The sequence below is a fragment of the Schistocerca piceifrons genome, unplaced genomic scaffold, assembly GCF_021461385.2.
Source record: "Schistocerca piceifrons isolate TAMUIC-IGC-003096 unplaced genomic scaffold, iqSchPice1.1 HiC_scaffold_854, whole genome shotgun sequence".
NCBI classification, from domain to species: domain Eukaryota; kingdom Metazoa; phylum Arthropoda; class Insecta; order Orthoptera; family Acrididae; genus Schistocerca; species Schistocerca piceifrons.
In genome coordinates, this window is record NW_025729118.1 from 1 (window position 1) to 126,275 (window position 126,275).

General features: G+C 44.6%; 1 protein-coding gene across 1 annotated transcript; it reads right to left on the minus strand.

Annotated features, from left to right (window-relative positions):
* Positions 1 to 6,342: 6,342 nt before the first annotated feature.
* LOC124771007 (solute carrier family 22 member 6-like) lies at positions 6,343 to 92,067 on the minus strand (the record flags this gene model as incomplete). The annotated part of the gene is made up of 5 exons (XM_047249265.1): positions 91,939 to 92,067; positions 56,489 to 56,730; positions 20,146 to 20,302; positions 17,620 to 17,723; positions 6,343 to 6,497 (listed from the first exon to the last, which is right to left on the minus strand). Coding segments are annotated over exons 1-5 (787 nt in total), but the record flags the coding sequence as incomplete, so codon positions are not given.
* Positions 92,068 to 126,275: the final 34,208 nt, after the last annotated feature.

Consider the following 126,275-nt stretch of genomic DNA (forward strand, 5'->3'; position numbering starts at 1 on the left):
GAGAGGGGAGAGAGAGGGAGAGAGAGGGAGAGAGAGGGGAGAGAGAGGGAGAGAGAGGGAGAGAGAGGGAGAGAGAGGGAGAGAGAGGGAGAGAGAGGGAGAGAGAGGGAGAGAGAGGGGAGAGAGAGGGAGAGAGAGGGGAGAGAGAGGGAGAGAGAGGGAGACGAGAGGGAGAGAGAGGGAGAGAGAGGGAGAGAGAGGGAGAGAGAGGGAGAGAGAGGGAGAGAGAGGGAGAGAGAGACGGGAGAGAGAGGGAGAGAGAGGGAGAGAGAGGGAGAGAGAGGGAGAGAGAGGGAGAGAGAGGGAGAGAGAGGGGAGAGAGAGGGAGAGAGAGGGAGAGAGAGGGAAGAGAGAGGGAGAGAGAGGGAGAGAGAGGGAGACGGACAAAAACTAGCACCTAACTAAACTGTAGAATGAAAAAGCTTTCAACATTTTTGTTTTTAAAATTGATGAAAGACCAATGATATTTAGCTTTTTTAGGTGTTTTATTAAACCATGAAATAAGAAGTCAGTGCTACCTGGAAGTTCTCCTCAGAAAATAAAGCCAATTATTGAGATTGGGAACAGATAGTCATCACAAAACATGGTTGGTCTCTCTCTCTCTCTCTCTCTCTCTCTCTCTCTCTCTCTCACCACCACTCTTGTCCATGATGACACTTGCATGATCCACACCCTGATCTCCATTTAAAATTAAAAAAGTTAAAATGTGGTCTACTGGACTTCATTTTAGATCACTTGATTCTTTACTTCTGAACTGGCAGAAACTGGAGGACTTTAGGCTGCCACTGCTTTGAGCATGACCACTGCCATAAATAACAACAACAACAACAACAACAACAACAACAACAACAATAATAATAATACCTACTCATTTGGAGTAGTGAAATGGACTAACACAGACGTAGTAGCACTCAATACACTTACACAATCACAATGCCACAAATGTAGAACACATCACATACGTTCAGCAACTGAAAGATTGACATTAAGCAGAAAGGAAGGAGGAAGGGGATTTATCGACATAAAAAACCTACATTATGGACAGGTAGACAATTTAAGAAAATTCTTTATAAAACGAGCAGAAACTACCAAAATACACAAAGCAATCACTCATATAAATACAGCGGCTACACCACTGCAATTTCATAACCACTTCTACAACCCTTTAGATCACATATCAACAGATACGAAGAAAGTAAATTGGAAAAAGAAAACACTACATGGCAAGCACCCGTATCACCTAAACAGCCACACATCGATCAAGACGCATCCAACACATGCCTAAGAAAAGGCAATATATACAGTCAGACGGAAGGATTCATGATTGCAATACAGGATCAAACAATAACTACCAGATATTATTAAAGATCCCAATACCACAACAGATAAATGCAGACTTTGCAAACAACAAATAGAAACAGTAGATCACATCACAAGCGGATGTACAATACTAGCAAATATAGAATACCCCAGAAGAACATGACAATTGTAGCAAAAATAATACATCAACAGCTTGCCTTACAACATAAACTTATAAAATAACATGTTCCCACATACAAGTATACACCACAAAATGTACTGGAGAACGATGAATACAGATTATACTGGAACAGAACCATTATAACAGATAAAAACAACACCACATAACAAACCTGACATCATACTCACCAATAAAAAGAAGAAATTAACACAACTAATCGAAATATCCATACCTAATACAACAAATATACAAAAGAAAACAGGAGAAAAAATTGAAAAATACATCCAACTGGCTGAGGAAGTCAAGGACATGTGGCATCAGGATAAAGTTGACATTATACCAATTATACTATCAACTACAGGAGTCATACCACACAATATCCACCAGTACATCAATGCAATACAGCTACATCCAAACATATATAAAACTACAGAAATCTGTAATTGACACATGTTCAATTACCCGAAAGTTCCTAAATGCAATGTAACATATACCGTACAGTTAAAAGGAAGTCACGCTTGATCAAGGTCCGCGTTACCTTCCATTTTTAACCAGACATAACGTCTGAGACAAGAAAGAAATAATAATAATATAATAATAATACTGAAGCTCTACAATAATGTAGCAGCCATTATATGGTTACGTTGTGTCGCTGCTGTCCATTATTTTCGTTTATTTATTACAAAGTGAGTAACGAAGAAATTTGTCTACTGTGGGAACTATCAACAATTCAGCCAAAGCATTTAATGACGTATATGTCTGAATTTTACTGTCATAAATGCATGCTATAGAGTACATACAGAGCGAGCGTGCGGCGGATGGAATTTGAGGAAGCAGACGGTCATACATTCGGTTCACAAGTTTTAACCTGTAACATTTGAAACTTTCCCGGCGAATCAACTGTTCAAAAAGATTTCGTGCTTGCAGCCGGTCGTCGTAAACTTCATTGCCCGATAATTTGGCTGGACAACTGCCAGCCATATTCAGGTGAGCCGAATGAGGACTGACGAATACACTCTACACTCCAGCTTATATAGTGTGCTGATAGCACTGCCGCGCATGCGTTGCAGTCGTGGAGACAGAAGGGCCACACCGCCCCAGTGGGGCAGTGCCCTCGGTGGTGGAACAGGAATACTCAGCTGCCGTCGGTATTCTCGCTGGGCCGCAGCTATCGAAGTCTTCTGGCGTCTTTGTCTCGAGTGAATTCAAGATAGCGAGGACTCTTAATAATATTTATGTGAAAGTGGTTTTTCGTCTGCCTTCCAAGATTTCGGATTTGCTGGGATCGGTGAAGGACGACTTGTTACTGCGGAAGGCAGGAATTTACAAAATACCACGTCAATGTGGTATGGCATATATATGACAGACAACGCGTACAGTGGAAGAGCCTTGTACGGAACATCAGTGTTGCACTTGCCTACTGCAACCCAGTAAGTCCGCAGATGCGGAACATTGTATTTCTAACGGACATGCAATGGAGTGCGACAAACTCCGATTGTGGTCACAGCAACAACTTTTTGGGACTACATTATCAAAGAATCGATTGAAATACGCATTGCGGGAAATCTAAAGCACTGTGACAGTGGTTACCAATCGAATAACGTGTGGAATCCCGTCATCTCCGAAATTCACTCGAGATGAAGATGCCAGAAGACTTCGATAGCTGCGGCGAGCGACAATACCGACGGCAGCTGAGTACTGCAGTTCCACCAGCGAGGGCGCTGTCGCCGGGTGGTTAGGCCCTTCTGTCTCCGTGACTGCAACGCATGCACAGCAGTACTTTCAGTGCAGTATATAAGCTGGAGCGGAGAGCGTCTTCGGGAAATGCGTCCGTGATTATTCCCATGCCGACCGGAATGCCTATCGGGATACCCTCTCTACCTGGGTCGACAGCCACCCCCTCACCTACCACCACCCTGATGATATTACCCGTGCCGCCTCCTTTCTCCAGCAGACCTTGTCTGAGGCCGTGGAGGCCCAGGTCCCTCCCGTCGCCATCCACCCCCACCGTCCTACTTTACCCCCACAGGCCGTCGTCATTCTCCGTGAATCCCGCCGTCTCTACCGTGCCTTCCTTCACACGCGTGACCTGGACACACTACGACACCACCGGCAACTACAACAACACATCAGAAACTTGCTCGCGGCTAAGAAACGCCGGGACTGGCGACAGACATGCACCCGTTTTAATGCTACACTTCCTATCAACTCGTCCAAGTACTTGTCAGCCTTCCGCCGCCTTACCGGATCTAAAACCCCTCCCTATTACCCTCTCCTTCACGATAATCAACCATTCCCGGAGAACCTTAGTAAGGCCAATCACTTTGCCTCCTACCTCTCTGATGTCATTACCATCCCTGACGATCCCCAGTTCGATTACTCCCTCTTCCCAGATATGCGCGATCGAACTGACACTTCTGTCCCTCCCCTCGCTCCTGGTTTCCAGTACTCGGACAACATTGCACACGCTGAACTCAATGCCCCCATCACTACTCAGGTTCTCATCGCTACACTCCACAAGAAATGCAACACCGCTCCCAGTCACGATCGTGTCACCTGCCGTCACCTTCGTGAAGCTCCTGCCTCTTTCCTCTCCACCCTGTCCAGTCTCTACAATGTAGTCCTGTCCACTGGCTTCTACCCTGACCTGTGGAAAACCTCCTGTATCCTGATGTTCCTTAAACCTGGCAAACCGCCGTCCGCCGTCTCCTCCTACCGTCCCATCAGCCTTACCTCAGTCTTCAGCAAGGTCCTGGAATCCATCCTTACCCGCCGCATCCACCAGCATCTCCGCCAGCACCGTCTCCTTCCCGTTACGCAGTGTGGCTTTCGGCCGTCCTTCTCTTCCGACGACCTTCTCCTTCACCTCACTCATCTCCTCTCCCAACAGCTTAATTCCCGTCGCTCTGCAATCTTCCTCTCCCTCAACCTCGAACGTGCCTATGACTGTGTTGCATTCCAGTCTCCTCTTCAAGCTCCAAACCTTCGCCCTTCCTATTAACTACGTCCGTCAGATAGGCTTCTTTCTCTCCCACCGTCCTTCCTACGTCACCACGCATAACACGGACTCCTACACCTTCTACACCTCCGCTGGTGTGCCCCAAAGTTCCGTCCTCTGCCCTCTTCTGTACCTTTTGTATACGGCGGACATGCCGCCGCCATCACCCCCCATCCACTTTCTCCAGTACACAGATGACACCGCCTTCCTTGCCCTCGCCCCCACCCTGCAGTGCTTCCAACACCTTCTCCAATCCCATCTCGACCAGTTCACCACTTGGTGCAACCAGTGGTTGCTTAAGGTCAGGCGATCATTCCAGGCAAAACCACCCCTTCCTTCCGCCTCCTCAACTTCTATCTCACCATCTATGGCCGTCCTGTCGCCCTCACTCCCACCCTTAAGTGCCTCGGTGTCACCCTAGACCGTCGCCTCTCCTGGACCCCCCACCTCTGGTCAATCTGAGCCGAGGCACACTCCCGACTCCGTCTCCACGAGCTCCTTTCTGGCTGTACGTGGGGTCTGGACCCCTCCACCATCCTCCACACCTATAAATCCCTCATCTGCGCTATCTTCTGTTATGCCCACCCTGCCTGGATCTCCACTCCCCCTACCTTTCACAAATCCCTTCAGATCCTTTAACGCCATGCACATCTCCTCGCCCATCGCATCCGTCTCCCCTCCCCCACGCAGATCCTGTACAACCTAATTCCGTTCCCCCACCTCCTCCTTTTCCTCGAACGGTATACGGACCCTCTACACCTCCAGTAAACTCGATCCTCCTTACCTGCTTGTCTCTCCCATCCTGTCCCGCCCCCGTCCGCTGCCGCACCTGTATTTCCGTGTCCCACCTGCTCTCCATAGGTGGCTTCTGCCAGCTCCCCCTCCCTGATGATGCCCTCCTTCCCTCCATCTACCCCTCCTACCAACTTTGATCCTCCCCTCCCACTTCCTGTGTTTGTTCCTACGGGCACCCTCTCTCCCTTCTCTCCTTCTCTCCCTCCTCCCTTTCTCCCCCCTCCTTCCCCGGGCTTCCCCTACCACCATACCTTCATTCCTCGCACCATCTCCTGTGCTATTGGCATCTCTGCTCTCCCCTCTCCCCCACCACCTTATTCACCTCTCGGCAGGTCCCCGGACTCGCACACGTCGAGTGGACATTCGCGCGCAGGAGATCATCGCGATCAGTTTCTCGTGTGTGTGCCATTGTGTTTGTGGTTTAGTGTTTTTCGCTGCCACGCTCCTTCGTTCACTTGGATCGTCCCAGTCATCAGTGTTTGTGTGCAGTGCCGACAGTTTTGTGTGTTTTTCCGTCGAGTGTGAACGGCTTCGTGGTTTTAATTTTTGTGTTTTTAACCAGCAATTTGTTACTTTTCTGCCTTCATTGGCTCTTTTATTGTAATGCTTGTGGCTGAAGAGCGGAGTAGATTTATCCGCTGCCAGCCCACCTTTGTATGAGGTGAAAAAAAAAAAGTCTTTGTCAGTCCTCGTTCGGCTCACCTGAAGATGGCTGCAAGCCCTAAATCTTTTTGAAGAAGTTTTAACCTCATCACATTGTGTCACATGTTAATGCTAGCATTAAAAAATTATTACTAAGTTGGGTAATCAGTAATAGAGTCTTATGAAATAGAGATAACACTAATCATGTTTTAAGAATAATTTAGCTTTGTGACCAAAGCACAATTGAACCCTTTTGCTTTTACCCCCCAGAAAATTTCATTTTACCCGTTTGGGCGGGGGGGGGGGGGGGTGTTAATTTACCCTCATGTCGTGGACTACTGTTGTAGAACAACATTCCCTTGTTGATGCAAGTCAGCCAAGGTAGGCAGAGCGTGCAGTTTGCGGCACTCGGGCTGGCGCTACTCACGCAGGGTGAAGCCGCAGTTGAAGCAGCCGGCGCCCGCCATGCCGATGAGCAGGCGCGCCGCCACGAAGACCCAGTAGTAGGCGAGCAGCCCGGACAGCGGGCCCACCACGATGTAGATCAGGAAGGACAGCGTCAGGCTCGTCTTGCGGCCCGCCCTGCAAATGGCCGCCGGTCACCGCCCCGTCACCTTCTACACGTCGACCCTGTACCGGTCAGGTCGAATCTGCCACTGCGGTATTTGGCCACAGCCGTACATTAAAAAGTTAGTGAGGAAATAAACCACTACAGTCTCCACTGACAATCGTGATTTTATTTCAATGCACGATGCGTTTGAGGCCTGGTCATTCATCTCCTGGTGCTCGGACAGTCTACATCGATTATTTTTCCTGATTTAGGTTAATTCTGGTCCGGTAACATTACAATGGTATATTACAAAGTGGGCACATTATGAATATAAGTTTACAAAACTAATGCGAATCGGAAAATCTCTCTAGTAGTGAACACATGGTTTTTGAAGCACTGTATGAGTAAGCATGTTTATGTACATACATATACTAATGTTCTACAGTACATTTTGTAAAAACAAGTCGAAACAACGCAATAGACTAGCTACAGAAATAACATAATAAGCTGGCCGCCGACCAAGAACTGATCAATAAAAGTCTGCACCATTCCGAACAATGGAGAGAAGAGGAATAGAAGAGGATGCGCAAGAGCGGCGAGAGCGAGGCGTTTGGTAACAGAGACGCGGGGTGCGGGGACTGCTACAGGATGGAACTGGCGCGTGTCCCTAGAAGGTGTCGTACATCGAGTCCGGCTGCCTATTAAAGTTCAGACAGCCGAAATATGGCAGTTAGCTTCAATAAAAGGAGGAGCAACTTATAACATTTAGCTTCAAGCTCCATCTCGTTTTCCTGTACCCAGAAGGATGTGGACACACACTCGTTTTAAGTACCGGGTGATCAAAAAGTCAGTATAAATTTGAAAACTGAATAAATCAAGGAATAAATCACGGAATAATGTAGATAGAGAGGTACAAATTGACACACATGCTTGGAATGACATGCGGTTTTATTAGAACCAAAGAAATACAAAAGTTCAAAAACTGTCCGACAGATGGCGCTTCATCTGATCAGAATAACAATAATTAGCATATCGAAGTAAGACAAAGCAAAGATGATGTTCTTTACAGGAAATGCTCAATATGTCCACCATAATTCCTCAACAATAGCTATAGTCGAGGAATAATGTTGTGAACAGCATTGTAAAGCATTTCCGGAGTTATGGTGAGGCATTGGCGTCGGATGTTGTCTTTCAGCATCCCTAGAGATGTCGGTCGATCACGACACACTTGCGACTTCAGGTAACCCCAAAACCAATAATCGCACGGACTGAGGTCTGGGGACCTGGGAGGCCAAGCATGAGCATACGATCATCACCAAACGACGCGCGCAAGAGATCTTTCACGCATCTAGCAGTACTTTGTTTTTCTTTGTTCTAATAAAACGCCAAGTCATTCCAAACATGTGTGTCAATTTTTACCTCTCTATCTAGATTATTCCGTGGTTTATTGAGTTTTCAAATTTATACTGACTTTTTGATCACCCGGTATGTCTCAAAAGTCATGTGCCGCGCTCACTTCCACATAGCGTAGTCTTCAACGGACACTACCTCGGAATGAACAACTAGCAACAGCGCAGACCCAACACACTTTTAATACACTGTTAAGCCAACACAGTATGCCAGTCTGCTTAGCAACATGTTGGTTCACCTTTGCAATGCAATACAGTAGCCGTTCTGCACGTTGTGAATTTGACAAGCCCTTAGTAGCTTTCCGGAGGTATGTAGCGCCAGATGTCTCCACAGACATCTTGCAATTCTCGTAAACTACGAGCCGGTGGTCTGTGGGCAGAGTGTGGGTGGCCGATGGTGTCCCAGATGTGTTCAATCGGACCAGGTCAGGCAAATTTGGTAGCCAAGACATCAACTTAAGTTCCCCATCATGATTCTGGCCTTGTGACTTGGACAGGTATCCTCGTGGACGATACCATCGCTGTCAGGGGGGACATCAAGCAAGAAGGGAGGCATGTGGTCCGTAACAACTCTCTCTCTCTCTCTCTCTCTCTCTCACACACACACACACACACACACACACATCCCACGGAAGCCCAGGTGAATGTACCTCGTACCATGATACCACCAATACCGGCCTGTGTCCGTGGTGCGTGCATCTACCGAGCAGCCGTTGTTCCTGCACACGACCACAGAGCTGGTGGAACAAGAAACGTGATTCATCCGACAAGGTCACATCTCTATGATCCCGCATCCACTGCAAGTGTAACTGATAATATCGTTGGGAACGTAAATGGCCGTCCGCTATGGAGCCCCGTACTCAACAAAGCGCGTTGAAAAGTATGCCCGAAGCGCTTGACTCTGCATGAGCATTGCACTCTCTCGTCACACTTCCACAGATCGCCTCATACTGCTTCATACAATGGGCAAGGCTCCAACCTCCACGTTCTCTGTTGAGGTGTGGACGGGCACACCTTGTTATCTACTCGTGGTCTCACTATCCTTCAACCGGTTTCCATACGCTCACGACAGTCGCAAACGAACAGTATCGCTATTTCCGAGATTCTCGTCCCCAGGCGCCGTCTCCAAACGATCTGCCCCTTGTCAAAGTCGCTTTCGTCAGCGGACTTCCCCATTTACGGGCACTATTGTCGCCAGAGTGATTCCCCGTCCGTCCCTGCTCTACGTTTGTACTTCCCTTACCGCGGCACGAGCCGGCGACAGGTGTCAATGTTTAGGCTCTTCGCAGTACACAGTTACTAGGAGAATGTCTCCATCCCAATTCGTGGGCCTGAAAACGAGTTAAAGCTCGAAAGTGGCCAGTTGTGCTACACAAGGCATAGGGTGACGAAGAGTGTTAACATTTGAAAAAGCACTAATCCGCGGAATAATGTAGGTAGAGAGGTAAAACTTGACATACATGCCCGAAACGACATGGAGTTACGGAGTTTTATTGAAAACAAAAGCAGGTGGAAAAGCCGACCAATAGATGGCGCTGAACAGCAACACGTCTGTGACGCCGCATGGGAACACCCACAAATGCAGAATTTGTGCTACCTAAGATCCTAGAATTGTGGTGGAAACCAAACTGCACGATGAGAGAGTCACGGTACGGTGTGGTTTACAGTTTCAACCACGATCGGACCCTTTTCCTCCGAGGAAATGCGGAGTGCTGCTTCTCAGACTGACAAAGTCACGGGTGCGACGTACGCCAGTACATTGAGGGATCACATCAACCCTATCCTGGCTGATAAACACCTGCTGGAAGGTAGGACTTTCATGCAGGATGGCGTTCCATCGCATATTGCCGTACGTGTGAAAGATCTCTTTTGCACATCGTTTGGTGAGGATCACGTGCTGAGCCGCCACTTTCTTCGTGATTGGCCTCTCAGGTTCCCAGACCTCAATCCGTGTGATTTTACGAGGTTATGGAGTTATCTGAACTCTGTAGCCTACAGCGATCGTCCGACCTCGTTAGGGATGCTAAAAGACGGCAATCGACGGCAGTCTGTCACCATACCATACCTTTTTCACAAAATTGTCCCTCGATTTCATGTGGGGGTGTTGAATGATGGTCGACGTGTTGGGCATTTGCTGTAAAGAACGTCGTCTTTGCTAGAAATCAATTGTTATGCTAGTTATTGCTTTTGCATCGTATGAGGCGCCATGTGCACTTTTTTGGTTTCAATGAAACCCCATGTCATTCCAAGCATGTGCGTGTGTTTTTACCTCTCTACCTACATTATTGCGTAAGTATTTGAATTTTCAAATGTCAACGTACTTTTGGGTCATCCTGTACCCATTTCAGTGAAACAGTCGGCTGGAAATTATGTCTTCCTTTGAATTTATCAAGGCTATTTACTTTTGGTTTCAACCAGTTGCCTGTTCCAAGTAGTATGTCAGCATTATTACTGTAAATGAAGGCGACTAATTCTGGAACCTTATCATTCACGAACGAGCTTTTCACTCTGCAGCGGAATGTGCGCTGATATGAAACTTCCTGGCAGATTAAAACTGTGTGCCGAACCGAGACTCGAACTCGGGACCTTTGCCTTTCGCGGGCAAGTGCTCTACCAACTGAGCTACCCAAGCACGACTCACGCCCCATCCTCACAGCTTTACTTCCGCCAATACCTCGCCTCCTACCTTCCAAACTTTACAGAAGCACACAGTTTTATGATCTGCCAGGAAGTTTCATATTAGCGGACACTCCGCTGCAGAGTGAAAATCTCATTCTGGAAACATCCCCCAGGCTGTCGCTAAGCCATGTCTCCGCAATATCCTTTCGTTCAGGAGTGCTAGTTCTGCAGGTTTGCCGGCCGAAGTGGCCGTGCGGTTACAGGCGCTGCAGTCTGGAACCGCAAGACCGCTCCGGTCGCAGGTTCGAATCCTGCCTCGGGCATGGATGTTTGTGATGTCCTTAGGTTAGTTAGGTTTAACTAGTTCTAAGTTCTAGGGGACTAATAACCTCAGCAGTTGAGTCCCATAGTGCTCAGAGCCATTTGAAGCCATCTGCAAGTTTCGCAGGAGAGCTTCTGTTAAGTTTGGAAGGTAGGAGACGAGGTACTGGCAGAAGTAAAGCTGTGAGAACGGGGCGTGAGTCGTGCTTGGGTAGCTCAGTTGGTAGAGCACTTGCCCGCGAAAGGCAAAGGTTCCGAGTTCGAGTCTCGGTCCGGCACACAGTTTTAATCTGCCAGGAAGTTTCTTATCATTCATGATTCCGCAATTACGTAAAGCGAAATAAAAATTTCCCTGTGTAAATAACTAGGGCGACGTATGCCTTGCCCCGAATACGTACAGGAAGTGATCAAAAATACGGAAACACCGCAAGAAATGCATCGTTGAACAGTAATGCAGGTTGTATGGTGTTTGACCAGCAACGGCACCTCTGCAATGCCCTCAGTGAGTTGCAAGTGTTAGCCGTGGCCAGGAAAGTGGTCTGTGTAGTTGTGAGTGTATTACGTCCGGGCTAAGTCGTTCGAACCTGGGAGAATCGCTAGTGCTCATATGGCGCGTGCTTCCCCGACCCAGGTGGGCGAAGCGTTCGCTATTTCAAGAGCTAGCGCATCTAAGATTTGCTACGCATACAGGCAATTCATAAGGCGGACGAAAATGTAGTCTGAGTGATCGCAACGAATGGTTACGGAAGAAGATTGTGACGAAAAGTAAGAACTACAGCTGCAAAGATCACTGCAGAATCGAATGTCGCACTTGGAAACCTTGTCAGTACGGAAACTGAAAGGGAGTACATAACTAGGGACTTGCAGAGCGTATTGGAATTCCAAAACCAGTCATCAATAATGCAAGTGTGCTCAACAGGAAAACGTGATGCCGAAGCCATAAAACCTGCACTAGAATGCAATGAAGAGTGTCCTTTGGTCGGATGAGTGTTGTTTCACACTGTTTCCAACTTGTGGTCGAGTGTGCGCCCAAGAGTGAAACGTGATGACCTGGGCGGCCGCGTCGTGGTATTCCGTGGGCGCCCACGGTTATTCTGCGAGGTTGCACTGCTGCCAAGGATTGTGTGACCATTTTCTTTGTTCATGTCCATCCCACGTTACAATGTTTGTTCTCCAGTGGTGATTCTATATTACAAGGCGACAGGACCGCTGTTCACAGAGCTCGCATCATCAAGGGCTGGTTTTGTGAGTACGAGGGTGAATTGCCACATCCTCCCTGACCACCACTATCACCGTACCTCAATATTATTGAGCCTTTGTGGTGTGTTTTGAAGGGAAGTGTGCGTACTCACTATCCACCTCCAACATTTTTAGATGAGCTTGGCACATTTTGCGGGAAGAATGCTGTAAGATTCCCCTGAATACCTTAGTAGCTATATTTATTCATTCAGAGACGATTGGAAGCAATTTTGAAAGCCAACAGCTTTCCTGCACCATATTAAGCACGGTAGTTTGAGCGCGCGTGTGCGCTCGTTTCCATGTTTTTGTTCATCCCCCCCCCCCCCAGCCCCCCCCCCCCCAATTGATCATTAGGTCTATGGATGGAACTGTTTGTAAACGATGAAACTGCTTTGAGCAGGCAATACAACTTCTGTTAAGTTTGCAATGTAGGAGAGAGGCACTGGCTGAAGTGAAGTTCGTCTTGTGAGCCGTACCTGAATAGCAGAGACAATAGAGAACTTTCCTGCGAAAAGCAAAGGTCCCAGGTTCGATTTCCGATCAGCACAGTTTTATCCGCCAGCAGTTTCTCTCTTCTCCATGTACAAACAAGACCTGTGGCGGCTTGGGGAGACGAAACAGTTTTACAGAATAGAGTGATTTTAGTAGACCCTGCAAAAGCCTCTATTTTATACAGCTTGTGTGGCCATTTGTGCTTCGTGTGAGTATTCAGAAACAACAGATGGAAACAGAAAAAACGATTCGCCGTGCTAGAAAAGACGAAGGAACTGAGAAATCTGGAGGTCGGAAAAGATATCCGCTCGACGAGTTGGCATCTATGGACTGCATCACTGCGGAATGCACAGCATACAGCAATTCTGCAACCCAGTTGGCACAGATGTATAGCCAAGTGACACATTTGGCGGACGAGGACAGTCTTCTACATCTACAAAGATACTCCGCAAGCCACCGTACGGTGGAGGGTATCGTGAACCACTACTAGTAATTTCCTTTCCTGTTCCACTCGCAAACAGAGCGAGGAGGAGGAGGAGAAAGAATAATAATAATAATAATAATAATAATAATAGTAATAGTAATAGTAATAGTAATAGTAATAGTAATAGTAATAGTAATAGTAATAATAATAATAAGAAGAAGAAGAAGAAGAAGAAACAAACTACTGTCTTTATGCCTCCGTATGAGGCCTAATTTCTCGTATCTTATGTTCGTGGTCCTTACGCGCAACGAATGTTTGCGACAGCAGAACCGTTTGTTAGTCGGCTTGAAGTGTCCGTTCTCTACATTTTCTCAACTGTGTTTCCCGAAAGCAACGTCGCCTTCCCTCCAGGGATTCCGATTTGAGATCCCGAAACATCTCCGTAACACTTACTCGTTGATCGAACGTACCGGTAACAAATCTAGCAGCCCGCCTCCGAATTGTTTCGATGTCTTCCGTCAATCTGACCTGGTACGGATTCCAAACACTCGAGCAGTGCTGAAGAACAGGCCGCACTGCTGACGTCCTACGTGCGGCCTCCTGTACAGATGAACCACACTTACCTGCAATTCTCCCAATAAACCGATGTCGACCGTTCACCTTTCCTGCCACAGTTCTCACGTGCTCCTTCCATCTCACACCGCTTTGCAACGTTACGCCCAGATATTTAAATGACGTGACTGTGTCAAGCAGTGCACTACTAATGCTGTAACCGAACATTACAGGTTTATTCTTCCTACCCATCAGCGTTAACTTACATTTTTCCACATTTAGAGCTGTCTGCAATTCATCACACCCATTAGAAAATTTATGTAAGTCGCCTTGTATCTTCCTACAGTTACTCAACTTTGACACCTTACCGTACAGACACGCCACCATCGGCGAACAACCGCAGACTGCTGTCCACCCTGTCGGCCAGATCATTTGTGTGCACAGAGAACAACAGCGGCCCTGTCACACTGCCCTGGGGCACACCTCACGATAGCCTTGTCTCTGGTGAACATTCGCCGTCGAGGACAAAATACTGGGTTCTATTATTTTAGAAGTCTTCGAGCCACTCACACATCTGTGAACTTATTCCATAAGCTCGTGCCTTCGGTAACAGCCTGCAATGGGGAACCATGTCACATGCTTTCATGGAATCTGGCTGTTGCCTTTCATCCATAGTTCTCAGTATATCATGTAAGGAAAGAGCAAGCTGAATTTCACACGAGAGATACTTTCTAAAAGCATGCTGATTCGTGGACATAAACTTCTCAGTCTCAAGAAAGTTTATTGTATTCGAAGTGAGAATATTTCCAAGGAATCTGCAGCAAACAGAAGTTAGGGATATTGGTTTGTAATTTTGCGGGTCCGTTTTTTTTTTACCATTTTTATCTACTGGAGTCACCGGTGCTTTTTTCCCAGTCGCTTGGGACTTTGTGTTGGGCGAGAGATCCACGATAGATGCAAGCTAGGTAAGTGTCCAGTGCCGCAGAATTGGGATTCCACTCGGACGTGATGATTTATTTGCTTTAGTATCTTTCAGTTGTTTCTCTACGACAGGGATGCTTGTTAGTATGTCGTCCATACGGCAGTCTGCCCCATGGTCAAATGATGGTCTGTTTGTACGATTCTTCTGCGTGAACGGTTTCTTGAGCGTGAAATTTGAAACTTCGGCTTTCGTTTTGCTATCTTCAACTGCCACAACAGACGGTTCAACGAGGGACTGAATGGAAGTCAGACCTGCTTAGCAAATTTACACGTGACCAGAATTTTTATGTTCTCTGCCAGATCTTTTGCTTAGGTGTGAGGGTGGTAGTAGTTGTATGCTTCGTGCATAGATCTTTTCACAGACGCGCGAATGTCTAGTAACCTTTCCTTATCGTCATTTGTGCGTTCTCTTTTGAGCCGAGAGTGTAACAACGCTTTCCGAATTTCGTTATTAAACTATGGTGGGTCTCTTCCATCCTTTAGCCACTTACTATGCACATAACTCTCTAGACAACGATTTACAGTCTCAATAAATTTCGTCCATAATTACTCTAGGACCACGTTACTGGAACTAAGCGACTTCAATGCACTGTCTAAGTGAGATGATAACTGTTTATCTGCTCTGTCTATCAGACACACTGTCCTGGCCTTCTCGACTCATTTATTAACTTTCGTAACCACAGTTGCTGTGACATGATACCGCTTCCATACTGAGACTGTCGATTAGGTCCGGCCTATTTGTAGCTACAACAACTAAGACATTTCCATTGCGTGTGGGCTGCCGAGCTAACTGCTTATGACAGTTTTCAGAAAACGTTTTCAAAACTATTTCGCATGACTGCGTGTGTGTGTATCCATCGCAATGAATCCATAGACATCCCAGTCTATACCCGGTAGGTTAAAGTCGCCTCCAGCTTGTACTGCACGATTTGGGTATTTCCGCGCTACTGACCGTAGCCTGTTTTTGAATGATTCTGGAACTGTAACAGCGGCATCGGGTGGCCGGTAAAAACATTTATTACTAGGCTGTTACCTAAATTTCTTGGTAAATGTGGGGGTGGCTTTGGGAACATTCTTACATTCACGTAGTTGAATGATGGCACCATGTTACACTTTACGCAAACAATAAAAATGTAGCTTTCATAACAGATCTGGTTCAACTTCAATTATGCTAGTCAAAATAACAAAAATAATGGGCATGCAAGTAATCCAATAAATCCATTAGAATAACGCAGTGTAAAGTTTTGTATGCACTTTTGTAGATGGCATCAAGGCCGTATACTCTATTTTTTAAACCTCATTTCTTGGTTCTCCATCTCGAAGAGTATTAATCATGGACATTTCTTGCTAGATATTACTGCTGATATCCAGTAAAATATTCTCCACCGTTCTGACTCCATTCTTGTTTCCAGTTTTTAATTTTCCATGTTAGACTAACATTATTGGTGGCTGATAAATAGATTCTGTGAATATTTTCTAATTTTAGTTTATGACTCTTTGGATACGTTTTATTTAATCATTTAGGAATGTAATTGCAGTTTACAGAAAAAAAAATATCGCAACACCGAACAGCAATTAATGCAGAGTAATGAAATTTCGGGAATATATTTGTCTGGGTAACATTGCAAGATCACAAGTTAATGTAAATGCGAGATAAGCCATTGCAGATGTGAAATGGTGGTACTTCAATAACCGATGTAACTAAAGGAATGTTGAATGCAAACGTGTGTGCATTGTGGTGTACAGATGCCACATACCATTCTGTGAATGGTATTTCCTGCCTGTTACACGTGGTCGGTCAATACAGGAACGGTTAATGCTGTTTGTAGATGACGCTGGAGTTCTCTTCCGACAATGTCCCGCATGTGCTCGATTGCAGACAGATTTGGTGGCAACATGTCGACACTCTGTAGAGCGTGTTGGGTTACAGCGGCGCAATGTGGACGAGCGTTATCGTGTTGGAAAATACCCACCTGGACTGCTACTCCTGAATGGCAGTACAACAGGTCGAATCATCAGATTGGCGTACAAACTTGCAGTCAAGGTGCGAGGGATAGCCATTAGAGTGCTCCTATTGTCATACAAAGTGGCACCCCAGACCATAACTCTATGTGTAGGTCCCGTGTGTGTATCACACAGACAGGTTCTCAGTTCACCTCCTGCTAACCAACACACGGCCATCACTGGCACCGAGGCGGTACAGGCTTTCATCACAAAACACAACAGACCTCCACCCTGCCCTCCAATGAAGTTTCAAATGGTGAAGGTTTGGGGTAAGTGGAATACACGCTACAGGGCGTCTGTCTCGAAGCTGTTCTTGGAATAACCGATTTGAAACAATTAGTTTCGTCACTGCGTCACCAAGTGTTGTTCAAAACGCTGCTGACGCTCCAGAGACACACACTGAACAACACGGTGTTCCCTCTCGGCAGAGACACGTGGTCGTCTGCAGCCAGGTCTTGTAGCGACCGTACATTCCTGTGAATACCGCTGCCAGCAATCATGTACAGTGGCTACAACAGTCCTGCCGAGCCTTTCTGCACTATAGCGGAAGGAACATCGAGATTCTCGTAGCCCTATCACACCACCTAATTCAAAGTCAGTGAGGTGTTGACAATGGCGTCTTTACGCCTTAAAGGCATTCTTGACCGACATGAACACTCGATCTGAAAGGTAACTAACGCTCACTACCTTTACATTGTGTATGTGAAGCAAATTTGATTTATATCCACATTTCGGCACTACTACGCCACTCTTATGCAACTGGCACGAATCTGAATAGACATCTTTCAGATGTAAAAGCACACCTGCCAACTATCGTTCATGTCGCAAAGTTCCTCCATGGTGTTGAGACTTTTATTCTTCAATGAATAAAAATACGTATGCACATTCCATATACTAATGAAATACGCTAACCCTTCAGGTACCAAAGTAATTATATTCGAAGAGAGACATTAGATACAATAGGTCACATACGTTTAAAGACACAGAATCAGCAGTATCAAAAACGTCAATTTTAGACTCTTGCCCGCTGTTGGATAATTTTCTGCCCATGGAGCGCACATTCAGCAGCTTTAACCGTTCAAGTTTCTATTGTGGCTGACCCGAAGCACTCACCTGTCTGCGATGAAGCCGAAGATGAGCGCGCCAAGCAGCTTCCCGAAAGAGACGACCATCTGAGCCGTGGAGCGAAGCGCAGTCCTCTCACACACCAGGTCCCACTGCAAACAGACACAACTGTGACAGACCTACAGAGCGGCAGCAGTATTAAGTGGCAGGATAAGTCCGCTAAATTTTTATTTACCAACTAGTGTCGAGGGACATGAAAGGGAAGCAGTGGTTGGGAAGGGAGCGAGACAGGGTTGTAGCCTATCCCCGATGTTATTCAATCTGTATACTGAGCAATCAATAAAGGAAACAAAAGAAAAATTCGGAGTAGGTATTAAAATCCATGGAGAAGAAATAAAAACTTGGAGGTTCGCCGATGACATTGCAATTCTGTCAGAGACAGCAAAGGACTTGGAAGAGCAGTTGAACGGAATGGACAGTGTCTTGAAAGGAGGGTATAAGATGAACATCAACAAAAGCAAAACGAGGAAAATGGAATGTAGTCGAATTAAGTTGAGTGATGCTGAGGGAATTAGATTAGGAAATGAGACACTTAAAGTAGTAAAGGAGTTTTGCTATTTGGGAAGCAAAATAACTGATGATGGTCGAAGTAGAGAGAATATAAAATGTAGACCGGCAATGGAAAGGAAAGCGTTTCTGAAGAAGAGAAATTTGTTAACATCGAGTATAGATTTAAGTGTCAGGAAGTCGTTTCTGAAAGTATTTGTATGGAGTGTAGCCATGTATGGAAGTGAAACATGGACGATAACCAGTTTGGACAAGAAGAGAACAGAAGCTTTCGAAATGTGGTGCTACAAAAGAATGCTGAAGATTACATGGGTAGATCACATAACTAATGAGGAGGTATTGAATAGAATCGTGGAGAAGAGGAGTTTGTGGCACAACTTGACTAGAAGAAGGGACCGGTTGGTAGGACATGTTTTGAGGCATCAAGGGATCACAAATTTAGCATTGGAGGGCAGCGTGGAGGGTAAAAACCGTGGAGGGAGACCAAGAGATGAATACACTAAGCAGATTCAGAAGGATGTAGGTTGCAGTAGGTACTGGGAGATGATGAAACTTGCACAGGATAGAGTAGCATGGAGAGCTGCATCAAACCAGTCTCTGGGCTGAAGACCACCACCACCACCACCACCACCACCAACTAGTATTATCATTATTATTATTATTATTATTATTATTATTATTATTAAGTGCGATGGTTGTAACGCTTTTGTTCAGAATTTGAAACAGATGCACATGTTCGGTGGAAACGATCATTGCATTACGTTCCCTAAAAATATATAAAGATGCGTGGCTGACAGTGAAAAAACCATTTTTATGTAAAAACTAGCTGAGAAAGACGGCGTTGAGCGGGTATTTATTTATTCCAGTCTTCTATTCGTCCTGCCTCTCCCTCTCTATCCAGCCCTTCTTTCTTTATACACCTCTCTTCCGTCCTCTTTACATCCCTCCCACCTATTCCTGTCCACCACCTCCACCCCACCCCCCACTCTCTGTGCATCTCCCCTATGTCCATCTGCTCCTCCCCTGTCTTTGTCAGAGTCTCCCCCCCCCCCCCCTCTACCCCCACGCCTCCCGTGTGTCCCGAATTTAGGTCTAGACAATATGGTCACATTTATATGTCCCAGGTTAGCCTTTGAGTCTGACATATTTACAGTACATAAATTGTTGGTGTTAGGATAATGTGTACATAGTTCCGCGTAGTCAGCGCGTACACAACTTTCCCACTAGAGCGCGCCCCGCTAAGCTCAACAGCGCAGGCGCAGCGCTCGTCCGTCTCTGCACTACGAGATGGCGCTGTCATAGAGACGGGCCAAATTCTGCTTCCGCCGATCCGCATATTAATATGTAACGCAGCCGATCAGATTGCTGCTAACGTAGAACTTTTTCTCCTCGCGGATCACACTCGCGCAGTGATACCTGAACGCGCGAGGTATTATAATTGAGTGTACAGACCTCCGATTAGTCAGTCTGCATTTGTCTGCACCAGTCTGCATTAGTCTGTACCAGTCTATATTCAAGTTTCAGTCTGCGCCTAATAAGATTATCATATTCCTGTACATAGCCATGAAGATAAATGAATAGACACTTTGTCAAGTATCAAAGATATGTGAGAATAAGATTAACGTACCAAGACCAAAGGAACTTCAGATTGTCAATTGTAAACAGCATCCAGAATCAAGTTACGTAATATCTATGTTTTTTATTATTTTAATAAATGTGTGTGAAAATTAATCAAATTCTGTTTAAAGTTGGTCACCGTCAATCTGCTACGCTAAGCGTGCAAGTGGCATTTCTATCGTGTGACCTAACGGCAGAAGATAAACACGCCACGATAAGACCACGAGACATATTGCTGACACTCGCCTACTTCGATAGTGCGACAAGTCAAATAATCTGATGGTGTGTGTACCGAAGGTCTTACAGTACGCACACCACAGACAATTTGTCCCATTGGAAGATGTCACGACTACCGTTGGTGCGAGATGGAGAAGACTGGTGCGTGCGTACCTGTGAGGTGATGGTGTGGAGGTCCTCGTAGTCGTGGCTGACGCAGGGGACTCTCGGAGGCCGCGGCTGCGACTGCACCTCTTGGAGCGCGTCCACGAAGCCCAGGTCAGCCAGTGCACTGTAGTTGTAGTTGTAGTACGAACAGGACTCCGCTTCTCTGCAGAATAGCTAGGTTTCAACTGACAGAGCAAAAAACCGCGGCAATAGACACAAACAATGAGAAAAACTAAGAATAATACTGTATAATTAATGAACGATAAAATAACTTATAAATATAATTAACTTTTACCGAAATCAAAGTGCAGTATTAAAGAACTGTAGGACGTGAAAGGGGCGCACTAACTGAGATATGAGTGAGACAGGGTTGCAGCCCACCCCACATGTGTCACAGTATCTGCGCAAAGAGCAGCTGATAAAGATATCCAAGGTGCAAGTTGAAAAGATAATTAAAATTCGAGGAGAAGAAATAAAGTTTGCAACGTTGGAGGATAACAGCGTAATTCTACCAGACATAGCAAAGGAGTAGGAAGACCAGTTGCCCGGATTGTATAGTATCTTTAAAAAGAGGTCATAAAATGAAAATAAAAGTAAAACAAGAGTAATGGAGACTACTTGAATGACATCAGATGATGTAGAGAATTAGATAAGAAAATGAGACTCTAAATGTAGTAGGCGAGTTTTGCTATTTGGGTAGCAAGATAATAGATGACGCTAGAAAGAAAGACGATATTATATGCAAATTGTCAACAGTATGAAATGCTTTTTTTGAGAAAGAGAACTACGGTAGCACATAGTAAAAAGTCAAGGAAAGTATTCGACTGGTTACATTGTTGTATGGCAGTGAATTGTGGAAGATAAATATTACAAGCAAGAAGGAAATAGAAGCTTTCAAAAATGTGATGCTACAGCAGAATTGTAAAGTTATATGAGTAAGTGGCCTAGACAATGAAGATGTTCTAAATCTTCCAGCGAAGACACAAGCTTTATGGCATAACTTCATTAAACTAGGAATTAAGATGACAGAGAAAATAAAATAAAGTGAGGTATTTTGGTAATACAGGGAAGTGTGGAAGTATATGAAGGTGGTTGCAATATTTATGTAGATATGAAAAGACAATAGAGTAGCGTGGAGAACTGCATCAAATCTCTCTTCGGTATGATGTCTGTAACAACAAGAACATAATTATACTTATTTACAAGGCCAGTAACAATACAGTATTGGAAAATGATGTAACGCACAGTTCAACTCTGTCCCTTCTTTTTTTAAACTGCATACTACTCATAGCGAAAGTGTCATCTTGTAAATTTTCGTACGCTGATGCCGGCCATAGAATGACACGGCAAAATCTATGAAGAAATTCAAGTAAAACTTTTTAAGGAGCTGAAATGCTGTACAAACATTACATCTGATGCCATTTTGATCCTACCCCAATAAGACAGTTTGTACGTTAATGCAAACAGGGAGACAAATAGAAAGTCACAAATTTCTACGAATGAGAAGTGCGTAAGGCAGAACGACAGGCCCATAAATCTGGTCTGAACTTTGTCATACAGACCACAGATGGAGGCGGTGGCTCGAACTGGAAGCCGTGATAGTGTTTTGGTTAACCTGCCAGGTACGCCGTGGGGTCATCATGCAGACGCCTTTAGGACCTCGGCTCAGCGCGATACAGTACTGGGGTCACTGCTGAGTACTTTACGACAGCACCCGTATTACTGAAGTCTGTATCTAAGAGGTGCTAAGAGTATCCTTACAGGAGCACTTGGGGCTACACAATGAGCATGGCTTCTAGTTCTGGACCTCTTAGATAGCTGAGGAGTATGAGAAGAACAAGAACAATTCTGATTTGTCCATACACTAGTATCTCAAATTCAGGTCCCCACTACGGTAGGCATGCAAAGCACTAGAGAACTTTGACGTAAGAGGGGAACGAACGATCTGAAACACTCGCAAATCTAGATATCAGCCTGACTGAATCAACGTGTAAGACTTGAAACTGCAGGCGTTGAAATGAGTGAGGACAAGAGTGGGAAGAAGCAGGAAGGTGCGTGGGACGTACAATATGACCCTCTTTGTGGCTTAACAGGTGAAACCCACGGAACGCAAGATGTATGAACGGGGCAGACAGAGACGGCACGATTTCTCACGCGCATTGTTGGAATGGCTAAAAGAAAATTGGCACAATAGTAAAGAATTAGAATATGTACATTTTTATTCTAATAAATTATATATTTTATACATTGTCAATTATATGTAACCTTTTGTGGTCCTTCGAGACCGCAGTGCATGCCTGACCGAGGTAACACGCACTGCAGCGACTACAGCTGTTGTGAAATACATGAGGTGGATTTGCAGATGCGAATATAGACAACCCTCAGCCGTGTAATGGAATGAAGACATTGAGAATTTGTGCCGGCCCGGGACTCGAAGCCCGATTTACCGCTTGTAGCGAGGAGTCGCCTTAGCACTTTGGCTATCCAGAGCGATTGATAGCCCGACCCAAACTTCCGCATATCGTCGTCCACGTGGGTACAACCTACACTCATACATTTGTTTTCTACATTCCTGTGAAGTCGAGTCGTTTTAACTGAAAGTAAAAACATAATAAATGTACGGTGCAGGTTCTAGACACCATCCACGAGAACATGCCGAATTTTTGGCCTGACTATGAAGTGTGCTCCTACAGCCAGAGTGGTTAAGGCGACCGCTCGCGACAATTGGGAAATCCAAGTTAGAGGCCCGTTCCGGCACAGAGTTTCAATGTCGTCATTTCATTATACAGCTGAGTCTTGCCCATATTCGCAACTACGATTACCTTTCATGTATTTTGTGGTGCCATCGGAGTATGTAAGAAATAAAAATGTGAGACCTGAGTTTCTCCTGTCGTATACAACTTTCAAATAACTTCCCGGAATTCAAATGGTTCAAATGGCTCTGAGCACTATGGGACTTAACTTCTGAGGTCATCAGTCCCCTAGAACTTAGAACTACTTAAACCTAACTAACCTAAGGACATCACTCACATCCATGCCCGAGGCAGGATTCGAACCTGCGACCGTAGCGGTCACGCGGTTCCAAACTGAAGCGCTTAGAACCGCACGGCCACACCGGCCTGCCAACTTCCCGGAATTCAGCCAGGTAACGCTTTCAGCGACCGCCGATATTTCTGCGGGAGAACACCCCGCCATTTTCAAGGCAAACTGCAACGGACAGGCGGCGTACGTGCAAATTTAAAACCTCTGTTCTCGGACTGAAGCAGGAGAGGTAACACACACACTGAGCACTAGTGCCACCAAAGATGACCAAAGTCAGAGGTATCGATAGTGAGACTATGAATTCGCAGGTGAGGTAGCATTGACTCTGTCCCTCTGTTTTTTGACAGGGGAGAGAGCCGGATTCCAAGCAGAGTTTAAACAGAAACCTCCATCCCTGTTAACGAGGTTGCTCGATAAGTTAATCTCAACTGCCTCCCTAATGACACTGTCCCAATAGCTGGACGCGCATGCCAATATCTCTGTGTTATTATATAACATGGGGGTGACCAGTATCCAAGCAATGTTAGGCAATAGCAGATCTATGTGGCTGCAGTAATGGTGTGTGCCGTTTATGCTCAGTACATCGGTCCTGCAGGGTCCTGATAGTTTGACCAATATATGCCATGCCGCAGCTACACGGAATACGATATACACCCGCCTTACGCAGTCCAAGATCATACTTGACGAAACTCAAAAGTGCTCTAATTTTGGATGGAGTTTGGAAAACACATTTCACATCGTATTTCCGTAAAATACGACCGATTTTGTTGGACGTGTTTCCTACGTAAGGCAAAAAGGAAGTAGACTTAGGTGTTGACTCAGAATTATCATCAATCACCCGATGTACAGTTGGTCGATAGCGCAACGAACGTTCAATCTGTCTATCACTACTGTATAACCATTTCGAGGAAATGTAACTTCAAGGTGGGACAGCTCAGCTGGCAAAGTCTCAGCGTCAGAAACGACATGTGCCCTGTGTACCAAGGTGCGAAGTACCCCTTCACGCTGAGCCGGATGGTGACAACTATTAACCTGTAAGTACAAGTGGGTGTGAGTACGTTTCCTGTAGACTGCATGTCCCAACGATCCATCATCCTTCCTCCTAACCAACACGTCGAGAAAGGGAAGGCAACCATCCTGTTCCACCTCCATCGTAAAACGAATGTTCGGATGGATCGAGTTCAGATGTTCTAGAAAGATATTCCAATTCTCCCTACCGTGAGGCCAAACAACGAAGGTATCGTCAACGTATGTAAAGAAACAGGCGGGCTTCAAAGGCGCCGACTCCAATACACGTTCCTCAAAGTCTTCCATAAAGAAATATGCGATCACAGGAGACAACGGAATCCATCGCAACTCCATCTGTCTGCTCGTAATACTGGTCATTAAATAAAAAGTAAGTGGATGTCAACACATGCCGAAAGAGATTAGTTAATTCAGCACCAAACCTGGCCTCAATTAACCGCAACGCCTGAGCGCTATGGTTTGGGGAAGGCTTTCGTGGGATTCCATAGGTTATCTCGTCATTGTAGAAGTTACAATGCATCAACGCAATTATGCGTCCGTCCTTGGGGACCATGTTCATCCGTACAAGCAGTGTGTTTTTCTTCGGCACGATGCCATCTACCAGCAGGACAATGCAACGTGTCGCAGCGACCGCCGGGCTCAGTTTACCGTACTCCCCTCGCGAGCAAATTCTGGATTTAAACGGAATCTAGAATCTGTGGGACCACCTCGACCCTGTTGTTCGCTCCACGGAGCCTCAGCCGAGAAACCGGTGCAGCTGGCCGCTACACTGGTGTCCGATGGCTCCACTTCCCTGTGGGTACCTTCCACAACCTGATACACTTGCTTCTTATACGCCTCGCAGCGGTCCGCGCTGAAAAAGGCAATTATTCAGGCTTTTGACGGGAGGTCAAACATGGTTAGAAGTGTGTACCAATTACGAAAGTTATAGCTATCATTGTGTATACCTAATCTTCTAAGAGCACTGTAATGATAACCGCAAACACAGTCTCTAATGACTCCTAGTTAAGTGGAAAGAGGACCTAAAAGCCCTATCCTTCCCAAGTGAAAAAAATTACACTGAAGTGCCAAACGCATGCGTATGGAAACAGAGAGATATTTAATCGGGCAGAAAACGGCGTTGCTGTTGGAAACGCCTATACAAGACAACAAGTGTCTGGTGCAGTTAGATCTGTTACTGCTGCTACAATGGCAGGTCATCAAGATTTAAGTGAGTTTGAACGTAACAAGTGAACGTGGTGATATAGTTGGCGCATCTGCGATGGGACACAGTACCTCAGAGATAGCGATGAAGTGCGGATATTCCCGTGCGACCCTTTCACGAGTGTGCCGTGAATATCAGGAATCCGGTAAAACATCAAATCTCCGTCATCGCTGCGGCCGGAAGAAGATCCTGCAACACCGGGATCAACGACGACTGAAGAGAATCGTTCAACGTGACGGAAGTGCAACTCTTCCGCAGATTCCTACAGATTTCAGTTCTGAGCCATGAACAAGTGTCAGCGTGCGAACCATTCAACGAATCGTCATCGAGATGCTGTTTCGGAGCCGAAGACGACTCGTTAACCCTTGATGACTGCACGACACAAAGCTTTGCGCCTCACCTGGGCCCGTCAACACAGACATTGGACTGTTGATGACTGAAAACATGTTGCCTGGTCGGACGAGTCTCGTTTCAAATTGCGTCGAGTGGATGGACGTGTACGGCTATGGAAGTAACCACATGAATCCATGGACCCTGCATGTCAGCAGGGGACTCTTCAAGCTAGAGGCGGCTCTGTAATGGTGTGGGGAGTGTGCAGTTGGAGTCATATGGGATCTCTCATACGTCTAGATACGACTCTGACAGGTGACACCAACGTAAACATACTGTCTGATCACCTGCATCCATCCACGTCCATTGCGCATTCCGACGGACTTGGGCATTTCCACCAGGACAATGCGACACCCCACACGTCCAGAATCGCTACACAGTGGCTCCAGGAGCACTCTTCTGTGTTTAATACTGCCGCTGGCCACCAAACTCTCCAGACATGAACATTGTTAAAAATATATGGGATGCCTTCCAACGTACTGTTCAGGAGAGATCTCCACACCCTCGTATTCTTACAGATTTGTGGACAGACCCGCACGATTCATGGTGTCACTTCCCTCCAGCACTACTTCAGAGACTGGTACGTGTCACTTCACGATTCTGCAATCGTTTTGTTAGATTTATTTCATAAACAAAAGTGAACAGGACAAGCGTTGTGAGATGGTTAAAAGGTTCTCACGTAAGACAAAGGAAAATGGTTCAAATGGCTCTCAGCACTATGGGACTTAACATCTACGGTCATCAGTCCCCTAGAACTTGGAACTACTTAAACCTAACTAACCTAAGGACATCACACACATCCATGCCCGAGGCAGGATTCGAACCTGCGACCGTAGCGGTCACGCGGTTCCAGACTGAAGTGCCTAGAATCGCTCGGCCACACCGGCCGGCGTTCTCACGTAAGAAAGTGGATTCCGGGACAACCGGAGTTTACTATTGAGCTGCGGCAGAAAAACTTTCCTCAAGACATGGGTAGCAGTCTTGGTACATTCCTACGCACCACTCGCCGAATTTTGAAGTATGTTTTCCTGGCGCAGATGCCACTGTGCAAAGGTACCTAAGGTCCCAAGTGCACACCTAAGATAAGTACCTATTCAGTACGGGTCTCAATAATGATACCGCCTCTTCGTATCCCTGAAACGTGAGAAAATTCGTGCCATCTCAACAGAATTTCTGTCCATCCAATCCTGCATATTGCCTACCATACTAGAGACTTCTTATCCTAAAGCGGTTTCAATTTACCCATAAACCGAGGCGACAAAACTCTTGGAATACTCTGATGAGGCGACAAGTTGTGACCACTGTCCGGCCGCGGCGTTTGATGCTGCCTGGCGGCATTGCGGGCACGTGACGCGCACACAGAAGTACACTATGTGATCAAAAGTATCCGGACACCTGGCTGAAAATGACTTACAAGTTCGTGGCACCCTCGATCGGTAATGCTGGTATTCAGTATAGTGTTGGCCCACCCTTAGCCAGGATGACAGCTTCCACTCTCGCAGGCATACGTTCAGTCAGCTGCTGGAAGGTTTCTTTGGGAATGGCAGCCCATTCTTCACGGAACGCTGCACTGAGGAGAGGTATCGGTCGGTGAGGCCTGGCACGCAATCGGCGCTCCAAAACATCCCAAAGGTGCTCTATAGAATTCATGTCAGGACTCTGTACAGGCTCGGCCATTACAACGAAGTTATTCTCGCGTAACCCCTCCGCCACAGGCTATGCATTATGAACAGGTGCTCGATCGTGTTGAAAGATGCAATCGCCATCCCCAAATTGCTCTTCAACGGTGGGAAGCAAGAAGATGCTTAAAACATCGATGTAGGCCTGTGCTGTTACAGAGCTGCGCAAAACAAGGGGTGCAACCCTCTCTATGAAAAACACGACCACAACCTAACATCACCGCCTCCGAATTGTACTGTTGGCACTATACACGCTGGCAGATGACGTTCACCGGGCATTCGCCATACCCACACCGTGCCATCGGATCGCCACATTGTGTACCCCGATTCGTCACTCTACACAACGTTTTTCCACTGTTCAATCGTCCAATGTTTACGCTCCTTACACCAAGAAAGGTATCGTTTGGCATTTATCGGCGTGATGTGTGGCTTATGACCAGCCGCTCGACCATGAAATCCAACTTTTCTCACCTCCCACCTAACTGTCATATACGAGGTGCATTGAAGTTCTAAGGCCTCTGATTATTTTTTCTCCGGACTGGAAAGAGAGAGAAACATGCGCATTGTTTTAAAAGGAGGCCACGTTCATTGTCAATACGTCCCAGAGATGGCAGCACCGTACGGCAGATGTAATTTTACCGCCAGCGGCGAGAATGAGAACCGTTTTAAATACTTAAAATGGCGACGTTTTCCTTACTTGAACAGCGTGCAATCATTCGTTTACTGAATTTGCTTGGTGTGAAACCAATTCAAATTCATCGACAGTTGAAGGAGAGATGTGGTGATGGAGTTATGGATGTGTCGAAAGTGCGTTCGTGGGTGCGACAGTTTAATGAAGGCAGAACATCGTGTGATGACCAACCGAAACAACCTCGGGCTCGCACAAGCCGGTCTGACGACATGATCGAGAAAGTGGTGAGAATTGTTTTGGGGGATCGCCGAATGACTGTTGAACAGATCGCCTCCAGAGTTGGCATTTCTGTGGGTTCTGTGCACACAATCCTGCATGACGACCTGAAAATGCGAAAAGTGTCATCCAGGTGGGTGCCACGAATGCTGACTGTCGACCACATGGCTGCCAGTGTGGCATGTTGCCAAGCAATGTTGACGCGCAACGACAGCACGAATGGGACTTTCGTCAGTTGTGACAATGGATGAGACGTGGATGCCATTTTTCAATCCAGAAACAAAGCGCCAGTCAGCTCAATGGAAGCACATAGATTCACTGCCACCAAAAAAATTTCGGGTAACCGCCAGTGCTGAAAAAATGGTGGTGTCCATGTTCTGGGACAGCGAGGGCGTAATCATTACCCATTGCGTTCCAAAGGGCACTACGGTAACAGGTGCATCCTTCAAAACATTTTTGTAGAACAAATTCCTTCCTGCACTGCAACAAAAACGTCCGGGAAGGGCTGCGCGTGTGCTGTTTCACCAAGACAACGCACCCGCACATCGAGCTAACGTTACGCAACAGTTTCTTCGTGATAACAACTTTGAAGTGATTCCTCGTGCTCCCTTACTCACCTGACCAGGCTCCTAGTGACTTTTGGCTTTTTCCAACAATGAAAGACACTCTCCGTGGACTCACATTCACCAGCTGTGCTGCTATTGCCTCAGCGATTTTCCAGTGGTCAAAACAGACTCCTAAAGAAGCCTTCGCCGCTGCCATGGAATCATGGCGTCAGCGTTGTGAAAAATGTGTAGGTCTACAGGGCGATTACGTCGAGAAGTAACGCCAGTTTCATCGATTTCGGATGAGTAGTTAATTAGAAAAAAAATCGGAGGACCTAGTACTTGAATGCACCTCGTACTTGCAGTGGATCCTGATGCAGTTTGGAATTCCTGTGTGATTATCTGGATAGATGTCTGCCTATTAGACATTACGACCCTCTTCAACTGTCGGCGGTCTCTGTCAGTCAACAGACGAGGTCGGCCTGTACGCTTTTGTGCTGTACGTGTCCCTCCACGTTTCCACTTCACTTCACTATTAGATCGGAACAGTGGACCTGGGCATCTACAAGAGTGTTGGGAATCTCGAGTACAGACGCATGACACAAGTGACACGCAATCACCATGCGTTTAGATGGAATGTACTGAGTCCTGTGGATTTTCGACTACTTTAACATTTGCAGCCGTTCATGGGCGACAAGTTCCCAAACAATGATGGTATTTTTTTTTTAGGGACGACAACGCCTCATGTCAGCGGGCGATTTGTTTGGAGAAGGTTCTGGACAATTCAAGCGACTGGTTTGGCCACCCAGATCGCCCGACATGAATAAATCTGACATTTTTGGTACGTAATCGGGAGGTCAGTTCGTGGACGAAAATCAGCGCTGGCAACACTTTCGCAGTTGTGGACGGCTATAGAGACAGCATGGCTCAATATTTGTGCAGGAAACCTCCGACGACTTGCTGAGTCCATGCCACGTTGAGCTGCTGCACTACGGAGGGCAAAAGCAGGCCCGACACGATACTGAGAGGTATTCCGCGATTTTTGTTACCTCAGTGTTAGTAACGCTCGGGGTCGGGCACTAAATTTATGAGAATCTCGTCGGTTCTCGCACGCACCAGAGTGGGAAAACGCTGAGAGAATTTGCGTTTCGCGGAACATCAGTGCAAGCTCTGAAAAACAAAAGAGCACCATAGGACGTAGTGGGCATCGGGAATCTACCTCTGCTGTAAGTAGCGGCGTGAGACTGACAATAGATCAGAGTCTGGTTGGAGTCCAGGCTGCGAACACACTTAACATCAAAACTCGTAGCACCTGAAGAAGACGACCGGTTTCGTCGTCGAAATGTGAAATGGAAACAAGAACTTAGCAGAAGACCCGGAAGCTCACTATTAACCTAATAATTTGTTTATGCGTATTTGTACACGACGTCAGATATTAGTTTTGTTCTACCCGATGATTTTCCGCCAGTTACTACGAACTGTGACATTTCAGACAAGAAATCACTAGTCCAGTTGCACAGCTGAAACGATACTCAATAGGCACGCAATTTCATTAGAAGTCGCTTGTGACGAATGATGTCAAAACCCTTCTGTAAATCTAAAAACATGGAATCAGTTTGACATCCCCTGTCGATAGCACTCATTACTCCGTGAGAGCAAGGAGGCAGATAAATTTCACAGTACACTGATTTCTGAATCCGTGTTGGCTGTATGTCAATAAATCGTTTTCTTCGCGGTAACCCGTAATGCTGGAACACAGTACACGTTCCAAAATTCTGCTGTAAATCGACGTTAGCGATATTGGTCTGTCATTCAACGGATTACTCCTATTTCCTCTCTTGCATTTTTGTGTGACTTGTGCAACTTCCCACTCTTTAGGTACGGATCTTTCGACGCACGAGCGGTTGTATACGATCGGTAAGTATGCACCTATTTTATCAGCATACTCTGAAAGGAAGTTGGCTGGTATACAATCTGGAGAGGAGATGTTGCCTTTCTTAAGATATTAAAGCTGCTTCGCTGAATCGAGGCCGGCCGCTGTGGCCGAGCGGTCCTGGGCGCTTCAGTCCGGAACCGCGCGCCTGCTACGGTCGCAGGTTCGAATCCTGCCTCGGGCATGGATGAGGTTGATGTCGTTAGATTAGTTAGTTTTAAGTAGTTCTAAGTCTAGGGGACTGCTGACCTCAGATGTTAAGTCCCATAGTGCTCAGAGCCATTTTAACCATTTTTGAGCTGCACCGAGGATATCTATCTTTAAGTTATTCATGTTGGCAGTTGTTTTAGATTCGAACTGACGAATAACTTCGTGTTCTTTGGTGAAGGCATTTCGGATGCGAGTGTTGCTATTGCCAGTGACATGAGATGTTAATTTAATATTTCAGAGTCCATACTCTTAACAAACTCGCACTTAACTAGATCCTTCTGCGTCTCAGATGCGGAGCTCATTGGGTTATTTCTACTGTAAATTTGAAAATGAGAGTTGGTCACATCAGAAACTCTGATTTTGTTCTCCTTTCAGTCTTCCCAATGACGTCAGTCAAAATCACACGTAATTAGCTTCAGATTTTCGGTGGTTTTTTTTTTTTTTTTTTTTTGTAGAATCGACTTCCCTTTATAAAACCTTCTACAATTTCTCCCATGATTAGGTGACCCATATCTAATGATATATAACCAGGTATTCCAAAATCTTGTTTTCGATGTGATGGTGCCTCCACTACGCGTAGTGGCCAAATTACGAGTGGAATGATATGTAGAACATAAATATGTTAGTTAATTGTGGTGACGTGTTGGTAGCGTTCACACGTTTCAGAGCTCAAACCTGTTACTAATGCAGATTAGGTTAAATCTTGTGGGCAGTAAAATTTATGCCACTTCATAAATAAACTATTTTTTCTAAAATTGTCTCCGGTTCCTACTAAAGCTGTTAAGTTAGTGAGTGCGATGGTGACTCTTCATTTGATCTGTTTGGCGAGTTCAGAATCTCAGCCACAGAACGGTTTTAGCTGTTATGGACTATTACAAGGCGACGCTCTGGTTACGGAAGAGTGGCTCAGGTTCTGGGGGATAGCTGGCGCCTCTTCATCCTCTGAAGTCAACTCTACAAGAGCCCTCTCTACGTGACGGGCCGTCGGTTTTAGTCTGGCTTCCTTTTGACAGTCCCGATGTCATTCCACCAGCCCTTCGACTGCCAACCACGAGATACGAGGTCAATAAGAAAAAATCTCTCTCTCTCTCTCTCTCTCTCTCTCTCTCTCTCTCTCCCCACACACACACACACACACACACACACACACACACACACACACACACACACACACAGACACAGACACAGAGAGAGAGAGAGAGAGAGAGAGAGAGAGAGGGAGAGAGGGATATGGATGATGCAGGTAGCAAATAAATTTTGTTCTTGTTATGTCGGTACATATCGCTCAGTACGTCATGCTTCAACTTTATGTGCGTAGTAGTTTTGTTTATGTAACTTCTCGAAAGTAGTCTTCTCGCATGTACTTCGTTTAAATACATAAATTGGAATATCTAAATACGTTAATTTTTTTCTTATGGATTATTCGAAACGGAAGCACATCCGACGTTGGTGTTTATGACTATGCCACTAAATTTTCAATAGCTGAGAAATGGGGTGGCCGAGTTCTGTTTAAGGTTACAGATGCAGACAATGCTCCCAAAACACGGATGAAAATGTCGAAGTGCACAATACGGTGCTGGACGTGGGACAGTTGTGTAAAACAGATGGCGCCGTAGGCAAATCAGATGAAACTGAAAAGGTACTATTTACATGAGGAATTGAAGATGAGAATGTTTTGTGCAAGATGGGTGTTGTATTTATGGAATGCTAACCGAAAACTAGTGCTTAAACAAATTTCTCAACCGCGTTGGATTAATTCATGAACTGACATCAAGGAGAGCCTACAGAAATGTGAAACGATTCGAATTGTGTGTTATTTGACAGAAGTCTATTTATGTTACGCTATCTATGTTAAGTGTACCAACAACAAACTACGTCTAGTTCTAGTGCACTCACTTTGATTATTGTGATTCTAGATTACTCTGCAAGCAGAAAAGCAGCTGCTTTGTGGAAAGCGACTCCTCTTACGCCACTCATCTGCTATTTTATATAATACTCTCTATCAGTTATTTACATAGCTTTAGACAGGGTCCTATCAGCGGTGTCTACATTATAAATTTAAAGCCTGTTTAATGTGGTCGTTTGTGTCAACTGAAGTTTACGAGTCTTAATATTCTGACAGTTATAGAAGGAATTGTTAATAAAGTATTAGCCCATTTCGGTTTTGAATATTCTGATATATCAATTTTCTACCTAATGTCTGCCGGTAAACTGTTAGTGATTTCTTGCACCAGAACATAAAACACCGTTCTGAACACTACACAAGAATGCGTGGGCTATTTGTAAGTTAAACTGGAGCTTTTAAGAAGAATGCAGCTGATTTTGTGCGACGATTTGTTGCTGTCAGTGAGACGTGGGCCTTGCGAAGCTAAAGGCGAAATCGAGTCTATAGATCAGAAAGATAATGATCAAAAGTTCTTACCGATTTCCTCGCAAAGGGTAACAGCAATTGGCGTATAGAACGCCTGAGGTCCGAACCAAATAACTAAAAAATGAAGTGGTGAAAGGGTTCGAAGAGCATGTTCAGCAATAAAAACGTCTGTGATGATGCATAAGGCGTACAGTCGGCCTGCAGCGAGTGGGATAACTGTTCTTGTCAAGGGAATTATCGCAGCTTTAGCGACCAAATCCGAATAAAAATTATTTTGAAATACATAGGTATGTGTTTTCTCCCACTCAGGATGGTCATTTATCTCTAAAACTCTCCATTTCGGTACAGCCAACGTTTGAAGGTTGATGTCAACGGCTAGGAAGACTAGAGAATCAGTAAGTCCCTGGAAAAAATAACACACAGTTACGATCAGCAGACTCACAAGAGTCACAAATCAAGCAGTATTTCGCAAAAAATCTAAACTTTTGCACACGGTAACACATACAATATTTACAAAGTTATGTTGTCCAAAATATAAGTCGCTACGTTGCCGCTAGTTCTTTCCTTATTCGTCATCGAAATGCAAATGTGATGTTTTAAGGAAGTGATTAAAACAGAATGGAATGGAACAGCGTGTTGAAAAGATCGGAATGTTGTGATCACTGTGGCCTTGGATACCGGACAGCTGCAGTGCGGATACACCGAAAGTGTTTATACTGTTTCGAGCCACAGAATAGAACGCGTGTGTTTACACGTTAGTCCAGGATTTATTTCCATAGCTCAGTGAAATATCGGTTTTTGCAGCGTCAGTTTTCTTTACACGAGTGGTGTCTGCAAACCAACTATTCCTATTTCCGTCAGCACGACGAAATTTATCAGTACGTGAGTCTTACCTTTAACAAAGAGACAACAAGATTTCCTTATCTACGTCAGTGAATTCTTAAGGAGGAGGACGGGTAGACTGTTCAAGAAGGATGTTTGAAAAACTTATCTTCCGCAATTAACGTGTGCGAAATTAGTTCATTCCGACCACCTGTACCACGCGCGTAGTGAAAAAGTGTGAACTAATGTCTTGTAGAACATAACTGCACTCTACCATTTTGGATGGTTACAAAACTTATAGTGAATAAAGGTATATTCTTAATCCCGTACACTGGATTGGATATCCTGTACCTGATGCTTGGCCACTAAAAGCGAGACTGGGTACTTTTTTTTTTTTTTTCGTCATCAGTCTACTGACTGGTTTGATGCGGCCCGCCACGAATTCCTTTCCTGTGCTAACCTCTTCGGCTCAGAGTAGCACTTGCAACCTACGTCCTCAATTATTTGCTTGACGTATTCCAATCTCTGTCTTTCTCTACAGTTTTTGCCCTCTACAGCTCCCTCTAGTACCATGGAAGTCATTCCCTCATGTCTTAGCAGATGTTCTATCATCCTGTCCCTTCTCCTTATCAGTGTTTTCCACATATTCCTTTCCTCTCCGATTCTGCGTAGAACCTCCTCATTCCTTACCTTATCAGTCCACCTAATTTTCAACATTCGTCTATAGCACCACATCTCAGATGCTTCGATTTTCTTCTGTTCCGGTTTTCCCACAGCCCATGTTTCACTACAATACAATGCTGTACTCCAGACGTACATCCTCAGTAATTTCTTCCTCAAATTAAGGCCGGTATTTGATATTAGTAGACTTATTTTGGCCAGAAATGCCTTTTTTGCCATAGCGAGTCTGCTTTTGATGTCCTCCTTGCTCCGTCCGTCATTGGTTATTGTACTGCCTAGGTACCAGAATTCCTTAATTTCATTGAGTTCGTGACCATCAATCCTGATGTTAAGTTTCTCGCTGTTCTCATTTCTACTACTTCTCATTACCTTCGTCTTTCTCCGATTTACTCTCAAACCATACTGTGTACTCATTAGACTGTTCATTCCGTTCAGCAGATCATTTAATTCTTCTTCACTTTCACTCAGGATAGCAATGTCATCAGCGAATCGTATCATTGATATCCTTTCACCTTGTATTTTAATTCCACTCCTGAACCTTTCTGTTATTTCCATCATTGCTTCCTCGATGTACAGATTGAAGAGTAGGGGCGAAAGACTACAAGCCTTGTCTTACACCCTTCTTAATACGAGCACTTCGTTCTTGATCGTCCACTCTTATTATTCCCTCTTGGTTGTTGTACATATTGTATATGACCCGTCTCTCCCTATAGCTTACCCCTACTTTTTTCAGAATCTCGAACAGCTTGCACTATTTTATATTGTCGAACGCTTTTTCCAGGTCGACAAATCCTATGAAAGTGTCTTGATTTTTCTTTAGCCTTGCTTCCATTATCAGCCGTAACGTCAGAATTGCCTCTCTCGTCCCTTTACTTTTCCTAAAGCCAAACTGATCTTCACCTAGCGCATTCTCAATTTTCTTTTACATTCTTCTGTATATTATTCTTGTAAGCAGCTTCGATGCATGAGATGTTAAGCTGATCGTGCGATAATTCTCGCACTTGTCAGCTCTTGCCGTCTTCGGAATTGTGTGGATGATGCTTTTCCGAAAGTCAGATGGTATATCGCCAGACTCATATATTCAACACACCAACGTGAATAGTCGTTTTGTTGCCACTTCCCGCAATGATTTTAGAAATTCTGATGGAATGTTATCTATCCCTTCTGCCTTATTTGGCCGTAAGTCCTCCAAAGCTCTTTTAAATTCCGATTCTAATACTGGATCCCCTATCTCTTCTGAATCGACTCCTGTTTCTTCTTCTATCACATCAGACAAATCTTCACCCTCATAGAGGCTTTCAATGTATTCTTTCCACCTATCTGCTCTTTCCTCTGCATTTAACAGTGGAATTCCCGTTTCACTCTTAATGTTACCACCGTTGCTTTTAATGTCACCAAAGGTTGTTTTGACTTTCCTGTATGCTGAGTCTGTCCTTCCGACAATCATATCTTTTTCGATGTCTTCACATTTTTCCTGCAGCCATTTCGTCTTAGCTTCCCTGCACTTCCTATTTATTTCATTCCTCAGCGACATGTATTTCTGTATTCCTGATTTTCCCGGAACATGTTTGTACTTCCTCCTTTCATCAATCAACTGAAGTATTTCTTCTGTTACCCACGGTTTCTTCGCAGTTACCTTCTTTGTACCCATGTTTTCCTTCCCAACTTCTGTGATGGCCCTGTTTAGAGACGTCCATTCCTCTTCAACTGTACTGCCTACTGCGCTATTCCTTATTGCTGTATCTATAGCGTTAGAGAACTTCAAACGTATCTCGTCATTCCTCAGTACTTCCGTATTCCACTTCTTTGCGTATTGATTCTTCCTGACTAATGTCTTGAACTTCAGCCTACTATTCATCACTAATATATTGTAATCTGAGTCTATATCTGCTCCTGGGTACGCCTTACAATCCAGTACCTGACTTCGGAATCTCTGTCTGACCATGATGTAATCTAATTGAAATCTTCCCGTATCTCCCGGCCTTTTCCAAGTATACCTCCTCCTCTTGTGATTCTTGAACAGGGTATTCGCTATTACTAGCTGAAACTTGTTACAGAACTCAATTAGTCTTTCTCCTCTTTCATTCCTTCTCCCAAGCCCATATTCTCCTGTAACCTTTTCTTCTACTCCTTCCCCTACAACTACATTCCAGTCGCCCATGACTATTAGATTTTCGTCCCCCATTACATACTGCATTACCCTTTCAGTATCCTCATACACCTTCTCTATCTGTTCATCTTCAGCTTGCGACGTCGGCATGTATACCTGAACTATCGTTGTCGGTGTTGGTCTGCTGTCGATTCTGATTAGAACAACCCGGTCACTGAACTGTTCACAGTAACACACCCTCTGCCCTACCTTCCTATTCATAACGAATCCTACACCTGTTATACCATTTTCTGCTGCTGTTGATATTACCCGATACTAATCTGACCAGAAATCCTTGTGTTCCTTCCACTTCACTTCACTGATCCCTACTATATCTAGATTGAGCCTTTGCATTTCCCTTTTCAGATTTTTTAGTTTCCCTACCACGTTCAAGGTTCTGACATTCCACGCCCCGACTCGTAGAACGTTATCCTTTCGTTGATTATTCAATCTTTTTCTCATGGTAACCTCCCCCTTGGCAGTCCCCTCCCGGAGATCCGAATGGGGGACTATTCCGGAATCTTTTGCCAATGGAGAGATCATCATGACACTTCGTCAGTTACAGGCCACATGTCCTGTGGATACACGTTACGCGTCTTTAATGCAGTGGTTTCCATTGCCTTCTGCATCCTCATGTCGTTGATCATGGCTGATTCTTCCGCCTTTAGGGGCAATTTCCCACCCCTAGGACAAGAGAGTGCCCTGAACCTCTATCCGCTCCTCCGCCCTCTTTGACAAGGCCGTTGGCAGAATGAGGCTGACTTCTTATGCCGGAAGTCTTCGGCCGCCAATGCTGATTATTTATCAAAATTTATGCAGTGGCGGGATCGAACCCGGGATCGAAGACGTTTTGATTATGAATCAAAGACGCTACCCCTAGCCACTGGGTATAACGATGTATAAATTAACCATTACGCAGGATATGGGGTCGTTGTCACCTAGTTCGATTCTGATGATTCAGTAAATATGTCAGCCTCTATGTATCTCTTACCATCTAATAAATATAAAACATGTTTCCCGGGAATGAAAAGAAGGAAACAAAATAACTTCCTTGTTAGTCCAACGATTCTTCTTTTTCCTCACACAAAATCACTTCGTGTACATTAATCGAAGTTTTAAAAAGCAAGTAGCAACATTTCGAGCCGGTCGCGACTAAAATGCGGTAGATTGTTTACACGGAACGAAAACCGACTGTGGAAGTAGAAATCTGGCAGACGGGGCCGCGTTTCCAGAATCAATAAGCGAGTGTTTACATGACCAACCAGAAGCGGAATGGGTACACGTAGCGATGGTGCGGGCAGCTTGCAATACCCACACAGCCCTAGTGTGTGTTAATGGAACACCGAACATCCATAACGGCGTACGACCCATTGTTTTACCTAGACCTGAATGTGACGGATGTGTGTTCTCCCAGGTATTTTGTTTAAGTGACACCCTTTAAATGTGTTTTTGTTTTCATTTGCTTTAGGGAGCAAAAAGCGACTGGCGTCATACGCGCCCAAGTCAAAACTATAGAACACGAACACAGAGAGGAGTTCGTAGTCAGTATTTTTGCCGACAGATTAGAGTAAAAGCTCGAGCTTTCGACGACAGCCACCGTCGACGTCAACAGGAACAACTGCCTGTCTGTACCTATGCTGTCATGGTCTGATTAAGCGGCACTCGACCTATTATTGGTCAACCTACGTCATAGTGACGTCACGATGCGCGAGGATTTGGGGCGTCATTGCGACTAGCAGCGCACGGATCGAAACGATTTTTAGTACCATTAGGCCAAGATCACTTACAACGACCAACCAAAGATCGATTGTTTGCTACATAAGACCATAGCAGCAGAAGTTACGGTATGGGACGTAACAGGACGGCGTAATTTGGCAGACGCTGCATCTGTTGATTACTCGCAATAACAAGTGCAAGTAGAGGAGAATAATATGTCTCATATATATCTCTGTTTTGGTCTGTTCATAGACGACTGCACTGTAGCTAGAGGATGTTACAATAAAATAGTGAACCTATAGTCCAAGGTGACCTTTCTATAGATGTGTATCTTTGAGCGTATGATTATATACAATGAATGTAAGCTGTAAAAAAAAAAAGGTTCAAATGGCTCTGAGCACTATGGGACTTAACATCTATGGTCATCAGTCCCCTAGAACTTAGAACTACTTAAACCTAACTAACCTAAGGACATCACACAACACCGAGTCATCACGAGGCAGAGAAAATCCCTGACCCCGCCGGGAATCGAACCCGGGAACCCGGGCGCGGGAAGCGAGAACAATGTAAGCTGTATGATATGAACATAAGGATTCATTCCTTGGAGACCGTTGCTTAAGGTTCAAGATTTTACATTTTCCTCTAGCATGATACCTCTTTAGGGTGTTTCTACACGAAGTTGAAAAAAATAAATTTTGGATTTAAATACAGGCCAGAGTTCTTCGATATTTCTGGACTGTGCAATTTATGCTGGTAAGTTCCTACTATATTAATTGCACCGTGGCTTTAGCAACAGGTCTTCCGCTTCGGTCGATTTCAGGGTGCGTGACGTCAAGGGTTGCCTTGTCTGCTCTCCACTCTGTTTGCCAGGTCTCGCTGTGCCTTCCATAAATACCTGCGCTGCGGTGTCACGTGGCCTTTCCGCCTAATGGTACTTTTCCATTAGGTGAAAGTTCGCCTTTTACTATACCACTCGTCTTTTTTTACATTCGTAAGCCCCAGTACCAACATAATGCTGACGCATTTATTGTAACTACTACATTAAGCCTCACAGACAATATTAATTCGTATTTTACCAATGATTGCACACCCTAGGTCACTGGTTATTCGAACTGCGTGTAAAGCAATTCCGAAGCATTAGGTCTCAGACGGAATAAGAGATTAGGAAGTTTTCCCGGCTGTGCAGAAATAATTTGTGTATATTTGACAATCATCAGCAGAATTGTACGAGGGTTGGAACTTTAATATTGGCAACTATTTATTTACAGCTCGTACAAAATAGATACGTGTTTCGAAGTTTTAGTGACCTTCAAAGTAGTCGCCAGCATTGTGTATAACCTGTTGCCAGCGATGTGGAAGTCGTAGGATAGATAATATTAGCAGTGCCATTTGTGTTGATAGTTCGAGCGGCGCGGTCTATTGCCCGACGAATTTGTAGCACTTCTGCAGCGAATGCCGTGAAGTGTTTCCTTCAGTTTAGAAATCGAGTTGAACTTACGATGGCTTAAGTCATGGGAGTGCAGTAGGTGGTATAGCACATAGCACACCATCAGTCAAACAAATCAGTAACAGATTGCACTGTACGTGCTTGAGCATTGTCCTGCAAAATGATGGTCAGGTCCTGCAGAAAGTGTCATCACTTCTGTCTCTAAGCTGGTCATAGGCTGTGTTCTAAAAATGGACAGCGTGTAGACAGAAGTGATGACACTTTCTGCAGGACCTGACCATTATTTTGCATGACAATTCTCAAGCACGCACAGTGCAAGCTACTACTGATTTGTTTGATTGATGGGGCTGCTAAGTGCTGTACCACCTACTGAACTCACCTGACTTAAGCCCTCGCAAATCCTACTCGGTTTCTAAACTGAAGGAAACACTTCACGGCGTTCGGTTCAGAACTGCTACAAATTCGTCGGGCAATAGACCGCGCCGCTCGAACTATCAACACAAATTGCACTGCTATGACTATCTATCCTACGACTTCCAGATCGCTGGCAACGGGTTATACACAATACTGGCGACTACTTTCAAGGTCAGTAAAACTTTGAAACACGTATCTATTTTGTAAACGCTGTAAATAAATAGTTGCCACTATTAAAGTTCTAACCCTCGTATTACGCAAACGATTTCCGATTTCTTATTTATCGTACGACTTTTTGACTCATTGGAAGACGGCATGCAACAAACTGCTAACTGTCATGAATTGTGGTACATGATTGCATTTGCAAATGGTTAGCACTTCAGGGCATGAAGTACAGGGTGACTGAAAAGTTGGTTATTTGAAAATACTTGACTTCAAGGTTCAAATGGCTCTGAGCACTATGGGACTTAACTTCTGAGGTCATCAGTCCCCTAGAACTTAGAACTACATAAACCTAACTAACCTAAGGACATCACACACGCCCATGCCCGAGGCAGGATTCGAACCTGCGACGGTAGCGGTCGCGCGGTTCCAGACTGAAGCGTCTAGAACCGCTCTGCCACAACGGCCGGCAGACTTCAAGGAATAATGTATGCAGAGAGATAAAAATTGAAATGAGATGAGAGTTTATTGAAACCAAAGAAAGTGCACAAAATGACCTACAGATGGCGCATCATGATACAAAAATGATAATTAGCATAACAGCTGACTTAGGAAACGCGATGTATTTTATAATAAATGCTCAACATTTCGGCCGTCATTCATTAACAATACCTGTAGTCGAGCGACAATGTTGTCAACAGCACTGTACAACACATTAGTAGATGTGATGAGAAATTGCCGTAGGATGTCGTCCTTCAGCGTCTCTAATGAGGTCTGACGTCGCGGTAGACTTCCGACTTTCGGTAACCCAAAACCAATAATGAGACGGTTCGAGGTCTGGGGACTGGGGGAGGCCAAACATGGCGGACGTGTCGGCTCAGCACACGATCCTCACCAAACGATGTGCGCGAGGGATCTCTCGCACATGTAGCAATATGTGATGAAGCACTGTCCTGAGTAATAGCCGTGCCTTCCAGCAGGTGTTTCTCAGCCTAGCGACGATGAGATTCTGTAACATATCTGAATACGTCGCATCCATGACACTGACAGTTTGAAAATCAGCATCCTGCGTTTCCTCGGAGGAAAAGGGTCCGATCATGACCAATGTGGTAAATTGTGACTTCCTCGTCATACAATGCGGCTTCGACGACAGTTCTACGATTTTTAGGTAACCGAAATTCTGCAGTTGTGGGTGTTGACAGACCCTCTGAGTCTGAAATGGACTTCGTCGGTCACTAACACATTACACGACCAATCGCGATGTTCCCCCGTTTTTTAAGTGCTCACACCGCAAATGCTCTCCGCGTCACAAAATCGGTGGCTAACAATCCCTGACGATGGTAGATTTTGTACGAATGGCGATGGAGGGTATATCTTAGTGCTCCCTGAACACCATTGCGACTTGAGGAGCGCCGACATCAAGCGGAGATGAACTCGCTGAAGTCTCCATTTCTTGCTGAAGTCTCAGAGCCCACTATGGGGCCGATCGTCTGAATAACTAAACTTCAAACTACATTATTATTTTTTTCTTCACACTACACTTGTTACCGGAGCTCTAAGCGCGGCCACTCCGCGCGGCGATCGTAAAGCTGCAGTAGTGCATTCTCCAGTCTGATAGTGAAGCTTCGATGACAGTGCCCTTGCTTGTTAAGTTACAGCTGGCGCATCTGACTCCCTATCTCACTGAAGCTCATTTTGTACACAATTCTCACACGGCGTCACTGGCGTCTTGCTGACCAGCGCCATCCGCTGACCAGTTTGTGCATTTATTTTCCTTTGAATAAAACCCCCATGTCATTCGAGGCACGTGCGTCATTTTTCACCTCTCTGGCTACATCATTCCGTGAATTAGTCCATTTTGAGACGTAGGTAGGAGTGAGCGCATCTACCCTACTGTATAAAGGAGAGAGAACACGGCAGGTTTCTCATTCTGAAATCACATTTGCGTGTTTGTTTGTGACAAGGTCGTGTTATGAGTCGCGTAACAAACAGACACTCCTATCAGCACATGCCAGAATCCGAAGCGGAAAGATGGTGCACTATCGGGACTGCACCGTATCTTCCTGCAAAACCGCTGGAAATGCCTTGTTTGCATTTCAGGTAGTATCAACACTAACACTTTTTTCCCACTCCTGCCCGCATTCAGCCCCGCTGCCTTTATTATAAAGCGGGTCGTATTTTCCACAGATTGTCTCTTGGCCGTCACCCTGGTCCCTCAAATATACCTGTATGTACACACCCACACTCATTTACACACACACACACACACACACACACACACACACACACACACACACACACAATCCCACATTTACATCAAGGTAGTCGTGCGCATCCGGACACACCCTCGAGTGTCGGGTGTGTTGTCGTCCGCGTCCCGCCACGTAGAATGGCAGAATGGCAGTGACAATGAGTCATCAGCAGCTGTTTCAACTTACAAAAAACAATACAAAACAAAATTAGAGATTTAAGTACAGGAAATGGACAGACAGCGTGACGACCTGACCAGCACCACTGACTGTCAGCACGGAGACGTTTGTTGCAGTTGCTCCGGAGGCGGCATCAGAGAGAGCGCTCAAGGTGTATCCGATCCAATTTTTGTGGGACGCAATCGAGATACCAGTTCGTGCACAAAACCCCGCAATGGCAACACTTTCCCAATTGTGGACGGTTAAAGAGACAGCAGGGCTCAATAGTTCTGCAACGACGTATTAATAAGTCCATTCCACGTGGAGCTGCTGCACTATGTCGGGCAAAAGGCTGTCCGACACGATATTAGGAGTTACCCCGTGAATTTTGTCACCAAAGTGTAATCTGGGGTACAGTCTTTCTTGCAGTGTTAAGTTTAGTGTAATTGTAGACGTTGATTGTGACCATGGTGGAAGGAGACTTTAGACGTGGGTAAAAGCTACAATTTGCTCCAGATCAACTGCGACAAGATCTGTACTCTCACAGATCCTAAGACGGTTTCCTTATTGACCATCAGTTTGTGAATTCATTTTCTAGAAACACGGAAAGCGTCAGAATTGTTTAAAGGTGTACGACCTACTGCTCCGTACATTGCGACCCTTAACAAACCCGAACATTTCGCAAGTCTTATAATACTGGGGGAGTCGAGCTGTCAGCATCTCAAGAGCGAAGTCGTTTCAAAGTGGAAATTACTCTCGGACCCCTCGGGTGTGGAAACTAAGAGGACACGCAAAGGAAACACTGAATCTCTCCTAAAACCAGCGCGCCGTGTTCTTTATTCCTACCTCTTTAGTACCAGTTGCAATTGCGTTACTGTTGCAGGGCGCAAAAGATAGTAAAAGTCATCAAAGCGTGGGGAGCACTATACTAGTATCCTTATTGTGGGCGTTGTGCTATTTATTGTGACTGAAAATACGTTGACTCTGAGGATGCTTTCCTGGGGGACGTCATTTCCGGTCGGAACCTGTGAATGAGCTTTCTGACTCTGTACCTGGAGAACCAATTGCTCAAAAACTTAAGGTTGAAGATGGGAAGGCGTCTACAGACAACCCCAGCGGTAGAGCTATTACGAGGTTAAGCCGCCAAGCAGTGTAGTGAGCTTCATCGAGTTCCAAAAACACGCCTACTAAGTTGATTGCGTAGTGAAATCTGCATTCTCACGTTATCATTTGTGAAATTGTACCTCTTGAAGGTGGCAGGGGTAAAATACAGGGAGCGAAAGGCTATTTACAATTTGTACAGAAACCAGATGGCAGTTATAAGAGTCGAGGGGTATGAAAGGAAAGCAGTGTTTCGGAAGGGTGTGAGACAGGGTTGTAGCCTCTCTCCGATGTTATTCAGTCTGTATATTGTGCAAGCAGTAAAGGAAACAAAAGAAAAATTCGGAGTAGGTATTAAAATCCATGGAGAAGAAATAAAAACTTTGAGGTTCGCCGATGACATTGTAATTCTGTCAGAGACAGCAAAGGACTTGGAAGAGCAGTTGAAGGGAATGGACAGTGTCTTGAAAGGAGAATATAAGGAACATCAACAAAAGCAAAACCAGGATAATGGAATGTAGTCGAATTAAGTCGGGTGATGCTGAGGGAATTAGATTAGGAAATGAGGCACTTAAAGTAGTAAAGGAGTTTTGCTATTTGGGGAGCAAAATAATTGATGATGGTCGAAGTAGAGAGGATATAAAATGTAGACTGGCAATGGCACGGAAAGAGTTTCTGAAGAAGAGAAATTTGCTAACATCGAGTATAGATTTAAGTGTCAGGAAGTAATTTCTGAAAGTATTTGTATGGAAATGAAACACGGACGATAAATAGTTTGGACAAGAAGAGAACAGAAACTTTCGAAATTTGGTGCTACAGAATAATGCTGAAGATTAGATGGGTAGATCACATAACTAATGAGGAGGTATTGAATAGAATTGGGGAGGAGAGGAGTTTGTGGCACAACTTGACAGGAAGAAGGGACTGGTTGGTAGGACATGTTCTGAGGCATCAAGGGATCACAAATTTAGCATTGGAGGGCAGCGTGGAGGGTAAAAATCGTAGAGCGAGACCAAGAGATGAATACACTAAGCAGATTCAGAAGGATGTAGGTTGCAGTAGGTACTGGGAGACGAAGAAGCTTGCACAGGATAGAGTAGCATGGAGAGCTGCATCAAACCAGTCTCTACACTGAAGACCACAACAACAACAACCTCTTGAAGCCACACTGAAGCAGAGGATGACACGGCGGTCGGTCGATACCGGTGGGCATTAGGGAGAGTGTAAGTGGGGCGCTACGCGGAGTAGTAACCGATATGGAGCAGCCGATAAAAAAGTATGGGAAACATGGTGAGAAAACAATGAGTGAAGATATTTTTAGAGATTTTAAATGATGTATTCTAATGAAAAGGGGCCCATGTGCTTAACCATCACGTGACATTAGTAAGAAGCTGAAATTATCATCTGCGACGATTCAAGAAATTCTTGGTCGTTTACAAAGAGAGCAGAATGACATTAACCACAGCAGAAATTTTATGTCAACAAAAAATGGTTCAAATGGCTCTGAGCACTATGGGACTTAACATCTATGGTCATCAGTCCCCTAGAACTTAGAACTACTTAAACCTATCTAACCTAAGGACATCACACAACACCCAGTCACCACGAGGCAGAGAAAATTCCTGACCCCGCCGGGAATCGAACCCGGGAACCCGGGCGTGGGAAGCGAGAACGCTACCGCACGACCACGAGATGCGGGCCTAGCAGTAGAGATGACAGGCATCTGCGGACTTATGTCAACAATAGTGACGTGTGCTGTTATCGCGAACTGAAACACTCAGATTGAAAAGCTTGTTAAATAAACAGTGACTGTTTACGCATTTCGTCTTACGACTTTTCTTTACTTATCAGGTTGGATTAAAACGTCCTGTTTGGTCAAGTGTTTGTTCAGTAATCGCGAGTAACGCTACAGACACCTGTCAAATTGCATTGTCAGACGCTGTAAGTGAGGCGTTATACATCACGCGGGGATCTATTACTCAAATCCCGAGAGCGGACGTTCCAAAACGGGTCAGCGAACATTCTGCTTCCTCCTAGATACATGGCGTAACGAAAACACACCGACAGACTTCGACGGGTAGGAGAAGGTGTCTTCAAAGGCCAACTGAGGACGCGAGCCACGTCATGCAAAGGAGGTGCGGTGTGTTCAATTTATGGGGGCAACCACTCACTGCGAGGCAATCCCTTAGGCAGGAAACAGGAGTTTGTACGGTGGCGCGATGGGCCTGACGGGATTTAGGAAGGTAAGCGATGTCTGATGCACTGGAGACTGCCGCAGCATTGCGGAGACTGGTACGCACAGCGTCATCATCCAAGGTAAACTTTTGCTGCCGAATAGGGTGGCCTAGGGTAAAAGCAAGGTTGGTCCTGTGAATCAGACGCTTTGTAGTGTCGTTGGATATCGTTTTGGACATGGCTTCGCATCCTAAAATTGATCCCCGAGACGCCCTTTACAAACCCTCGAAGATTGTCGGTATATTTTTGTAGTATCTCGGGAAGAGACGTCAGGGGGAACTCAGAGTTTCCAGGTAATGTGAAGGCCTATCGGCAGCCTTTCTTCGTTCGTTCCATTCGCGATTGTAATAAGGAAAGGGAGAGACGATGACAGCAGTATTGGAAGTAGGCCTACCGAGTGACTCAGGGTGTAGGCCGAGAAGTGGCGTATACAAACGGAATGGGAACTCTAGCGGTACAATTCATGAAGTTCTTCAGGGAAATTTTCTATTTTGCTATAAAAACCCGTGGTCTCCGGTGCCTCGTTACAGAATAACTGAATTTAGTATGATTTCTTGCCTACGTTTACACTATCTGCTCAAAAGTATCTAGACACCTGTTATTGGACAATACTGGATGTGTCCACTCTTCGGCTTTATGACTGCTTGTACTCTGCTGCCACTTTCAGTGAGGTGTCTAAATGTCTGTGGAGGAATGAGAGCCCACTCTTCCCCAAGAGCCGATACAGAGAACCTAACGATGATCCACTTTGGGGCCTAGAGCGGAATCGACGTTTCTGACTCATCCGAGAGGTGGGTTCGGACTGGGAGTCCGGGCAGGTTTGTTTAAGAACGTCAGTCTGCGCACACCATGGCCTCACAGCTGGTGCTTTGTCACAGGACTCATCGTCATGCTGACATATAGAAACGACCTCCGAACTGTTCTTCTACCGCACAAAATCCGGTAAAATATGTTTATAATACTCCGCATTTAGGATTTCCTTAAGTGCTAATGCCAATAAGGGACCACTCCCTAACCATGAAATACACCTCCCACATCGTGACACCACCACCACCTCCTCCTCCTCCTCCTCCTCCTCCTCCTCTGTACTTGACTCTTGCACTACACATGACGGCAGGTAACGTTGTCGAGGCATTCGCCAAAGCTACAGCCTTCCATCGGACTGCCACAGGGTACAGCGCGAATCGTCTCCCCACATCACTCATTTCCAGTCGACCACTGTACAGTGTCAGAGTTCTGCACACCACCTCAGGCGCCGCTCACCACTGGCTGCAGAGATACGTAGAGCACGAGTAGGCGCTCCACCACCGTACCCCAAAAAATGCCTCTGAGCACTATGGGACTTAACATCTTAGGTCATCAGTCCCCTAGAACTTAGATCTACTTAAACCTAACTAACCTAAGGACATCACACACATCCATGCCCGAGGCAGGATTCGAACCTGCGACCGTAGCAGTCCTGCGGTTCCGGACTGCAGCGCCTAGAACCGCACGACCACCGCGGCCGGCTACCGTACCCCACTCTCGTTAACTTCCTGCGCAGAGACATTGTGCTAGGTGGGCTGCTGGTCGCACTTTGGAACACAGGAGTCATCCCTTCAGCTGATTTCAGGCTTCTTTTTGTGTGGTCTAGCTTTAACTGTGATTTTGCTTCGCGTTCCCACTTCACAGTCGCGACACCAAGAGGCGACTCGGGCTAGTTTAACAGGCCTGATGACATCCAGTGACTAGACTACGTTCGGAGCCACTGAACTGACCTGCCGTTACTGCTTGTCCACTGACAGCACAACACTCCCTCCTTTCGTAACAGCTAGTTCGCATCTCGTGGCGTCTAGTGGTCAATTCCAGGTAACATAGATCTCTAGTTAGGTTTGATCGGAAAGTGTATTTCTGGATCTGTGCTGCACAGAGCATCTACACAACAGAGCAAGTATCAACGGTATGTATGCCGGCCGGAGTGGCCGTGCGGTTCTAGGCGCTACAGTCTGGAGCCGAGCGACCGCTACGGTCGCAGGTTCGAATCCTGCCTCGGGCATGGATGTGAGTGAGGTCCTGAGGTTAGTTAGGTTTAAGTAGTTCTAAGTTCTAGGGGACTAATGACCTCAGCAGTTGAGTCCCATAGTGCTCAGAGCCATTTGAACCATTTGAACGATCAACGGTATGCTCTGTGTGTCTGTTTTGTTCAACTTTTTCCAGTGACTCACGAAACTTGCTGTTGACAGCATGAATGAGCAGTTTCTACTAAAGCTAGCACTCAGTACTGTTCGGTTCTGTACCGGATTTGGTTTTACGCCAATGTCTGTTGAACATTAACGAGTGAAACACACCAGTGTAGATAAGTATACTAATGAATAACTGGGCACTTTGCATCCTATATACGGGTTCACTGGGAAGACTGGAAGAGTGGAACGACGGCGACGGCGCTGTGCTCAGCTGTTTGTACAGCTGCCACGCCGAAGGCTACGGATGCGCTCGGGCTGTGCCCGTCTGACTTCACAACGCGCTGCGGGATTTCGTGGAAATGTTTTGTGTATCTTATTGGTCCCTAAAGTGGCTCGTAAAGGGTAATTCTGGGCATCTGTGAGAAGCTTCTGTTGGTTCTTGCTCTAAATTTTGAATGAGAGTGTGAGGCGAAGTTTATGTGGCTTCGTAAAATTTTGTGGATTTATCCTGAATAAGTGTGTAGATGGTGGGTTGGCCTAAGAGCTCTCTTGTACGTGTGTTGGGGACGTATCTGCTAGTGTCTGAGATGACACGGAAATCTTTGTATTGGAGAAGCTGCAGTCTTGTTAGTGTTGTGCCTGACGCCATAGACCACACTCCCCAGACCGAAAGCATGAGCTGGCACAAGGAGGAGTTTCCACTGACTGGTTAGTCCGTAACCTTTGAGGGTGGCATACAACCCACAGAAAAGAGCGCAGCCTCTGTTTTCTGCAGTGCTGAGATGTTTGTTCCACGTTCGGCGTCGATCGATCTCAAGGCCCACGTATGTGAAAGAGTTTCTACAAATAAACTCCCTGCCGTCAACTGTGAGTTGACGATGAGGGAGCTTTATTTTGGTGGGTTGACCCTGACCTTCCATGGAGTACATCGCTCCATAATCTGAAGTTCGTGATTTATTTGGAGGAAGCTGCGACTACTTTTTTAAATGATGGTGTCATTGCATAGAGAACAATCTCTTCGCCAATCTGCTTAGGAATGTCATTCGTGTAGATAGCATAAAGGACAGGACCTAAAACACAGCCTTGCAGGACACCTGTTGCAATATGCCGTGTCTGGTTGGACCTGCTCCGTTTCTTACGAAGAACTGTCGTCGCATGAGGAAGGAGTCAGTGATCCAGACTGTGTGTTCTGCGCACACTATTTCATCTAGGTTGTAAATTAGGCCATCATGCCAGACTGAGTCAAATGCTTTCTCGAGGTGCAGGAACACTGCATCGGTTGCTTCTCTCCGTGCCCTGGTCAGACAAATGTGTTCTACCGAACGGAGAGATTGCTGGATAGCGGCATACTGAGCGTGGAATCCGATAGTTCCTGACTGAAAACAATTTCCTTACTCCCAAACACTTTGGAGGGGGAAAAGGATTCCACTGGAGGATCAGACAGACTGCCAATAAAGGGCACGGAGTCCGGTCGCGTGGAGACCACTGGTTTTCTTCGTCTTAGAGGAGTACTTCCTGTCCTGCTCCTCCTCTGAAAATGAGGACTGAGAAGGTTTCCCCGAACTGTTTCATAGAGAGAGGAATAACGTGAAGTCTGACAGCCAGCAGCCTGTGGTTCCTTCTGCCACCGGCTGGCGCCTGGTTGTGGACCAGCAGTAATTGTGCAAGGATAAGTTACGATGCACCTCTTCCTAGCTAGAGAAACTGGAGAAGGATGAGGCACCTCCAGCTGGGTAATGGGAGCTGTTGTCCCCAACAGGTGAGGAGCCAATGCTCCCAAAGTAGGTGCAGTGGAAGTTCCAGAAGGGCGCCCAATCACCTGGGGTGGGGGGAGTGGCACGTATTAGCAGGCGGCTCTGAAGGGTCACTGTAAGAGGTGAAACAGGGGAAAGCACCGTCGACACAGGAGGAGACACCATAGCGTAAGATTATTACATTTGTGTGCGATGAAGACATCCATAATTTTTTCATGTGCGAGCTTTTCCAGTGTCTGATACTCCTGGATTGTCTACTCACGATTAAAAATGGAGCAATCTGGTGAGCAGGGAGAGTGGAACTCACAGAAGTTTACACAGATGGGGGGAGGGTATGTGGATGATGATGATGATGACTGGTTTGTAGAGCGCTGAACTGCTCGGTCATCAGCACCAGTACAAATTCCCAAACTGTGCTCAGTCCAATGTCGCCACTTTCAGGAATGATGATGAAATGATGATGACGACACGAACACCCAGTCATCGCGAGGCAGATGAAAATCCCTGACCCCACCAGGAATCTAACTCGGGACCCCGTGCTCGGGAAGCGAGAACGTGACCGCGAGACCACGAGCTGCGGACAGGGTACATGGAACGTTCGCACGCAGTGGACATCCACAATAATGAAGGCAGGGGTAGTGGTGCAACGAGAAGACGTATGTCCAAACTTCATATACCTAAAGTATCTCAGAAGAGGAGGAACATGGGGTTTAACGTCACACTGGTAGACCATCACCTTCACCATCTCAGGAAATTCATCATCCTCGAAAGCCAAGATGAAGACCCCGTTAGGAGCTGTGTTTTGCCTTGGTCCTCTATGGATGCGACGGATGAAGTCACACCCCATCGCTCTAAATTGATGCACACTTTATCATCAGATTGCAAAATAATATCACTGTAAAAGGTGACACCCTGGACTCTTGTAGGCAGTGACAGTCACGGGATTGTCACCCAACTTTTCACGAGAGAGCAGCGCCTGTCACCGGGCAGGAGACGACGTTTTAATCAGCATGGAAATGGTCTTCGTCTTAGAGATGACTGTGTGTCCTCAATGTGTTCGACAAAAATTGAAGGCATTGTGGCCAATAAGGTGTCCCCTTTGGTCGTGGTACGGACCAGTTATTGGGGGGGGGGATTTTGCTCCTTGTCGTCTAGTCCTTTATTCCTCCCACGGCGCGATCAAGGAAGGGAACGCATTGGAATCACACTTCGTTGAATCATCCGCGGCCTTTCCACGCAAAGAGACTGGAGCCTTGTGACCACAAGCAGGAGAAAGTTCAAGTCGCTTCATGTGCGAACTATCTGCCATGGTACTACCCAATCCAAACGGTCGCTCTCCTCGTGGGCGCCACCTTGCCATAGCGATGGCTACGTGGCCAGCAGTCTGTTTCCAGGAGTTCACGTGCCACAGTCAGGACGGCCACACACTCCGTGGCTCACGTGGGGAGCGAGCAGTGCGCACACCAACGGTGCGATCCCTGCGTGGTCAGGAGGCTACCACCGTGCAGGTGCTTCACGAGTGTGTACTGTTATTTCAGTGATTACAAAATCCAGTCAATTTACAGATAATCTGGCAGTATGAATCCACTTATCACTATGACGTTACACCACCTCTGGCCTGGATGTAAGCGTTGATTCAGTTGGGAAGGCTGACAAAGCTGTTGCAACAGTTGTGAGGCAAGCTGCCGCACGAGAGGTTGCAACTGGTCCTTGATACCTCAGGTTCTGGCGCTGGGATGAAGTTTACGTCCGAGATAGCCACACAGCCTCAGATATTGTTCACAGAGAGACGTAGCATGTGTAGACAAGCAATGTCTTGTTGGGAAATGGCGCCACGAAACTGTCGCATGCGCAGGATGTCCGTGACTGACTGTTGTGCGACAAGAGTTCCTTCAACCACTACCAAGTCGTGACTGGAAGCCACACCCAATAGCTCCCCATACCGTGACGCCAGCAGTAACAGCACGCTGCGTCTCCGGAACACTGGAGAAATGGAACCTCTGTCCAGGCCGCTGACACATTCGCCGACGATGTTCACAAGGGAAATTTAGAACCGTGATTCACCGCTAAACAATGCGACGCCATTCATCAACAATCCACGCTGCCTTCTCACGACACCGCTTCAAACTTAGTCGTTTGTGTTGTTGTGATAACGGCAGCCAACGCATGGGACGGTAATTCCCTAGTTCGACCGCTGCTAGTCTCAGATCAAAGAGTCGGTATGACACAGAACGTTACAGGCAGACCATCACTTGTTCTCAAACAACAGGCGCAGACGTTACAGTGCGCCCCCCTTGTAATGTGCAGACGCGCTTCACCGAAACCTCGCAACAGTCTGCATACTGTTGAAATAACGGGAACGCAACAGGGTGACGTCGTCGACAACCGCCCATACTTCGACAGGAGCACACCCTGCCACCATCAAGGCCTGACTGCAGAAAGTAGACGCTGTGCAAAGGAATTTAAAATCTCGGTTTTTAGAGAAAGTCCGGGAAGATAAAACTCGGTCAGACACACTAAACGCTAGCGCCAACACAAACCAAAAAAATATCGACTTCATAAATTGTCGACACTGAAATTAATAATCAGTGGCTGAGGTAGCATTAATTCTATCCCTCTATTTTTTGGCGAAGGAGAGCCCGGGATGCCATGCAGAATTTAAACAAAAACCACCACCTCTGTTTATAAGGTTACTAGCTAATTTCAGCAGCTATCTGCTCCTGTCGAAATATCGGAGGGTGTCGACAACATCACCCAGCTGCATTCCCGTAAGTGGGTCGGGACAAACTCAGGTCTCGCGGATCTAGATACACGATTCTACCATCCGTCCAAACGCAGACCCACAATGCAGCCCCTTGGAAACAGTCAGTCAGGTGCTGATAACGCAGTCTTACACGGGTACGCGGAATTTCCGTTTCCTTCACAGTAATCTCTCACTATCTGACGCTCTCCAAGCCCTTCGTACAGGGTCAATCACCTGAAACTCGCACAGAAATTATTGCGGCAATGGAAACTACTATTGACGTGCAGTTTTGATAGAATAGGATCAGGGGCTCGTATTGTTAGCCCATCAACAGATTGTAGTAACACTTACAAAGTATTTTTGTCTAAATATACACTTTTTTTATGGAACACTGCCTATTGATATTAACGAACTAAAAGTAGGGTAAATAAGAATGTCAGCTATGCTTGTTGCAGCATTCTAGTATGGGTCGTTTTTAGAGATACCGTATTTTTAAAAGTTTCCACGCCGACCCTTCTACAATACCTGTGGTGCACACATTAAAGGACGATACAGCTGCACACACTAGTTATGCGCAGTCTGGCATTCTGACCAGTAACGAGACAACTGACCGTCACAGGCTGCGATCAAAATGGCCACCGGCAGCGGCAATGCAAGCTTCCTCTCAGGTATTGAACGACTGCTGCACGCGTACTAGCATTCCAGCGGAAATGTCCGAGCAGGCTACAGCAGTATGTCAAAAAATGTTCAAATGTGTGTGAAATCTTATGGGACTTAACTGCTAAGGTCATCAGTCCCTAAGCTTACACACTACCTAACCTACATTATCCTAAGGACAAACACATACACAGCCATGCCCGAGGGAGGACTCGAACCTCCGCCAGGACCTGCCGCACAGTCCATGACTGGCGCGCCTGAGACCGCTCGGCTAATCCCGCGCGGCAGAAGTATGTCACTGCATATGATAGGGTACAGTTGGTACGTCTTTGCAGGCAGCGTCTTTCAGCTTTCCCCACAGAAAAAGTCTACAGCCGTCAAATCCGGGCAAAAGGCCGGCCAAGGTACAGGTCCGCTGCGTCCGGTCTAGCTATTTGGAAACAACTGGTGAAGACATGCCGTGTACATCGTGTAGTTGGGCTGGACAGCCATCAGACGGCACCACACGTTCCTCCCAGCCTTCAAAGGAGAGTATCCGTAGAAAATGGTCTGTTAGGTGGCTGCGACACTTGTGCGCGTTTAATGTTCCATCTATGAAAAACGGGCCCACGAGTTGATGGTTAACTATCCCATACACTCCATGTACGCTGACGTTCCATATGACGAAGCCAACGGGGATTGTCAGCAATGCAATAATGCATTTTTCGGCGGTTTACCTGGCCATGAATAACAAACGCGTGTGGCTTCATCGCTGAACAAGATACGTGGTACATCTAGCGTATCCTGTCTTAATGCCCATGCACAGAAGTCAAAACGATTCTCATAACTGTTCTCATGCGACTCCTGATGGAGAGAGATGTGGTAGGGGTGGAACCTGTGTCGATGGAGAGAGTGTAGGGCGCTTGCCTGACCCGTGCTGGTTCCTCTGCGGTTGCGCCTGAGCTAACGTGCTCATCAACTGCAAGAGCACCAAGAACATTAATTTTCTCTTCTTCTGTCGTCACTTGTTTCCCTCTCTTACGCTGTGTGTTAAACTACCAGTTACACCTGACTGGCCGAAAAGCTTGGTAAATAACTGCCGAAATGGTTGGCGTGTATTGCGATATCTTGTCGCATACACCGTACAATAACGAACATTCTTCCTACACTCTCCATACACCACCTACTGCTTGGACTGTCACACACCAACTGAGTAGCAAGTCGCAATGCACTCACTGGGGACACTGTAAGTAGGCTGTTTAGGTTTTTATGTTGGTAACGCCACGTAGCGCTCTCTATGAAAATCACTGACTGTTCTGTCTGACGGCTGTGGTTGGTTTGCATTGTTGGAGTATATGCTATTGTAGAGTTGGGCAGTTGGCTGCTAACAGCGCGTAGCGTTGCGCAGTTGGAGGTGAGCCGCCAGCAGTGGTGGATGTGGGGAGTGAGATGGCGGAGTTTTGAGAGCGGATGATCTGGACGTGTGTCCATCAGAGACAGTAAATTTGTAAGACTGGATGCCATGAACTGCTATGTATTATGACTTTTGAACAGTATTAAGGTGAATACATTGTTTATTCTCTATCAAAATCTTTCATTTGCTAACTATGCTTATCAGTAGTTAGTGACATCAGTAGTTAGAATCTTTTATTTAGCTGGCAGTATTGGTGCTCGCTGTATTGCAGGAGTTCGAGTAACGAAGATTTTTGTGAGTTAGGTGATTTGTGAAAGGTATAGGTTAATGTTAGTCAGGGCCATTCTTTTGTAGGGATTATTTAAAGTCAGATTGCGTTGCGCTAAAAATACTGTGTGTCAGTTTAGTGTTGATCAGAATAGGTAAAGAGCGAAATGTGCGAGTGCGTTCAGTCCTGCTCAGCTGTTTGAAAATCAAATAATGTAAGAGGTTTATCAGCACAGTCCATTATTTTTTCTAAGGGGACCTTTCAACACAAGCACATTAAAGCAACATCGTACAAAGCAGCAACGCAGGCTGAATCCCACAAACCAGTGTCGCTGTGTAAACTTTTCAGAATACTACATCTCGTAAATGGCTCGCACTAGAATTCTGCAACAAGCGTCACTGACATTCTAATTAATCACGGTTTTAGTTTGCTAATGGGATTAGGCATGGTTTCATTTTTTTAAAAAGTGCTCGTTTCCACAAAACATTATTTTAATCTGTTTTTGGCTAACAATACGATCCCCTGACTACCGATCCATTCTGTGAAAACCGCACGTCAGTAGCAGTTCCCATTTCCTCAATATTTGCAGTGCAAGTTTTAGGTAATTCTATCTGTATACCCTACAACGTCTGGAAACTAAACCACACACGACCGACGCTGATGCACTCTACTGGCCATTCTACCTACCACGGGGAACTGCAGCTGTATCCATGTACATACCCGCCGGTGGTGTGGACGTGTACGAAGTTACATTGACGTCAGACCGTGTGTTTTGGTGCTTCAGGCGATGTAGTCAGATAACGTCCGCGGACGACGCTTGGAAATTTTGTCAGTGAAGTTGTGGCTGGCCGTGTAGTTGTGGAGGCCGAAAGCTCGCCCACAGCACTGGAGGAGGAGGACAAGGAAGCAGCCTGCTGCGTGGAGCCTCACCCTTGTCCGGAGATGTTTCGCACCTGGGCCTCGCTCCAGCCCCGGGCGCTGAGCGCCTCCACGTGGCACCAGTGGTCGACGCGGTAGCCCTGGAAGACGTACGAGGTGAGGTGCCACATGTTGAAGACGCCGGGCAGCGAGCAAAGCAGGAAGACCGACCAGAGGAAGCGGCCGGGCCGCCCCAGCCGCCACAGCGCCGCCTCCAGGCCGTCGCCGCCAGCCTCCGGCTCGCGCTCCCCGTCCTGGAACACCGGCAGCCGGGGTCACTCAACTGTCCAGCGTTGGGGTAAAGTCAGCACACACGAAACAGGTGGACGTGTTCTTTCGTGAAACCTGCAGGTAACTGTAGTCGGAAAGTATCCTCAGACGACGCCAATGGACAAAGTCTACGTCGTAGCTGGAATTCCTCCACCTAACAAAGGAGGTGCAGTGGCCGCTAGTGTAGGAACGTATAAGCTGGTATACAGGGTGTTACAAAAAGGTACGGCCAAACTTTCAGGAAACATTGCTCACACACAAATAAAGAAAATATGTTATGTGGACATGTGTCCGGAAATGCTTACTTTCCATGTTAGAGCTCATTTTAGTTTCGTCAGTATGTACTGTACTTCTTCGATTCACCGCCAGTTGGCCCAATTGAAGGAAGGTAATGTTGACTTCGGTGCTTGTGTTGACATGCGACTCATTGCTCTACAGTACTAGCATCAAGCACATCAGTACGTAGCATCAACAGGTTAGTGTTCATCGCGAACGTGGTTTTGCAGTCAGTGCAATGTTTACAAATGCAGAGTTGGCAGATGCCGATTTCATGTACGGATTAGCACGGGCAATAGCCGTGGCGCGGTACGTTTGTATCGAGACAGATTTCCAGAACGAAGGCGTCCCGACAGGAAGACGTTCGAAGCAATTGATCGGCCTCTTAGGGAGCACGGAACATTCCAGCCTATGACTCGCGACTGGGGAAGACCTAGAACGACGAGGACACCTGCAATGGACGAATAAATTGTTCGTGCAGTTGACGATAACCCTATTGTCAGCGTCAGAGAAGTTGCTGCTGTACAAGGTAACGCTGACCACGTCACTGTATGGAGAGTGCTACGGGAGAACCAGTTGTTTCCGTACCGTGTACAGCGTGTTCAGGCACTATCAGCAGCTGATTGGCCTCCACGGGTACACTTCTGCGAATGGTTCATCCAACAATGTGTCAATGCTCATTTCAGTGCAAATGTTCTCTTTACGGATGAGGCTTCATTCCAACGTGATCAAATTGTAAATTTTCACAATCAGCATGTGTGGGCTGACGAGAATCCGCACGCAATTGTGCAATCACGTCATCAACACAAGATTTTCTGTGAACGTTTCGGCAGGCATTGTTGATGTCTCGATTGGGCCCCATGTTCTTCCACCTACGCTCAATGGAGCACGTTATCACGATTTCATACGGGATACTCTACCTGTGCTGCTAGAACGTGTGCCTTTACAAGTACGACACATGTGGTTCACACACGATGGAGCTCCTGCACGTTTCAGTCGAAGTGTTCGTACGCTTCTCAACAACAGATTCGGTGACCGATGGATTGGTAGAGGCGGACCAATTCCATGGCCTCCACGCTCTCCTGACCTCAACCCTCTTGACTTTCATTTATGGGGGCATTTGAAAGCTCTTGTCTACGCAACCCCGGTACCAAATGTAGAGACTCTTCGTGCTCGTATTGTGGACGGCTGTGATACAATACGCCATTCTCCAGGGCTGCATCAGCGCATCAGGGATTCCATGCCACGGAGCGTGGATGCGTGTATCCTCGCTAGCGGAGGACATTTTGAACATTTCCTGTAGCAAAGTGTTTGAAGTCACGCTGGTACGTTCTGTTGCTGTGTGTTTCCATTCCATGATTAATGTGGTTTGAAGAGAAGTAATAAAACGAGCTCTAACATGGAAATTAAGCGTCTCCGGACACATGTCCACATGACATCTTTTCTTTATTTGTGTGTGAGTAATGTTTCCTGAAAGTTTGGCTGTACCTTTTTGTAACACCCTGTATAATAAAGCCCCCTGCCAACCCTCTACAGAGACACTGAAGTACAGGAACAATCTTCGTCAGCAATGCAGCTACTCTGCTGGTTATTAAAACTGCACGACCAGTAAGGATAGTAAATAACGATATTTCCAGTATTGTTTCTACGCAGTATAGTAGCAAGAAGAAGTACAGTATGTAGTGTACCCCGTGACTGGGATATTCGCCTGACTCCAAGTAGGGTGCAGCCTCTCGTTACCGTGGCACGAGAATGTTGAGGATGGTGGGCCCATCTCCCTGGTCGATTTACACCCCCAGAAAAGATACCCGCTTATTTGATAGCAGGCTGACTTCATCTGGAGCCCTTCCGGAGCGACTCGCAGGAGGAAATATCCCCTCCCCGATCTGGCACTCAGCTCTTCACCTGCATGTCCAGGGCTCCACTCAGGACCAGGGAAGTCCATATATTCTGTGTGCTCTTTACGGACTGCTGTTGCTGCGGCCATTTGAATGCCGCCGAGCGCGGAAGTTTACTCCTTTGTCGGTGGAAACTAGCGCAACCAGACAAGTGATACGTTATGTTTACGCCATTCTCGAAGGCTAATAGAGAGAGAGAGAGAGAGAGAGAGAGAGAGAGAGAGAGAGAGAGAGACAAGAAATAGTGTTTTCTTGAAGTTGGGAAATAAGAAATATCTTTCAACTACTTCACTGTTTTCAAAATTAATGTAGCATTTCGATAAAGCTGTATTTCCATATCAGCATGCCAAAATTGATCATTTTACTTCTTCAATCCTACATAGAGCCTAACGCGGAGAAAATGTAAATTATATGCCAGTATTTTACAGCGTCACATTTACAACAGAGATCACGCAGATTAAAGAACAAATAAAATTTGTATTTACTTTAACTGATTGGAGCCACAGCTTTAGAGAAATTTTTGCCTTTACTTGTTCATAACGTTTTCCGTCAGTGTGTTCGAAACACGATACCCATCTTCCCAAAGGCTTCTTATTCTTACACGTACAGTGCTCTAGATCTGATGACAGCAGTGTAACATTTTTCAGCGGCAGTCTTTGCTAATTCCTTGATTATTTCACGATTTCTAATGGTGGCGTATCCCTTGGTCCACCAATTTTACCTTCTTTCGGAGATTTTTTTGTTTCTCATGCTCGCTTTCGTAACGTCAGCTACCTGTTGATAAGATTTCCTGGCAAGGATCAGGGTCTGCATGTTTTGGGGCAATCTTCTGTAATCTGTTATGGTAAGAACATTTTTTTTGTTTTATTCGGACCGTACTCTAGCGCTGTTAGTGCCGCCGGAACTTCTATAGAAAAACTGGGACGGGAAATGTGCCGGACACATGAATGTACAGCCCACTCTGCCACTATCTGTACCTCTGGGGCATCCCTGTAGGTTCCGAAATATTCTGCAAAATCGTCAGCAAGCAATTTTTCACAAATCGCTAAGCTCCGACATATGTTTCTATAGGGGAGAAGGACACAGAGGCTGTTGCTACTATTTCGTTATGAGAGGAATCTGAATTAACATATGTTTACGTTCTTCAGAGAACAGTTACGTCGTCATTTAGACCTGTGAAGTGCAATGTAACTCTGGTTGTTGTGTGCTGTGCCCACTCTGGCCTCACAAGCAGTTCTAGATATCGCAGTACGCCCTACTGCGAACTTTGAGACTGTTCGCGGTGGAAGACGCTTCTGCTTGTGGGCTGCATCTTTAAGAAAATGTCGCGAAACGCAGCAGACGCTGCTGCTGCTGAACGGTAGATGCGAAGGCTTCCAGCTAATTCTCAAGGCTAATCGGATTTAATACAATGCGCATAAAAAGCCGAAAAGACCCGTTATGATTTATCCAATCACTGCAGTCAGTCATCCGTCGAATGTCAGCTGATATCCACCCAGAGAGAATAAATATAACAACATCCTATAAATTACATTTAATCATGGAAGATGTAAGTCGTGGACAAATTCACTGGTATGTCTTAAGGACGTGTGTCGCACACACACAGGTCACTTACAAAACTCTCATCACTACCTGTGTACTGTGCAACAGTCGGACTCTTGCGGAGTTCGGTGGACGTGTACCGGTGTTTGCTCCTCGGCAGCCAAGGAAATACTAACACCACGTGAACGCAGCGTCACCCAGCTCACGTTTCCGCCTTTACCACACGCACGTCGGAAAGACACGAACGTCACACTGATCCCTTACCTACATGTCGGTGCTTATACACCCGCATCGGGGTCGCACTACGTTGTATGTACGCTGCAGCAACGCCCTCAAACGGAAACTTTTCATCGCCCCTTACATCGTATGGAAACTTTATATTGTGCGTGTAAACCACTGTTTATTCAGTTACACCGTGGGCACCTTCGTATTGAAATCTTTTTCCCAACGGTTTGTCAGAATCGAGGAAAGAGTTGGATATGGCACAAAGGAGGGATTGCAAGTGTTGTGTGTTACTGTGGTCTCCAAACCGAAGGCTTGTTTCACGCAGTGCTACAAGCTAGTCTGCATCTCCAAGTTTCTTCATCCCTGCGTAACTACTGCACCCTACAACGTTTGAAGCTTCGCCCCTCCTCCTTGCCTCCATTACCAAAATAACTATTCCTTGATGCCTCACGATGTGTATCAACCAAGACCTTCCTTCAGTCCGTTTGTGCAATTTACATCTTTTGTCAAAGGTTTGAATCCACATCCCTTCTTTAGTTAGGCGATCTATCTAATTCTCAGCATTCTTTCGCAGCATCACGTTTCAAAAGATTCTAGCAGCTAAATGAAACCAGGATCAGCCAAAACTACAGTTGTTTCAGGGTTGCCACGCACTGATCTGAATTAACGCTGGCATTTGCTGAAAACATATCAGGTCATATTTACAGCCATAATATTTCCTGCTAAAAGCTTGGACTTCCGTTTTCTGGGCAAACTTTTGTGGGACGTCACCAGTGAAAGTAATATCCATAGTTTTCATATAATACCACTGCGTTTATGCACCTTGATGCTCATATTTGTTTCTCAATGTACAAAAATGTTTAAATTGGCTCTCTCATAAGAAAGAGAGACAGACTAAGAATTTAAGAGCTATCAGACTTCTCTCTGTGATGTACTAGACGTCGCCGGCCGAAGTGGCCGTGCGGTTAAAGGCGCTGCAGTCTGGAACCGCAAGACCGCTACGGTCGCAGGTTCGAATCCTGCCTCGGGCATGGATGTTTGTGATGTCCTTAGGTTAGTTACGTTTAACAACTTCTAAGTTCTAGGGGACTAATGACCTCAGCAGTTGAGTCCCATAGTGCTCAGAGTCATTTACTAGACGTCCACAAAAAGATCATCATCAACCACATAGAAAGACACTGATTTTCATAAAGCGAAGAAATAATGTGGTTTAAAAGTAAGTGTAGCATAAGGGAGCACGTACTCACAAGGAGTGAACGAACTTTTAGAACTGTGCAGTGAGTATGAATTACTGTTTTTTCTGGGAGTCATAGGTTTCAATTAAATCTCTACTAACAGTCACTGAGGTCACGAGAAGACACTGATTCAAGTGTTGTATACGAGTATTGGAACTTAAATACTGGCAACTATTTATTCACAACCGATGCCAAAGAGTTACATGTTTGCACCTGTTTCTGTCCTTCCAAGTGGTCACCAGCGTTGTCTAGAAACCGTTGCCAGCGACGAGGAAGGTGTAGTATACCGTTAGCAGAACCTTTTCTGTTGATGGTGCGAATGGAGCGGTGTACTGCCTGTGCCTGGTGGATGGTACAGTACTTTCCAGTCCCATCGACCGAACAGAGCAGCCACAGCTTGCGCTGTATGCGCCCGCGCATTGTCGTGCAAAATGATGGGTGGGTTGCGCAGAAAGTGTCGCCGCTTCTTTCGCAAAGCTGGTCGCAGGTGATGCTCCAAAAACGAACAGTAATACTGTGCACTGACGGTCTGCCGTGGATGAACGTAATGCGTTAGGATATCACTATCACAGCCGTACACGAGAAGCACCATAACTTTAGACCTCTCCATTCGCACCATCAACAGCACAGGCTCTGCTCACGGTATACTGCGCCTTCCACATCGCTGGCAACGGCTTCTAGACAATGGTGGTGACCACTTTGAAGGACAGTAACAGGTGCAAACATGTAACTCTCTGGTATCGGTTGTGAATAAATAGTTGCCACTATTTGAGTTCCAACCCTCGTATAATGTCACTTTTATTCAAAGCCCATAATTGCACTGAAGCCACCGCGCATTTTGGTGGTCCATTGGAGATTACGAAAGACGTGAACTGCCTCTTAATAGTGTGACAGCAGTACATCCCCTGGTGGCCACAGGACTGCTGAGGGCTTCTTCCGGCAGGGCGTTCCAATCCTTCCCAAGCGCAGCTGGCAAGTTGTGTCAGGCAAATCCAACACCTTCCATGAAAACCCTGACATGATAGCAAATCCGGCAGTATGTCACATAGCTCCGAATAAATCCCGACATTAAATTAACCAAAGTAATACGATCAACGAGTGAGCAAATGGAATACCACAGGCTAACACAAGAATGCCTAAATGCATGTCATACCTTCCCACCGTGAAACAGACGCAGTTCCGAGGGAAGAAACGAAAACAGAAGCCGAGAGCAGAGTCGTGTAGGCTAGGAGGCCCTACGATAAGGGACAGACACCCACGTCACCAGCCGACCGCCAGATAGAGCCGTCCAGAAGAACAGTGTAGATCTTACGATAACACTAAAAGGACCACATCAGCTGAAATTTTTAGCGTGAGACTATACCCGTCTCTGTTACGTTGCAAACCTTAAAAACATTGCCCCACCACGAAAAGTATAACGTTTCTCATTGGATAGACAGAATTTTTGTAGGAGGAGCTTAAGGTTAACATTGAGACCCTGATTGGTCAGTTGAAAACACAGCCAGATACCTTTTCTTTTAAACCAACTTCGGTAAATTGTAGTAAGGAGAGAGTTGCTTCCGAGACGGCGAGCTGTATGGAGCTGCGCCGCCCGCCACCCCCTGATGCTGCCAAACCAACGACAAGGTAATGAACGCACGCGATGCCGCATGAGAGCGCGTAAGCCTTCACTCAGAACCGAAGAAGTCTCATCTGTTACACCCCCTTTTTACGTAATACTAGTGTCGATCATCAATTAAACTTCATGGTATTCACATTTGCTATTAGAAGTTAAAAATCTGAAACGTGATTATTTTTCTGTTATATAATTATTGAGAAGCCACATCAGCCACTGTAATTTACGACAAGTTAAATAAGTAATTAAAGATAATTGAGGGTCACTGTAGACCATTTTGTTAGTTTTCTCTTTTATGAAACTTAACTTACAACTAGATTATGGATGTGATATGGTATAGGTCATCCTTCGATCCATTGTAGAACTTGGAAACCCATTCAGGGAATATTAGTTCACATTTTTGTTGAACGCAGTTGGTTCTTATCATCCTGTATTAAAATATTTCCTTTTATCAACAGTGCAATTTATAAACAATATTTTGTGAGAAGAATAAAAATTCCAATGGTAAACTTAACTGCCTTTTCGACGTTATTTTACCAGCTAACTAAAATAGGAAAGCCTTGAACCCCTTCCACTAACTTTAGTTAGTATTAAGATCCTGTTACATGGAGTGCAGTGGAGCTGACACTGACGCTGAAATCATTAAGTATTTGATTATATCATCGCTAGTCTCACTTAACTACTCTGAATTCCACATGTCATGTGAGGTCTGGCGTCTCCTTAGCAGCAACAGGTCCCAGGTTCAAACTAGTCAATTCCCTAAAAAACACGCTCAGAGCGTCGTTGCGCGGAAGTGGTAGGGAGACATGATATAGAACAAACAGACATCACGCAGAATGTTAGAAAGTGCTGGAGGATAATTAGTGCCTGCTGACCCTTCGCATCTCTCATGTGCTCGACGGGCAACGAGTGCACGAGTCCATTTGGCGCGTACCGTCTCGTTCCAAGCGCCCATCCACATACGCTGTTGGACGCGGTCGCGCGTTATCATCCGTAAGACCGAAGTCAAGGCCTGATGGAGCCCCTGGAAGTACGCACGTGTGCAGGGAACACAGTGTTACAGTAACGTTGACCGCTGAGCGTCCCGTGTTCAAGGACTTGAAGGTCAGTGCGGCAACACAACATTACGCCTTACCACACCGTAACACCTGGACCACCAAAACCATCATGTTCGGCAATGTTCTTGGGTGCGTTACGTGTTCCCACTTCTTGCTCTATGACAATACGTTCAGAATAATTACTCGGACTGAATCTGCTGTCACCCGAGAGGAACACGCGACCCCATCCTTCGCCGGTCCAGACCCTACGCCCTCGGCACCATCGCAAATATTGCGCCGATGTGCGGACGTCGAGGGAACACGACGTACTGGCGGTCGGGCAGAGACACAGCACTCTAGTGCAGTCACCGTGCCACTTGGAGCGTCAGACTGTGTGCCTTGCAGTCCTGTTGAATGTGGTGGCAATTACACGGGTTGCTCTGCTCTGCTTGACTCATCTTAAACATTGCCCTAGTTAAAGCCATATAAATGTTCTACAGTCAATATGGGCTCTGCTGTAGTTAATCGTGGTCGACTACCTCCTTTCCTTTGGGCAGCTGTACCTATGTTCGAAACATTGCTCTTGCACCTTAAACGATGCTGTGAGCAATTCTACACTCCTGGGCTACACTCTTCACATTTCGTCCTCTTACTTTCTCGAGAATTCTTCCCTGTTTGAACACACCATTCACATGTTGTCTCGTGACCATATTGTAATAAAGACCACCACCATAGCGCGACCTAACTGTTCGCTGATTGACATACGCTACCTTTTTCCCGTTTCTTGAACTTCCTGTGCAGCCAGCCACATTTGACACTATAGTCCCAACGACCTCATGCAATGAGACTTTCAACTTTCTGTGCGCGACTGGAAGAGATCTGGCAACACGCTCCCGCATGTCCATTCACTTCTACCGAGTAGTTAATACGTTACGGTACTTGATCTAGATCGTCCTTAAGCTGCCATTAGACTTCGGCAAGACAGTGGTCAATTGACAATTGAAAAAGGAGTAAGTCTAGGAGGGACATCCCATATTACTGAACCATTCTCAAGGTCGTAGGGGAAGCTACTAGATCTATAATCTGGGAAGTCAAAGATGTAATACGTGTTAACCAACGTACGGGGACCATGTTAACTTTTCTGATGACAACGTGTCTCTGCCTCTATTGTAAGAGAACTTCAACAGCGAATGGAATGACTTGGGAAAGCAAGTCTGAAAGTAGGTCCAAAAAATGGCTCTGAGCACTATGGGACTCAACTGCTTTGGTCATCAGTCCCCTAGAACTTAGAACTACTTAAACCTAACTAACATAAGGACGTCACACACATCCATGCCCGAGGCAGGATTCGAACCTGCGACCGTAGCGGTCGCGCGGTTCCAGACTGTAGCGCCTAGAACCGCTCGGCCACTCCGGCCGGCTGGAAACTGGGTCTCAAAATCAGTTATAGTACACTAAAATCACATAAAGGAAACAATACAAACCAACAGTGAAGTCATAGTACTAGTCAATGAGTTTTATACTTAGGCAGTTGTAGAAACGAGTCGGTAGACAAGAAATAAATAGACGAGCAAAATCGACTTTGATTACTTTTGGTGAAGTTAACGAAGATACCGACATATCCGAAACGCAAGGTTAACACTTACCGTGTGTTATCAATTGTGATAAGGACTTTTATTGATAAAACTATCCAGAAACAAAGTTATTTAGCTCGTAATTATCAGATGCATGTGGGAAACTACTACGAGTGGCAGGAAGCCTGACAAAGACATCATGGGATATACCGGAGTGGAAGACGTAATAACGATTACGATGCAAATGAATTCCATTTGGACAGGACATATAATTAGGCAAATAGATGGTAAAGGGGCAAACGAAGTTCTCCGTTGTATTCTAAGACACAAGAAATGAGCCAAAGGAAGAGGGAATGGAAGGTATGTGGTCGAGTTAGGAAACTTACTGGGGCAACATGGATGCGTGTTATTGGTGACTATAACGCATGGAGAAAGGCCTTTTGCAACTGTGGATCTCATTTGCCTGATGACGATGTTAATATCCTCAGCACTATCGGGAACAAGAGCTTTTATCAATTCCTACCGTTTTTATATCTAAGTATACAACAAATTTCCACTGTCCCCATCACGTCTGTCAATATCTTGGCAGTCACTCGTTTCTGTTTCAGAACAATATTGTGAACAATGTGCATTTAAACGGGATATTGCGCTCTACCTGGGACACTGTTTCACACGAGGTCATTCCAAGAGAGACTTCCCCTCCCCTATTTCTTCCTCAGAGACTTTAACTGTCGACAGCGCCGTCTACACGCTGAAGTCTCAGAGTGTAGGGACTGTTTGTCCAGTGTCTCATTCTCGCTACATATTGATCACTTGTTTGACAGACTGTTGCGTCAGTGTGGTGCGTGGGAAAGAGGTGACAATTTGAATACAAGCGGGAAGGCTGTGTTCCTTCCCCCAACGAGTGTCTAGAGCAGAATACCCACGGAACTCTCTACTAATGACTGAAAATGCGAAATTGTGCATGTTTACAACGTTAGCTCTGACAACAAGATTACCGAAGAAGGTCCCGTATAGCACGAGACGGAATCAGTACTAGAAACAGGTGACGTTCGAATTAACTAATTTCGAATTGATCATCGGTGCCTAAACACCGATGTCCTATAATAATCGACCCACGAACATCTATATTACATGATGAATTTATATAATTTCACTAAAAGGCAATAATGATATCCAATATCATATTTGTCAATAAATAAATAAATAAATAAATAAATACAGGAATCATTACCATTGCATATCCCACGACTTTTTGTATACTTGCTGTAAAAATAACATTTTTCAAGGAAGTTTCCCCTTACGTCTATTGAAAAAGAGCATATCCTGATTTTGACAACAGTCTTAAAGGAGCTGGCGATGTGACCATATAACTCAAATACTTCAGCGCAGTTTTTTGTAGATTTCGATCGGTACTTGCAATGATATGATTGCACATATCTAATGGGTCTTTTTTAAGATCTAGAAGACGTTTCAGATGAAACCTGAACTATTGTAATAAGTGTTTTTGTTTCAGTTTGGATATTATTCTTTTCTTGTGTTATTTTATAATGTTCACACAATGAACAGAATTTCGTTTTTCTGTAGTTAGTTAATTACCTAGTTTGTTAGTTTCATGTTCCATGGTTCACATGTTTGATTAATCTTACTGATGTGGAACGAGTCATTTTACATTCACGTTACACACCCATAAGTAAATATGCCCATATACCATATTTTTAGTACCGCTTGCCACCCATCACTTTCTACAAGTTACAAAATGAGAAATTCTTCTTTGGAATAGGGGTTCAAGGAGAACTGAGTTTGTTTTCAGATTTAGCTTTACTGTCTGTCAAACATGTTCTATCATTGGATAAGTGGCAAAAACTTTGGTAACAGCATTCTCGACCCCTTCTTGTGTGGAAGACAAACTTGATGTGGAGTAGTGAATGTCACTTCTTCTTCTTCTTCTGGTATTGTACTTATGTACCTTATTGTTCCTCTCGAACTGAGGTGATTGTTTACAACAGACTTCATGAAGGAATAAATGTACAGTGAAGCAGTAGTCAAAATGTCAAACTTCTTAAACAAATGTCCACTAAATGATCTTGAGTGAACACCACATAATATTTTTACAGTATATTTTTGAACAGTGAAGACTTTCTTAAAGATGGGTTACCCCAGAAAATTGTTCCATATGACATTATTGAATGAAAATTTGCAGAATGCCAACGAATTGATTTGTCTCTCCCCAATATTTGCAGTGATTCAAAATACAAATGTGGCTCAACTACGTTGCTTTAAGAATTCCAAAATGTGGTTTTCCCATTTTAAACTCTCACAGTATGTACATTAAAAGTTTTGAAGGTTCTGTTCTAAGTATTATTTCCTCGCCATGTGTGAGAACTGAATATTTTGCGTCTTTTTGGTATGATTACAATACTAGTGTCATTCTAAAAAAACATTATTCTGCTTGTTGTATGTACGAGAGCAAGTCGCTTTCATAGTATGAGAAATAGTGGAGCTAAGACTGAGCCTTGTGGAACCGTGTAAATCATTTCTCCACCATCATAAAATCTCCCCTGCTTACATTAGTTGGATTAATAAGTACAACTTTCTGCTTTCTTTTCGTTAGATATGGCATTATTCCTTAGTTTGCTACACAGTCAGTGCCATAAAACATCGATTTATCCAGGAGAAGATTGTGACTGACACAATAAAATACATTAGATAGTTCACAGAACATACGAACTGCTGCTATTTCGTGATTTAGTGCTTGTAAAATTTGTTGCGTGAATGTGTAAATGGCATTCTCAGTTGAGCAACTCTTCTGAAATCTAAACTGCGATTTAGTGACGATATTATTGTTGCTCAAGTGGAATACTATTCTAGGATACATGACCACCTCAAAAATTTTAGTAAGTGATGTCAGTATTGAAAGGGGTCGGTAATTATTCAAATCTCTTATCACCTTGCTACTGGAGTGGTTAAAATACTGCATATTTCAGTGTCTCAGGAAAACTGTCCTAAGTTCGTGATGTATCACATATTTCAGAAAATACAGTGTTTATTGTACAGGAACTAGTCATTACTGCTCTGTCGGAAACCATATCAAATCCAGATGAGTTAAATGCATCAACGTGTTTCCCTTCCTCACTGGCAGTTGTTTCAGCATTTGAAGGCAAAAGTTTGATGATTTGGATTGCCTTCCAAACTGCTAAAGGATCTTGAAGCTGTACGTCGTTGAATCTAGGATCGAACAACATCGATATGGCTAATATGTTAACATATTCAGTTTTTAGCTATCGCTTTTTTCTGTTATGATGTTACTCTTGAGATTCTCTTCAATAGTCTGCATTGGTTATATGGCAAATGATATGAAATTCAAAATACTAATTATTGGGATTACTTTAATGCTTATTATGTACCTTTATACGCAACATTCTCTAGTAGCCATTTTTATAGTAAACAGAATGCCACAACCATCTGCCAGGTCTACAGTATTATAGCTTGTAGTATGCGTGGTGCACTAGCATGGCGTTAATGATAATAGTTAATCAGTAGACAGAGCTGCAAATAACTTTCAGTCACGCAACACGTTGAATTCCACTAGTGGATATTCTTGAATTAGTTTGACGTCTGATTTTTTCTAAGTTCATCAATTCGTTTAAACTACATTACAATCAAATTGAGCATGTGGAAAAAACGATGTATAACTTCGTTCCAAATGCCTTTTTTGCGACATCGGAAGTAGTTATATTCTACACCTATAGCTATAGCTATATGGATACTATGCAAGTCATACTTAAGTGCCTGGCAGAGGGTTCATCGAACCACGTTCAGACTAATTCTCTATTATTCCACGAACAGCGCGCGGAAAAAAACGAACACACATACCTTTCCGTGCGAGCTCAGATTTACATTATTTTATTATGATGATCGTTTGTCTATGTAGGTCGGCGTCAACAAAATACTTTAGCATTTGGAGGAAGATGCTGGTGATCGAAATTTCGTAAGAAGATCCAGTGACAACGAGGAACGCCTTTGTTTTAATGTTGTCCACCCCAAATCCTGTATGATGTCAGTGACACTCTCTCCCCTATTTGTCTATAGTACAAAACGTGTTGTTCTTTACACTTTTTCGATGCGCTCCGTTAATCCTATCTGGTAAGGATCCCACATCAGGCAGTAGTATTCCAAGAGGACGGGCGAGAGGAGCGTAGGCAATCTCTTTAGTAGATGTGTTGCATCTCCTGCCAACAAATCGCAGTCTTTGGTCCGTCTTCCCCCACAACATTTGCTGTTTGTTCTTTCCATTTGAATTTGTTCGTAATTATTATTTCTGGGTATGCAGTTGAATTTACGGGCTTTAGATTCGATAGATTTGTCGTGCAACCGAAGTCGACCTCATTCCTTTTAATATAAAAGTCACAATGGCAACAAAACATCAGTGTTTAAAAGTCCAGATTGGACGTAGTGTAAATATTAATGATCATCGAATGCACCCAGCTATAAACCAGTTTCGGCAATTCATTTAGGTTTTCCGTAATTTGCCTAAACTGCTTGAGGTGAATGATTTTCTTTTCTTGACTGTTCATTTCATTTCATCCACCTACCTCACCAAACAGAAGACGTAAAGAGGGGGTTGGGGTAGACAACAGCCATATTAATGAAGTTAAAACGAATAAATAATTGCGATTAAATTACAGTAATCGAAGATTACTTTAGATTGTATAAAAAAAAAGACGCAGATGGTGAGGATGTGAATGATCTACATCTACATCTACATCTTCATCATGACGATGCTGTTTCTGGCAACTCCTAGGTCAGCATGCAGTAAATGATATTAAGGTAGCAATGGATGCTCGAGGACTGAAGAGCAAAACAAATGAATTGCAACGTCTTATGTCTGGAATCGAAGTGAGGGAAGGTGGGAGCCAGTTAATGGCAGATTGAGAAGTATCTGATCGATAAATCGACATCTGCACTGACGGAAAAAAATTGTATCAGCCAAAAATAATTTAGAGTAATGAAATTTCGGGAATACATTTGTCTAGATTATACACTCCTGGAAATGGAAAAAAGAACACATTGACACCGGTGTGTCAGAGCCACCATACTTGCTCCGGACACTGCGAGAGGGCTGTACAAGCAATGATCACACGCACGGCACAGCGGACACACCAGGAACCGCGGTGTTGGCCGTCGAATGGCGCTAGCTGCGCAGCATTTGTGCACCGCCGCCGTCAGTGTCAGCCAGTTTGCCGTGGCATACGGAGCTCCATCGCAGTCTTTAACACTGGTAGCATGCCGCGACAGCGTGGACGTGAACCGTATGTGCAGTTGACGGACTTTGAGCGAGAGCGTATAGTGGGCATGCGGGAGGCCGGGTGGACGTACCGGCGAATTGCTCAACACGTGGGGCGTGAGGTCTCCACAGTACATCGATGTTGTCGCCAGTGGTCGGCGGAAGGTGCACTTGCCCGTCGACCTGGGACCGGACCGCAGCGACGCACGGATGCACGCCAAGACCGTAGGATCCTACGCAGTGCCGTAGGGGACCGCACCGCCACTTCCCAGCGAATTAGGGACACTGTTGCTCCTGGGGTATCGGCGAGGACCATTCGCAACCGTCTCCATGAAGCTGGGCTACGGTCCCGCGCACCGTTAGGCCGTCTTCCGCTCACGCCCCAACATCGTGCAGCCCGCCTCCAGTGGTGTCGCGACAGGCGTGAATGGAGGGACGAATGGAGACGTGTCGTCTTCAGCGATGAGAGTCGCTTCTGCCTTGGTGCCAATGATGGTCGTATGCGTGTTTGGCGCCGTGCAGGTGAGCGCCACAATCAGGACTGCATACGACCGAGGCACACAGGGCCAACACCCGGCATCATGGTGTGGGGAGCGATCTCCTACACTGGCCGTACACCACTGGTGATCGTCGAGGGGACACTGAATAGTGCACGGTACATCCAAACCGTCATCGAACCCATCGTTCTACCATTCCTAGACCGGCAAGGGAACTTGCTGTTCCAACAGGACAATGCACGTCCGCATATATCCCGTGCCACCCAACGTGCTCTAGAAGGTGTAAGTCAACTACCCTGGCCAGCAAGGTCTCCGGATCTGTCCCCCATTGAGCATGTTTGGGACTGGATGAAGCGTCGTCTCACGCGGTCTGCACGTCCAGCACGAACGCTGGTCCAACTGAGGCGCCAGGTGGAAATGGCATGGCAAGCCGTTCCACAGGACTACATCCAGCATCTCTACGATCGTCTCCATGGGAGAATAGCAGCCTGCATTGCTGTGAAAGGTGGATATACACTGTACTAGTGCCGACATTGTGCATGCTCTGTTGCCTGTGTCTATGTGCCTGTGGTTCTGTCAGTGTGATCATGTGATGTATCTGACCCCAGGAATGTGTCAATAAAGTTTCCCCTTCCTGGGACAATGAATTCACGGTGTTCTTATTTCAATTTCCAGGAGTGTATATTTCAATGATTAACATTGCAGGATCACAGGTTAATGTAAGGGCGAGGTAAGCCGTTGCACATGTGAAATGCTGGTACTTTAATAATCTGTGTAACCGTCAGAATGTTGAATTAAAGCATGCAAACGTACATGCATTGTGTTTTACGGGCGTCTGATGTCAGTTTGTGGGATGGCGTTCCAAGCCTGTTGCACTTGGTCAATACAAGCACGGTTAACGCTGTTTGTAGATGACGCTGGAATTATTGTCCGATGATGTCACGTATGTGCTCAATTGGAAACATAGAGCAGGCGAAGGCAAAAAGGTCGACTCACTACAGAGCATGTTGGGCTCCAATAGCGATAAGAAGAAACAGTCTTAGTACATGATCAGTGACTATGCCTGTCCACACATTGACCGATAATCTGTGCTGGTGAGTTTACACAACCGTAGCGTGGAGATTCTAGTCGACCTAAACCTGGCTTTAACGACTATTAAGGGTTTCGTCTCTGATGAAACAGGCTTCATCTGCGAAAAGCACACACTGGCAACTATGTGGGAATCGACTGTAAGGTACTTTAAGAACCACTGGCTGAATGCGAAACGATGCCTTTAGTCAGCAGGATCATATAAAATTAATTGTTGGTAAGGCGGGTGCCAGGTTGAGGTTCATTAGGAGAGTCCTTAGAATATGTAGTCCAGCAACAAAGGAGGTGGCTTACAAAACACTCGTTCGACCTATGCTTGAGTATTGCTCATCAGTGCGGGATCCGTACCAGATCAGGTTGACGGAGGAGATAGAGAAGATCCAAAGAAGAGCGGCGCTTTTCGTCACAGGGTTATTTGGTAAGCGTGACAGCGTCACGGAGATGTTTAGCAAACTCGAGTGGCAGACTATGGAAAAGAGGCGCTCTGCATCGCGGTGTAGCTTGCTGTCCAGGTTTCGAGAGGGTGCGTTTCTGGATGAGGTATCGAATATATTGCTTCCCCCTACTTATACCTCCCGAGGAGATCACGAATGTAAAATTAGAGAGATTAGAGCGCGCAGGGAGGCTTTCCGGCAGTCGTTCTTCCCGCGAACCATACGCGAGTGGAACGGGAAAGGGAGGTAATGACAGTGGCACGTAAAGTGCCCTCCGCCACACACCGTTGGGTGGCTTGCGGATTATAAATGTAGATGTAGGAGTCAAAGCACTTTCTGTGGATGGCAGCAGTGTAGCTGCGTTTCCTGTATGACTCGCCTTGTAGTAGTTTGCGAAACGATCACTTCACGTGCAGTTGATCGAGTGCTGATTGCAGGAGCAAACACTGCATCCGAAAAGTCTGGAGTCCGGGTAGTTCTCCTCGGCCGTTATACTCTGGTACCAACTTCTCTGCTTCACTTAATCGTTGGAACAGTCTTGGAAACAAGGTGTGAGGCTACGCAGATATTTGGTCCTGCTGTACAACCGTTACGCTTCTCTGCTGCTTCCATTTGCTTGCTCATACACTAAAATCATTTCAGCAAGTTCCATCACCGGGTACAGCTCGATGCTATCTGGGCTGATCGAAGTCAGTACTTCAACTTGTTGCTGTTGTTGTTGTTGTTGTTGTTGTTGTTGTTGTCGTCGTCGTCTTCAGTCCTGAGACTGGTTTGATGCAGCTCTCCATGCTACTCTATCCTGGGCAAGCTTTTCCATCTCCCAGTAACTACTGCAACCTACATCTTTCTGAATCTGCTTAGTGTGTTCATCTCTTGGTCTCCCTCTAAGATTTTTACCCTCCACGCTGCCCTCCACTACTAAATTGATGATCCCTTGATGCCTCAGAACATGTCCCACCAACGGTCCCTCCTCCTAGTCAATTTGTGCCACAAATTTCTCTTCTCCCCAATCCTATTCAATACCTCCTCATTAGTCATGTGATCTACCCATCTAATCTTCAGCATTCTTCTGTAGCACCAAATTTCGAAAGCTTTTATTCTCTTCTTGTCCAAATTAGTTATCGTCCACGTTTTGCTTCCATACATGGCTACACTCCATACAAATACTTTCAGAAATGACTTCCTGACAAATCTATACTCGATGTTAACCAATTTCTCTTATTCAGAAACTCTTTCCTTGCCATTGCCAGTCTACATTTTATATCCTCTCTGCTTCGACCATCATCAGTTATTTTGCTCCCAAAATAGCAAAACTCCTTTACTACTTTAAGTGTCTCATTTCCTAATCTAATTCCCTCAGCATCACCCGATTTAATTCGACTACATTCCATTTTCCTCGTTTTGCTTTTGTTGATGTTCATCTTATACCCTCCTTTCATGACACTGTCCATTCCGTTCAACTGCTCTTCCAAGTCCATTTGCTGCCTCTGACAGAATTACAATGTCATCGGCGAACCTCAAAGTTTTTATTTCTTCTCCATGGATTTTAATACCTACTCCGAATTTTTCTTTTGTTTCCTTCACTGCTTGCTCAGTATACAGATTGAATAACATCGGGGAGAGGCTATAACCCTGTCTCACGCCCTTCCCAACCACTGCTTCCCTTTCATGCCCCTCGACTCTAATAACTGCCATCTGGTTTCTGAACAAATTGTAAATAGCCTTTCGCCCCCTGTATTTTACCCCTGCCACCTTCAGAATTTGAAAGAGTATTCCAGTCAACACTGTCAAAAGCTTTCTGTAAGTCTACAAATGCTAGAAACGTAGGTTTGCCTTTCCTTAATCTTTCTTCTAAGATAAGTCGTAGGGTCAGTATTGCCTCACGCGTTCCAATATTTCTACGGAATCCAAACTGATCTTCCCCGAGGTCGGCTTCTACCAGTTTTTCCATATACTCCTTCCACCTTTCTGCTTTGCCTTCTTTGCTTAGAACTGGGTTTCCATCTGAGCTCTTGATATTCATACAAGTGGTTCTCTTTTGTCCAAAGGTCTCTTTAATTTTCCTGTAGGCAGTATCTATCTTACCCCTAGTGAGATAAGCCTCTACATCCTTACATTTCTCCACTGTAGTTTATTGCAATACAAACACTGTACACCAGGATTGTTTATGCAAGCCATTTGCAGTGGATTAGTTGAGTTATCCCAATCACTACACCAAAGTGCTTGTCGGGCTTGCCTACCCTAAAATCTTAGCAACAACAGTAGTGGTACATGTATTCCATTGTCTGAAGTATCAGAACGGTTTTCGCTTATAATTTTCGATTCGGTCGTTTCCGGACCGGGGTCTTTTGCCACAGATTGGAACACTTAGTCTTCTCCATCATTCCTGAAAGTGTGTATCCTCGTCATTGAATCATCCTGTTGACAGTCATTTTTTCCCTCGCTCAGTACATGAATGGAACAGAACACACTCAGCCATTCACTGTACAGTAGCTTGATAAGGAAGATGTGAAAGTGTGGCTTAGTTCTCAGGCTTAGCACGTGTTGGATGAGACGGAATCTTCCTTGGTGTTCAGGCACGTTATCAATTTTCTAGCCTAGATGTAGTTCATATAGGCAACGGAAATATTTTGCAATTCGTTCTGGATTCCCACACAGATATAAAGTGACATTTTCCCACGAGCAACTGGGAGGCAACAGCCTGCTGATGAGTACGTCAGGTAATAACTTTGTTGTCGAGTCAACTGAATTTCCGTTCTCCAACACTTTGACCTTCGCCGCCACACACTCGGCAAGTGACAGCAGGCTTCAGGCTGTTCGTTGCCAGAGACCGAGAGCCGTCATCTGGTGCCGGCGACTCGCTAACAGCCGCTAACTCAGCTCTGCGTTCCGTGTGGATCGCAGCGGTACGCGGCTACGCGCTGTCGCCGTGACGAATGACGTGTAGTGTGAACCAACGAGAATCAAGCCAACAAACTAATGCAAAGTTTTTGCTCCAAAGGTTGCCCGACCTGACTCAACAATGACAACCCTTACCCTAATTATCGTTCTTATGCGTTAGGTGTGTTGGACTAGCTCTGCTCGTGATGATTTCAAAGCATTTTATTGTTAGTACTCGTCGTCTGTATGTAGCAAGGGGAAAAATACGGGAGTGACTCGTTTGCTGTACTCTGAAGGGTGTAAAGCTGCGGAAGGTGTTTCGGACAATGCAGCTGTAGTTTTGTGATAGCTGCCTTATGCCTTAGTGAATGAAAACTTTTCATGTGGGTGAACTGCCTTAGAAGTGAACGTATGTGTGTCTACGAGGCGATCAGGTAGGTCATTCATTTCGAAAAAGGACAGGAAAAATAGAGACAACTGAGGAACTGATCCTTGATTATTACCGTACCAGAACTTATGATACTGTTGATAAGTTTAACCCAGGGACGCTTCGGGAACATTTTTCCACAGAAATGACCCGTCATTTGGAGCGGACCCCCATCCCTGCTCCACCGCTTGCTCGTTCATACAGTTTCACCTGTGTCAGTTTCCGGTACTGATTGTGATACGAATTGAATAGAAATCTTGCACTTTAGCAAGTCTGGCGCCCATCTCAGTTAGGCATCCCAAGCGGCAGGTTCGACGTCCTATAGTCTACAGCAGGGGTCCCCAAACTACGGCCCGCGAGAGCCAGCAAACCGGGCCGCGTCAGCTGGCCGGACATCCCCGGTATCCGGCCCGCCGAATATTTGAGGTGGTACCTATACTGCCAACAACTGAGTTTCGAGGCCTATCGCGACCAATACACCGCAACATTGGCTCTGCTACTCGCTGCAAGACTACGTAACTAAACTTATTGTTGCTCCGCTTGAAATAACAATGCGTTGACATAGTCTACCTCTGTTACGTATTGCAGTAATATTGTTGTTAACAATGATTTTGAGATGTCGTTAACTTGGCAGGACGCTTTCGTGAAGAATGTGCATTGACATACTTTTTTGTCTGTGAAATTCGCCAGAATAAAATACGCCAGAATTTCGGTCAGGTAAGTCCACCAATCAAAATTATGTAAGTAAAAAAAAAATCTTAGTTCGTTTCAGTGCTAGTTATTCCCACAGCCTTAGATTTTTGCGATTTCATCTTTCCTTTAGCCTTACATTACCGTGACCATGGAGTGCTAGGGTGCTTTAATCCCACTAGGTAGATCTTGGCCCTTATGACGTCGTGGAGGAGTCAATGTGGCCCGCGGACTAAAAAGTTCGGAGACCCCTGGTCTACAGAAATTTCCGAGTTGCTTGGCGCCCCAAGCAACGGCTTGTGTCGTTTGAGCCTTCAGCCGTACAGTAACTGCGGTTTAGCACTTGCAACCGTCCGTGAATCCCAATTATTGCAAACTCTGTGCTAATTGTGTACCACATCAACTGAAGGACGGACAAAGAAGAACTTTTTGGCAAGAGAGACCACAACGATCGATTGTTTTGACCATAATTTAGTTATTCTGCTAAACCATATTTATTCTAACGGAATAAACAATTTCGTCCACCTTCGGTAATTCTCAGATCGCAAAATAATAGCCGTGTTTCTCTGCATGTCCATCTTTTTAGAGACGGTTACGGGACTCGGATCTTCGATACAGCAAGTCAAATCAAACACCTTTCAGCTGTCTAGTTTCCAAACTTATTTTGTTTGGCTACCAGTTTCGGCGGTTTACACCTTATCTTCAGGCCACTGACCGACGTTTAGGAAGATTCCACCTCGGTTCTGGTCAAAACAGGGGCCAGCAGTACTGACTGGTATTAGTAGATTTCTGCTTGCTATAGCAATCACTTATACCATCGCCTGTCGACTGTTTTGACCGGAACCAAGGTGGAATATTCCTACACGTCGATCAGGGGCCTGATGAAGGCCTAGTAAAACGCCGCAATTCGTAGCCACACAAAATAAGTTTGGAAACTAGATGGCTGAAAGCTGTTTGTTTTGACATCCTGTAATCCGTGTTTCAGTCCAACCACTATGGGAATCACGTTGCGGATCAATCCTACCAAATAGCGTATGAAGATAACAGCGGAAACTCTGCCGAAAACAGTGCGGCTGCGATTCCAGCATACCCTGGTGGCTGGAAGAGAATAGTAACAGCTTCGCGTATGTACACAAACACGAAACGGACTTGAGCTTCGTTGAAAGACAGTTTCAGTTCGTTTATGAGTTCAAAATAGCTGGTAGAAGAGTCATTTGTGCCGTACATGGATGCAGTGATTACCGGCAACGGAATAACCCGAAAGATTCCGGGGAATGAACAAACTCGAGCATGAACATAAATTGGAGGTTAGAGTTTCTCAGTGAGTTAATTTTACTCACTTGTCAGTATAATTTAGGACGTTATTATTTGTAACTTTATTTTTGTTATTTTTAGATGTAAACAATGGTTATTCGCAATAGAAGAGCAGATCTTTATGAAATATTTAGAAAAGATGGGCCAGAGCTTTTAAGTAGGAGTCAGACTATTTTGTAGGGATGGAATTCAGAAATAAGAATTTATTAAGTTAGCGGTAACTATTGCTTTTAAAACAATAAAGCAGCTTTATTTTTACGTCTATTGAATGATCTGTTACATAATTGCTGACATGCACAACCTTTTTTCCTCCTCGTTTCAGTATTTGGCCTGGCTCTGTTCCTTTAGTTTTGTCGACACAGAGGAAACTATTTTCAGACCAAGCCCAAAGAAAATACAGAGAGAAAAGGAAGTGACCAGTAAAAACCAGCCGCCGACATCCGAACTGAAGTGGACGATAAAGTGAGCTCTTGAAGTAATGAGGTGCAACAGTAGCAAAAGAAATGTTTGTCATGACGTGGTAGACAGAGGCTTATCAACCTGCAGGAAATTATTAAAAACAGAAATCTAATTGAGGAACGGGCAAAATTCTTTTCTCCTTCAGTCTATAGATTATACGAGTCTTTTCAGTAATTTTCTGTTTGAAAGCATTCATGGAGTTCGAAACAAATCTGTCCATACAGTGAGGAATCAGTGTGCTGCTGCAGAGGGTGTTTGTGCAAATTGTTTCCTCTTATTGGCCAGCACATATTCTACGATGCTTATTGAAGTATAATGTAAATAAAATACACAACTCATCTGCATCACGGGTATCAAAACAGAATGTCAAGTTGGAGAAAATTATGCACATGTGATCAGATAACTTCTGTAAGACGTCATGAGTAAATAGTGATATACTCTATCACATCGCGTTCCCTGACAAAATTGTTTATTCCGCAGCTAAAAAATTCCTTTATGTCAAAATTTCCAACCTGTTGTTGTTGTTGTTATCTTCAGTCCTGAGACTGGTTTGATGCAGCTCTCCACGCTACTCTATCCTGTGCAAGCTTTATCTCCCAGTACCTACTGCAACATACATCCTTCTGAATCTGCTTAATGTATTCATCTCTTGGTCTCCCTATACGATTTTTACCCTCCACGCTGGCCTCCAATACTAAATTCGTGATCCCTTGATGCCTCAGAACATGTCCTACTAACCGATCCCTTCTTTTAGTCAAGTTGTGTCACAAACTACTCTTCTCCCCAATCCTATTCAATACCTCATTAATTATGTGATCTACCCATCTAATCTTCAGCATTCTTCTGTAGCACCACATTTCGAAACCTTCTACTCTCTTCTTGTCCAAACTATTTATCGTCCATGTTTCACATCCATACACGGCTACACTCCATACAAATACTTTCAGAAACGACTTCCTGACGCGTAAATCTACACTCTATGTTAAATTTCTCTTCTTCAGAAACGCTTTCCTTGCCATTGCCAGTCTACATTTTATATCCTCTCTAATTCTTCTATAATCAGTTATTTTGCTCCCCAAATAGCAAAACTCCTTTACTACTTTTAGTGTCTCATCTCCCTCAGCATCATCCGACTTTATTCGACTACATTCCATAATCCTCGTTTTGCTTTTGTTGATGTTCATCTTATACCCTCCTTTCAAGACACTGTCCATTCCGCTCAACTGCACTTCCAACTCCTTTGCTGTCTCAGACAGAATTACAATGTCATCGGCGAACCTCACAGTTTTTATTTGTTCTTCATGGATTTTAATACCTACTCTGAATTTTTCTTTTGTTTTCTTTACTGCTTGCTCAATATACAGATTGAATAACATCGGGTATAGGCTACAACCCTGTCTCGCTCCCTTCCCAACCACTGCTTCCCTTTCATGCACCTCAACTCTTATAACTGCCACTTGGTTTCTGTACAAATTATAAATAGTTTTTCGCTCCCTGTATTTTACCCCTGCCACCTTCAGAATTTGAAAGAGAGTATTCCAGTCAACATTGTCAAAAGCTTTCTCTAAGTCTACAAATGCTAGAAACGTAGGTTTGCCTTTCCTTAATCCAGCTTCTAAGATAAGTCGTAGGGTCAGTATTGCCTCACGTGTTCCAATACTCTTACGGAATCCAAACTGATCTTTCCCGAGGTTGGCTTCTACTAGTTTTTCCATTCGTCTGTAAAGAATTCGCGTTAGTATTTTGCAGTCGTGACTTATTAAACTGATAGTTCGGTAATTTTCACATCTGTCAACACCTGCTTTCTTTGGGATTGGAATTATTATATTCTTCTTGAAGTCTGAGGGTATTTCGCCTGTTTCATATATCTTGCTCACCAGATGGTAGAGTTTCGTCAGGACTGGCTCTCCCAAGGCTGTCAGTAGTTCTAATGGAATGTTGTCTAATCCGGGGGCCTTGTTTCGACTCAGGTCTTTCAGTGCTCTGTCAAACTCTTCACGCAGTGTCATATCTCCCACTTCATCTTCATCTACATCCTCTTCCATTTCCATAATATTGTCCTCAAGTACATCGCCCTTGTATAAACCCTCTACATACTCCTTCCACCTTTCTGCTTTCCCTTCTTTGCTTAGAACTGGGTTTCCATCTGAGCTCTTGATATTCATACAGGTGGTTCTCTTTTGTCCAAAGGTCTCTTTAATTTTCCTGTAGGCAGTATCTATCTCACCCCTAGTGATATGCGCCTCTACATCCATACATTTGTCCTGCAGCCATCCCTGCTTAGCCATTTTGCTCTTCCTGTCGATCTCATTTTTGAGACGTTTGTATTCCTTTTTGCCTCCTTCATTTACTGCATTTTTATATTTTCTACTTTCATCAATTAAATTCAATACTTCTTCTGTTACCCAAGGATTTCTACTAGCCCTCGTCTTTTTACCTACTCGATCCCCTGCTGCCTTCACTACTTCATCCCTCAAAGCTACCCATTGTTCTTCTACTGTATTTCTTTCCCCCATTCCTGTCAATTGTTCCCTTATGCTCCCTGAAACTCTGTACAACCTCTGGTTTAGTCAGTTTATTCAGATCCCATCTCATTAAATTCCCACCTTTTTGCAGTTTCTTCAGTTTTAATCTGCAGGTCATAACCAATAGATTGTGGTCAGGGTCCACATCTGCCCCTTGAAATGTCTTACAATTTAAAACCTGGTTCCTAAATCTCTGTTTTACCATTATGTAATCTATCTGAAACCTGTCAGTATCTCCAGGCTTCTTCCATGTATACAACCTTCTTTTATGATTATTGAACCAAGTGTTAACTATGATAAAGTTGTGCTCTGTGCAAAATTCTACCAGGCGGCTTCCTCTTCCATTTCATACCCCCAATCCATATTCACCTACTACGTTTCCTTCTCTCCCTTTTCCTACTACCGAATTCCAGTCACCCATGACTATTAAATTTTCGTCTCCCTTCACTATCTGAATAATTTCTTTTATTTCATCATACATTTCTTCAATTTCTTCGTCATCTGCGGAGCTAGTTGGCATATAAACTTGTACTACTGTAGTAGGCGTGGGCTTCGTGTGTATCTTGGCCACAATAATGCGTTCACTATGCTGTTTGTAGTAGCTTACCCGCATTCCTATTTTCCTATTCATTATTAAACCTACTCCTGCATTACCCCTATTTGATTTTGTGTTTATAACCCTGTAGTCACCTGACCAGAAATCTTGTTCCTCCTGCCACCGAACTTCACTAATTCCCACTATATCTAACTTTAACCTATCCATTTCCCTTTTAAAATTTTCTAACCTACCTGCCCGATTAAATGATCTGACATTCCACGCTCCGATCCGCAGAACACCAGTTTTCTTTCTCCTGATAATGACATCCTCTTGAGTAGTCCCCGCCCGGAGATCCGAATGGGGGACTATTTTGCCTCCGGAATATTTTACCCAAGAGGACGCCATCGTCATTTAACCATACAGTAAAGCTGCATGCCCTCGGGAATAATTACGGCTGTAGTTTCCCCTTGCTTTCAACCGTTCGCAGTACCGGCACAGCAAGGCCGTTTTGGTTAGTGTTGCAAGGCCAGTTCAGTCAACCATCCAGACTATTGCCCCTGTAAGTACTGAAAAGGCTGCTGCCCCTCTTCGGGAACCACACGTTTGTCTGGCCTCTCACCAGATACCCTTCCGATGTGGTTGCACCTACGGTACGGCTATCTGTATCGCTGAGGCACCCAAGCCTCCCCACCAACGGCAAGGTCCATGGTTCATGGGGGGGATTTCCAACCTATGGTTCAGTGAATGTCTTCACACACCCATCACTTTACGTAGGAGAGCCAAATACATAACATATCGTACTCTTATTACACGGAAGGTATTACATGCTAGACAGACGATAAAAATATTATTGTTATTTCGAACCGCTAGGTGTCGTGGTTTGTGTGCTGTCTTGTACAAAACTAATGCGTTCTTGCGAAAGTTTCCGCTATTATCTTAATACGCTATTTGGTGCCAGCTAAGTCGTCTACTCATCGCAAAAAATTTGTTTTTCTATGGCACCACAACCGATCCGATGTATAACTCCATCATCTGGAAGTAACAATACTATTCCTCAAAGTATTAAAAAAGCCATACAGCGTTGCTTGGTTTGCAAACGAAAGAACGCGTGAGCCTTTAAGAGTCTCCGTTAAAGACGAGCAACGCTTTGTTGCAATGAGGAAAGAGTGGGGCAAAATGTTGATCAACACCTGAAGGTTTTCTTCCTCTCTCGGGAACCGCCGACACTCCGCGCCGTTTTCTGCCAGGGATAGCCGGCTTTGCGAAGCGCACCTCGCTGTCGAATTCTGACTGTACTATAGTGTTACAACGCGAAGATATGCCGTGGCTAGCCCACTGGTCCCGTAGCGGTTCAAATCCCCGTCCGGGCGCGCGGAGTTAGCTTTCCCTATTCAGCGGTTTCTAAACTTTTTTGACAACTGAACACTTTTTTGGTAAGTATTTTACGGGGCCCTAAAATAGACAAAACCTGGTTTTATGTTTCTTCTTTAATTATAAGCCTTTCATAACGTCATACAAAATTAGTTACTTTATACACTACTGACTTTTACAAGAATATACAAAATACACAGTAATGCAGTATGTGATTCTATCGTAAATTTATAAAATTGCTTCCATTTAATGGGAAGTATGAAGTTTTTTCTTTTATTTTTGAACAACTGTTTAATGTAAGGTTTGATAGAAGAGAGTGAAAACTTATGTCAGGTTCAGCATCCAATCTATTGCAGTATTTTGCCTTTGTGCCGGCATATACTGAGAATTCTGTTTCGCGGAAGTATGTTGTTCGGGATGGGAGATGGAGAACCTATGGGGCAAGTTGTGGATATTCATCAAGAACCACACACCAAAAATCAATTGATTTCATGCTCGAATTTGACGTCATTTCTTAAAGGAATACAGAGGATTCATTTCCTGACTTCTGTGAATTAGGTATAAAAGGAATCAGAAACCATAAGTTCATTTTCAGTTTTGTAAACTGCTCTTCAGGAAAATAGTCTCAAAAGATGCATGCAATTCATGCAGACATTTGACTAGATCTTCTAACATTTAGGTCTGTAAAGTTTCCGCCTCACCAACGAACACATTCAGTGTGAAAAAGATTTCTAGTTCTTTCTTGCCAACACAGACGATCCAAAGATTTATTTTTAATGCGTTTATTTTGTTGCTGGTATTGAAAACTGTTGAAAGTTTGCCTTGTAAAATTCATTAATTTTTCAAACATATCTGCCGAAATAGTCTAGCAAAATAGCTAGTCTGAACAACCATGTCACATCGCTCAAACAGTCTCTTAATTTAAAAGAAATGGTGATTAAAGGTTGTAATTCAGCTCTTCGATTAATCTTGTTACGGGATTACCTAGAGATAACCATCAAACCTCGGTGTGGGGCAGTAGCTCCCACAATATTAACACAACATTGATAACAGTCGGCCCTGATAAGTACGTGATTTAAAGTAACTGATTAGTTTCACTGCATCAAGAAAGAGTATTAGATTTGACGGCATCTTCTTTATCGAGGGTACTTATCTACGCAGAATACAATGGCTGGAACTACAGTATGGCCCTTTATCTTTATTGTTCCTGCTGTTTTACCAGTCATTGCCTTGGCCCCATCTGTATCAATATCCACGCAATCGTTCCAATCGAGATGGTTTATTTCAAGAAAAGTTAATCACATTACAAATTTCGTTCGTGATAGTGTCAGCTATAGTCTTAGTTAGCATCAATGCGCACACAAGCAAGTCATCTTTGAGTGAATGTTTGTATGGTTACTTTACAATCATCATCATCAAATCATCATCATCAAATCATCATCATCAAATCATCATCATCAAATCATCATCATCAAATCATCATCATCAAATCATCATCATCAAATCATCATCATCAAATCATCATCATCAAATCATCATCATCAAATCATCATCATCAAATCATCATCATCAAATCATCATCATCAAATCATCATCATCAAATCATCATCATCAAATCATCATCATCTAATCATCATCATCTAATCATCATCATCTAATCATCATCATCTAATCATCATAATCTCCATCATCTAATCATCATAATCTCCATCATCTAATCATCATAATCTCCATCATCTAATCATCATAATCTCCATCATCATAATCATCATCATCTAATCATCATAATCTCATCATCTAATCATCATAATCTCATCATCTAATCATCATAATCTCATCATCTAATCATCATAATCTCATCATCTAATCATCATAATCTCATCATCTAATCATCATAATCTCATCATCTAATCATCATAATCTCATCATCTAATCATCATAATCTCATCATAATCTCATCATCATAATATCATCATAATCTCATCATCATCATAATCTAATCATCATCATCATAATCATAATCTAATCATCATCATCATAATCATAATCTAATCATCATCATCATCATAATCTAATCATCATCATCATCATAATCTAATCATCATCATCATCATAATCTAATCATCATCATCATCATAATCTAATCATCATCATAATCATAATCTAATCATCATCATCATAATCATCATCAAGATGGCCAGTCTAGCAACACAGACTGACTCACCCATTTGCAAGACGAATTTGTTGCGTTGAAAGCGACCAACTAGTTCTTGTTTCATATAGCCTGCGAGATCGTTAATTCGATGCAAAACAGTGCCATTGGGGAGTAGCTCTGTAGAAAGATGCTTTGCAGATTTTTCATCGAATATACAGTGTGTTATGTCTACATCAACATCTACATGGATATTCGGCAAATCACATGTAAGTGCCTAGCAGAGGGTTCAAACCACCTTAACAATAGTTCTCTATTATTCCAATCTCGTACAGTGCGCGTAGAAAACGAACACTTATATCATTCTGTGCGACTCATTTCCCGTCTTTTATTATGATGATCGTGTCTCCCTATGCAGGTCGGCGTCAACAAAATATTTTCTCATTCGGAGGAGAAAGTTGGTGATTGAAATTTCGTGAGAAGATTCTGCCACAACGAAAAACGCCTTTGTTTTAATGATGTCCATCCCAAATCCTGTATCATTTCAGTGATACTCTCTCCCCTATTTCACGATAATAGAAAACGTGCTGCCCTTCGTTGAACTTTTTCGACGTACTCCGTCAATCCTATCTGGTAAGGATCCCACACCGCGCAGCAATATTCTAAAAGAAGATGGACAAGCGTAGTGTAGGCAGGCTCTTTTAAATAGATCTGTTACATTTTCTAAGTGCTCTGCCAATAAAACGCAGTCTTTGGTTAGCCTTCCCCATAACATTTTCTCTGTGTTCTTTCCAATTTAAGATGTTCGTAATTGTAATTCCTACGTATTTAGTTGAATTTACGACCTTTAGATTTGACTTATTTATCGTGTGACCTAAATTTTACTCATTCCTTTTAGCACTCATGTGGATGATCTCTCACTTTTCGTTATTTAGAGTCAACTGCCAATTTTTGCATCATACAGATATCTTTTCTAAATCGTTTTGCAATTTCTTTTGTTCTTCTGATGACTTTACTAGTCGATAAATGACGGCATCATCTGCAAAGAACCTTCGACGGCTGCTCAGATTGTCTCCTAAATCGTTTATATAGATGAGGAACAGCAAAGGGCCTATAACACTACTTTTGGGAACGCCAGAAATCACATTTGTTTTAATCGATGACTTTCCATCAGTTGTTATGAACTGTGACTTCCCCGACAGGAAATCACAAATCCAATCACATAACTGCAACGATATTTCTTAAGAATGCAATTTCACTACGAGTCACTTGTGTGGTACAGGGTAAAAAGCTTTCTGGAAATCTAGGAATACGGAATCAAATTGAAATCCTTGTCAGTAGCACTCAACACTTCATGTTAATAAAGAGCTAGTCGTGTTTCACAAGAAGAATGTTTTGTAAACCAGTGTTGACTGTGTGTCAATATACCGTTCTATTCGAGGTAATTCGTAATGTTCGAAAACAGTGTGTGTTCCAAAACCCTGCTGCATATCGATGTTAATCAAAGGGTCAATAATTTAGTGGATTACTCCTACTACCTTTCTTGAATATTTGTATGACCTGTGGAACTTTCCAATCTTTCGGTACGAATCTTTCGTCGAGTGAACGGTTGTATATGATTGTCAAGTATGGAGCTATTGTATCATCATACACTGAAAGGAACCTATCTGATACACAGTCTGGACCGGAAGACTTTCTTTTGTTACGTGATTTAAGGTGCTTCACTACTACGAGCATATCTACTTCTACTTTACTCATGTTGGCAGCTGTTCTCGATGCGAATTCTGGAATATTTACTTCGTCTTTTTGGGCGAAGGAATTTCGAAAGGCTGTGTTCAGTAACTCTGCTTTGGCAGCTCTGTCGTCGATAGTATTTCAACTGCTATCGCGCAGAGAAGACATTGATTGCGTCTTACCGCTAGCATACTTTACGTAAGACCAGAATCTCTCTACATTTTCTGCCTGGTTTTGAGACAAAGTCTCGTTGTGGAAGCTATTGTAAGCATCTTGCATTGAGGTCCGCGTTAAATTTTCGAGAGTCTGTAAAAGATCGCCAATCTTGGAGATTTAGTGTCCGTTTAAATTTGGCATTTTTTTCGTTTCTGAAAGAGTGCTTTGACCAGTTTTGGTACTTAGGAGAACCAGCTCCGTCCTTTGTTAATTTATATGGTATAAATCTTTCAGCTGCTACTGATGTTATTTCTTTGAATTCAAGAAACATCTGATCTACACTTACATTGTTAATTTGGAAGGAGTCTCTCAGGAAGGCGTCAAGTGAATGTGTTCAAATTGGTTCAAATGGCTCTGAGCACTATGGGACTTAACTACTGAGGTCATCAGTCCCCTAGAGCTTAGAACTACTTAAACCCAACCAACCTAAAGACAGCACACACATCCATGCCCGAGGCAGGATTCGAACCTGCGACCGTAGCGGTCACGCGGTTCCAAACTGACGCGCTTAGAACCGCACGGCCACACCGGCCGGCCAAATGAATGTGTGTCTGCTTTTTTGTATAGGTATATTTTTTCGTTTATGTTTGGAGGATTTGGTGGGTACAATATGTAATCTCACTACGACAACCCTGTGTTCACTAATCCCTGTATCCGTTTTCATGCTAGTTATTACTCAGGATTCAAAAAATGGTTCAAATGGCTCTGAGCACTATGGCAGTCAACATCGGAGGTCATCAGTCCCCTAGAACGAAGAACCACTTAAAACTAACTAACCTAAGGACATCACATACATCTATGCCCGAGGCAGGATTCGAACCTGCGACCGTAGCGGCCGCGCGGTTCCGGACTGAAGTTCCTAGAACCGCTCGGCCACACTGGCCGGCTACTCAGGATTGTTTGTTGCGAAGAGGTCAAGTATGTTTCCACAACTGTTTGCTATTTGCGTGGGCTCATGCACTAACTGCTTGAAACAATTTTCAGAGAATGCGTTTAGGACCATTTCGGACAATGTTTTATGCGTACCTGCGGATTTAACTATGCATTTTCGCCAACATGTCGGGGGTAAATTATAGTAATCACCAACTATCACTGTATAAGTCGGGTAGGTGTTTGAATCAAATTCAAGTTTTCTTTCGGCAACTGTATCATCTGAATTGAGAGGTCGGTAAAAGGATCCAGTTATTTTATTCCGGTTGCCAAGAATGACCTCTGCCCATACTAACTCACAGGAATTATCTACTTCAGTTTAGCGACAGTATAAACTACTTCGAACAGCAACAAACATGCCACCCCCAGCGGCAACTGTGTTTAGCCTATCCTTTCGGAATACAGATTTTTCGCAGTAATTTCGGCTAAACTCATCTCTGGCTTTGGCCAGCTTTCAGTGCATATAGCGATTTGAGCATCAGTGCCTGGAGCTCTAGTACTTTCCCAACACAGCTACGACAGTTTGCACCTGTTGTACTGATGGTTCCTGTATCTATGTTCTTCCTGTGTTCGGCCTGCACCCTTTGAGACTGAAGCCCTTTTTGTGTTTTCCCGAGACGCTCTAACCTAAGAATCCTTCCAGTCCACGCCACACAGCCCCTGCTACCCGTGTAGCCGTCTCCTGCGTATAGTGGACACCTGACCTATTCAGCGGGACCCAAAACCCAACCATCCTTTGGCGCAAGGCGAGAAATCTGCAGCCTACACGGTCGCAGAACCGTCTGAGCCTCTGATTCAGACCCTCCACTCGGATCTGCACCAGAGATCCTGTACACTATGCCACAAATGAAATGGTGAGTTCTGCTTTCATCTCGCAAGCAAGATGGGCAGCCGTTACCACTTCTGTTAACCACTCGAAACCAGAGGGGGATCTCTTGCGATCCAAAGCGACACTCATCACTGGTACCAACGTGAGCCACAATCTGCAGCTGGCTGCACCCTGTGCTCTTCATGGCATCTGGAAGGACCTGTTGCACGTCTGTGATGACTCCACCTGGTATGCACAGAGAGTGCACGTTGGCTTTCTTCCCATTCATGGCAGCCATGTTCCTAAGGGGGGCGCCATAACCCACCTAACATGGAGCTCCCAACTACCAATAATTCCACCCCTCTGCGATTGCCTGGATCTTTCAGGCTGAGTGGTTTACTCTGAAACATGACAGGCGACGGCATCTGGCTGAGCGAGTGTCAGCCACAGACAGCGCCTGTAACCTGTTTGTCAGACAAACCGGGGAGGCCTTACCTGAAGTCCCCTGGGAAGCCTTTCGCGGCAAGCCACGCCCCAAAGCGACCTGCCAGCCTATCACGGGTGAAGGGTCAGCTTCAGTGCGAGCAGTAACTGGGCTGTCCACCGTTTAGGACGGATCGGAGGATTCTGACGTGCCGGACATCTGTTGGATCCCTACAGCTGGCCCACAGCAGTGGTGCCCATCCACTGCAGCCTCAAGCTGTGTAACTGAAGACATCACAGCCTGGAGCTGAGAGCGAAGTGTCGCCAACTAGGCTGGTATCCGCGCACATCATCACAGTCTGTATCCATGCTAAAGACCAGGAGTCTTTAAATTTTTTAGTCCGCGGGCCACATTGACTCCTCCACGAAGTCCTAAGGGCCAAGATCTACCTAGTGGGATTAAAGCACCCTAGCACTCCATGATCACCGTAATGTAAGGCTAAAGGAAAGATGAAACCGCGAAAATGTAAGGTTGTGGAAATAGCTAGCACTGAAACGAACTACGATTTTTATTTAATTATATAATTTTGATTGGTGGACGTACCTGACCGAAATTCTGGCGTATTTTATTCTGGCGAATTTCACTGACAAAAAAGTATGTCACTGCACATTCTGTATGTATTTTATAACGTAATCAAAAGAAAGTGAAGCCTTGCTTAAGAAGCATCTTCCATAATGATTGATTACTAAGGCTAGTCGCCGAAGTGGCGTCCATTTGAAAGACTTGCACCACACTTTTGAATAGAATAAAATGCAAAGAATTTTTTTACTTGAAATGTTTTCGCCAACCTTTTTTTTTTCACTATCGCACGGAGAATGATGTGTCTGTTTATTGTGGACAGCCGCAAGTTTAAGCATGAGCTTCCGCTTTGTAAGGATAGAGCTCCGACAATGTCGCGGTGCCTTGGTCGCGATAGGCCTCCAAACTCAGTTGTTGGCAGTATAGGGCATCATCATCAGTTATCTGCCGTATTAGCAGGTCGTTTGCCTCTCCATTTTCTGCGATCCATTGCTTCCTTCTTAAGGCTGCTGTATGTTGTACCGTCCATCATGTCATCCAGTATCTGGAACCTCTTCCATCATCGCTTCCTTTTCCCTTCTACATAACAGTAAAGGCGCCACCTCAAATATTTGGCGGGCCGGATATCGGGGCTGTCCGGCCAGCTAACGCGGGCCGTAGTTTGGAGACCCCTGATCAAGACCATGGAAAACTTCGTTACTCAGAAAAGCGGACAGTCAAGACGTGGAGCAGAGCTCTCTGGTAGACCCTGCCGAAAACGCAAGAACCGTGTCTAATAAAATAGATTAATATGTGGAGATATGGAACACTGAACTACCGAAGCACTCACCTGAGACTAAATAATTCGCTATCCATTTGGAACTTGTAATATGACACAAAATCGGTTTACTTTCAGACGCAGAAAGCTACGAGAACTGTGTCTATTAGATATTAAATTAACACACCGAAACTCAAGAAACTAAGCTATCAAAGCACGCAGACGAAATTATACAATTCGCTCCTAGTTAGGAACTCGTAGAAGTCACAAAATCTGTCGATTTCCTGTTGTTGCTTGTGTGTGCGTGGTTGCTGCTGCCAGATGGTTTCATTGACTTGTCAGTGATAACGCGCACTTAGCCCGCTTGCGCAGCGCGATAGCTGACCAAATACGATGACTCCGTGGCTTTTTAATTCACAGTTTGAGTCACATACTTTATAGATTTTTGACTTCCTAATAATAGTTTTTTCTAATGTATGAAAGATTCTTCATTCTTTTTCTTGCAATCGAGAATTACAGTTTCTCAATGTGAACGCATCTTAGCAGGTACCATGAAAATATACCACGGAAATACTCTGGAGTAACTTTCTACATAATATGTCAAGAGGAAAAGAGTAGAGCTGTGAGAATTGAAAAATCTGAGATTGATGTAAGATTTGTCGTATTTTCTTTTCTTTACCGTTGGAGGGTCGTTAGATATCTTACTGCTTGGAGCCACAGAGCTTGAAGTCGTTACATCATATTCTTGAATCTCGTAGTCTTTATCGACAATATTTGAGGTGGATGCCGTATCTTCCGGGTGAACCATCTTAGAACTTTCGATGCAAGATTTTCTTGCGATACCTTTAAACCAATTCTCCATTCTATCTTTTAAAATCAACAGTTTAATTTTACAATATGACAGACACAGAATAATATCGCCACAAGGTACTGAAATTTACAAGTGCGGTCCTGGAGCGGTGCAGTGTGCACGTATTCGCCGCGCCGAACTGGACTGCTTGTTGCAATCGCGAAACACTGGTTCCTACTGTGTACTGCGCGGCGCGTGTTTACAGACCGAGGTGACAAAAGTCACGGGATAGCGACACGCACATGTACAGATGGCGTTAGTATCGCGTACACAAGGTATAAAAAAAAAGCCGTGCACTCGTGGATCTGTTATTCCTAGTGACGTCATTCCTGTGAAAAAGGTTCCAACGTGAATATGACCGCACGCTGGAATTAACAGACTTTCAACGAGGAATGGTAGTTAGAGGTAGACGCATGGGACATTCCACCTCGTAAATCGTTCGGAAATCAATATTCCGAGATCCACATTGTCAAGAGTGTGCCGAGAATACCAGATTTCAGGCATTACCTCCCACCACGGATAATGCTGTGCCCGACAGCCGTCGATTAACGACTGAGAGCAGCGACGAGATGTCAGTGCCAACAGATCAGCAGTACTGCGTGAAGTAACAACAGAAATCAGTGTGGGACGTACGCTGAACGAATCCATTAGGACAGTGAGTGGAAATTTGGGCTTTAATGGGCGGTGGCAGCAGACGACCGACGCGAGTGCCCTCTGCTAGCGGCACACGACGTCGCCTGCAGCGCCTCCGCTGGGCCCGTGGTCATATCGATTGGACCCTAGACGGCTGGAAAACTGAGGCCTCGTCAGACGAGTCCCGGTTTCTGTTGGTAGGGTTCCAGTGTGCCGGAGATCCCATCGACCCGATTTGTCAACAGGACTCTGTGCACGCTGCTGGTAGCTCCATAATCAAGTGGGCTGTGTTTACGTGGAATGTACTGGGTCGTCTGGTCCAAATGAAACGACCATTGACCAGAAATGGTTATGTACGGCTACCTGGATATCATATGGCGTCACGCATGGACGTTGTGTTACCAAACGACGATGAAATTTTTATGGAGGACAATGCGCAGTATCACTGGGCCACAGTTGTTCGTGATCGGTTCGAGGAACAATTCGAGCGAATGATGCGGCCACCTACATCGCCCGACATAACGGCTATAGAGACAGCTCGGCGCGAAACGAATATTTCGGCAGGAGACTTCCGACGACTTGTCGAGTTTTTGCCACGTCGAGTTGCTGCACCACGGAGGGGAAAAGGAGACCCGACACCATTGCAGGAGACACCACATGACTTACCAGCCCTGTTGTGTAGCCCTTGGCGATGAAGCGTAGATGGCGAAGGTATGGTATCTTTCGAGGCGGTCTGTGAGGACAGAGGGAGGTGGAGAGCATAGGGGATTGTTCGTCGCTGATGTAGATGAGACAACGCGCAGAGAGAGAGAGAGAGAGAGAGAGAGAAGAGAGAGAGAGAGAGAGAGAGAGAGAGAGAGAGAGTGGGGGGGGGGGGGGCGGGGGGAGAAACCGTCAACACAGCCGCTAGCCGCTACATGTAAAGGGTGACAATTATTGAACTACATGAAAAGAAAAACGTAAATTAGTTACAAAACACGGCGTGTACACACTTTATTCACCACGTAAATGTCACTACAGATATTCGGATCTATCTTATGACATGTTGGATATGCCTGCCATCATGGGCGATGACGTGGCTCCGACGAATAGCGAAATTCTGCACGTCGGAACATAGATGTTGTCCACGACCTCTTGAATGGCTGTTATCAGCTCACTAATGGTTTTGCGGATAATGCTGTACACCTTGTCTTTGATACAGCCCCACGAAAGGAGTCGAATGTGTTCAGATCCGGAGAATATGGCGGCCAATCGAGGCCCATGCCAGTGGCCTCTGGGGTAAATTAACTAAATAAAAATTACCTTTATTAAACAAGTTACATAAGATAGAATTAAACTACCCCAGAGCCAGTGTGCAGTCCCCAAGGCCAGAGCCAGAATGCCCAAGGGGCTCCTCCAGAACATCAGACACACACTGCTCCGATGGGGTCGGGCATCGTCTTGCATGAACCACATGTTGTCGAAATCAGGGTCACTTTGGATAATGGGGATGAAATCATCTTCCAAAACCTTCACATACTGTTCGGTAGTCGCCGTGCCGTCAAGGAATATCGCACCGATTATTCCGTGACTGGACAATGCACACCACACAGTCACCCGTTGAAGGTGAAAATTCTTCTCGATCGCGAAACGCGGATTCCCAGTCCCCCAAATGCGCAAATTTTGCTTATTAAAGAACCCATCCAGATGAAAGTGGGCTTCGTCGCTAAACCAAACCAAACTGCACCATGCACGCAGTAATTCCCATAGTGCCCCGCGGCCAATCGCGCAGTTTGAACGTCATAACGGAAACCGTTCAGAATTTAGGAAGATTTTATTTCATCTACTTCAGTAACTGTCAGGCTGTATCTGTGGAGACGAGTGTCGAATCGCCACATACCTACTGGTAGATGATAGATTCTTTAATTTTTAATTTTTGATCGTTGATTTATTGTCTATTGATTATGCTTCTTGTCGCCTCATTTTCAGCTAGTTTGCACTTTGTACAAAAACTTACTTTTATAAAGCAAACATTGGTATGAGATTTATAAGATTCTTTTTGGAGTGTGCGCTTGTCAGCACTTTGTGTTCTTCAAGTTGATGTTATTTTGGCGGTGCCCCTGCAGAGGTCTTGAGAAGCCGCAGAGAACGCTCTGAGTATCGCCGCCCTAAACCAGCATCATTATAGTTGTCGACGTGGCCCGCTTTGTTCAAACAACAACTAGAAAATCAAACTTCCACCTCTCCATAGGGCGACCAATTAGGTTCTGGAGCAACGACTTTGAGAATGGACTTCTGCCTCCCATACGTAGGAAGTACTCGTATCAGTAGCCTTTCGCTTTTCAATCTTTTGACTTGTATTAAATATCTTAATATTTTTCCTGTGTCATAGTTTTTTTTATTTCATGTCCATGTCGCTTTCATTACTTTCAGTTACACAGTTTGCATAGCTGTCTTCTCATAGGCCGAATTCAAATGGCTCTGAGCACTATGGGACTTAACATCTGAGGTCGTCAGTCCCCTAGAACTTAGAACTACTTAAACCTAACTAACCTAAGGACATCACACACATCCATGCCCGAAGCAGGATTCGAACCTGCGACCATAGCGGTCGCGCGGTTCCAGACTGAAGCGCCTACAACCGCCACGCCGGCCGGCCTAGGCTGAATTCTCACTGGAACTCCCATCACTTTATAAAAATTTCACTTGTGTGTCCAGTCTGGTTTCACTGGTCCATGTCCTGTTTACAGTGTCTCACAAGAGTTCTTTCTCATGCATTCATATGCATTATGGGATCAGTAACACAGGTTAACAGTTTAATCTCCTTGATTATGTTATTGTCATTTAAGTTTGTGGACGGAGTGGGTTTTATAGCTACCAATATAGACAATAATAATGTGTAGTGATAAGGGGCATGAAGGGTGTCACCCCTGGTTAATGACCGCTTACGTTGACCTTCGGCCCCGACAGGCAACACAAGTATCCGTATGTAAACTCCACACAGATTTTTTTTTGGAGGAAGTGAATAGCACATCTCTTACATTGTTTCCCAAATCGTGAGTCCAGACTGTTACTCAAATGCTTTTGAGGTGTCAGTGAACAAAATACGGGTTCATAATTGGATGGCCGGCCGGAGTGGCCGAGCGGTTAAAGGCGCTACAGTCTGGAACCGCACGACCGCTACGGCCGCAGGTTCGAATCCTGCCTCGGGCATGGATGTGTGTGATGTCCTTAGGTTAGTTAGGTTTAACCCAGATAACCCTGACGTCCTTCTGGAAGGACGACGTAACTCACTGTTGAAATTATTTTTGCGAATAACGCATTGTTGCAACGGACTGTGACGCATTGTTATATGAAGTAGGCAGAGTCAGTTGCGCGCTGCGACAGTCAGTTTGACACTGTCGTCCATAGTGAGTGAGAAACTGTGTCTTGAAAACAGGGCCGATTTTACCATAGACGAACTGACTGACCTTATCACCGATGGGTATGTATATTTTCTTTCATATTGCGTCAATAATTCTGGAACTTGTCATATAATATCTTAAAGAATTAACCTATATTATTTATGGGCTCATATTACGATATTACGATTGAAAGTTTTCGTCACTTGTAATTCAATAATATTTTCAGCCGTCCTTCCAGAAGGACGTCAGGGTAATATGTTGTCATTTTGCATTCACAGAAAACGTTGTACACTTATTGAACTTTTGGACATGTTAGAATCAAAAGATGAGGAAATACCCAATACTGGTGTGAATGTAACATTACACCCTCCTATAAATACAACCGATGACGTGACAGATGAAGATTAGGGTGCTGAAGAAAGTCCAAGTGTAGATAAATTACCAGCAAGTCAGCTCAATGATACTGTGCTACATGACCTAAAAGAGAGGGGTGTGGAAGCAACAGGAACAATAAGAGGAAACAGAGTTTGTAGATAAAATGATAAAAGAAAATAGAGGATCATATGAGATTTGTTCTGACTCAGCATCCAGGATTTCCATTGTACGCTGGAATAATTACAATGTTGTTACTGTAGCCACCAACGTTGAAAGAGTGCAACCACTACGCTCTGTAGCAAGATTTTCCAGGGAACAAAAGAAAAGGATTAGCGTACTTGAACCTAACTTATTACACTCCTACAATACTCATATGGGAGACATAGATCGAACCGACCAAAATGATTCCCTACATAGATGCTCTATAAGAGGGAAAAAGTGGTATTTCCCGATCATTGGACATTTTATATATATTGCAGAGCAAAATGCCTGGGATCTTTACAAGCACAACGAATAACCCATAGATCATCTGACATTTCGTTGTCAAATTGTCACTGCAATTCTTGAAAGTATCAAAAGAGTCACTACCAGCAGAGAATGCCCTAGTAAGAGGGCAAAACTAGATTCTAGATTCTAGATTTGACGGAAGAGAACATTATGTTGCTGAATTACCAACGGACGAGATAACAAAAAAGAAGAAGCAGCTGAAATGTCGAAGTTGCCACAAAAAACTACTATGTGCGTAAAATGTGACGAACCACTTCATGTTTGTTGCTTTTTGTCTTATCCTACTATTGCATAAAATATGTGTATAGGTTTTTTCTTTGTTTTTTGTATTTATTAGCTGTTTTAGCCCATAATTCAAATTTATTTATGTTTATTTGAAAGTATAAAAAACCAAAACAAGTTAACTGTGCAATGTCATATACTTTAAAAACATGTTCCCTTATTGTCCTGACGTCCTTCTGGAAGGACGTCCTTCTGGAAGGACGCCCATTTTTGGAAATACTAAATAAAAATAAATACTCAAAATTGTTTTTACTTTCTTCCTTACAACCTTGTGAATGAATGTAGATAAGGTATAAATCAATTTTTGAAAAACAAATAATTCAGGACTATCTGGGTTAAGTAGTTCTAAGTTCTAGGGGACTTATGACCACAGCAGTTGAGTCCCATAGTGCTCAGAGCCATTTGAACCATAAGTGGATGAATTGTATTAATATAAACACAAACTCTCTACAAAAACTGTCTTTGCTGAGACTATGCTGCTCTCGCAGTAAAAGTGCCTCGCGAACGGTGCTGAAACACCTGGAAATAGTTTCTGCGTAAAATTTATATGGTGCTGTTAACGGATTTATTCCACTAAAACTGTGATCATGGAAAATCGCTTAAACGAAATGCCGGGATGGTTTCTTTGAGAAGACAAGACCGGTTTACTTTCCCACCCGGAGAGTGTGCTTCGCACCTAAAGGAATAGTCATTGAAGGGACGTTTGACTTGATCTTCCTTTTATCCTGCTGTTTGTCGGTCCAATACTGGAACAGCTTTCTGCAGTTAAATATGCAATCTTTCGTTTGTCTACCCATGATCAGCCATACAAATGCTACAGACCACGTCCGAATCGGTTCATACACTACTGAGATCAGTTCTGTCTTCGCCCACAGTAAAATCTCCGTAATATTATTTACTCTCATTACGGCAAAATGCGTATTAATCAGGAATCCAGCGCCACTGTCATTTCAGTCTTCACGTCGCTCCTATTGCCCAGCCGGGAAGCGCGTGCCGAAAAGCATACCGTTTCATCGCTGGGAATAGTCTTTGGAGGCGGAAGTTGTGTGGCTGTAGGAAGATACAAGGCGAGTTAGATAAAATTTCTAGTTGGTGTCACGAATACTAGCTAGCTCTAAATGTGGGGAAATGTAAGTTAATGCGGATGTGTAGGAAAAACAAACCCGTAATGTTCGGATACAGCAGCAGTAGCAGCGTCGTGCTTGACACAGTCAGGGCGTTTAAACAGCGGGCGTGACGTAGCACAGCGATATGAAGTGGGACCAGCACTTGAGGATTGTCTTAGGGAAGACGAATGACCGACTTCAGTTTACTGGGAGAATGCGGGGGAAGTGTGGTTCATCTGTTAAGCAGACCGCATATAGGACGGTAGAGCGGCCTATTCTTGAGTACTCCGCGAGTGATTGGGATCCGTAACAGGTCGCATTGAAGAAAGACATCGAAGCAGTTCAGAGGCGGGCTGCTAGGTTTGTTACCGGCAGGTTCGAACGACACGTGTTATGGAGATGCTTCGGGAACTGAAATGGGAGTCCTGGAGGGAAGGCGAGCCTCTTATCGAGAAAAACTACTAAGAAAACTTAGAGAACCAGCACCTCAAGCTGACTGAAAACGATTCTTCTGCGGCCAACATATTTTGCGCGTAAGGATCATGAGGATAAGATACGAGGAATTAGGGCTCATACCGAAGAATAGAGACAGTCGTCTTTTCCCTCGCTCTACTTTTGAGTGGAACAGGAAAGGAAATTAGTAGTGGTACATGGTACCCTCCGCACGCACTTACGATGGCTTGCGGAGTATACAGGCTGTTACAAAAAGGTATGGCCACACTTTCAGGAAACATTCCTCACACACAAAGAAAGAAAATATGTTATGTGGGCATGTGTCCGGAAACGCTTACTTTCCACGTTAGAGCTCATTTTATTACTTCTGTTCAAATCACATTAATCATGGAATGGAAACACACAGCAACAGAACGTACCAGCGTGACTTCAAACACTTTGTTACAGGAAATGTTCAAAATGTCCTCCGTTAGCGAGGATACATCCATCCACCCTCCGTCACATGGAATCCCTGATGCGCTGATGCAGCCCTGGAGAATGGCGTATTGTATCACAGCCGTCCACAATACGAGCAAGAAGAGTCTCTACATTTGGTACCGGGGTTGCGTAGACAAGAGCTTTCAAATGCCCCCATAAATGAAAGTCAAGAGGGTTGAGGTCAGGAGAGCGTGGAGGCCATGGAATTGGTCCGCCTCTACCAATCCATCGGTCACCGAATCTGTTGTTGAGAAGCGTACGAACACTTCGACTGAAATGTGCAGGAGCTCCATCGTGCGTGAACCACATGTTGTGTCGTACTTGTAAAGGCACATGTTCTAGCAGCACAGGTAGAGTATCCCGTATGAAATCGTGATAACGTGCTCCATTGAGCGTAGGTGGAAGAACATGGGGCCCAATCGAGACATCACCAACAATACCTGCCCAAACGTTCACAGAAAATCCGTGTTGATGACGTGATTGCACAATTGCGTGCGGATTCTCGTCAGCCCACACATGTCGATTGTGAAAATTTACAATTTGATCACGTTGGAATGAAGCCTCATCCGTAAAGAGAACATTTGCACTGAAATGAGCCTCGACACACTGTCGGATGAACCATTCGCAGAAGTGTACCCGTGGAGGCCAATCAGCTGCTGATAGTGCCTGCACACGCTGTACACGGTACAGAAATAACTGGTTCTCCGGTAGCACTCTCCATACAGTGACGTGGTCAACGTTACTTTGTACAGCAGCAACTTCTCTGACGCTGACAATAGGGTTATCGTCAACTGCACGAAGAATTGCCTCGTCCATTGCAGGTGTCCTCGTCGTTCTAGGTCTTCCCCAGTCACGAGCCATAGGCTGGAATGTTCCGTGCTCCCTAAGACGCCGATCAACTGCTAACGTCTTCCTGTCGGGACACCCTCGTTCTGGAAATCTGTCTCGATACAAACGTACCGCGCCACGGCTATTGCCCCGTGCTAATCAGTACATGAAATGGGCATCTGCCAACTCCGCATTTGTAAACATTCCACTGACTGCAAAACCACGTTCGTGATGAACACTAATCTGTTGATGCTACGTACTGTGAAAGGTGGCTACACTGTGCCACTGCGCCAGAGATTGCGCCAAAGAGTACTATTAAGCCGCCTCCACAGTGCTTGTTAAGAGTTCGTAGAAGTCAGTGATTGTCGAGAATTCATAGCAGTCAGTGCTTGTTATGAGATCGTAGAGGACAGTGCTTGTTGGGAGTTCGTAGCAGACAGTGGTTGTCGAGAGTTCATGGCAGTCAGTGCTTGTCGAGAGATCGTAGAAGTCAGTGTAGCTGTCGTGTCGTGAAGTCGGAGTGAGATGTGGTAGTAAAGAGTGTTTGTTCTATGTTTTATGCAGTTATTTGGATGGGAGAGATAGCAGATGTTGTTGTAATGATCAGAGTGCATTTCGTGAATATATATGAAGGTAAAAACCACAATGTTCTTTTATTATTTGTGTGTTTGAAATAATGCGTCACTACAGGTTCAGTCAACAAAGCATCTGGCTTGTGTTCTTGTATTAGAGTGAATTCTGGTTTTCTTGCGTAATTATAGTTTTTCTAAATTTCTTTTGTCACGTCAGTATAGTTGGTATTTAAAAATTCTTGTCTTGTTGGAGAAGAACCGTGCCAGATGTGGACGTTGAGTCACACTCCCACATACAGAACAGTTACATTTGTGCTTGGATTTTGTAGGTTTTATAGTTGCTGGGGACTTAATTAATTAACTGTGTTTACGAAAATTTTCTTACATTGTTTGTTGCAGTCAGATAGCGTAATAATACTAGTCAGGGCCAACCGATTACGAGACACTGCGTAATCGGACAGACAGCTAAAAAAAAAAATCATTTTCAACATATATTTAATTAAGCCCCCATGCAACTGATGTGCTTGATGCTAGTACTGTAGAGCAATGAGTCGCATGTCAACACAAACACCGAAGTCAACATTACCTTCCTTCAATTGGGCCAACTGGCGGTGAATCGAGGAAGTACAGTACATACTGCCGAAACTAAAATGAGCTCTAACATGGAAATTAAGCATTTCCGGACACATGTCCACATAACATCTTTTCTTTATTTGTGTGTGAGGAACGTTTCCTGAAAGTTTGGCCATACCTTTTTGTAATACCCTGTAGATGTAGAAGGGGAGAGGGGGGGGGGGGGGGGGCGTTCGGGTGAGCGTAGGCGTTTCAGGATCGCTGTTCTGCAACTAACGGGCGGCTTCGTTACGACATGCACGTGCTGCTTCTCTTCATCAACGGTTCTGACGTTAGATCCCTCCTAGCTCCTTATCGGGGCCATTAGGCCTTAAAAACACAGCAGCTTAACTTTTGTAGCAAAACAGAAAGGAAATTATAGGTGGATATGGTGTAATTACAAACTAGGCGTACTCTCCTGTGTTCTGGCGTAACCACAAGCGCCGGAACGAAGATGCAGTACGCAACACCAGAGGCGGCCGTAAGGAAACGTCTGCCAGTTGTGCGCAGAATTGGACCGCGCCACACCAAGACCGACACCTGGAAGAAGTGAATATGTGCCCCGATCCTGATAGCCTCGGCCGCTCAGGTCGGCCCAGTCTGCTGCGGACATTAGCGATACGCTACCAAATTGTTGTGATCCGTGTCAAGTGCTTACTTGGACTTTTTGTGTAGCAAGAACTGTACTGTTTTCATGTCGCTTATCGCTAGCGACGTTCGCCGTAATCGCAGTTAAGTATTGTCAATTTTATTTCTAGAAGTAAAACTACTAATGTTATTTGTTTGAACTGTTGTATAGCATTCCGACGAGGATGGAATCCAGTTATGGGGTCTTGCCCACTCGTTGCTTATAGGGTGCCTAAAGGATGTTACGTTCTCGCAATCCTATACAACAATTTAAACAAATCTACATCTGCATCTACATCTGCATACATACTCCGCAATCTACCATACGGTGCGTGGCGGAGGATACCTCGTACCACAACTAGCATCTTGTCTCCCTGTTCCACTCCCAAACAGAACGAGGGAAAAATGACTACCTATATGCCTCTGTACAAGCCCAAATCTCTCTCTTATCTTTGTGGTCTTTCCGCGAAATATAAGTTGGCGGCAGTAAAATTGTACTGCAGTCAGCCTCAAATGCTGGTTCTCTAAATATCCTCAGTAGCGATTTACGAAAAGAACGCCCCCTTTTCTCCAGCGACTCCCACCAGAGTTCCTGAAGCATTTCCGTAACACTCGCGTGATGATCAAACCTACCAGTAACAAATCTAGCAGCCCGCCTCTGAATTGCTTCGATGTACTCCCTCAATCAGACCTGATAGGGATCCCAAACGCTCGAGCAGTACTCAAGAATAGGTCCTCTTAGTGTTTTAGAAGCGGTCTCCTTCACAGATGAACCACATCTTCCCAAAATTCTACCAATGAACCGAAGACGACTATCCGCCCGCCTTCCCCACAAACTGCCATTACATGCTGCAACATTAGTAGTTTTATTTCTGGAAAGCAAATTGACAATATTTGACTGTAATTACAGCAAATGTCGCTAGCGATGGGCGACATGAAAACAGTGAAGTTCTTGCTACACACAAAGTCCAAGTAAGCACTTGGTAAGGATCACGACAATCTGATAGGGTACCACTAATGCCCGTAGCAGACTGGGCCGATCCGAGAGGCCGAACCTAACAGGAGTGGCACTTACATTCGCTTCTTCTTGGTGCGGCGCGGTCCCAGTTCCGCGACCATTGGCCGACGTTTCCTCACCGCCGTGACTGGTGTTGCGTACTGGAATTGGCAAACAATCTAAACAAGAACCCTAAAAAGTTTTGGTCATATGTAAAATCGGTAAGCGGATCTAAATCCCCTATTCAGTCACTCGTTGACCACGATGGCACCGAAACAGAGGACGACCGAAGAAAGGCAGAAATACTGAATTCAGTGTTTCGAAACTGTTTCACTGCGGAAAATCGTAACACGGTCCCTGACTTCAGCCGTCGCACGGACGCCAAAATGGAAAATATTGAAATAAACGATATCGGAATTGAAAAACAACTGCTATCACTTAGTAGCGGAAAAGCATCCGGACCAGACGAGATACCCTTAAGATTCTACAGTGATTATGCTAAAGAACTTGCCCCCTTTCTATCAGCAATTTATCGTAGATCGCTGGAAGAACGTAAAGTACCTAGCGACTGGAAGAAAGCGCAGGTCGTTCCCATTTTCAAGAAGGGTCATAAATCAGATGCGAATAATTATAGGCCTATTTCGCTTACGTCAATCTGTTGTAGAATAACGGAACATGTTTTGTGTTCTCGTATTATGACGTTCTTAGATAATACAAATCTCCTTCATCATAACCAACATGGATTCCGCAAACAGAGATCATGTGAAACTCAGCTCGCCCTATTTGCCCAAGAAATTCACAGTGCCGTAGACACGGGCGAGCAGATTGATGCCGTATTCCTGGACTTCAGGAAGGCATTTGATACGGTTCCGCACTTACGTTTAGTGAAAAAAATACGAGCTTACGGAATATCGGACCAGGTTTGTGATTGGATTCAGGATTTCCTAGAAGAGAGAACACAACATGTCATTCTTAACGGTTCAAAATCTGCAGATGTAGAGGTAATTTCGGGAGTACCTCAGGGAAGCGTGATAGGACCTTTATTGTTTACAATATACATAAATGACTTAGTTGACAACATCGGTAGCTCCGTGAGGCTATTTGCAGATGACACGGTTGTCTACAAGAAAGTAGCAACATCAGAAGACTCGTACGTACTCCAGGAGGACCTGCAGAGGATTAATGCATGGTGCGACAGCTGGCAGCTTTCCCTAAACGTAGATAAATGTAATATAATGCGCATACATAGGGGCAGAAATCCATTCCAGTAAGATTATGCCATAGGTGGTAAATCATTGGAAGCGGTAACGACCGTAAAATACTTAGGAGTTACTATCCGGAGCGATCTGAAGTGGAATGATCACATAAACCTTACCAGGTTGGATTAATAGAAGAGATAGACATGATCCAGCGAAAAGCAGCGCGATTCGTCATGGGGACATTTAGTCAGCGCGAGAGCGTTATGGAGATGCTGAACAAGCTCCAGTGGCGGACACTTCAAGAAAGGCGTTACGCAATACGGAGAGGTTTATTATCGAAATTACGAGAGAGCACATTCCGGGAAGAGATGGGCAACATATTACTACCGCCCACATATATCTCGCGTAATGATCACAACGAAAAGATCCGAGAAATTAGAGCAAATACGGAGACTTACAAGCAGTCGTTCTTCCCACGCACAATTCGTGAATGGAACAGGGAAGGGGGGATCAGATAGTGGTACAATAAGTACCCTCCGCCACACACCGTAAGGTGGCTCGCGGAGTATAGATGTAGATGTAGATGTAGATGTACTGCATCTTCGTTCCGGCGCGTGTGGTTACGCCAGCACATCCTGTTTTAGAAAGTGTTGATACAATACACGGATTACAAAATAAACTATTACAAGTTCACTGAAACAATTTGGCGCACTGAAGGCAAAATAAGCGCAACACCAAATAATAATCGAGGTAGAGTAAAGAAATTTCGGCCATACTGCAGTCGAACGTCCACTGTGCCGTACAGGTGTCTGATGCCAGTTTGTGGGATGGAGTTCCACGCCTATTGCACCTGGTCGATCAATACAGGGAAGATTAATGCTGGTTGCGGATGACGCTGGGGTTGCCGTCCAGTGATGTCCTACATGTGCTCTACTGGAGACAGATCTAATCGAGCAGGCCTTGACGAAATGTCGACACCCTGTAAGGCATGTTTGGTTACAAGAGCAGCATTTGGGCGAGCGTTATCCTGTTGGAAAACACCCCGTGCAATGCTGTTGGTGAACGCCAGCACAACAGACAGAACCACCAGGTTGACGTACAGACTTGCAGTCGGGGTGTGTGGCATAGCCATTATACCGCCCCTGAGGTCACACAAAACCGCACCGCAGCCTTAATTAACTTCACGTGTCGTTTAGGTGTGTGTAACACGCGGACTGGTGGCTGCAGACCCTTAACTGGCCGCCGCCGCCTCATCGACGCTCCGGCATCACTGGCAGCGAGGCAGAACCAGCTGTCCTCAGAAAACACAGCAGCCCTCCACTCTGCTCTCCAGTCAGCTCTCGCCTGACACCACCGAAGTCTCAAACGGCGGTGGTTTTCGGTTAGCAGGACGCACTCTAAAGGACGTCTGGCTCGGAGCTGTCTTTGAAGTGACCGATTTGTAGCAGCTCGTTGTGCCACAGTGGTGCCAACTGCTGCTGCACGTGCAGTACGGTGAGCCAGAGCCATACACGGAAGAAGATGGCCTTCCCTCCCGGTTGTTCCACGTTGCCTTCCGGACTCCGGTCTTCTTGCGACTGAACTTTCGCGTAACTAACGCTGCCAGTAATCACGAGCAGTGACTACGATCCTGCGTAGTCTTCCTGCAGTATTGCAGAACCAACATCCAGATTCTCGTTGCCCTGTTACACGACCTCGTTCAAACTCAGCGGAGTGTTGGTAACGCCGTCTTCGTGGCCTTAAAGGCAGTCGTCAGTAAGAACTGCCCACGTCCAGTCTCGCAGGTAATTAACGCTCACAACAGTTACAGAGTGTATTTAAAGCAAATCTGATTTGCATCCTCCTAATGGCGCCACGCGCTTCACTCTTTTGCGTCTGGCGCGAAATTTGAACACACATCATCTTTCATACGTAGAAACACGCCTACCAACTTTCGTTTATATCCCAAAGCTCTTTTATGGTGCTGAGATCTTTTCCCGTCAGCGTATATTTGAGAAGGCCGCGCGCAGAAACGCGGCTTGGAGGGTTCTTAGTGCTCAGTTCCTATTTGAGCTAGGAATATGGCGTAAAAAGTTTGTTTATCCCGGATCAGCGGCTATTTTTATAGCCAATCGAACATCTATCTTCCTGTGGCTATGTCTATGAAGCAAGGTTTCAAGTTTTGTAAGAAGGTAGACATATACCTGTAATTAATGATCGTCCTGTTCTGTGTGAGATTTATCCGTTGCCACGCTATAAGCAACACGGCTCGAAAAACACCTATACCAGGCCAGTCGTCGTCCGAGTCAACAAAAATGTTGATCACTTGCCAAGCTATGGCGGTCTAATGTCAAAATTATGATACAGTAGCGCAAAAGATGGGAACCAGAATCAAAAATGCTCCTATCATACCACAAAAAAGGCGACTATGTCCTTGGATTAGGGCTGTAAAAGAAGGGAACTGGCTTTTCGATTTCTCTGGCAATGCCAAAGACATTGAAATCAAAACATCTTGACATGTTCGTGCATTTTTACAAGTTAACACTACTTCCTCAGAGCAGCGAGCTCTCTTTGCAGCTAAGTGTTCGCACACTTTCACTTTACAATTTATGACCAAGTCCCTGGTGCTGTGCCCAAAATACAGAGAATTTGCCAGCCACAGTAAGCAACAAACACTGAAGCGCCAAAGAAACTGGTATACGCATGCGTATTCAAATATAGAGGTAAGTAAACAGGTAGAATACGGCGGTGCGGTCAGCAACGCCTATGTAAGACAAGAGTGTGCCGCAGTTGTTAGATTGGTTACTGCTGCTACAATGGCAGGCTGTCAAGATTTAACTGAGTCTGAAAGTGGTGTTACAGTTGGCGCATGAACGATGGGACACAGCATCTCCGAGATAGCGATGAAGTGGGGATTTTCCCGTACGACCATTTCACGAGTGTACCGTGAATATCAGGAAACCGGTAGAACATCAAATCTCCGACATCGCTCCGACTGGAAAAAGATCATACAAGAATGGGACCAACGACGACTGAAAGAATCGTTCAAAGTGACGGAAGTGCAACCCTTCCGCAAATGGCTGCAGATTACAATGGTGGCCCATCAACAAGTGTCAGCATGCGAACCATTCAACCAAACATCATCGATATCGACTTTCGGGATTTGCACAAAATTGTCAAACCCGTATAGGCGACATAAAAAATTAACTTCTGCAAAAATACCATTAGAAGAATGACAAGACAACTACAAATGTTCAATTACCAAATCTACACATGCCATATAGACTACAATTGCTAAACTACAAATTACTACAACAATACTACTGTCTGCTATTTTTACTGTCAAAAGAATTCCAAGGGACGATCCGAAACAGCGGTCGCCACGTGCATGGGGGCTTAATTAAAAAGAAATAAATGCAATAACGCAATAACTTTAGCAGCTGTGTGTCCGGTTACGAAATCTCGTAACCGGTTGGCCCTGAGTAATATTAGCACGCAATCTGACTGCATCAAATAAAAATAAAGAATGACAAGAAATTTCCATAAACACAATTAATTAATTAAGTCCCCTGCAACTATAAAAGCTACGAAACAACAAAGCACAAGTGTAACTGTTCTGTGTGTGCTAGTGTGACTCAACGTACATGTATCTGGCACGGTTCTTCCTCAATACGACAAGATTTTTTAAACACCATTTACAATGAGCTAATTGAAAAACCATAAATACTATAATTGCACATAGAAGCCAGAATTACAAGTCTAATACATGAACACGAGCCAAATGCTTTGTTGACTGAACCTGTGACCAAGAGGCATTGTCATTAAAGAAATGTGAAATAATTTTTTTTTACCTCAATATATATTGACGCAAAATACACTGTGATCATTGCAACATCTTCCATCTATACATTACATCAACCGAACAGCATGTACTGTCTCGCCCAACAGAACAACTACACTCGACATCCTCTCAACAAGTACTGCCCACGGCAACCTCTGAAATACTACTGCACCAATGGAGGCGGCGGAATAATAATCTGGCGTAACCTCTGGCGCTGTGACTCAGTGTAGCCACCTTTCAGTGGTTACCTCGGTCCTCGCTCTACGTTGACGATCCAGTCGCTGGTTCTTCCATAAGAGAAGAATTGCGGCGACCAGTCTGTCGATTTGGGCTAGGAGTCAGAATGTGAGGACTGCGCATTTTAAAACAACACTCCAGCAAGCCTCCAAATCAAAGACAAAAATCGAATGAACTTTGAGATATTATCGTGCCTTGGGTCCTATTTACAAAGTTATCCCAGCATCATTTGCCAAAAAAGAGCTGGAATAGAAGCAAGCTTGATATGACACCAGGAGCTCATAGGGGTGCTGTGTCACAGAGGCTGACAACTACCAGGCGTTCGGTCGCCACGTAGGTTTGTCTAGTAGTGACAATCGATGGAAGATTAAAGCGGTTACCGAAAGATTACCCAATCGCCGTGTATGTGTGTATGTCCCGCAGGACAATGAGAATGCACCTTTTTTTTATCATGTCGCCGAGGGTAGTATCCATCATAGATTGGAAACAGCTCCCAACGCAGAGAAGAGAGAAGAAGATGTCAGACCAGCAGCACTTCCTACACACACACACACACACACACACACACACACACACACACACACACACACACACACACACACACACACACACACACAGAGAGAGAGAGAGAGAGAGAGAGTCAGCATCCCTCCACAATGAAAGAGGTGTTCAGATATGTGTTCCTGGGTTCGATTCCCGGCGGGGTCAGGGATTTTCTCTGCCTCGTGATGACTGGGTGTTGTGTACTGTCCTTAGGTTAGTTAGGTTTAAGTAGTTCTGAGTTCTAGGGGACTGATGACAATAGATGTTAAGTCCCATAGTGCTCAGAGCCATTTGAGCCATTTTGAGATATGTGTTAATATTATCCATTGCAGAGCTTTGGTATAAGGTCTTTTAATAAATTCTAAAAGTTATGAAATGACAGGTACATGTGTTTTGTCACTATTGGAGTTATGTTTCTTACAATTACGAGTAACTTAAATTGCAACTATACCGTATAAAATTTTGTGGGGAGAGACCGATTTATTTATCAGGTTTACTAAAGAGACTGCTTATTACACGCCCGTCCGCCTCTTCTGGAGTACTGTCATGCGATGTGGTATCCGCATCAGGTAGGATAGACGGAGTGCAACGAGAAAGTTCAAAGCAGAGCAGCACATTTTGTATGTTCGAGAAACAGGGGAGAGAGTGTCACTGACATGACACAGGATTTGGGGTGGATATCATTAAAAGAAAGGCATTTTACGCTACGCCAGGAGTTTCTCACCAAATTTTCATCACCAACTTTCCCCTCAGAGTGTAAAAATATTTTATTGGTGTCCACCTCCAAAGGGAGAAATAATGACGACAATAAAGTAAGAGAAATCAGAGCTCGCACTGAAAGATTGAAGTGTTCTTATCTCGTGCTGTTCGAGAGTGGAACGGCTGAGAAGTAGCATACAGGTGGTTCGATGTAACCTCCGCGAAACACTTCTTGTGAATTGCAGGGTGTAGATGCAGATAAAATTCATGATGGATCAAGCCCTAGGTGTCGAAGGAGGCTTTCAACATAGTCTCAATCTTGGTTTTAGGTCAGGCGACGTTTTTTGGGAGGCGAGGAAGACGATGAACACCGTGGCATTAACCATCGCTTACTCTCCACACCATATCGGTAACACTACGTATCATCTGCTGTAATGATGCGGGTATCCAACAAGCGTGACCACGGTGCTTCGAGCGATGGCACAAGATTCGTCTGTTGTCATTTTCCAACAGGTTTACAACCGATGACGAAAGTGAGTTGTAGATGGTGGTGATCATTGTGAAGGTCAGTAAAGGTATTTTGTTGTAACTCTTGTTTCCTTTACTTTCTGAGACAATTCGCCGAACTTTTCAGACGCGCTTCGTAGTAACAGATTAAAGAACTGACAATGATAGAGGTAGTGGTCGAAAGCTTGGAGTTTTATCCCGAATTGACGCGGCATGTACACCGAAAGATTTTTATTCAAGAAATACGTCGCGAAAGTCTTCGTAGCCATACTGACAATGATAGAGTCTTTTGACCAAAGCAAAATTCAGAACAGATGGTTCCGCGTGGGTCATATGGTAAATCTTCCACGAACCAGACCCAAAGAAATGGAAAAAGACTTACGTATGAGTCGACAACTGCTGTAATTTTCGTAAACGAAGTCATTTTTTCTGCATAATCCATTCTTTTATTTTGAAATAATCACTTGTTTTCATTACCAGCAAGTACCTTATCTTGCACCTCGATAATGCCTACAGGGCCGAAATTAGTTCACGTTTAGTAATGAAATGAAAAGTATATTTAAAAATGAAGGACAAGCTACACAAGAAACTGACTTCGTCTACGAAGTAGATCAAGTGCCTTCCAGGTATTTAAAGACATTAACATTTATTTGCTAAGTTAAATACATACATACAAACACTTCAAAGAATGTTTAGAAGGCGGTACATTGAGATCTATCATTTGCGTCCTGTTTCCTTTCTAAATGCAAATAATTTCAAAGAAACAATTTTCTGCTTCAACTGCGTTGAAATTTTTGCTGTTGGAACTATTTAAATTTAAAAAAGAAACCTTTGCATTGTCTGTTTATGTTCTTATTTAAGGACAGTGTAGATTTTCACTTTGTCTAGGTGTTCTAAAACATAAACCGTTGCTTGTTTTCAAGTATTTGGTCTCTCTTGGGGACAACTCTCGTAAGGAAAGTGTGAAGTCCTGATCAAGCGTCGCAATATGCCCCGCAAGTAAAGCAAACAATTAAATGAAGATCAGTAAGACACAAAAGGACGAAAGCTATCATTACAACGTGAGCGACTGCTGCGAGAACAAATTAGTTTTCGATGTCACCAGACATCGCCGTCCCCTTTTATCTCAGCTGCAGACTGCACAGGAAAACAACCCTTTTTGTTTTACATTTCTATTTTGAAAGTTCCGTAATTCCAATGGTATCTAATATGTGATTTTGCGTAATACACTGAATCTGATAAAATTTATTATTCCATTTGGTTACTAGTAGTTCATGCTTGTCCAATAGATGTTCGCAACGTTTTGCATTCAGAAATGAATGCCATAATTAAGAAAATTTACGTTAGCATTGTTATCTTACAGTATTTTATACAATATGATGTATATCCTATGTAAAAGTCTTTTCTATCGCATACGCCAGTTTCAGCATAAAATAAGCAAGGTTTTGTGGACAGTTACTCATAAAAATGTTAAACTTTTAATTGTTAATTTAATAAATTTGCACTGTAGTTTTGTTGACTTGATTCTTAAAAAAACGCATAAATAGGAGGAGCTTCACACTAAAGGATGGCAGCCAAAAACAGTTGCAGGATAGAATTTTTTTTATTAAAATTCTTGACCAAGGTTTCGGTACATATAAATATACCTTCATCAGAAGTAAACTTCCTGAATAGAAAGACACATTCATTAGAAAAGCCATACAACGAAAGTGAGAAACAGAAGCTTAAATAACGGTGAAATTGCTAAAGTAATACAGGCACACAATCTTTAGTACTTACTAAAATTACATCATGCACTGGAGAATAATGAAACAATTATGCCAAAAGGCGTCGTCAGTAATTAAAATATCATCTCCATTTGTACAACATGTGTAATGGGCACAGGATCAAAGCGAACAGTTTAACAATGTTACTTCGCCTATGAACTGTTGAGACACGAGTGTGAAGGCACTAAGGTAGATTGTTTCGCCGAGAGAGGGCACTTGCATGTGCCAGACTCGCGCATATTACAATCCATAAATACATACATAAGCGCATCAAAAATTATTAAAGGTTGTGTTAATTCAAACTTTGTCTTAATAAATAAGGCGTATCACGCCAATTAAAGACATTTATGTAAACTAGAAATATAGAACCAAATTTACCTGTGTCTTAGTGTCAAACGGATAAAGCTTGCGCTTGGAACATCTAACGAGAGAGGGCACTACTGTAATGCGCGAGAGTCTCGCGTAACGTAGGCAGTGAAATACATACTAGTTGTTTCGCTAGTATGTATTTCACTGCCTACGTTACGCGAGACTCTCGCGCATTACAGTAGTGCCCTCTCTCGTTAGATGTTCCAAGCGCAAGCTTTATCCGTTTGACACTAAGACACAGGTAAATTTGGTTCTATATTTCTAGTTTACACAAATGTCTTTAATTGGCATGATACGCCTTATTTATTAAGACAAAGTTTGAATTAACACAACCTTTAATAATTTTTGATGCGCTTATGTATGTATTTATGGATTGTAATATGCGCGAGTCTGGCACATGCAAGTGCCCTCTCTCGGCGAAACAATCTACCTTAGTGCCTTCACACTCGTGTCTCAACAGTTCATAGGCGAAGTAACATTGTTAAACTGTTCGCTTTGATCCTGTGCCCATTACACATGTTGTACAAATGGAGATGATATTTTAATTACTGACGACGCCTTTTGGCATAATTGTTTCATTATTCTCCAGTGCATGATGTAATTTTAGTAAGCACTAAAGATTGTGTGCCTGTATTACTTTAGCAATTTCACCGTTATTTAAGCTTCTGTTTCTCACTTTCGTTGTATGGCTTTTCTAATGAATGTGTCTTTCTATTCAGGAAGTTTACTTCTGATGAAGGTATATTTATATGTACCGAAACCTTGGTCAAGAATTTTAATAAAAAAAATTCTATCCTGCAACTGTTTTTGGCTGCCATCCTTTAGTGTGAAGAATTTTAACAGTTGCTGCTGCAGCCATGTTTAAAATCTTGGAATAGGAGGAGCACAAGTCTCAAGAATGGTCAGTTGGAGACAGTTTTGAGGCGCAACCACTGTGTCGCACGTCTGTACAATAACCTAATTGTTGTAATACAGTACTGTGACTATGTAGCCTCTTATGTGGAGTGGGCTCTCACTAAGACGAAATGGTGCAGCTTGTCATAAATAAACCACTATAAAAAGACTTGGTACCTGGATTACTTCATAGAATTCACGTAACTTGGTCCAGTTAGCAGATAAAACGGACCGAGGCAACGACTACTTCAGCAGCAGCAGCAGCAGCAGGAAGCAGATTACTCCGAGTTACACCGGACTAAGATACGTGTAAGAAATCAACTGAACTATGCAAGTGTCACTGCAGAACTTATTACTAAAGTGTAATGTTTTGGAAACTGTTCTAGCAGTAAACATTTGCATTAGTCTCATCTACATCTACATGATTTCTCTGAAATTCACATTTAAGTGCTTGGCGGAGGGTTCATCGAACCACAATCATACTATCTCTTTACCATTCCACTCCCGAACAGTGCGCGGGAAAAACGAACACCTAAACCTTTCTGTTCGAGCTCTGATTTCTCTTATTTTATTTTGATGATCATTCCTACCTATGTAGGTTGGGCTCAACAAAACATTCGGAAGAGAAAGTTGGTGACTGAAATTTCGTAAACAGATCTCGCCGCGAAGAAAAACTTCTTTGCTTTAATGACTTCCATCCCAACTCGCGTATCATATCTGCCACACTCTCTCCCGTATTACGTGAAAATACAAAACGAGCTGCCCTTTTCTGCACCCTTTCGATGTCCTCCGTCAATCCCACCTGGTAAGGATCCCACATCGTGCAGCAATATTCTAACAGAGGACGAACGAGTGTAGTGTAAGCTGTCTCTTTAGTGGAGTTGTGTCTTTGAGTGGTGGAAGCCAATGCGATCGGTAAGAAACACCCCCATAATCACACGTTTCTTGATGTCTATGGAACACAAGAATAACAACAAATTTTTGAGGTTTTTTGTTTAAATCAAATAATCTCTTTTCGATGTTGAAAATTTTCGCCCCAGCAAAATTTCACTGTCTCCCCAAGTAGCAACAGTTCGGTTGCACAGTATACTCAGGAGTTTAGAATTCCATACTAGGTAAAAACAGCTGATCAATGACGTCGCCGATTCACTCGTGACGTGTCTGGCGCCCGGTTGATAAAGCCGCCACGTGGCGTGCACGGACCTCAAGTAGAAGGGGGCTTCACTCGCGGGGAGTCCCAGAGCGTGTGACGTGAGCGAGCATCGGCCGGCGCCGCGACCCCAATACAGGCGAGGCGGCCTCGAGGGAAACCCCGGGTCGGCCTTCACCTCGACCCTAGTCGCGTGTCGCGGGCGAGCGTCCCTCACGAGGCAGCCAGCGACGGCGCGCGCTTTCTCTTCCGCTTCGTCGCGCGACTGTCAATGCAGACAACACGAGACATTGCTCACAGCTGGCCGACGAAATTCCAGTTTTCTAGTGCTTAACGGCGCTGACTACGAGCGACTGGTCTCGCATTTATCTGAATCATACGTGCAGGTATTAAGAATGGATGACCGCATCCGTCCCACCGAGCAGGAATTCGGAAACACACCTTGCGCTTTTTTCTCACTATACGTTCTACGAGGCCTGTTCAGAAAGTAAGCTCCGATTGATTGCCAAATTGAAACCACAGTGAACATCAGAAATGTTTTACTTGTAACAATTAGCTACACCTTTCAGCTACTTCTCTACGTAGTCGCCGTTCTGACTTAGACTTTTGTCATAGCGTTGTACCAACTTTTCAATAGCCTCATCATAGAAGGCAGCCGCCAGTGCTTTCCGCCAATTCTCCACGCTGGCCTACACCTCGTTGTCCGTGTCAAAATGTTGTCTTCAAGGACAGCGGTTCATGTGACCAGAGATGAAACTCAGGGGGAGACAATTGCGGACTGTATTGTGGGTAATCTCACATTTCCATTTGAAAACGATGCAGGAGCATCTTCATTGCCCCTGCAGAATGCGGCTGAGAATTGTCTTGAAGAAGAAACAGCACGACAGTTATGTAATGTTAGCTGCATAGCTTCAGGCGAAATTTCTCACCAGGCCCTCGTACTTGGCGGCAGACACTATTTTCTAGACGTCTTTACGCACTCACTGCGAGCTCAGAAATGAGAAGAGCGACGTGATGCTAACTGGGGTTATACTAGAGACACTACCCAACACATCTGTGCAAAGCTTTATCGGATTTTCATAGTCGTTTCCATTTCGCGACCGATCGGAGCTTACTTTCTGAACGCCCCTCGTAGAAGCCATGGTCAGACCTCAGCAGCTCTGGCATGAACCAGTAAAAGTGATCTCCCTGGGTCTTAGCGGAATGGGGTGTTTGAAAAACCACTGGCATCGACAAAATACCCGTCATCCGACTAGAAAAGGCCGCCTTACTGGGGTCTGAACGCATTGTCCGCCGATGTATCGTGCAGCGTTTGCCATTTGTAGGAAGTCAGACCGGTAAAATGCGGAATCTAACGTAATGATCTTATTTTCTGTTTTTACTGTTGGCTTCCTGGTATTTTACAGCGGATCGTCGTTTTCAGATCTGTCTCAGTTACTCTGTGCGAACTACGAGTCGGAAGAAGACTCATCGACAGATTAAAAGGTAAGCTAGCTAGCTCTCTCTCTCTCTCTCTCTCTCTCTCTCTCTCTCTCTCTCTCTCTCTCTCCCCTCCCCCCCCCCCCCCCCCCCCCCCCGCACTTCCTTTAGTCCCGAGACCTTCGTCCAAGCTTTAGTTTCGGTAATTCTATCAGAGCAGTCTTGCATACGACGCTAGGCCGGCGCTTCCGGGAGAAATCATATGCCGGAGAAAGCTTGCACAGTGGCCGCTCCCAAATCGAAAACTGCTCTCGGTACTATAATTACGATTGGGTGGGGGAAGAAATTGGCGTAGTCGTGACTATCACAGATCGAGTTCTGGTACAGTTGGTCGTTCAAGAATGACGTCAGTGTTTCTTCAGATTCGCTGATGCGGACGCCTTTGAAACTTCGTAAGGAGTAGGTGTATTGTCAGTGCGAACGCGAGTCATCTGCACGCCACTAAATGTCTTCGTCAAAGATTTGAGCGACAAGGTGAGCATGCATACTGTCGTGATATTGGACTTCGTGGGCAACCTGTGCGTTTAATACTTATCCCACTACTTGAACGGTTCTGCTTACATAATGAAACAACACTTGGCAAGCAGTAAAGGTAAGGAAAGATAAATTTCGAAAGGATAATTAAAGCAAGGCTTGCCAATGACATTGTCAGGGATAGCATAGAATTTCTAAGATGAACTGAAAGGAATGGATAGTCTCTAGAAAAGAAGTTATAAGGTGAACATCAACAAATGGAAAACAAGTGTAATGGATGTAGTCTAATTAAATCGGGTGACGCTGAGGGAATCAGTTTAGGATATGACACAATAAAACTAGCAGAAGTAGCGAAACAACTGACCATACCCAATTTAGAGAGGATATAAACTGCAGACTGGGAATGGGAAGAAAAGCATTTCTGAAAAAGAGAAATTTTTTAAATAGCTAATTTAAATTTAATCGTTAGGAAGTCGTTCCTGAACGTATTTATCTGGAGAGTAGCCTCGTACGGCAGTGAAACGTGAACGATATGCGGTTTAGACAACGAAAGAATAAAAGCTTTCCAAATGTGGTGCTACAGAATGCTGAAGATTAGATGGATGGATCCCGTAATTAATGAGGAATACCGAATCGTACTGCTGAAAAAAGAAATTTGTGGCAAAGTTTGACTAAATTAAAGGATCTGTTAATAGGAGAGACCTGAGGCATCGAGGAATTGTCAGTTTGCTATTGGAGGGAAGTGTAGGGGTAAAAAATTTTAGACTGAGACCAAGGGTTGAACACAGCCATCATGTTTAAAACAGATGTAGATTGCAGAAGTTATTCAGAGATGAAGTGTTTTGCACAGCACTGACTAACGTGAGAGTAGCATTAAACCAAGTTTTAAAAATGGTTCAAATGGCTTTGAGCACTATGGGACTTAACCGCTGTGGTCATCAGTTCCCTACAACTTAGAACTACTTCAACCTAACTAATCTAAGGACATCACACACATCCATGCCCGAGGCGGGATTCGAACCTGCGACCGTAACGGTCACGCGGTTCCAGACTGAAGCGCCTAGAACCGCACGCCCACAACGGCCGGCAACGTGAAACACACAAGCCTGGAAATTCGTAATGATCATTACCAAAGTAATGAGAATATTTCACAATACAGGGAAAGTAACGGAAACAATATGTAAACGAAGGCCAATATTTTCTTAACATTCACACAGAATGAATGACAGCATGCTAACAGAACAAATCATGTATTTCTGGAACAAAAAATTAACAACATTTTGGATCTGAGAAGTTAAAATATAATTAGAAATACAGATCATAAGAGAAGAAGCTGCGGAAGGAAACTTTTAAAGGTAAAATGCTAAAATCAGAAGGACTGCAAGGTAGCAGTGGGACAGGAATAGCTATGAATTAATCTCAGAAAACAAAAACGAGACAGAAACTAATGCAGTAAATGATAAGTAATTGAATTTGACACTTTGTCCCTTTGTGGCCAAAACGCGATGAAAGAAAAATAAGTAGCATCTGTAATAACGGCGTGGAATGACTGGGTCTCAAACACGTCAGTGCAGTCCCCGAAAGAACTTGGGAATGTTTAATGCTACAGAATTCATATTCTAATGAATGGAGGGAAACGCTACAGCGTTACGGAGTTTCGTTTCCTCTTTCTGCGGACAGGACAGCTGCAGCCCGTATAGCACAGACATGCCGCGAATGGTTTGTTGATAGGTCTTCTTGAACAGGAAGCCTGTTACGCCGGTCGGTGAGCCTACCGGTGTGTCTGGAAACTGCTGGGGACGCGACCTGAGCCAGCGCCACACACGAAGGAACGGCAGCCTCAGCTTGAACTCCCGTGGTCGTAAAAAGGAAGTCCTACAGCTATATACCACCTGCCTCGCCGTATTGCGGCATTACTCATGGTTACCAGTGGTAACGCGAATCAGTCAGTCAGCTCACAAAGGCTATTACTCTTCTCCCTTTTGTGCTGCCCTGTTCACTGTTTGAGGATTGGGACATTGTCACTTCCACTAGACATTTTTACTATTTTCTTTCTTGGCCTTCCTTCGGTTTTTGTCTCAGTTTTTTTCCATCTAATATGTTTGCTAGAAACTTTGACAAATGGCCACCCAGTTTAGTTTCCCTTCTTTGAATAGTTCCTAAAGTATTTCTTTGGTCACTAATTTCTTTCAAGACATTACCTTTGGATTTTAATATAACTTCGTAGGCATCCACCGATAGCGTCAATTTGAATAAAGTAATACTGGGTATTAGGCCGCGTCATTTTGACACGCTAAAACAGCTAGCAGCCAACGTATCGATCGACTTAACGGCGGTCCTGTTCTAGCACGACTAACTGGTGGATTCTGGTGCCGCTATACACTGTCTTATTTAGACTGTCTCTTGGCTGTGACATCACGTCCAGGAACGACGATATCCAGTGGCAAGAGGACAGATACCTGGAAGCTTGGAGTTGAAAACCAGGACCATTCTCACAATTCGAAGTACATACTGGGCGACAACTTCTTTGTTGTTCCAGTGTGTTGAGGAACCACACATGGAAACCGCGAGTTTGCGCTTCCTCTACAGATTCCACCAAATAAAATTCGCAGTGGAACATGTACCATAACTATGGATTTCTGCAATAAGAGGGACCATTCACGGTACGCTTCTGGCTAATTAATCTGTGACTCGTACGGGCAATTTAGATCATGCTTCGCTATCCAACATATCCAAGAATGGCGGAATGGTATCCTCCTCCTTGTTGTTCTTCTGTGCAGAAGAGAGTTGTTGGTTTTTAAAATTGTTACGCTCCAGCTCCTGACATTCACAAGGAAAGGGGTGTTGAAATATCTTTATGGATGCACAACTTGCTCTTTTCTGTGTAAGAATAAGTTTAAATTGTTGATGCTGGAGGCTATTTTTCTGTCCCTGTCTATTGACCACACACAGACGAAACATTAAACTGTAATATCCCTTCTTTGCATTGACACACACACACACACACACACACACACACACACACACACACACACACACACACACACACACAAAACCGCTAAATGATGTGCTATGGCAACTAGTAGCTGCACTTCAAATAATCTGTAAGGATTCAGGCAACACCGCCTTTTTGTTGTGCCTTTGTTCCGTATCGGCTCACGGTCGGCATGGTTAGCAACGGATTTAGGGTGGTTTAGTCAAAGAGGTGGTACGATTGTGTTCCTGTCGCAACCCGGTTAGCCACCCACCCCTCCACCTCCCTGGGACGGGAAAGTGTGTACCCTAGCTGCCTGTGAGCATTGTTACTCATGTGAAAGCGAGCGAAAGGTTTGTAAATGTTTGCGAAACGTGTAAATGAAGTTGGACTTGGGTACCAGCCCGCTTTTCATCTAGAAGGGTGCGGAAAACGGCCTAAAAACGACATACAGGCTAGCCGGCACTCCGATCATGGCCATTAACCCTCGTCGCGGATTCGAAACGTCCCGGATGCAGGTAATCCGGGCGCATTCGTGATGGAATGGTAAAGATGGGAATGATGATAATTGGGACAATGGTGCCACGTATGAACAAAGCAGGCCGAATGTGCGAGATTCGAGACAGGAGCAGACTTTGCTAGACGTGACAAGGGTACAAACAATGATGGCGGAACTCTATCAGTGTGTTGTTTCAGGCTGACCTTCAGTCGGCAAACCACTTAGGTCCTTTGGAAGCCGAATGTTGGAGAAAGTGGTGTAACACACCGCCAGTCAATGGAAAACCGTTGCGTCATTTAAAGACCAAACCAATCTCAACAACACTGAAAAACCTACTTTCTTCCAGACACTCCGTTAGGCATGAACACTGGTGAATGAAAGTTCTGTTCCGCTGGATAATGGAAGACAATGAGAGTTGTTTAAGATAAAGATAAACCGCCAGTCAACATTTGCCACTCCTGTTGCCGCGCATCACACACTCCTGTTATCTGATTGCCAAGATGGGAGATAAACTGCCACGATGCACTAGGCGGCACATAAGAGCGAGCTCCAACAAAGGACGTTTAAAACATTTTAATTTACTTGATAACGGATTCTTGGCGAAAGAGTGAAGTTACTCCACAAGGAATTACCCATTTTCTCACACTCTTCAAAGCTTTTAATTTCACACTATATGTTTCAAGGTGCAAGCCCGTTTGCTAGTGGTACTATATTAAACATATTCCAGTCATCTGGTGTACTGTGAAACAAAGATTTTGCAACCATCAAAGAAATAAAGAGGTAATAGGAAATACGTGGACATGTTACAGAAGAGTACAACGCAATTAAGAGACTAAATCAGGCATTGATCGCAAAATGTCTGACAGGTTACTGGTTAAATGTATAATTCCTCACCATGCAGTATTACAGAAGGGGCATTATATGCTACACAACAAGGAGAAAAGAGTTTTCCCGTAACTGGAGCTGTATTTACTGAAGAACTTTTTTGTATAGAACTCAACAGCACAGAATGGGATAGTAAATATAAATATAAAAAGAGGGCACCCAGAACCGTAAACAAGTGATCTCCTTCGATATGATTGCCTGAGTAACGCCAGAGGGCAGGATCAGCCGCCGATATGGAAAGGTTTTTCACACACTTCGGGCACACTGGTTCCTTTCTTTCGCCAAGTGTGAGAGCTGTGTTCACGCGTATCTGCGAAGTGTAGGTGACTGCAGCTGGCGTGTTGTTGCGTGCCGTGCTGAATGACGACAGAAGGGGGAGGCTGATGCCCGGTGCCAGCACGCAGACCACTCCTGCGGACCGCCTGGCTCAACGTCCCCTTCCGGTGGACGGATCTCCGTCAATGGTGCCACGTGCCCTCGCTTCGTGAGGCAGATACGGGGAGGTTTGGAATTTAATCCAGCACGTTGACGCAAAGTCTGGGCCGTCAGGAACGTTACCCCACCATTGCTCCTTTTCACTTCCGTGAAGACAGAAATTTGTTAATAGCACGTGGCTTACCCAGGCGGTTACCCATCCAAGTAGTGGCCACGCTCGATGTTGCTTGACTTCACTGATCTGACGGGAACTGGTGTGTTCAACTACGTAACGCCTTTGGCACCCGAAACTGTTACCGAATGGTCGAACAGATTTTTCTTTGCCATTACTTATGGATATAGACAGAATAATTAAACGACACCGTGCCTAATAATCCATTCCCCTCTCCTATCCATCCTGCGTTATTCAGTTGCACAATTTGTACCATAATTTGCAGCACTAAATACAATGAGAATTACTTAATCAACCAGAATCCTTGAATCAAGGTGAATAGCATCCCTCAGACAATATCGTGCAGCGAGAGACACTACACTGATGAGTCTCGACTGCTCACAGGGTCGTTGCAGGTCAGACAAGTCAAACATTCGTAGGTCGACCCCTAGCGATTCAGTTTTTTCTCCAATTAACATGAGTTTCATGTCTGCCAATATTCGTCGAGTAGGAAATGCCAAGTCGGGTTGGCGTTCTTTCTAAATGACTGGACGAGCCGATTCTGGCGCTAGAGAAATACACTGAAGCACCAAAGAAACTGGTATAGTCACGGCGTATGAAATACAGGGATGTGTAAACAGGCAGAATACGGCGCTGCGACCTATGTAAGAAAAGTGCCTGGCGCAGTTGTCAGATCTGTTACTGCTGCTACAGTGGCAAGTTATCAAGATGTAAGCGAGGTTGAACGTGGTGTTACAGTCGGCGCACGAGCGATGGGACACAACGTCTCAGTGATAGCGACGAAGAGAGGATTTTCCCGTACGACCACTTCACGACTGTACCGTGAATATCAGGAATCCGGTAAAACATCAGATCTGCGACATCGGTGCGACCGGAAAAAGATCCTGCATGAACGGGACCAACGACGACTGAAGAGAATCGTTCAACGTAACAGAAGTGCAACCCTTCCACTAACTGCTGCAGATTTCAGTGCTGGGCCATCAACAAGTGTCAGCGTGCGAACCATTCAACGGAAACATCGATATGGGCTTTTGAGCCGAAGTCCCACTCGTGTATCCTTGATGACTGCACGACACAAAGCTTTACGCCTCGCCTGGGCCCGTCAACACCGACATTGGACTGTTCATGATTGGAAACATGCTGACTGGTCGGACGAGTCTCGTTTCAAACTGTATCGAGTGGATGGACGTGTACGGATATGGAGACGACCTCATGAACCCATGCACCCTGCATGTCACCAGGGGAATGTTCAAGCTGGTGGAGGCTCTGTAAAGGTGTGAGGCGTGTGGACTTTGAGTGATATGGGACCCCTGCTGCGTCTACGTACGACTCAGATAGGTGACACGGACGTAAGTATACTGTCTCATCACCTGCATCCATTTATGTCCATTGTGCTTTCCGACGGACTTGGGCAATTCCAGCAGGAGAATGCGACACCCCACACTTCCAGCCTCCAGAATTGCTACGGAGTGTCTCCAGAAACCCTCTTCTGAGTTTAAACACTTCTGCTGGCCACCGAACTCTCCAAACGTGAAAATTATTGATCATGTCTGGTCTAACAACCCTACCACAACAAAGGTCAGCATTTAATGACGATTGTGGTGTTGCTCAACGCTGCTGAATACTGCATTATAGGGCAACAACAGTCATTATGTGGCAGGTGTCATTAGAGCACAGTTACTAAAGTCATTTCATGTAATAATGAAAAAACTTGTCACTCATCTTTTTGTGTCTCCCACGTAGGTCTCGTCGCAAAATCATGCCTCAATCGTTGAAAATCTAGGTGGTTATGATTCCAAGCTCGGATGCAAAGAGGCCTAGGTTTTATTCTGCTCTATTCAAAAGTTTTGTAGATGCGCTTCACAAAACATCCTTGGAGATTACACTTTTGTTGAAAACATCTTCCTCACATTTTATAAGCCAACTACAATATGGATCTTTCCAACATGACGTCCAACACTTGACTTTCTGCACGCCCGACTCTCTAACAACTCAACAACTAACTAACTATCGCTTACGCGCCCAAAAATCAGAGTTACAAGTACGTCAAAGATCATAGTGACAAAAGAAAGAATACACATAAGAATAATATCATTGCAATATAAACATATCGATGTATCAAAAGTGAAATCAAATCTGAATGTTGTCTCAGAAATATGTTAAGTAGTTAACAGAAATACAGTAGAATATTACTGGTATCGAGAGGTTCAGGTGAGGTACCATAATGGTTACGTAATTCAAGTACCATTACACTGAGAGGCCTTGCAACATTCCGTTCAAAAGAGATCGCCACCCCCTCGTATTCTTACGGATTTATGGACAGCCCTGCAGGAGTCATGATGTCAATTCCCTCCAGAAGTGCTTTAGACGTTATTTGTAGTCCTCTTGCGTGCTGTTGGGGGCCCTACAAGATATCGGGCAGGTGTACCAGTTTCTTTGGCTCTTCAGTATATAAGGGTGAATCACTGCTGTTCCTGACACGCCTAGTAAAGTACACTTATGTGTAGCGAAGAAATGCCAGAAGTCCGCAGAGGGGACGTACCAAGGGCTTTACCAATCTCGCAACGCTAAGCAGTCTTTCTTTTTCACTACCAGATTAGTACAAGTTTACGCTGGAGAAGTATGTTACTGCAGGAACATAGCTCGTTTTATCACTGTGAGATTTGGAACACAAAGAAAAAAATGGTTCAAATGGCTCTGAGCACTATGGGAGTAACATCTGAGGTCATCAGTCCCCTAGACTTAGAACTGCTTAAAACCTAACAGACTTACGGACAGCACACACATCCATGCCCGAGGCAGGACTCGAACCTGCAACCGTAGCAGCAGCGCGGTTCCGGACTGAGGCGCCTAGAACCGCTCGACTACAACGGCTGGCTGGAACACAAAGAGAACGACACGAGAAAGTGACTGATGTTTCTACGTTAGTACTGTAACTGTAGCTTAAAGGTGAGCTCCATTTACGGTTCCCATAACTATGAATTTGAGCGACAGTCACCTGTTAAATAAAAAATTTACCGGGTGCGAGGGGGACACACGCTTTGAGTGTTCCGTACAAATTTGCTTACGTGTACAGGCAGTTCATCCATTCTGAGAATCGAGGTTCTCGACAATTTTTGCACGTTTCGATATTGATATTGCCAAGAAATGGGTCCCAGGGATTCCAAGACTTTCGAGTACGTATTAATTTTAAGTTTAAAGTCGGATAACAAACGACAGGAGAAATTTTGTTTCGTGTGATATAATTAAACACTGAGAACTTTCCGATGTTTTTCGTTTGGTAGTAGTTTGAAATCTTACTTCGAGGAAAATTTCACGATTCTAGGTCAACGAGAAGAACTGCATAGGTTCTAATGAGTGAGTTTGCGAGTTTGAAAATATGTGACATGAATGGCCGTATCTTTTGATTGCATTAAATTACGAGTTACCGTTTAGTTTCCTGCGATGAGAACATAGACCTGAGAATGTGACAAATTTCAACTTTATACATCTATCCGTTCCTGAGAATATGGGTTTTGAAGAGACAGACACACGAACCGATTCTGTGACTTTTTCTTTTCTTTTTATTTCCAGCGATTGAGGTATGGAACACTCAACAGTATCGTACTACCAATCTGAAGCAGCAACTCCGACATAATGGTAGCTATAGAGGCAATAAACCAGCATTAGCAGAGATTATACTGGCGATTAGTGCGTGGTGCGGTCTGCCAGTATCTGAGTGAAGCCGCAGATTAGGCGCTCTCCCCGCTCCTGCCGCACTGCCTCGGCGACTTATCTTCTTCTCCTCACCCAAGGCGGCCGTACATGTGACTCCTGCCAAGTGCTCGTCACCTTACGGCGATTGTTAAATGCGAGGTAATCGCAGCTGCCGACTAGGCGGCGGCAAACGACACGAAAAACAGAAAACGCGCCCGCGGCAGGTGCCTCCAGGCTGAGGGCTCCAACAACACTCCGCCAGCCGTTTCTGCGTGCGCTTTGAGGACTTTGGCCGTTCCTTAAAACGGGGCTGATCAAAGAACAAAGTCCAAGACGCGAGCGAGCAGTGATGCAGCACAAAGTCGGGCGAACGCCGCCGTTGCCCTAGCAACAGAGGAACGCTGTCTGTCGCACTCTTTCTGCTCGTGTCCAACATTCTGTAGCATTTCTCTGTAGTGAAACAGATTTATTTACCATCTCGTCATGTTTATTGACTAGTGACTGTTGCAACCTGTGCCAACTACTATAGAAGTACTGAAAATTTACTATTTACTTCTACATCTACATACGTCCTCAGCAACCCCCATATGGTGCATGGCGGAGGTTACCTTGTACCAATGCTAGACATTTCTTTTCCTGTTCCACTTGCAAATAGACAGAGGGAAAAACGACTGTCTATATGCTTCCTTGCGAGTCCTAATTTCTCTGTCTTCGCGGTCCCTACGCGAAATATACGTTGGTGGAATTAGTATCATTCTATCTTGTAAGCTTTTCACAATGTTGACTGCAATATACTCTTTGAAACTCTGAAGTCAGCAGGGATAAAACAAGGGAAGCGAAAGTTTATCTGTAACATCTGAAGAAACTGTACTGCAAGTTAGGACAGTTAAGGGGATGCAACGGAAGTAATAGTAGTAGTAGTAGTAGTAGTAGTAGTAGACTTGCGCTCTACCAAAACTTTGGTTTTGTAGTTTTGATGCGATATACAAATGACATAGTAAATGGGAGGATTACCTGTAGTGTTAGTAGGGAAAGAAACAGAAATGAATATGTGAGAGAGGAATTAGGAGCGGACGACTTCTGTCTATTTTTGTTTGTTTCTTCACAGAACCGCACATCGTTCAGTCTTAGTCCATTCTTTATTCTATATCCTTGTGAAATATAAATTGCATTTTATAAGTAATAAAAATTAGTTGATCGCGCAACTTCTATGCTGCTATGCAACCAAAGCAATTACTTTTCATTCAAGTACAGTTTACAAGCACAAACAAAAAATCCATCTATTCTTATTCTTGTCGTTTTTGTACTCAGTAGAAGGTTCTTCATGATAAAGTCAAAAACTTCATGTTATTGTTGATAAGTGCTGAAGTTTTTTATGAACAGATTTTATATAACCTCCACGAGGTACTGAAACGATGTTCTATACGTTTTTGTTTTGCAGTTCTTTTAATTTTTCCTTTTTTCATAAAATTGCATTTTCCTGTGATTTATGATGAATCTGATGTTTTTGTATTTT